This window comes from Miscanthus floridulus, chromosome 10 (genome assembly GCF_019320115.1).
Source record: "Miscanthus floridulus cultivar M001 chromosome 10, ASM1932011v1, whole genome shotgun sequence".
In the NCBI taxonomy this organism is placed as follows: Eukaryota; Viridiplantae; Streptophyta; class Magnoliopsida; order Poales; family Poaceae; genus Miscanthus; species Miscanthus floridulus.
Window position 1 is genome coordinate 137,484,835 of NC_089589.1, and position 144,179 is coordinate 137,629,013.

The 144,179-nt window shown below is 41.8% G+C and overlaps 3 protein-coding genes, 2 long non-coding RNA genes and 2 pseudogenes across 6 annotated transcripts; 4 read left to right on the top strand and 3 right to left on the bottom strand.

The window, feature by feature from the left end:
• The first annotated feature begins 1,833 nt into the window (after window positions 1-1,833).
• Window positions 1,834-15,404, top strand: LOC136489767 (uncharacterized; annotated as a pseudogene).
• Window positions 10,303-13,173, top strand: LOC136485819 (uncharacterized). Its single transcript, XR_010766563.1, has 4 exons — window positions 10,303-10,816; window positions 10,943-11,111; window positions 11,935-12,000; window positions 13,002-13,173. It is a non-coding gene; the product is annotated as an uncharacterized lncRNA (long non-coding RNA).
• An 18,479-nt stretch (window positions 15,405-33,883) lies between the features above and the next one.
• On the top strand, window positions 33,884-44,117 carry LOC136487336 (putative disease resistance protein RGA1). Of its 2 annotated transcripts, XM_066484497.1 has the most exons (5): window positions 33,884-34,531; window positions 36,815-37,721; window positions 37,812-37,942; window positions 40,277-43,271; window positions 43,884-44,117. In XM_066484497.1, exons 1-4 carry the CDS (start codon window positions 34,400-34,402, stop codon window positions 42,113-42,115), a joined length of 3,009 nt encoding a protein of 1,002 aa, XP_066340594.1. In that variant the 5' UTR covers window positions 33,884-34,399; the 3' UTR covers window positions 42,116-43,271; window positions 43,884-44,117. The 2 variants fall into 2 exon arrangements, with proteins under 2 accessions (XP_066340594.1, XP_066340593.1); XM_066484496.1 differs by having other exon boundaries at window positions 36,815-37,942.
• Window positions 44,118-47,135: 3,018 nt separating this feature from the next.
• LOC136489768 (uncharacterized) lies at window positions 47,136-49,915 on the bottom strand (annotated as a pseudogene).
• A 9,071-nt stretch (window positions 49,916-58,986) lies between these two features.
• Window positions 58,987-73,445, bottom strand: LOC136489769 (putative disease resistance RPP13-like protein 2). Its single transcript, XM_066486318.1, has 5 exons — window positions 72,871-73,445; window positions 65,941-67,157; window positions 59,938-60,963; window positions 59,720-59,856; window positions 58,987-59,106 (listed from the first exon to the last, which is right to left on the bottom strand). The coding sequence occupies exons 1-5, from the start codon at window positions 73,443-73,445 to the stop codon at window positions 58,987-58,989; spliced, it is 3,075 nt and encodes a 1,024-aa protein (XP_066342415.1).
• A 4,834-nt stretch (window positions 73,446-78,279) lies between these two features.
• On the bottom strand, window positions 78,280-85,877 carry LOC136489770 (putative disease resistance RPP13-like protein 2). The gene is made up of 2 exons (XM_066486319.1): window positions 85,372-85,877; window positions 78,280-79,609 (listed from the first exon to the last, which is right to left on the bottom strand). Exons 1-2 carry the CDS (start codon window positions 85,875-85,877, stop codon window positions 78,280-78,282), a joined length of 1,836 nt encoding a protein of 611 aa, XP_066342416.1.
• Window positions 85,878-101,292: 15,415 nt separating this feature from the next.
• LOC136487362 (uncharacterized) lies at window positions 101,293-101,896 on the top strand. The gene is made up of 3 exons (XR_010767228.1): window positions 101,293-101,429; window positions 101,519-101,701; window positions 101,790-101,896. It is a non-coding gene; the product is annotated as an uncharacterized lncRNA (long non-coding RNA).
• The last annotated feature ends 42,283 nt before the right edge of the window (window positions 101,897-144,179 follow it).

Genomic DNA, 144,179 nt, shown 5'->3' on the forward strand with positions numbered 1-144,179 from the left:
GTGAATCCATTGATCTCATACCCTTGGTACTTAAGATATGTACTCGAAGGTCCCTTGGCTAAGGTATCCAGTTGATTACCCAACTTTATTCTAAGCAAGCGACGTCGTAACCAGTTGACAAATTCTTCCTTATATTTTTTATCTAGCCAAGACTATGACTTGCTCGGATACAGAGTTTGCAGCGATTGCCTGTGCTCATTAATGTATGGCATCACACCCTCAGCTTGTTGGAGAACAGTGAACTATGCCTGTCTGAAAGAAACAGGGTCATCTACTATAATAGATTTCTCCCCGATTGTTCCTTTGCCACATAGTCTTCCCTCGTGACGAGATTCTAGAACTCTGACCCTTTTGATGTCTAGATAATATGTGCAGAACTCAATGACCTCCTCCGTTGACAATCCTTCAACCATGCCCCCTTCTGGCCTGAATCTGTTCCTAACATACCTCCTAAAAACTTTCATCAATCTTTCAAAAGGGAACATCTGATGCAAGTACATTGGGCCAAGGGCTCTAATTTGGTCAACAAGATGAATGAGTAGCTGCAATGAGATATCAAAGTAAGTCGGCGGGAAATGCATCTCAAGCCTAATGAGAGTTTTGGCTATGTCCCGCTGCAGCTGCTCTAGCGTGGACACATTAATGACCTTTTTCAGATCACGTTGAAGAATGAGCAAAGCTTTATGATTGGGGCGTAGACCTTTGGGCGAAGGATACCACACAGGGCAATAGGGAGAAGCTGAGTCATAATGACATGATAGTCATGGGCCTTCATAGGGCCATAGTTGAACTTGAGTTCTCTCATGTTCACTAGCCTCTTCGGGTTCGCACAGTAGCCCATCGGGACTTTGAGTCCATTGAAGAAAGACATAAGCGCACGCTTTTCTTCCTTCTTCAATGTCCATGACGCACCCGGAAGTTCGAACTTGTTGTAACATGGCCACCGCGAGTGGCGGAGACCTACGCAGTCAGCAGGTTACGAGGGCATCTCCGACCTGTTACCAAAACAGAGGTTGTGCTCCCACACTTCCAAACCCGGGAAAGAGAACGGTTTGTTTGATTGAGCTTGCAGGTTGCGGGCGACGGCCCTGACGCGGTCTTTGCCCAGCCGGCTCGCAGGCGTCTCCGACCGATGGGGCGGAGGCCGCTCCGCCAGGAGACTAATTAAATGCCAACATTGTTTGGGTATGTGCAGGTAACCAGATGAGGGCGCTCATGGACTGCGCGGGTGCTCCAGCATGGTCTCCGCCCGTCGAGGTGAAGACCCAAGCAGGAGATCGACGATCCTAGGATGCCGGAGGCCTACGGCTTTGGCACTCCCAGAGGCGGAGGCCCAAAGGCTCGTCGCCGGATCCTGAGGCCGAACAGAGCGGAGACCCATGGCGGAGGCCCTAAAGCCCATCGCCAAGTCCTGAGGCCCGTTGGTCCGGTTGATCATGCAGGCCCAGTACCAAATGGCGGCATGGCAAGATTACCCCCGAGATGGAAGATGAGTAGAGGAATATCCCAAGAATGTACTGTAGCAGTTGAGGGATACTGCTGTAAACTCTGTGAATATGGTAGTTGAGCCCTATAAATAGGGGACACTTGTAATAGTAAAGGGGTTGGTTGGTGGACGAATTAATGAAACCATAGCTTTCCGTGCCATCTCTTTACTCGCCCATCTATCGTGCCTGTTTCCCGTGCCTCCGCCGGGGGGTGCAGTGTTGTAGGCGGAGGCCTCTACCTCTTCCACATTGTCTGAGAGGCAGAGGCCTCTACCTCCTCCACTCTGTCTGAGATCGCCAGTTTCAACATTGGCGCCCAGCGTGCTTTGGCCAAGGCAAACCAACGATGGCAGGGAAAAGAAAAACCACCACCAGAGCAGCAGCGACCACGGGTCAGCGAGGAAGGCGTAGGCGCAACACTCGTAGCACCTACACAACCTCGCCAGTGGAGGATGAAACCAGAGCAGATGCCCAGGGTCAGCCACCGGAACCCCAAGACCCAGAGATTCAAGATTCGGAGGCCCAACCAAACTCAGGCACAACACCCGAGCAAGAACTGCAATAGCTGCAAGCACAGTTGCAAAGAGTGCAACAAGAGAGGGACAGAATGGCAGTAGCATTCGTAGCAAATCAGCAAGCTATTCAAGCGTCAACACAAGCAGCAGAAATAAGGCAGTAGTTGGCAGTCCTACATGCTGAGATGCTAAGTATGCAGCATGCAGCACCAGCGTTAACCTCCACAATTCTAGCCTCCGCAACAACACCAACTGCAACCATGCCACAAGGACCTACCCCAGTGATCAAGCTAGCCCACAATGCCATCTCAGGTGATGCGGAGGCCTATCAATCCCAAGTCCCCACTCTCTGAAGGCATACAACAGTCGCCATGGCCAACAGCGTACAAGCCAATCACACTACCAAAGTTCAACGGAAAGACAGACCCCCATCAGTTCATTATGAGTTACGAGGCAGCAGTAGCCTCCGCCGGCGGAGACGATGCCATCCTGGCAAAGTCATTTGTTATTGCTGCCGAAGGTGACGCGTTGGCTTGGTATTCCATGTTCAAACCCAGCACAGTCTATTCCTGGGAAAATCTCTGGGACAAGATATTGGCAAACTTCAAGGGGCTAGCAGCACAGTCGCTGACATCCACAGATCTGTTCCAATGCAGACAAATGCAGGGAGAGACACTACATGACTACTTTCGAAAATTCGTGCAACTAAAGGCGAAGGCACCAGACGTCCCAGAAGAGATCGCCATTGAAGCAGCGATCAAAGGGCTCCAAATCGGGCCGTTCGCAGCACACCTAGCAAGAAAGAAACCAACTTCCATACAGCAGTTGTACGATGAGTTCGAGAAGTACTGCAGATCAGACAACGACCTCTGGAAAAGGCTAGAGGAGCAGGGTCAAAACAGACAGCAAAACAATAGCAAAAACTTATAGAAGAGCTATGCGAACCAGAACGCATCAAATCAGAAACCAGGCCAGGGGCAGGTGCTCAGCATCGAGGGTCAACCTCACCCCAAACAAGGGCAACTACCAGGGCCAGCAGGGCCGAAGACCCAGACCAGGAACCAAGGTAGGCAAGGCTACCAAGGCAAAAACTGGAACAGAAACCAAAGCCAGAAACAACGCAGGCCATATTGTGTTTTTCACGGCGAAAACGCAGGGCACGGCACCAAAGATTATCCGGAGACAAAAGAAACACAGGAAAGGATGAAGAACAAACACACTACCCAACCTCCGACATAGCAGAGCGCAAGAGAGGTCAACACCACCTACACAACTAGCCACCAGCAGTACTGCCCAATGTACCCAGCGCTAAACGCAACCCAAATACATCCCTCCACACTGGCCTCTGCCTATTACCCAAACTTCCTACCAGCATGGCGGTCGCCACCTTTGCAGCAGCCACCGGCGGGCAACTACAGGTCGGAGGCAAGCCTGACCTACATAAACCCAAAAACTCCCCATATAACCTACCTCGAAACAAACCCACCGGAACAAAACCAAATAAGGTTCGAGCCTCCGCCGCAACAGCACCACATGTAGCAACTGCCTCTGCCACCACCTCACAACCAACCCCAACACCAAAAAACGAGCCAAACCCAGAAAACCAAGTCAACCCTCATGGAGCACTGCCAACAATAGGCATGATATTGCCAATCGCCGGAGGATCATCAATGGAGTTTCAAACCAAAAAGCAGAAAAAGGATCACCTCCGCCTGGTAAACAATGTAGCAGTCCAAGGCCCGGCGAAGCACACAAATTGGTCCAGAGTCCCAATCACCTTCACAGAAGAAGACCTCCAGCTAGAGAGCTACCCTCACGCAGACGCAATGGTGATCAAGACCAACATAGCAGCATGGGAGATAAGCAGAGTACTGATCGACACTAGCAGTTCAGCAGATATCATCTTCGCAAATACCTTCGACCAAATGAAGCTCAGCAGAAATCAACTACAGCCCTCCGAATCCCCTTTAATAGGATTCGGAGGCAAGCAGATACAAGCATTAGGAAAAATCTCACTCCCAGTGTCGTTTGGAACCCAAGCAAATGCAAGAACCGAGTACATAACCTTCGACGTCGTTGATCTGTATTACCCATACAATGCCATCTTGGGCAGAGGATTCACAACCAAATTCAACGCAGCCCTACATATGGCCTACCTATGCATGAAAATACCAGCACTCCATGGTATTATCACAGTCCGAGGCAGCCAAAAAGAAGCAAGAAACATAGAAAAAGCTATCTACAGAGCCCAAAGAAACATCAATGCAGTCGAGTCGGCAATCAAAGAACTAGAGCCTCCGGATATGCCCAGAGGAAAAACAGATATGGCAGGTCAAGAAGAGACAAAGCTGATCCCTCTAGAAAAGGAGTTACCAGACAGAAAAGTAACAATCAGCTCACAATTGAGCAAGGTAGAGGAGGAAGAGCTCATCGAAACTCTAGTAAAAAACAAGGACATCTTTGCCTGGTTAGCCTCCGACCTCCAGGGAGTCAGCAGGGACATCATACAGCATAAACTGGATATCAATGAAAACATGAGACCAAGAAAGCAGAAACAGAGAAAAATGTCGAAGGACAGAATCCTGGCAGCAAAGGCGGAGGTGCAAAGATTGCTAGATGCAAAAGTGATCAGGGAAGTCAAGTATTCAGAATGGCTTGCAAACATAGTACTAGTACCAAAGAAGAATGGCAAAATGAGAATGTGCATAGATTTCACAGATCTAAATAAAGCTTGCAAAAAAGACCCTTTCCCATTGCCAAGAATAGATGCCTCTGTCGACAAGGCAGCCAGATGCCAGAGGTTCTCTCTCCTTGACTGTTTCTCTAGGTATCACCAAATCTAGATGAAAAAAGAAGACGAAGACAAGACAAGTTTCACCACTCCATTCGGGACATATAGCTACACCAGAATGCCAGAGGGCCTCAAAAATGCCGGAGCAACCTTTGCCAGAATGACAAAGGAAGTTTTGGGCTCACAACTAGATAGAAACATCATAGCCTACATCGATGACATAGTGGTCATGAGCAAGAACAAGAATGATCATGTCTCTGACTTATAGGAGACCTTCGCCAACCTCAAGACAGCTGGCCTCCGCCTCAACCCAGAAAAATGTATATTTGGAGTCACAAAAGGGAAGATGCTCGGTTATATCATAAGCAGCGAAGGCATCAAAGCGAACCCAAACAAAACTAGAGCAATAATGACAATGGCAGAGCCCAAAAACAAGAAAGAAGTGCAAAAGCTGACGGGAAGAATAGCAGTGCTCAACAGATTCATCTCAAAATCAGCAGAACGCAGCCTACCCTTCTTCCAAGCCCTGAGGGGCGGAGGCAACTTCGAATGGGGGTCCAAGCAGTCGGAGGCATTTCATAACTTGAAAGAGTATCTGGCAAACTCACTGATGGTCTCCGTCCCAGAATCAGACATCCACCTATTGTTGTATGTGGCGGCCTCCGACCATGCAGTCAGCGCAGTCTTAGTTCACGAGCTGGAAAAAGAATCAGGCAAAACTCAAAAACCATTTTATTTCATCTCAGAAGCACTGTCCGGAGCCAAGCTAAACTACACAGAGGTAGAGAAAGTTGCCTACGCAGTGCTGATGGCATCAAGAAAACTAAAGCATTATTTCCAAGCCCACGAAATCTCAGTTCCAACATCGCTGCCACTGCAAGACTTGCTTAGAAACAAAGAAGCCTCCGGCAGAATAGGCAAATGGGCTACAGAGCTATCACAGTTTGGTATCTCGTATGTCCCCAGAACAGCAATCAAATCACAAGCATTAGCCGATTTTGTAGCAGATTGGACACCTCCGACAGAGCCCAAAGTACAACCAACAACTCAAGGCTAGATAGCATTCACGGATGGAGCCTGGGGCCAAGCCGGAGCTGGAGCCTTCGCCATCCCACTACAAGAAACTTGTTAATCCGTGACGGATTCTCAGTGACGAATTTACAAACCGTCAGTAACAGACACAATCCGTGACGATATTCTTTTTTCATCATGAATGTGCACCAATGGATATTCCCGGCCCGCTAACTTATGACGATTTTATCCGGATCGTCACAGCATATGATTTTAAATTTATCATACTCTAGTTAGCCCAAAACAATAGGCCCGCTATCAATATGTAGTGTAAAGAAAAAAATAAAAAATGTGATTGCAAAAAGAACAAACATAAAAAAATGATTTGTTAAGTTATTTGAACTACATAATTTTGTTACTTTGTTGCATGTATATGGTGCATATGGCAAAACTAAAAATATTCTGCATATATATGGTGCGGATGGAAAAAAAATTGCTTCACGTTGGAATTGAAGCCTACAACTACAACAAAACTAGCAACATGTATAAATGACCTCAGATCAAAAATCTCTGAATACCAAGTTTGATCATCTTAGCAAGATCTACAATTGTTACATAGCTCATTTTCCCATTTGAAAAAGTTTTATCAAACACTAGTCACAAATTCTTGAATCTCATATAGACTTTCTAAAACTATGTCACACACTTGTGAAATTTGAACTACATTTTGTTTAAACTTTCTCAAATGAAAAAATGTCCTATATAAGGATTGTAGATCTTGATGAGCTGAACAAACTTGGTATTCAAAACTTTTCAATTTGAGACAATCTAGGGTTCCGAAAACTAGTTTATAGGCGTCAAAATTTAAAAATCACAAATTTGAACCGTCCAAACTTTCTCAAATGGAAAGTTGACCAAACCAACAATTATAGATCCTGATGATTTGAACAAACTTGGTATTCAAAACTTTTCAATTTGAAGTCATTTAGAGTTCATAATACTAGAGTCAAAGTGTTATTTTTTCATTTGACCAAATTTGACTTGGTCAAACTTGCTCAAATGAGACACTAAATTACCTCAACTGAAAAATCTCTGAATACCAAGTTTGATCATCTCAGCAAGATCTACAATTGTTACATAGCTCATTTTCCCATTTGAGAAAGTTTTATCAAACACTAGACACAAATTCTTGAATCTCATATAGACTTTCTAAAACTATGTCACACACTTGTGAAATTTGAACTACATTTTGTTTAAACTTTTTCAAATGAAAAAATGTCCTATATAAGGATTGTAGATCTTGATGATCTGAACAAACTTGGTATTCAAAACTTTTCAATTTGAGACAATCTAGGGTTTCGAAAACTAGTTTATAGGTGTCAAAATTTAAAAATCACAAATTTGAACCATCCAAACTTTCTCAAATGGAAAGTTGACCAAACCAACAATTGTAGATCTTGATGAGTTTAACAAACTTGGTATTCAAAACTTTTTAATTTGAAGTCATTTAGAGTTCGTAATACTAGAGTCAAAGTATTGTTTTTTCATTTGACCAAATTTGACTTGGTCAAACTTGCTCAAATGAGACACTAAATTACCTCAGATGAAAAAACTTTGAATACCAAGTTTGATCATCTCAGCAAGATCTACAATTGTTACATAGCCTATTTTCTCATTTGAGAAAGTTTTATCAAACACTAGTCACAAATTCTTGAATCTTATATAGACTTTCTAAAACTATGTCACATACTTATGAAATTTGAACTACATTTTGTTCAAACTTTCTCAAATATAAAAATGTCCTATATAAGGATTGTAGATCTTGATGAGATGAACAAACTTGGTATTCAAAACTTTTCAATTTGAGACAATCTAGGGTTCCGAAAACTAGTTTATAGGCGTCAAAATTTAAAAATCACAAATTTGAACCGTCCAAACTTTCTCAAATGGAAAGTTGACTACACCAACAATTGTACATCCTGATGATTTGAACAAACTTGGTATTCAAAACTTTTCAATTTGAAGTCATTGAGAGTTCATAATACTAGAGTCAAAGTGTTGTTTTTTCATTTGACCAAATTTGACTTGGTCAAACTTGCTCAAATGAGACACTAAATGGCCTCAAATGAAAAATCTCTGAATACCAAGTTTGATCATCTCAGCAAGATCTATAATTGTTACATAGCTCATTTTCCCATTTGAGAAAGTTTTATCAAACACTAGACACAAATTCTTGAATCTCATATAGACTTTCTAAAACTATGTCACACACTTGTGAAATTTGAACTACATTTTGTTCAAACTTTCTCAAATGAAAAAATGTCCTATATAAGGATTGTAGATCTTGATGAGATGAACAAACTTGGTATTCAAAACTTTTCAATTTGAGACAATTTAGGGTTCCGAAAACTAGTTTATAAGCGTCAAAATTTAAAAATCACAAATTTGAACCATCCAAACTTTCTCAAATGGAAAGTTGACCAAACCAACAATTGTAGATCTTAATGAGTTTAACAAACTTGGTATTCAAAACTTTTCAATTTGAAGTCATTTAGAGTTCGTAATACTAGAGTCAAAGTGTTGTTTTTTCATTTGACCAAATTTGACTTGGTCAAACTTACTCAAATGAGACACTAAATGACCTCAGATGAAAAAACTTTGAATACCAAGTTTGATCATCTCAGCAAGATCTACAATTGTTACATAGCTCATTTTCCCATTTGAGAAAGTTTTATCAAACACTAGACACAAATTCTTGAATCTCATATAGACTTTCTAAAACTATGTCACACACTTGTGAAATTTGAACTACATTTTGTTCAAACTTTCTCAAATGAAAAAATGTCCTATATAAGGATTGTAGACCTTGATGAGCTGAACAAACTTGGTATTCAAAACTTTTCAATTTGAGACAATTTAGGGTTCCGAAAACTAGTTTATAAGCGTCAAAATTTAAAAATCACAAATTTGAACCATCCAAACTTTCTCAAATGGAAAGTTGACCAAACCAACAATTGTAGATCTTGATGAGTTTAACAAACTTGGTATTCAAAACTTTTCAATTTGAAGTCATTTAGAGTTCGTAATACTAGAGTCAAAGTGTTGTTTTTTCATTTGACCAAATTTGACTTGGTCAAACTTACTCAAATGAGACACTAAATGACCTCAGATGAAAAAACTTTGAATACCAAGTTTGATCATCTCAGCAAGATCTACAATTGTTACATAGCCCATTTTCCCATTTGAGAAAGTTTTATCAAACACTAGTCACAAATTCTTCAATCTTATATAGACTTTCTAAAACTATGTCACACACTTGTGAAATTTGAACTACATTTTGTTCAAACTTTCTCAAATGAAAAAATGTCCTATATAAGGATTGTAGATCTTGATGAGATGAACAAACTTGGTATTCAAAACTTTTCAATTTGAGACAATCTAGGGTTCCGAAAACTAGTTTATAGGCGTAAAAATTTAAAAATCACAAATTTGAGCTGTCCAAACTTTCTCAAATGGAAAGTTGACCAAAACAACAATTGTAGATCCTGATGATTTTAACAAACTTGGTATTAAAAACTTTTCAATTTGAAGTCATTTAGAGTTCATAATACTAGAGTCAAAGTGTTGTTTTTTCATTTGACCAAATTTGACTTGGTCAAACTTGCTCAAATGAGACACTAAATGTCCTTAGATGAAAAATATCTGAATACCAAGTTTGATCATCTCAGCAAGATCTACAATTGTTACATAGCTCATTTTCCCATTTGAGAAAGTTTTATCAAACACTAGACACAAATTATTGAATCTCATATAGACTTTCTAAAACTATGTCACACACTTGTGAAATTTGAACTACATTTTGTTCAAACTTTCTCAAATGAAAAAATGTCCTATATAAGGATTGTAGATCTTGATGAGCTGAACAAACTTGGTATTCAAAACTTTTCAATTTGAGACAATCTAGGGTTCCGAAAACTAGTTTATAGGCGTCAAAATTTAAAAATCATAAATTTGAACCATCCAAACTTGGTTTGAGTCGGATGTAGAATTGACCAAAACAAAAGTTTTAGATCTCATTAACATCTACTACTTTGGTTTGAGTCATTTCCTCATACGAGTTTGTTTGAACAACTCAAAAATTTGAATTTCAAATTAGGAGAACTTCAAACAAAATTTTTAGGCAGTAAATGATTTCAAATTAAAAAGTAGTCATCTACGAATTTTTAGAACTCATCGAGATCTACAACTTTTTTTTTTCTTCATTTGAGTTTGTTTGAATCATGCATTGCAAAAGTCATAAGTAACGAATATTAGAAAAACATGCACTGAAATTATTATAGTCTAAACTTGATTTTGGGCTAGAATTCTGTTTCGGGCCGTGATGCCCGTTGGCCCAAATAAGTGCCGGACGATCTCAGTCGTCCAAATTCATCCAACAGTTCAGATTATGCCCACCACAGATAAATAAGGGTCGGTCCACGCTCTCAACCCTAACTCCTAAACACCACCCACACCCGCCGCTCTCACTTCTCTCGTCGATTCCTTGCCTCCTCCCACGACTCTCTTCGACTCCTCCCGGCGTGGCACGGCCGTGGCCCCCCGCCTGCTCGCGCGGCAGCCCAGCGCGGCTCCGCTTGCTCGCGCTGCAGCGTCGGCACGTGCAGAGGCACTGCGGGGTAGCAGCCACAAGCCACGACCGAAACCCAAGCCGCCAGCCGAAGGGGTGGCCGCCCTTGTTCTCCCCTGGCCAGATCGACGACGGGGTGGCCACCCTTGTTCTCCCCCAATCAGATCGACTACAGGATGGCCGTCCGTCTTCTCCCCCGACCAGATCGACTACGGGATCGACCGTCGCCGTGTCGTCTTTAGGCGTGGAGAACGCGGAGGCAGAGTTGTTACGGTCGCATCGTCAGTGGCCAAGGACGACTGCACAAGGAGAGCCTCCACAAGAAGCGCCGCACAACAGGTTCACTGCCTCCTGCGCTGGTACCGTTCCGAACACCAACAGAAAGGTGTGGTGTCCCTTTTTTGACGTTCCCTTCCCTAGTCTGATTGGCCAATTTAAGGGCCCGTTTGGATCAGCTATTGTTTCTATCTATTACATCGTAATCAACTAACAATGTCTTCCTGGAGGACAGGGCTGGCCCTTTGGATGGCAGATCCTCCCCTTTGTCATTGCTTCTACTTAGCTTGGTGAGTTAGGTTCTGCTCATAGTTGCATGCCAGTATGCTTCTAAGCCAGCTAAGTGTATTGGATCTTTAACGTTTGACTACCAGTGCAATAGGATACTTCTCAAATAAGCTAAGGTATGACTGCTACATGTACTGACCTGAAAAAAATGAAGTCCCTCAAGTTCTTGTAAACTGTTACATGTATTGCAAGAATTATTTACTGCTGCTGCTTGTGTGAGTGTACTAGCTGGCATCACTAGGCTAGTTGAGTTTTTTGGATGAATCCTGTCAACTCGTGATAAATTTCTAAAACAAAAAAACTCATGATCTGTTCAGGTTCTGTAGCATAACTATATGGTCCAGTTATTAGGGTTCATTTCATTGTCCTTACTGTATTTAAAATACAATAACTATTTGCAGAATGGTATTTCAGTTTAGGTGTCACAATCAATCCCAAGTTTGTCTGAATTTTAGGATGAGCACGAGCAGTTTTCATCATTTGCAGTGGTCAGTAAAAGGTGGCCACACTTTGCAAGAATTTTCAAATTAGTGCCTGTGTGAGTGTAGAGAAGACTAGGATTGTATTATCTGGATGAATCCATGATCTGTTAATTAATCATGTAGCTTAACTATCTGCAATAGCTCAATTGTTTTAGATAATAACAATTCAGCTCAATTGCCTGATTTGCACCTTTACTGGAGTTGCGTGCTTAACGTGGACTACTGAGTTTATGCGTGATGTAAGCTTGCGTGTTTAACTTGGATTGCACTTGAACTACTGGGATTGTATGCGTGATGCAAGCTGATTCAGTTTTGAATTAGCCATACATCCTGACATGGAAAATGTGACCCTGACCTGATTTATATTTTACCTGCACAGTGCTTAATTTGTGATTGCAAACCGACAAACACACTGTGTATCTAAGCTGATTTTAACTTGACCAAGTTCCAATTGTAGTGGAGCAACAAGAGGTAACAGCGAGTGTAGCCGGAGGCTTGAGCTGTGCTGATTCTTCAGGACTGGGTATGCATACTAAACTATAAGGTGCAGGTGTTGTGCTCACGGTTGTCACAAATATGGCTAGAATATATTTTGATAGTTCCCAACGACTGCAGTTCAGAATTATTTCAGTTAGTAATAATTGAATAGATTATTTTTTACCTGTTGTGTGCATTGCAGTGAACATTTCTCAGAAGCCTGAAGTTAGAACCTCTCTACCCATTTCACTGAACCTGTACTTCTTATTACATAGAACCCATGTTTTAAAGGCAGTTAGGCGTCTAGGCGAGTGCTTGGTACGCCTGGACGCCTAGGCGACGCCTAGGCGACAAGGCGCCACTGTTTGCCACTGTTTCCCAAGGCGAGCTGGGCACGCCTGGACGCCTAGGCGTCGCCTAGGCGACGCCTTTAAAACAGAGCATAGAACCTGTAGTTGCTGTCAACTATTGGCCATAAGTTATTGTGGCCTCTATTTAACAATATTACCTACTGTGGCTATCTTATTGCACAGAAATTAGCATGTTAATTTTCACCCATATAGAGTTACAGTTAGTTTTCACCCATATAAATTAGCTTATAAATTTTCATCTCCAATTTCTCCATTGATTTTACCGCAACCTGAACTGAACTTAGCTGGTCTTATTAAACTGTAAGGTCTAGTTTTTAATATGCCAGATTCTTCTGCTCCAAAAAATAATTTGCAGCTTATGGCCTGTTGTTGCAGCATGAACTCCAATTAGTTTTCTTTCCTTGATTGAGTCCTGAGTCGGCACTAGCCACTAGGTTGATGAAACTGCCAGTTGACATTCTCAATTAACAAGTCATCGCCAATATTTTAATTTAGAAGCAACTGATTTAGGAGATACAAAAAGTTCAAAGTTTGGCACCCGAATTCAGAGTTAAGTTCAAAGTGTTGTATTGAATATAGTTGACATTGTTATCTTGACCATCTGGTTTTCAGCTCTCTCTCCTGTGCCTAATTTTTTTTTTGGCTTTGTGATGCTGTATGCCTTGGCTGGTGGCAGATTTCATCTTTTGAAGTGCTGTTGATGATGAACCTCTACAACTTCGTGGTTGCTGCATTTATTTTGATGTATATCTGGTACTGCTGTATGTTGATGGATGTCTAGTACTGCTAAATGTTGTATCTGATGTTGGATGAAAATTCATGTGATATGATGTTGGATGAAAACATAATATTTTTTATTTGATGTGCTGCTGCAGTTATTTGTTGTATAAGCGGTGTACATGGGTTGTGTATATGGGTCGTATGTGCGAAATTGGGCTGTGTATATGGGCTGTATGCGATTTAGTAGTGGGCTGAGAAGTGCATTAAAAATTGGTGACGAATTTGGGCTAAAAAGTAGCTGAAATCGGCTTGCCAAAATAGCTGAAAAAGAGCTGCGAAAATAGCTAAAATTGGGCCAAAAATTGGCCCATCTTAGATTTTGGCCTGTTCATAAATGGGCTGAGGTAGTGTCCACATCATCATCCATGTAAGTATCCATGATGACGTGGCAATTCATCTGTGACGTTTATTTTTCGTCACAGGAAATGGACTTGGGCTGGGCTAACTAGGCCTCGGGCTCTACCGTGACGATTTAAGATTGTCACCGATTCTGTTAATCCATGATGATTTTCGACAAAACGTCACGGAGGTCAATACATGACGCTCAATCCATGACGATATGTGAAACCATCACAGATGTCGTATAGTGACGGTTTTTTGATGATCCATGACGAAAATTTTTCATCATGGATTAACAGGTTTCTTGTAGTGTCCTAACGGCACCCTCCGGCGTCAGACTGAAATACGCAGCAAACCTAGAGTTCAAATCAACAAACAACATAGCAGAATATGAAGGCCTGATCTTAGCGCTGAGCAAAGCAAAGGCCCTAGGGGCAAAAACATTGACAGTCAAAACAGATTCTCAAGTGGTCACCGGCCAAGTAGAGAAAGAATACACAGCAAGAGAGCCAGAACTCATCAAATACCTATCCATTGTCAGAAATTTGGAGCGGAGATTCGAGGGCTTCACCCTGAAGCACATCCCAAGATCAGAAAATGCAGAGGCAGATGAATTGGCAAAGGCTGCGGCAAACAACCTGCCACTGCCACCAAACACTTTTTACCAGATCTTGAAGTCTCCGGCAACTGCGGAGACATCTAAGGCACTAAAGCCCATACTACACCTGCAAAATGAAGATTGGAGAAAGGCGATAACAGAATCCTAGAAGGCAAAACCACTGAAGAAGATGAAGCAAAAGCAGCAAGAATACAGGCCAGGGCAAGAAATTACACAATCATAGATGGTGTACTGTACAAGAAAGGAGTAGTCCAGCCTCTCCTCAAATGCATATCGCAGAGCGAAGGCATAGAGTTGCTTCAAGAAATACACTCAGGAATTTGCGGGTCGCACATTGGCTCTAGAGCTTTATCAGCAAAGGCAATAAGGCAAGGCTTTTATTGGCCAACACACATACAAGACGCAGAGCAGACAGTCAAAACATGCAAAGCATGCCAAACATTCTCTCTAGGGCAGTCAAAACCATCGTCGGAGACCCAGCTCATACCTCCGACATGGCCGCTACAAAGATGGGGTATGGACCTGGTCGGCCCATTACCACCATCCCAAGGAGGAAACAGATTCGCAGTAGTGGCAGTAGAATATTTTACAAGATGGATAGAGGCAAAGCCGCTGGCGAAGATAACCTCAGAAACTGTCTGAAAATTCTTCTAGCAAAACATCATTTGCAGATTTGGTGTACCGAGGATTTTGATAGTAGACAATGGAAAACAATTCGATTCAGACAACTTCAAAGAATTCTGCAAAAGCATTGGGACAAAACTAGCCTTCGCCTTAGTATACCACCCAGAGTCCAATGGTGCTGTGGAAAGAGCAAACAGAATAGTGTTTTCAGCAATATCAAAAACATTGCTGGGCCTACGCAAAGGAAAATGGGTAGATGAATTACCCAGAGTGATTTGGTCACACAATACATCTATCTCAAGAACAACAGGATTCACACCATTCAAACTGCTTTATGGAGAAGAGGCCATGATGCCGGAAGAAATCAAGCACGAAAGCCTCCGCACAACGAGACAGCTAATGTTGCAAGATGAAGAATATGCAAAAGAAACAATAGAAGCCATAAGACTGGAAGCAGTAGAAAGCATTGCAAAATATCAGTCCCAAACCAAGAAGTGGAGAGACTCTCAGGTGGTAAGGAAAGACATAAAACACGGAGACCTCGTGCTCAGAGGAAAACCCAACGCACAACTTGTTGGTAAACTGCAACTGAAATGGGAAGGCCCATACACAGCAACGGCAGCAGGCCGCCCTGGCTCTTTCTACTTGACCGACAGCGAAGGTGTCACGACAACCCACACCTAGAATATCGACAGCCTCCGCAGATATTACATCTAGGCAGTGTACCAAAGGGCAACCTCCGCAAATAATAAGCGGAGGCTCCTCCGTTCATTTACCTTTCAGTTTTTTTTCTTCAACCAAAAAAATGTAAAAGAGCCTGTACTCTTTTCCTCACAGGGGAACTCCAAGCGGAGGTGAGGTTTTTAACGAGGCAGGCTCAATGTAAAAATCCTCTACAAGTATAAAGAGGTAATCCCCCAAAAGAATGCTTCCAAAGTCCAAAACTGAAAGCGGCCAGCTCTGGCGCCACAATATTCGGTGAACAATAATAAGCACAGGTCCTTTCAAAGCGCCGGCCACAGGCATTGGCAATTTGAAACGACCTCTATGGCCAAACAGGCCTCCGCCCTTGACGAAGACCTGACCAAATTCAGGTATCAAGGCAAAAACAACCTTGGCCAAACAGGCCTCCGACCTTGACAAAGACCTATCCAAATTCAGGCATCAAGGCAAAAATCAACGTGGCCAAACAGGCCTCCGACCTTGACAAAGACCTTACCAAATTCAGGCATCAAGGCAAAAACAACCTTGGCCAAACAGGCCTCCGACCATGACAAAGACCTGTCCAAATTCAGGCATCAAGGCAAAAATCAACGTGGCCAAACAGGCCTCCGACCTCGACAAAGACCTGTCCAAATTCAGGCATCAAGACAAAAATCAACGTGGCCAAACAGGCCTCCGACCTTGACAAAGACCTGTCCAAATTCAGGCATCAAGGCAAAAATCAACTTGGCCAAACAGGCCTCCAACCTTGACGAAGACCTGAACAAATTCAGGCAGCAAGGCAAAAACAACCTCGGCCAAAACAGGCCTCTGAAATTAACAAAAAAATCAACCCAAGCATCAGAGGCAACACCATTATAGCGCTAGAACCAGGAAGAAGGTCTCCGCCATCGAAAACATCAAAACAAGGACAAGGCCTGACAAAACCCTGTCACTTAGGCACTAGGCCTATTTACTTCAAAAGATCTCAAAAGACACGAATAATATAACCAAGATATAGACCTTTAAAGCCAAGATACGTTCCAACAAACAACGTACCAAAAATTTAACAACCAAAACCCGCCACCCCACTATAAAACGGGTTCCCCCAACGCCCTTAAAACCTCAGTCAGCATAAGGCGCAAGGGGGGAAGAAGGCAGAGCACAAACACAAGCCACAGCAACGGCCATGGAGGCAGGGGTCTCCTTAGATATCTAAGTCGGCCGTAGATATTGTACGAAAACTCGTAAAGTCGGAGGCACCAGTAGACGGTCGTAGGCAGTGGGAAAAGAGACAGGAACTACGGCACGGTGATGAACAGCGCAGGCTTACAGAAGAAGGGGGATATCGCACGAAATCTTGTAACATCCCCCTGACGCCGGAGACCTAATCTGCCATCTCCACAAATGAAACATGTCCCACGGGTGTGCAGCGTCGGAGGCCCATACCACTAGACAGCTAAAACACCCAGCTAAAGAAATACCAAAAGTCTCCGCCGTCTGCACAAGCTGCGCTAAACCTCCTATTGGGTCAAACACCGATTTAGCAAGCCCCGCCAGGCGGACTTCAAGTACACCTCCGCCGGTCAAAAAACCACCAATAGTTCTACCCTGGCCATCAAGCAAGCACAGAGAAGGAAAGAACATGGGGTGGAGGTCCTGGCCACCACCTCTGTATCGCGCACGTTCGCCCAAGCAAAGGCCCACGGTGTGCAAGCTCGGGACTAGACGAGATATGTAAACTAGCACAACTGACCTAAGCCCCCGCACAAACAATCAAGAAAGTGAACCTGTTTTGTATTCCATATTACATCAAGTAGCATTCTTACAGGACGCAAACTTACAATGAAATCCTAACTATTGTGGCGGAGGTCCGCGCCAAGCAAGCGCGCGAGTAAACCCAGCACGCTCGTCGTCTATGTCTAACTTAACTGACTCAAACATGTCGCGCGCAACGCTATGTGGAAAAGCCGAACGCCAGTACTCCCAAAGCTCTCCGCTCATGTAAATACCGTCATTGTAGAGATTCAAAGGCGCAACATCTTGCGCAGGCTCCAGATTCGGAACCTGCGCAAGTTTAAAATTTTCCACAAAATCATTCAGAACAAAAGAAACTTTATTCACAAGAGTCCAACCGGACTGCGATATACAAGTTAAAAGAACTAAATCCTACAAAGAGCCTAGACCTCCGGAGTCCTAGACACTGTAGAAGTCCCAGGAGTGGAGCCCGCACCAAGCAAGGACGGAGACGGTGCCTACAGCTTCCGGGCGTCACCACCGCCGATCGTTGCGCTCTTCGGGGCATTAGCAGAGGCAGAGGCATCACCCCAGTCGCCGAGCTAGGAATCAGCGGAGGCCTGCTCGCCAGACCCTTCTACGCCTCCTGTTAAAGCACAGACCACAATATCAGCTTCACAGAGCAATAAAAGCCTCCACAGCTTCGCAAGAAACAAGGAAAGGGAAAAACAGCGACAACAAAGACTACAAATACCTTCGCCCTCTTCTCCTCCGCTAGCTTCCAGGCAGCAAGCCTCCCAAATGGAGCCCAAAAGTACCCAATGAAATTCCTCAAGCTTTTTCGCAGACCAGGAGAAGTCTCACCAAGCACCTCCAGACCCCGCAGCACCCCCCCCGGAATACTCTCAGTATGTGTACACCCGCCGCGCACTAGATGCTTGGCGTAGTTCGTCACCCCCGCCAGCGCCCCGTAGTCCGTGCAGCCGTTCACCAGATCAGGGAGCTTCGCAAGGTGACGCTTTAGCCAGGAAGCGAGGGCGTAGACGCTATCTTCCTCTAGAGGAGCGGAGGTTTCGCCACCGAACTCAGTGACGGCGGCCCGGTACTGGCTAACGGTTGCAGCAAGGACCACCTTGACCGAGTCCAAACGCCTCGTCATCAAAGTCAGCTGCCCCTCCATCGCAACTGCGAATTCCTTCTCAGAGGCCAGTTCTCGCCGGAGACCCTCGGCCAGCTCGTTCGCCTTGCGGGCCTGCTCGGCAGCCTTGGCAAGATCAGCCCTCACCACCTCCGTTTCTTTTTCCTTCTCCGCCAGTGAAAGACGAAGAGCTGCAAGGGAGTTGGTCAAACACCCCTTTTCACCCTCCAGGCGCTCGTTCTCCGCTTTGAGCACTTCAATCGCAGAATCTCGGTTGGAGACCTCGCGAGTGCAGCGCTCTTCCATAACAACGCCCGTGTGATACCCCTACGATCAGAAAGAAGACCAAGGCGATCAGTAATAGAAATAAAACAAAACAAATATAAAGGCGAGCATACACCAAAAAACGTAAACTGCCGAAGACGAACCAAGCTCTGGTGTTCTAGATGAACATGGAGAAGTTGAAAGAAATCCATGTCCCTCAGACGCTGTTTGAAGCGATCTGTTCAAAGAAGAACAAACAAATACAAAACCATAAGGTGAGGAAAACAAATCGCACAATGAATACACAAACTGCCGAAGACCACCTCCGATGTCTCCAAGAACCCCAAGATAGCACTCTTCCCAACCTGAGATAGAAGTGCCGGAGGAGCCTGCATAGAAAAAAACAACAACAACCCAGGTCAGAGGACCGATCAGACATAGGCAACAACAGCAGACCAAGAGATGAGTAAGATAAAAACACTTCACACTCACTTGGACCCGGTGCCATCGGCCCCGGCTGCCCCGGACCAAACCTGGCGCTGGCAGCAGCCGCTTGTTCCTCCGAAGTGAGGAGTCCGGCCATGACATCACCTGCAAAAGCAACATAGAATATATACAATAAATAAACCGGGCGAAGACAGTAAAAACAAAAGTGTGCGCCAAACCAACTTACTCATAAAAAGCCCAGGGTGGGCCGCCTGCTGAGCCCCCTGGGCAGAAGTCTCCGCCCTATCATGCGGCGACCGAGCCGCCGGGGCCTGCTCTGCAAGCATGGCCTCCGGCTGCCCATCGACGGCCTCTAGCGCGGGGGGAGGCAAAGCAACGGCGGGAGCAGGAGGAGCATGCCGTAGGTCGACCTCCGCGCCCTCCTTGGAACTTGAGGACATCCCGCCAAAAATGTCGGGCATAGGATTCACGGCGCTGGCCTCCGGCTGTTCGGCGCCACTCATAGCACCGTGCAAGGATCGCGCCGGAGTGGAGCTGGCCTCTGGCCGCCCTGCACCACTCACAGCGCCGCGCAAAGGGCGCACCAAAGCACCAGGAGAACCGCTATCTCCACCGCCCGCGACCCGCACGTCCCTTGACAGGACGGAAGAGCTCTGGTCGTCTTCACTACCGACGGAGGCAACGCCCGCACTACCGGACGAAGACGCGGCCGGCGCAATCACCAGAGTGCCGATCTTCTTCTTCTTTTTTGGAGGCACCCGTGCAACAGCGGCGCCTTCCTCTTCTTGGACTCGGCCTCTACCGTAATGTTCTTCGTGGAGGTCTTCTTCTTCTTCTTGTCAATCGAAGCCAGGACCTCCGCGGGAACCTCGCGCTCCCGGTAGATGATCCCGAGCTCCTCAAAAACTCGATTGAGCCACGGCATGGTGCCTGCCATGGCTCTCCGAGATGTGTACTCATGCTCAGAAATTTTTCCGACCAACCCGATGGTGGCTTCTTCAAACTCGGAGACAAAGCCATCTTCCGTCACCCCCTCCCCCAAAGACTGGCCAAAGCGGGGGAACGGAATCCCGGCCTCCGGCCCAAAAACGGGAACCGGCACCGTTTCCAGCTAAAAGGGTGGATTGTCTTTGCTCAGGGGCCAATAGTTGGAGGCCATTATCTCCTCCACCAGATCGTGGCCCCCGGAGTAACGGCACGCCAGCGCAAAGGCCCGTTCACAGGCTTCCCTCGCCGGAGACACTGCCATCCTTGAGGTCAGTGGATATTCCCGGACCTCTGCACCATCCTCGGTGGTGCCATAGACCCTGTAGGTCTTCACATAGAACCACTGCTCAAGCCAGCCGTGGTCCCATTTGCCTTTCTGGCAGAATGAAATCTCCAGGCGATCTACGCCTTGGTTCCTCTTCGACATGAAGGTGCAACTACCAAACTGGTAGATCACCTCCACCTCTTTGCCTTCCTGCATCTCCTTCTTCTTCTTTGGCTGCTTCTGCAGCTCGTAGTAAGTGCAGAAGGTGTCCACATCTGGCTCGGCGCCATAAGAGACACACGCCCAGTAGAATTTGCTGAGCGTGAGGAAGGCCGTAGGAGTCAGATGATGGAGCTGGATGTTGAAAGTCTCCAACACCCAACGGAGGAAGGGGACGTAAGGAAGGCGGAGGCCGCAGGTGAAGAAGTCCCGGAACACCACCGCATATCCCTCCTCTGGCTCCGGAACGGTCTGGCCGGGCGGAGGGATTTTTACCCTCGTAGAAGGAAAATATGATTCCTTCAACATCTCTGCGACCGCCTCCTCAGTAATGGACGAGGGGCCAAAATCCCATGACTTTATCGCCATGACTCCGGAATCCACAGCGATCAGGTCTTCGACGGACGCGGAGACACTCCCCAAATCCTCCTCTAGCAGCTTCTCAAATTCCAACGCGGAGGCGGAGGCAAGCATGCACTCCTCAAAGCGAGCACCCCAGCCGCCTGCCCTAACACCAAGAAGGTGGCGATAGGGTCCGAAGAAGGCGGGCCGGCGAGTATGGGCAAAGGTGGAAAGGAAAGCCACCACGGCAGCGACCTGGGAGGAAGGCGCAAGCGGAAAGAAGGAACGCGCGAAGGCAGCTCAGGCAAAAGCAAAGAAAGCAGAGACCGATTTCTGGCACTGCAAGAAAAGCGAATGAGTCGTGCGGGGTGGACCCCGCCACCAACTCCGCCCTTATATAGGCCACGGGCGGGCGGTTCGGCTCCCGCCCAACAACGGTCATCTCCGGATAAGTCGCAAGATGCACAACGGCTAGATTTGCAGCCAAACGGCTACTTTGCAAGACCAATGGCCGCGCCAGAGCGGGCCAGGGGGGAACCGGCGAAGATCGGTCGGAGACGTGACTATGCGCAGTCTCTGCCCCCGCGAACGTCCTTGCTTAGGGCGTTTTGAGCTCACGACATGCTCAGGCGGACCACGGTCTCAAAAGGGGGGAATTGTTGTAACATGGCCACCACGAGTGGCGGAGACCTACGCAGTCAGCAGGTTACGAGGGCATCTCTGACCTGTTACCAAAACAGAGGTTGTGCTCCCACGCCTCCAAACCCGGGAAAGAGAATGGTTTGTTTGATTGAGCTTACAGGTTGCGGGCGACGGCCCTGACGCGGTCTTCGCCCAGCCGGCTCGCAGGCGTCTTCGATCGATGGGGCGGAGGCCGCTCCGCCAGGAGACTAATTAAATGCCAACATTGTTTGGGTATGTGCAGGTAACCAGATGAGGGCGCTCATGGACTGCGCGGGTGCTCCAGCATGGTCTCCGCCCGTCGGGGCGAAGACCCAAGCAGGAGATCGGCGATCCTGGGATGCCAGAGGCCTATGGCTTCGGCACTCCCAGAGGCGGAGGCCCGAAGGCTCATCGCCGGATCCTAAGGCCAGACAGATCGGAGACCCACGGCGGAGGCCCTAAAGCCCATCGCCGAGTCCTGAGGCCCGTTGGGCCGGTTGATCATGCAGGCCCAGTACCAGATGGCGGCATGGCAAGATTACCCTCGAGACGAAAGACGAGTAGAGGAATATCCCAAGAATGTACTGTAGCAGTTGAGGGATACTGCTGTAAACTCTGTGAATGTGGTAGTTGAGCCCTATAAATAGGGGACACTTGTAACAGTAAAGGGGTTGGTTGGTGGACGAATTAATGAAACCATAGCTTTCCGTGCCATCTCTTTACTCGCCCATCTATCGCGCCTGTTTCCTGTGCCTCCACCGGGGGGTGTGGCGTAGCAGGCGGAGGCATCTACCTCTTCCACACTGTCTGAGAGGCAGAGGCCTCTACCTCCTCCACTCTGTCTAAGACCGCCAGTTTCAACAAAACTGGCCATTCTCTAGCTCCATGGGATGCAGCTCCTTCATGATTCCCAAGTGTTGCATGTCCAGGCGTGTGGCTAGTGAATCCTTCGATATCCTCCCGGTGTCCATCAAGGTGTTAAGAGTGTTAGCGCACATGTTTTTAGTGATGTGCATGGGATCAAGACAGTGACGTACGCTCAGAAATGGCCAGTAAGGTAGTTTCCAGAAAACTGATTTTTTCTTCCAAACGCTTCCATCAGGCGCTGCTACTGCATTGTCCCCCTTCCCAAGGACAACCTCCAATTTGTTGAGTTCTCAAAGTATCGTAGGCTCGTCTCGATATTTTGGAGCTAAGCGTCTCTCAATAGTACCATTGAAATCTTTTCTGTTCCTACGGTAAGGGTGATCCTTAGATAGGAACCTATGGTGTCCCATATAAACTATCTTTGAGTTATTTGGTAGATTTACCGCATCGGTGTCATCCAAGCATTCGACACATCCAGTATAGCCTTTTGTCTTCTCTCCGGGCAACGAACCTCGACCTAGCAGGTCGATGATTGTAGCGATAAGTACTCCCTTGATCGTGACATGTTCCTTTTTGTACTCGTCCCAAACATCCAGCACACCCTTTTCAAATATCTCCACTAGTTCATCGATCACTGGTTCCAGAAACACATCGATGTTATTCCCAGGTTGTCTTGGCCCCTGGATTAGTAGTGGCATCTAGATGTACGACCGCTTCATATAGACCCAAGGTGGAAGGTTGTATATACAGAGCGTCACTGGCCAGGTGCTATGATTGCTTCTAACCTGGTCGAAAGGATTCATCCCATCTGTGCTCAAAGCAAACCAAAGGTGCCTTACCTCTCCACCGATGTCCTTATAGAACATAGTATTGACAGTCCTCCAGTCATGCCCATTGGTGGGGTGCCTCATCACTGTATCTTTCTTACGCTCTTCGCCATGCCAGCGCAATAGCTTGGCTGACTTTGCACATGCAAACAGCCTATGCACCCGGGGAGCTATAGGGAAATACCAAACGACCTTTATGAGACCTCCTCTGGTCTTGGTACCCTCATCTGACAGCCCTTCCTTGTACCATGGAGCTTCACACTTGGGGCACTTGAACAAGTCTTTGTATTTTTCTCCACGGTACAATATGCAATCATTGGAACACGCATGTATTTTTTCAACCTCAAGGCTGATGGGGCAGATCATTTGTTTGGCCAAATATGTCTTTTCTGGCAACTCATTTTTTCTGGAAGCACTTTCCTTATTATACCTAACAACTGATCGAAGCCTACATCACTCAATCCATTTGTCGATTTGAACTCTAACAACATGATGTCGGCTTCCAGTTTGCTCATTGGACAATTCCTATACAATGGTGTTTTGCCATCTTGTCTCATTTTCTCTAGCTTTCTCAGTTGTCCTTCACTAAGACATCCAGTCTCTACATTACGTAGTAGCTGAGAAATGCCATCGCTATCCTCGGTGTCGTCAGCTAGCGTGTTCCTAAACACATTATTAACTATGGCCATAGGTTCCGTATTGACACCGGGTTCCTCATCAGCATCGTGGATGGCTACGTCAGGCATGCCCACATCATTATCGTTTTCCTGCAGAACATTCACACGAACCTCACCATGCATAGTCCATATCATATAGTTTGGCATGAACCCCCTAGTAATCAAGTGCGATTGTATAGACTCAATTTGACAAAAGTTTCTTTGACTCTTGCAATCTTTGCATGGGCAGAAGACAGGGTTCCCATTCCCAGCATGGGCTTTGGAATCGGTGATAAACTGGCTGACTCCATGCATGTACCGCTTGTCCATTAGGGACAGATGCATCCACTCTCAATCCATCTCTACATAAAAAAATACTAAGACAGTAATTACAAAGAATTAATAAGAAATCGAGCTTCATGAACAACAATTGTAGCTCGAAAGTACCATTTTTGGAAAACATTATTGTACACTAATTATTGGAAAATTGAAATTGGTAGCCCTGGCCCTGTAAATTGAAAGTCGTAGTAAAAAACAATTATTGTACAATAATGAAGAACATCTATTCTACTCTACTTCTAAGAACTAATTATAGCATCACATACTAACAATGATGATCTTGACCACCATGGAATAATTAGCTAGGAATTTAAATATGTTCATAGACACCAACCTTTTGGATGACGGATTCACCACAATTTGAGCCTTGCACAAATGTCCAATTGGAAAAGTGCTCTCTAGAATGGAGAAAGAACTAGAATGAGAATCAAGCATTGTAGCCATCAAAACGAAGCTAATTAAGCAACAAAATCAAAGGAGTAGATGTTTGTTACTAACCTTAAAGCAAAAAGATCAAGCCATTATTCAAAATCCAAGCCCTAGCTTCATGGTGAAGAGCAGACGCAACAATAGAGGGAAGGGCCTAAACGCGCGCCTCTGTTCTCGGATGGAAGAGAGGAGGAAGAAGAGGACGGCTGTAGCCTTTTTGTGTTGTAGGTTTATCACCGTTGGTTGTTAGCTAGAACCGACAGTGATAGATCCAAATCACTGTCGGCTCTTGGCTTAAACCGGTAGTGATGAGTGGCGCCAGAACACTATCGGTTCAAGCCACAAACCGGCAGTGATGTGGTCCTTCACTGTCGGTTTTAGCCTAGCCCTAATCATTTTTTCATTTTCAAGCTCATAACCGGCAGTGAAGGTACATCACTGCCGGTTGTCACAAATCCGGCAGTGACGAGGCCGGCAGTGATGTCCAAATCTGGCGTAGTGATTGGACATCTCCAACATGCTTGAGGACTACAACGACACTAGCGAGCAGTTATCTGCAAAGGTGCGTATGTAGAAGTTACTTGGATCCTCGATTAAAACTTGAGGGAAATGTTATACTATGAACTTTACTTGTAATAACTCACCTAGATTTTGATTTCTTTTTTCCCTACTATATTTAATTGTTTCACAAAGAAATGTACCTGCCATATATTTTGCGACAAGATTTGCCTTTTCCCTTTACTAGGTAGCGTGCCCATGCATTGCTACGAGACAACAAAACTTTTGTACTAAAAATACACGGATCGCACGATAAGATAACAATACTGTGAAATTAAATACCGATGTTAAAGTGACATTTAATCGAAAAAGAAAAGTTTGTGAAATTAACACAGTCATGGAAAGCGCGGCGTCGCAGGCTCACCAACTCGGTAAGGGCCGGGCGACAACCTTGCCCATACCTATAACAATCCAAAACATAATGCATTAATCAAGAATTTACGAGTAATCAAGTATGTTTTAGAGAAAGAAGAATCAATGTGGTAAAGATTGAAAGGGCAAATAGATCAACAGAACTATCAGAATTGTAATGAGCTTTTTACGGTTTTTCCTAAGCAACTATTCTCAGTTTGCTATACAATGTTTAACACCCTAAAATTTGCCTCTTTTAAAAATAGGTTTGAAATGATTTATTTCTAAATTTTGATCTCATGAAATATAGAAAAATAAAATTTTTATTAAATTAAAATTCATCATAAGGTTTAGCAACCTGTTTGTGCATATATGCCCTTGCATTTGATGTATTTGATTGAGTGGTTTTGATTGAAAATTCAAAATGGTTTAAATTGCTTTTGCAAATGAAATTAAAAATGGCTTTGAAGTAAAAGAAAAGAAAGAAAAGAAAATTTGAAAATAAAAGAGTTTAAAAAGTTGTAAAATTTATTTTTGGGAGCATACCAAAATTTCTCATTTTTATTTGTATTAAAAAGTGTATTTTAAACTATATTTGAATTTGATTTGGTTCAAAATTGAATTTGGTTTTGAAAACAAAATAGCAAAGAAATTCTTTCCCTTTCCCCTGCTTTCGGCCCAGACGGCCTGCCTCGCTCGCGGCCCGTTTTCGCCCGCGTGGCCGTTCCCTGCGTGGCCTTGCTTTCCAGCACGGTGGCCCGTCTCCTCCCGCTGGCCCACTCGCGCCTGCTCCTTCCGCCGGCCCAGCTGGCCGTGGCCCGTCTTCTCCTCTCCTCCCCGCTCAGTCCGAAGCCCCAGCCGGCCCATCTCCCGTGCCACGCACTCCGCAGCGGCCCAGCCTGACACCGCGCCACGCGTTTTCTCTTCGTCCCGCTGATGCGCCAGGCCCGCCTGTCGGGTGCGTCTCCCACCTCGCGCCATACCTGAGCCGGAGTCCTCCGCGCCGACGCCGCCCGTATTCGGCCTCGCCACGACTCCTGCGCCGTGCCGCCCAAGTTTCCGTGCCCCATAAATAGCCGCCGAGCTTGTGCCGCCTCTCTATCCCACCTTGCAGCAAGGATTCCGCCCCGCGCCAGCTCACAGCCGCCTAGCCTGAAGCGCCCCCACGAGAGCCGTCGCCCGTCGAGCGCCGCACCGCCCTCCGTTGGTTCCCGCCTGCTTCTCTTGGGTGCGGTGAGTTCCCCACTCTCCCCCCTCTCTCCCAGATTTTTCCATTCGAAAAACCATGCTCCGTAGGTCAAGAACTAAAGTCACCAATGAGCTGTCCTTGCTCCGGCCATGGCGCCGCTGTCACCCACCTCGCTGCTGGCCACCCTCACCCGCCCGATCCAATAACGGTCGTCCATCTCTAATCCAATGGCCCAAGATCAAAGTTACCCCTTCGCTGTTAGATTTACAAAAAACCCCTTATAAATATTTGAGACTTAACCCGTAGTCCAAAATGTCTTTCCCGATTCCATTTTCTTCTTTTGAAAGCGTACTTTGTTTCGGTTAGATTGAAAATATGTTTTCACTTATTTACAGATTTGCCACTGATTTTGTTTTAGCCATAACTTCTCCGTTTTAACTCCGATTTGATCCGTTCAAATTGCGTTAGGTTCGTATTTACGTTGTCTACATGTTTATATCACTGTTAGATGTGTTTTCAACTATTAAAATTCGAGGTTAGATTTAATCTATTATTTTAATAAAGGAAATCTTGTTTATTTTATATCATCTGCGTTTTAGCTCCATTTTGACCCATTCAAGTTGCGTTAGATTCATAGCGATGAGATCTATGCGTTAGTAATAGTGGTTATCATGTCACTATTTCTGGAATTTCATGGCTTAAACTTTAACTTGAATAATAATTATGCAACTGGATTTTATAAATAAAATATGATTTGTTTTACTTTTGTTTTATAATTCAAATCTAAATTTGACTTAATTCAATTTATATTATTTATAAAATATCTTATATATATGATTTATAGTTAAAATAAATGAAGCCTATAGTTTTCTTTTGTATAAAGCAAATTTATCGGTAGATGTATCTTTTGCACCGTAGCTCTGATTAGAGTGCTTTTCACGTCTGTGTGTTCGTAGCGAGATGTAGATTCGCTTTACAAACTTTTCATCTTGATTTTATGTTTGGTGTACTGTTCTAATCTAGATCTATTGCTTGTTTCATGTATGATTGTATGGATGCTTGTGTGGTGCTTTATGATCCTGTACAGTCGGTGAGTTATACGTGGTGAATCAAGAAGCAGATCTTTGAAGTTTTGGACTTGAAGAAGGATCTAATTTTAAGGCAAGTATAGCATGAGATCTTCCTTGTTGTCCTATATACCTTTAATCATTTAATTCATACTACATGTGTCTACCTTGACAACCACTAAGGATTTCCTAGTACTTTGTACTTGTACCTTGATGCCTTTGGGTTATTGCATTGGGTAGCTTTGCTAGTGCTCAACTACAACCATGATCTTGTAACTTGACTAATGGTATATTCAATAAACACTAAAAGATGCTTTTTAGCAACATAGAAATAGGGGGCTGGAGTGTTTCACTACTTTCTAAATGCTCTAGATTCCTCTCCCTAAGGACTTATCTGTAAGTGATTATCCGGGACTTACAGTATAGCTGTGAGGGCTATATGGCTCTGGCTTTAGCTCAATATAAGGACCTTTTCTAGCTTGTTAGAGGTTACCTTTATGGCGCAAGAGGGGCTCCGGTTTGTATGATCTCGGCCTACCAAAAGGGTGCACTTTGGTTTCTTTGTATTTTGTTAGTCACTCCTTGGAGGGGGGTTCATGCTTACTTATGGGAAAACCTTAGCAGCCCTAACTTGTTAGACAAACCTTTGAAAGGATTCATAGTGAACCCTACCGACCTTCCTTGGTAGTGGGTCAAGAGGCTCGCGACCTCGGGCGAAAGGGTAAATCGCGACTCACAGTGAAAGTGTACAACCTCTGCAGAGTGTAAAACTGGTATATCAGCCATGCTCACGGTCACGAGCGGCCTTGGAACCCTTACGGAATAGATGATCACTAATGGTTAATGATGATGAACATGGATGATACTAATGATAAAGATGCTCAATAATGATTATTGTTTATGCTATTTATTATTCATGTTTACTTGATCATGTGTTTATATGGGCTTATGATAAACTTGTTGCTACTCCTATGCTAAAATTGTGACAATTAAAAGCTAATAGCAGTTGAACCAGTGTTAGCCTTTTGAGCCTCATGAACCCCATGTTTTATTTGTTGAGTACGACATGTACTTACGCTTGCTTTACTTTTCAAATATTTGGATGAAAATCCCGGATGGGTACCAGATTGCTAGAGTTTGGAGGAATTAGGCTTGTGATCAACCAGTCAGTTGTCCCTATGGTATTAGAGTCTTCACCCGAAGATCGGAGTTGTCTTTCCGCTGTTTGCTATCTAAGGTTATATTCTTTATACTAAGTATGTTATATATTGAGCATTGTCTTTTGATATTACCCTTATTTATAGCTATATGTGAGATTTGACTTCCTGGGCTCACATATGGTGTGTATCTGGTTTTGTTCTTGACACCGGGTGCTACACAATATCAAAATGATTTGTGCATCCACCGGATAGCAATCTGGACACTAATAGACTTTGATCACATTAGAGAAGTTGCTGATTCATGACCTTAATCTTTGTCCAAGAAAAATACAAAGGATATGCCCTACAACAATAGTCACCTATGTGACCAATGGTACTTCTCCTTATCCTTGGTCGCTCTTGGAGGCTGCAACTTCATGTCACCATTGAAATTGTAATTGGTGGCAAACACATTGCTCTGTTAAGAAATCATCATATTGAAATGGTTCCACGGTATTAACAAATTCCTAAGGACTCATTGATGGATGAACTGCTAGGAATTTGTCTCAATCTATAGTGTATAACACTTTCCACAAGGGATACTAAAATTGGATAAGAAGCAGAATTTTGAACCACCACAAGATGTCTAGTAGAAGAGGGAAATATACCTTTTTTCTCGATCACATTGTCTATCTGAAAACGAATCAGATGTAACCATGCCTTCACATACCTTTCTATTTGGATCTTCAATTGATAGAAAAAACTGTCATTTAGGATTACATTCTCTTGGATCAATCCATCTAACAATGACGCTAGATCCCACAAATACATAATCCTATACCACACAACAGCATCGATGACCAAAGAATCAACATACTACCAATATTAGCTTAAACATGTGTTGTCAAAGAGCTTGGTAAATGGAAGCAATTTATATTCTATACTTCATTTGCCGTGAAGGCATCAACAGAATGAAAAACAAAGCTGTAGGAAAGACTTACTGAAAAAAACAAAATTTTGATTTGACTTTTGGTTCTCGCAGACAACTGGTTACTTAGGGGTTAAATACTAAATAATCTGACAGTATATCAATCCAGTTTTGGTCTTGCTGATATAGGTTAGCAAGCAATCTCATAAATGAGATTATCAAAATTAAATAACCAAGGAGCATACTATCTTTGTACCCTATTAGTCTATGTAATGTAGTCTATAAGGTGATAGAAAAATTACTCGCAAATAGGCTGAAGATTATTTTACCAGACATCGTCAGTGAACAGCAACGTGCCTTTGTGCCGGGACGATTGATCATTGATAACATTCTTTTGGCTTGTGAGTGTGTGCATGCTATTAATAGGAAAAAAGAAAAATCTCTGTGCAGTGAAATTAGATATGCATAAAGCACATGATAGAGTTTAATGGAGATTTTTGGAGGTTACATTTGTTTTTTCTAGTCATGCCTGATTAGCTAACAGAGGTAAATTTTATCATTTTTGTATTTGTATTGAAGAAAATTACCAAGCTTTATCTAGTGAGTCTGATCGCACGAATAATGCAGATATGTATATGTAGAGTTGTAGATCACTAACCAGCTCTTCTAGAGTTCCAAGATTTTGGCACAAAAATTTATATTGCAGTACCTGACATGTAGTAGTGGTTTAGAGGCATGTATTGGCATGAATAATTGAGTTCTTGCAACTAAAAAGCAAACCAAATGCAAGAAACACCTCAGCTTTTTTGAGAATACATCCCCGTGCAACCCAATACATGCATTCTATCGAATAGTTTCAGACTTTCACTGCACTCAACAAGTGATTTAGGATTAGTTTGTCAGAATGAGGGTATTTCCATTTCATTTTGTCCCAAAAAAGCATAAAGTAGGAAATTCAGTATAGCAGTCAGAACGTAATATGTTTTTGTTTTATCATCGAAGCAGCATTGCCTATTAGATTATCTGGTCAAAATAAAATTGAAATGTAATAGTGAACAGAACCAATGAGTATGCTAGGGGAACTGGAAAAATTACTGGCTATGGACAGCTGACGTCCAAACATGAATGGAATAGAACTACACTAATTTAGAAGGTCAGTGCCTAGACAAACATTTTTTTATGCCACCAAAAGCATTCAGACAACACCTCCTGAATACTATAAGATCTGAATTTCGCATGTTTCACAAAACACTGTTTTTGTAGTTCAGAGAACTACTCTCCATGATGAAGGAATAGAAGATTACAAAGAAATAACTACACCTGGAATTTGTGTGACATCATGGTTGAAGCTGGGGTTTCTTTGACTAGAGGAGTGTCAATGGAAGACACTGGATCAACAGCATCATGGATGACTGCCGGATGCCATAGGTGGGGAAGCACCAGGCATTAGGGGCATTGGGCTCATTTTGACTGGATGGCTTGGTGCCGTTCACCATCATTGTCCGGTGCGTGCGTTCATCATCCCGGCAAGGTCTGTACATCGGTGAGGAACGAGTAGAGATGTTAGCCAAGACCAAAGCAAACCGATTTGTTGTCCAACCAGATCGAGAAGAGCGCAACCACCAGATTGACGTTGGACATCGGATCGAGATTGAGAAGAAGGCAGATGGACAAAAAGGAAGATGGAGATCGAGAAGGAGGGGACATAAACTTCTGTGTCACGACAGCGACTATAGCTAGGAGGTACTCGAGGACGGCGGTGAGGTAGACTTGGGGGAGCCCAACGCCTGGCGAGGAAGATGAGGATGAGGGCGCCCTCTACCCGACGCTTCTGCCCCGGGCTTGCTAGCATTCGAAGCGCAGTCACCATCGCTCCATCCTGTATCCGCGCGCGTACCCATTGGCTGGGCCAGCCGTTGCATCCGCGTGCGCAATGGGATTGGGTCAACGAGCTCCTCTCTTAGCCATGGAACGAGGAGGCGGCGGCACAGCCGAGCGCGCGGGCGCGGCGGCGTGGCTGAGCGCGGTGCGGGTGCGATGGGGAGGAAGAGGAGGCGGCATCGGGGCGGCGTGGGCGTACGCGTAGGCGCGGGCGCGGCGGCAAGGGTAAGCGCTGGCGCGACGGCGAGGGCGAGCTCGGTGAGAGGGATCTCGCGATGGGGAGGAAGCCTGATTGGAGGCAGGATCTCGCGTGGGGAGGGGCGCACGCGATGTAAACGAGGCATCGCAGATTGCATGATTGGAGGAGGAGATCGCACGCGCGCGCCGGGGGCAAGCGAGCGGGGAGGAGATCGCACGGGCGGTAGGCCAATGACACGAAATTTTTTCGCACGATGAGGTTGTCCACCTTTTACTCTTTTTAGTTGTGAGAGATACTCAAGGCCAACTCTTTAGGGTTCGTCTTTATAGATCTCGGGCACGTTCTTGGATAATAATACCATAGTCCTAAAAACATGTCATTCTCGATTCTGAGTCTGATCAAGTTTTATAGGCAAAATTGTGAACATTTATGAACCAAAATAAATAGGTATACTATGAATTTTGATTTATAACAAAAGTATAATGTCCAGTTTTTTTGGACAAAAAAGTATGGAGGTTCAACATGAAGTGACATAGAGGCATGTCATCAGCAAGAATAATGGTCAGTACATCTCACACCAATGCCCATGCAGGTATTCAAGGGAACCCACCATCTCGTTCCACCTTTAGAGAGCCACCATTTATTTTGCACTTCGAACTTGATATAGCAACGGAAATACAACAGAGTTAAGATAGTTTAGAAAGCAGAGAGACAGCAAGAAGAAGCCAGTACAGGCCAAAAAGACTAAACTGCCGCCTTTCGAAAACTAACATCAAAGCAAAGGACCAACTTCCGGCCGCTGCAAGCTAAAACCAACAAAAGTTTGATACACAGGGGAAGTTGCAACACAAGATAGCTTCACACTGTAGGATCTTGAACACCATCTCCATCCTTTCAGCATCTTGAATCCTAGTGTCCCTCGCAGTTGCTCGATCATGATGGCTTGGCAAGTAGCTTGACAGCAATTTTGAGCATAGCATTGATGCCATTGATCACATCTCTTTGTCACATGCAGAGTACACGCCGGCCCAAGAAAGCATAAGAGCACAAGCATGTCACAAAAATCTCAATAGGATTGTTCAACAAATTTCCTTCAAAGCACGTCTTATTTCTTGTTTTCCAGATTGCCCAGCAAATAGCAGCAATGCCCACTGCATAACATTTTCCCCATTTGCATCCATTTGAATCCAGCAATTTCTAGGAGAGTTAGGGATGTTGGATGCTCCCAGGCATATACAGCAAGAAAACTGGAGCCCACACCACTCTAGCTATACAAGAAAACTTGAAATATTTTAAGTACTATGTAATTTTGTATGTAACTTAATACACTTGAATTTGTCTGATATGATTTGCATGTGCTAACGTGACATGTATGTGATTCACTACCGGAAACGTCAAATTTGCCGAGTGTTTTTATGTTTGCCGAGTGTATTCTCTCGGGCACTCGGCAAACAAGTTCTTTACCGAGTGCTGCGCTAAAAACACTCGGCAAAAAAAAAACACTCGGTAAAGAGGAGGTTTGCCGAGTGTCAAAAAAAAACACTCGGCAAAGAGGGGGTTTGCCGAGTGTTTTTTTGACACTCGGCAAAGAAATAAAATCTTTTTTCTGGGAAAGAAGGAGAAGAAAAAAATGAATTTTTTTTTGCCGAGTGCCCAAATCTAAAACACTCGGCAAAGAAAAAAATCTTTTTTCTCGGAAAAAAACTTTTCCGAGTGCCCAGATCTAGAACACTTGGCAAAGAAAAAAAGAAGAAGAAAAAAATAAAAAAAAACTTTGCCGAGTTCTCAGATCTAGGACACTCGACAAAGGAAAAAAAGAAGAAGAAAAAAAATTAAAAAAACTTTGCGAGTGTCCAGATCTAGGACACTCGACAAAGAAAAAAAAAGAAAAAGAAAATAAAAAAAAACTTTGACCAGTGCCCCGATGTAGGACATTCGTCAAACAAACAAAATATTCTACTTAACCAGCGCCCAGCGCCCCCTCTCCTCCTGTCCCCACCCCTTCTTCTTCCCCTCTCCTCCCGGGGCCCTCAGCGCCCCCTCTCCTCCCGCCGGCGCCGCCTCCCTCCCCTCCTCTCCCGGCCACCCTCTTCCCCTCCGGCCGCCGCAGAAATCTTCGAATGCTCCTGTCGTCCTCTGGGATTCATCACGTGTGTCCGTATGTGATTTTCGTGCTACTGTGTTCTAGTTTTCCCCCTTTTTCGTTCTTGCTTCGATCTGTTTGATTCGAGGTTTTGGGGGTGTTTCGGTCGGCTAGATTCGCTCAATGATATGTGCTGATGTTGCTCTATAAATGAATTCGATTGAATCAAGACGAGAGCTGATTTTCGGTTTTGGGAAAAGTTTTCGTTCTTTGGCTTCGATCTGAATTTTCCGGAGGCAGAGTTCAAATTGGGCAATGATTTCTTGAGAATAGCTTCCCTCCTCCACTGTGATTGCCTGTGCAAAATTTGGGAGCCATTCGTTTTGATTTGATCTTGTTTTCATTGAATTTTTTGGTCGCGTCCCTTTTCTGCTTATGTCCGTCGGCTCTGTCCGGCGTCCGCAGGAGCGCACCCAGCGCCCGAGTCCATGCTCGCTAGCGCACAGAGCACACCGGCGTGGTACCGTTGTTGGGCCATCGGATTCAAGGTCCAAAGACCCTGCGCTGGTACGCTCCCTCCTCTCTCTGTGTTTCTTCTCTTTCTCTGGTTGATTCGTAAAAAGGAGTCGAACTCCAGGAAGCAGTCCGCCGCTCCCAGGCTGCTCGGTCCGACTCCCTCCGTTCGTTGCTTGTTCCTGCTTCAGGCACATGAGCGTAGGATCCATTAGCAGCAGGTGCATCTCGCTGTTAGCTTTTGAGCGGCAAGTGCAGCAGTCCGTGCTTATTTTTTGATTGGTCAAAAGTTTACACGCATCTATTTCTCTCTGTTCGGTGCCTGATCCTGTGTGGTGCTCAGCTGCAAGAGAAATTAATCCAACAGTTTTTCATGCACTTGCGTGTGATCAGCTGTATAAATTCTATATTTCTTCTCCTGGACTTATATCTGCTAGAGTCAGTGAAGTGGATCTCCTGGCAGACCCTCAGTTTTTTGTTTGGTTGGCTGCTTGCAAATTATTCTCTAATTAGCAAGAAACTGTCTGTGTATTGGAAATTGTCATGTATGATAGCGAATTGGGAAGTGATAGCAGCTTGTTTTGAAGAGCCAATTTCTCACTTGTGTGTGATCTATTTTTTGATTGCTTGGAATTTGGTTGCTAATGAAAGTTTCATGCCTCTTGCGGTTTCCCATTGACTTGGAACAATATGACCAAAGAGAGCCAGTTCTTGCGCTACGGCAAGCAGCACACAGATGGTAGCTGGCGAGTGTAATTCCTAATTATTTTTTTTCTTTGGAAAATAGGTTTGCCGAGTGTAATTTCGAAAAACACTCGGCAAACAACAAAGGTATGCTGAGAAAAAAATTATTTTTTTTCTTTGGAATATAGGTTTGCCGAGCGTAATTCCCAAAAACACTCAGCAAACAATAATCATTTGCCGAGTGTTTTTCCAAAAATACTCGGCAAACCACTTTTTTTTTGCCGAGTGTCAAATTTAACACTCGGCAAACCATTTGCCGAGTGCGCGATAAAAAACACTCGGTAAATAGCTGTTTGCCGACACAGATGTCGTGTGTTGTATGCCGAGTGTTACACTCGGCAAAGCAGTTGCCGAGTGTTTTTGGTACTTTGCCGAGTGCCCCTGACACTCGGCAAAACTACTGTATCCTGCAGTGATTTACTGATTAGCAAGTGCAATGTGAGGTGAGTGATTACTGACTGTATGTGAGTGGATAACGTGCATGTGACTCCACACGTATTGCCACCGTCTGCAACTTTTGGTGGCACATATTATGTCTTTAATAAGTTTATTACGAAACTATTTTATAATTATGGTATCTGAGTTCGTTAAAGTATCCGAGTTCGTTAAAGTAGTTCAAGTTCAACCAAATTTACAGTAAATATATAGTATTCACATTTATGTCTTTAAATCAGTTCATTACGAAATTTTATAATTAATCTAATGATATTTATTTTGTATCATAAATATCAGTATTTTTTCGTATAAATTTAGTCAAACTTACAGCATTTGGTTTCTCCAAAATGCGAAAATTGCATTCTCTTGTGGATGGACAGAGTGGCGTGCGGCCGGCGTCTGGCGCCTGGGGCCTGGGGCACTGGGCTGTGGGCGGGCGTTATCCGGCCACGGCTGAAATTGCATGTTTCTTGTTCTCGGTATCCGGATTCCAATCAGAGTTAATTATTTTCCACTGTAAAAGGAGGGATATATCTCCACAGAAAAGGAAGAGGTCATGTGGATTGGAAAAGGAAGAGGCCACGAGCTGGCTCTGTCACTGTGACTTGGAGATTTTTTTTTTCTTTCCTAGGTTAATTAATTAATTCAAAAAATCAAGGGCTTAGATTTGTTTAAGGTATTACCTTCTACCAAGTAAAGGGAGTACCGTAGCATTGCCTAATATGGGAACCTCACTCTACTAGCATTGCCCAATATCTCAAGGCCTATATATAAACTCTAAATAAAGTGGACTGTGGACTGCTTGTGCAAATAATCACAGGCATTTCTGGAAGTTCTAATGGTTTCTGGGAACAAGATTTAGAAGGGCATGTAGTTTGGGAATGTGATGCATGATAGCAACGAGGATAAGGTGCAAATATGAATAATACAGATTCATAGCATGGATCAGCTGTTTACACTATTAATTATTCCTTCGACCAATTTTTCTCCAGAAATATTCAAGGCCTGTAATCAATGAACCAACATCCTAAGAGATTAGAGAGTATACCATCACAGGCGCCTTAATTAGATTTGGAATATATGGCCAATTTTTATATAGGTTTTGATGATTCTTTGATTAATGTAGATTCCACTAAAAAATAAATGAAAATATTGCAGATCCCAAGAGCGCTCTCATGTCTTCCAGTTGCATGCAAGAAGATTACCTTGGCTAACAAGATGAAGAGTATAAGAGAACAGCTGAAGAAAATAAATAAGCAATTTAGGGATTTTAATTTCACTCTAGGTGGAACTACCACTTGCGTTGAGAAGCATGAGGATGTTCGAGAAACATCATCATGTTTGTCCGACAAACCAATAATAGGGAGAAATATAGAAAAGAAGGAAATCATAAACCTTCTATGTGCAGGTAGCAATAATGAAGAGACATCGATTGTTGCTATCTATGGCCTTGGAGGTATGGGAAAGAGTACTTTGGCACAACAAATTTACAATGATGTCGGTTTCAAGAAATATGATCATCGTATATGGGTTTATGTGTCCCGGGATTTCAGTTTAAGGAAAATAGGAACCTCTATAATTTCTCTGCTACCAATAGAAGGAGGCCAGCAGAACAGGGATACAATGGAAGCAATAAATCAGTGCATTGATAACCAGCTCCATGGCAAGAAGATTTTGATTATTTTGGATGACTTATGGGAGGAAAAGGACACTGAGTTGGGGAAACTGAGAAGTATGCTTCACGTGGGCAAGAAAGGCGGTATGATAGATGTCATTGTAACCACACCCAATGAAGACATTGCAAGGAATGTTTCCACCAGTAAAGCATACAAGCTTCAGCCTTTGAAGGATGATACATGCTGGGAAATAATTAAGAGAACTAGTAAGTTTGAACATAAACATAACCAAGAAAGATTAAAACAGATAGGATTGGATATTGCAAAGAAATGTGGAGGTATGGCATTAGCAGCTCAAGCAGTTGGATACTTGCTACAATCCAAAGATCTGTCTGGATGGACAGAAATAAACAACAGTGACATCTGGAATAAATATTCTGAAGATGATGGTAGTATTCTCCCGTCCTTGAAGTTAACTTATGAAAGGATGCCACCACAACTAAAAATATGCTTTTCATATTGTGCCATATTCGAAAAAGGCCACAACATCGCTGAGGATGATTTGATTCGCCAGTGGACTGCGCTCAATTTTATCAAGCCATCCATGGGGAAGGAATACATCAGGCAACTTTTGGGGATGTCCTTCCTTCAAGTCTCAAAGTTGCCATCGGTATGTATAAGTATATATAACTGCCAATATAGTATTCTCTACTAAATATCTATTCTTGTACTATTCACATTTTGCCTACTCGCGCATTTTAGTTGATTCCACAACTCAATTGTTCACATTTGAAAAATAATTTGTCTTGGGATATCTTTGTGATAAATCCAAACAAGTATATATGATATTATTATTTTCTTAGGATTGTAACACTATTATTATTATGAATTATTTGTCCTAAGCTAATTTAAAATAAATACAAGGTACAGGCAAGCACTGCACGCACATGGTAGTTATCTAGTTTTTTAGTTTTCCTCAAATTGTATATGAACTAGTCCAACAATGGTGCTCTCGCTTGGCTAGTATCTAAGGAGACATAAGCATTAGCTATTTTTAATACCTATAACTAATAAAAAATACATTAAATTGTATGATTTTTTTCTCTTTGTTCATTTCTACAGTAGGCATAACAAATATATTGTGGTCTCCATCTAGCTATGATAAACATATAAATTACTGATATGTATGTTTTCATCATATCCATAAGTTTTCTATTTACGAGGCACCTTTGTATATCTTCAATATGCATTTAGTTCAACTCTTAAACTAGACTAATATACTGCCCGTTCTAACGCTACGGCAACATTCGGGTACATGCATATTAGAACTGAAATACTCCATCCGTCCCCAAATATAAGGCATGCATGTATTTTAAAATTCAAACTTTGTTATCTTTGACTAACAATTGGCCTAATTATATCAAAAGTTTGTATTACAAAAGTAGTTACATTAGATTTGTATTTAGAAATACTTTCTAATGATCAAAGTTTTGTTTCTATAAATTCTATATTATAAGAGAAATTATAGGTCAAAATATGTTTTGTTCCTATAAATTATATATTATAAGAGAAATTATATGCAAACTAAAACAACCAAATTAAATTACAGAGAAAAAGCAATATAATTGTTTTAGGTCAGAAAAAACATTACCCATGCCAATGATAGCAGCAAAACAATCTTGACAATATCAAAAACATGATCTTAGTCAGTTCCGGTGATCCAATAATTAATTGATATCATTATCAAAAAAAATAATTAACTGATATACCATAAAAAATCAATTACCAACAAGTATTGGAAGCTCTATAAACGGCCTCTGGTTAGAGTTTCTATGAAATATCTAAGCTCTCGTTGCATCACTTTCTGTGACATCTTGAATCTATATTTTAGGTTTCAACTTTTAATCTAGTTGTTGCAATTTTTTATCCACATGTTCAGTTGAAAGTCTAGTGCTTATTATATTTTCTATTCACAATTTCATTTTCATTTTATTAAAAAATGAACCATAGGTCCCAAGTTACCCTCATGTTCAATGGCATAAATAGTGATTTTAGCTTGCACCGTTGTACTCAACATGTTGATTTTTCTATACCAATATTGGTGTAACATATGTCTTAGTCAAAAGAAATTTATTTATCGTATGAAATTTATTATTGGTATAACATATGATTTTAGCGTATGAAATTTATTATCATGGGATATTAGTACAACCTAAAGTGAATTATTAGTGTCATTACTATGTGATTTATTAAGGGAACATTTTTCCACGATTGATAGGCTATTAAAATAAACATTTATCCCAATATATGCATGTTTACTTGGTCTACACAGTAGTATATAGCATTATGCTTACTTTTAACTTAACAACTGTAGAAGTGTGTAATTTAAAAAATATATATAGTCTACTTTATGGGTAATAAACTCTTTGCCATGATTTGAGATGTATTTCTGTTTATTATTTATGACGAGGGAGGTGGATAATTTAGATACAAATTAAAATGTGTTGCTTTATATTTTCTCTCAGAATAGAATATACAGTTAATTTGAATGCAAATGTAGACATTAGTTTGTATTATCTTTATAATGCGAGGGGTCGGTAATTTAGATACAAAGTTAGGGGATTATTTTGAAATATCTTAGATAATGACATAGATGGGTGATTTATGTATAAATTTAGAGGGTTATTTGGAATTATTTTTGGTAATGGCAGATGCAGATAATTTCTAGTTATTAAATTCAAGGTGTTTCTAATTATTGTGACAGTTTCTAGGATTTATCTTTTTTTTCTTATGCATCTTGTTAGAATTAACGTGAAGCCTCCATTGGAGCCACAAATTAGTAATAGTATGATAATATATGTTGGCTGTTCTTAACAGACTATTTTTTAGTAACACGTTTCAGTTCTCATTGAAAATATTGATGCATGATGAAAGTACGCCTGTGATCTAATGGTCCTAGGTTGCTTTTCTGTCACTTATGGAGTATGTTGAACTATAATTTCAGACTTTTGAAGAGCATATGGCGCAATACACCATGCACGACCTGGTGCATGACCTAGCAACATTAATCATGGCTGATGAGTTAATTGCTTCAGGTGTTGCATCGAAGAGCAATAATGAACATGGCAAGAGATATTGTCGCTATGCATTGGTTACAAAGTATGACCAGGCACAGGCAACAAAATTATCATGTATTTTGCCCTCCAAGGTTAGAGCACTTCATTTTTCAGATTGCAACAAGCTGGAACTCGCTAGTGGAGCATTTTCATTCGCAAAGTGTTTGCGCATTTTGGATTTCAGTGGATGCTCTAGTATACAGTTGCCAGCCTCTATTGGTAAACTAAAGCAGCTGAAGTACCTCCTTGCTCCAAGAATGCAAAATGAAGTTCTCCCTGAGTATATCACTGAGCTAGATAAACTGCAGTACCTAAACATGGAAGGATCTTCTGGCATTTCTGCACTACCAGAATCAATTGGCAAGCTCGCCGGGTCTCTGGAATTTCTGGGTTTATCTGGTTGCTCTGGCATATCAAAATTGCCAGCATCATTTGGTGATTTCAAATGTCTGGTGCATCTTAACATGTCATATTGTACTGGGATAAAAGAACTCTCAGACTCACTTGGTGATCTCACAAATTTGCAGCATCTTGAGTTATTTGATTGCTCTCGTCTAAAAACGGTACCTGTATCTTTGTGTGGCCTGAAACAACTCAAATATTTGAACTTAGAAAGGTGCCGTTATATTGTACGGCTACCCGAATCTATAGGCTGCCTGGTTGATCTACAGTATTTAAACATGCCATGCTGTGGCGTCAGGGAATTTCCAGAGTCATTTAAGAGGTTCGGTAATTTGTTGCATCTTGATTTGGCATGGTCCTCTATTGACAAAGGGTTACCTGGATCTCTGTGTGGACTGACCGCATTACAGCACCTGGATATGTCAATGATGCCGGGAGTGAATTTCGAGAAGGATGATCTACCTGATGCTATGAGAAACCTCACCAATCTCAAGGTTCTGGATTTGTCAGGTCGCCTTTATCGATGCTTTGATGTAGAAAAGAATGATGGCTATCTTGATTTCATCTGGAGCATCTGGACCTATCGCACAATGAAATACTTGAGTATATACCAGAAAAGTATTGGAGACCTCAAAAGGTTGCATACCTTGAATCTGAAGCACTGCTATATGCTCAAGTACCTCCCGGAGAGTATAGGTGGTGCAACTGGGCTGAAGTCTTTAATCCTGGACCGATGCTCACACGAAGTGATGGACCAGGCCAGTTCTCTGTTGCATTATTCACTAACAATACCACTCTTTAAGGTCCGTGCTGATGACGTTAGTGGTCACAGCAATCTGCACCTGCTCCAGGGCGAAAGCCACATTGATGAGTTAAATATTGTTTCCCTTGAAAATGTCAGATTTCTGGAAGAAGCTCGAAGACTTGAGCTGTCGGCCAAACAGAGTCTTGTGGACTTGACACTGTCTTGGACGTCAAATGCTGATCGACTTATAGAGGACATGGATTTGTTGGGAGAACTAGTGCCACCGATGAGTCTCGAGTCCTTCCGTCTTAATGGTTATAGCAGTCCGAGCTTTCCTAGCTGGCTCATGACCTTTTCTCATCATCATCTCCCTAATCTTACTCGCATTGTACTGTTTAGTCTGCCTAAATGTTGGAACCTACCACCACTTGGACAGTTACCATGCCTACAAAACTGGACCTCCGTCACTACTAGAGAACAGACTTTAGAACGATGTCCCAATTTAGCATTAGCCTCGGTATTTTTTGCCCCCGGGACTGAAGGATCTTTAGTCCCGGTTGGTAATACCAACCGGGACTAAATGTTTCTTTACTCCCGGTTGGAGCCACCAACCGGGACTAAAAAGTCATCCAACCTTTAGTCCCGGTTGGTAATACCAACCCAGACTAAAGGTAGACCATTTAGTCCCGGTTGGTAACACCAACCCCGACTAAAGGACCCTTTAGTCCCGGTTGGTAACACCAACCGGGACTAAAGGTCTCCCGATGGGTTAGTTCAAAAAGAAAGCATCACATCCATTGTCAGATGTGTTGTGTAGGTGGGGTGGTAAGCTTCGTGCGAGGCAGTGCATGAGGTCTTGGGTTCGAATCTCACGGGGCGCAGCGGTGGAAGGCATTATTTTTTTTAAGCTGGGAGGATCTTTAGTCCCGGTTGTGGCAAACCGGGACTAAAAATCCCCACCTTTAATCCCGGAATGCTGGTCCCGGTTGGGAAACCGGGACAAAAGGCCTTTCCCAACCGGGACTAAAGCCACGTTGTGTAGTAGTGCGTTCTTTACCTAGCGTTACAAAAATTGACAGTGGTTTCTATGGTAGCAAAGGAGCATTTCCCCAGTTGAAGGTAGTCACAATACATGATATGGACGGTTTGGAGGAGTGAAATACAACATACACTGGCGAGGATGGTGTGGAGGAGTTCATGTTCCCTGTGCTAGAAGAACTCGACGTAGATGGATGTCCAAAGGTGAGGTTGAAACCATGCCCACCAAAATGTCGTGAGTTCACAATAACACAGAGCCAAGTTAGATCGTCACTGGAGGAGTTAGAAACCAGCAGCCATATTATCTCCGCAACTCTACTCCAACGACCAAGCTGTACATCAATCTAAGCCAGCGCCAGAGTTTCAGGCTGTTTCACCACTTCCCTGACCTCCAGGTGTTGCATTTCTGGAAATGTCCAAATCTGACGAGCTTGCCGGAGGGCATACAGCAACACTCTTCCCTTCAACGTCTGCATTTGGCTTGTTGTGACAGCATATCGGCACTGCCAGAATGGCTGAGCGACATCTCCTCTCTTAAACAACTCACCATCTATGAATGTACGAGCATCGAGTCTTTGCCACAATGTATAGAGCAGCTCACCAACCTCCAGAAGCTAGTTATTGGTTGGAACCAGGAGCTACAGCAGTGGTGTGAATCAAAAGAGAACAAGGCCAAGCTCGCACACATTAAGGACATAGTAAGTTCACGACTAAAATTACGTACTTCCTGATCATATTTGTGTTTCTGCAAGTCAATTATTTTAATTAATTACTTTTATTAGATATATATGTCTGTTTGTTGCTATTCTCTTGGTATTGTAGAGTTTTCTGACTTGCTCGAAAATAGTAAATAGAAAATCATTGGCTGACCTCTATCACACTAGTTAGCTAACAAGTGGGCTTACCAAATACTCCCTACGTTCCAAATTATAAGTCGCTATGACTTTTTTGGTATATAGAATTTGTTATGTCTCTAGACATATATTATATTATATCTAGATGCACAGTAAAATAGACATATATTATATTAGGCAATCTAGCTTTCTTCCTATGGAGACAGAGTGACAACAGGCTAGTCTAGGAACTCTTTTTGGCAGACCACTTGTGTGTTTTCTAAAAGTAAAAATAATATTGATAATATATTATAAAGTATGAAAAGTAAAGGGATACATAATAGATATAGATAGGAACGCGTACTATATTTTGACTATGTAGTACACGTGATGCAAATATTCCATTATATTGTTGTCTTCATTTCAATGAGAGTATAAACTATAGCTAATCAGTACACACCTTTTTCATCTCTGCAGATTTATGAGGACTAATTACTATAAAAAATGGGCACGAGAGTTAAAGGTTATGGTCACAATCCGCTGGAGTTAATTTGGAACCTTCTTCAATGTTATTTTTAGTTTTGTACATACACTACACAGTATTTGTGGTGTAATTATTAAATTATCCAGACACCTCTTAGATGTTTAGGACTGGATCTTGTAAGATTGTTATCCACTGCTACAGAAAATATTTTTAAAACAGCATTTCGTTCTCCAACCGTTCATTAAAAATCATTTGTGATAATATATCACCACTGGTTTGTAATAGAAATAGAACTGGCGGTGAAAATGTCAGTACTATAAAAGGAATGTAAACTCCAAACCCTAACTCCCATTCCGAACCCTCTAGCCACCCCACCTCCTCACACGTCCTCTCTCACCACCCAACCCCCTCTCAATGCACCCCACACTTTCTCATATATGTGGAGGTGGCAGCACACGAGATGCAGAAGTGGGGGCAGTAGCATCACAAAGGCGGAGGCAGCGGCGACACAACGCGGCTTAGGAGCTATAAATTTAGCGGCTGTACACAAGCGTGACCCGTAGAGGCAGCGCAAGATCCACATTGAGATCAGTGTCCCCAAGTGTGTGGCCTAAGCGATGGCGGCGGCGGCGGTGTGGGTTGTGGCCTTAATGGACCCGTCCGGCCGGCATGGCCCCGCACGGACCCGGCCAAAGCACGACCCAATGGACTTTGTGTCTGGCCGATGGCCCAGAAACAGCCTGCTGGGCCACTTTTTGTGCCGGGCCAGCCCGATGAGCACGACCTTTATAGCACGCTGGGACAGCCCGAGGCCCACCAAGAATACGAGCCACGAGGGAAGGGGTAGCCGCCAAGAAGGTCGAGGCCGCCGCTGGCCGCGAGAAAATCGGGATTTTGCCCTTATGGGGAGTGGGCTTCGCCCAAATGCCATTAATTTTGTGGGCTTCGCTGAAATGCCTTTATGAAACGAGGCAAACACGCTATAATGCCATTTCTAGGTTTAAGTCGACTTTAAAAAATTTTGAGCCAAAATTTTAGCCTTTAGTGACCATTTTGCCCCTGAGGTCGCTGACCTATTCCCTGCGCTATCATCTCCCCCCCTCTCGCTGTTCTCTCGCTGGAGTGAAAGGCAGAGCGCCGCCCCCCACCCCCGTGCCGCACCCCCGGGCCGAGCCTCGCCGCCACCATCCTCCCCCAAGACGCTCCCTGCCCCAGGCGAAGGCTAGCCCGCCGGCGCCGCCTAGAGCAGGTCCCCGCTCTCCCCGTCGCTGGATCTGCGGCCGCTGCTCCTGGCCGTCCGGGTGCTCTTCCCCAGGCGAAGGCGGCCCCAGCCAAGCCGCCCGTCCGCGCCAGGCCGCCGTCGCCCGACCGTGCGTCACCAGGCCCGCCGCGCCTCCCTGCGTCTCGCCAGGCTATGGGTGAGGGTTCGTCTAGTTCGTCGTTCATCCCAACAGGTGCCGTTTCTCTGTATCCACTTGGCCCTAGTGGGACCCCCCTGATTCCATGCCCAGAATGTGGTGACAAAGTAGTGGTATGCAAATCCTAGAAGAACAACGGCCGAATTTTCTTCAAATGCGTAAACTACAATGAATTTGTGAGTATATATTGCTCTGTTGTTTATTGTCATATAGAACTGGATGAACTAGGTACTGTGTCAAGGTTTGGATAAATAAACTGTGTTATTTATTGTCATTTACACAGGCAGTGAAGAAATGTCCATTCTTTAGGTGGTTGGAAGAGTACAAGAAAGTAGTCGCAAAGAAGCTTAAAGAAGATTTGCTAGCTGCAGTGCCATTAGAAGGTCATGGTGAAACTAAATGTCAAGAAGAAATGAAGCTTAAATGCAGGATTTTTGATGAAGATAGGATCTGTCTCAAGATGGACAAGCTTATCGATCTGGTCTAGTTGTTGGTGGTGCTCTGTTTAGTCATGACTGTCATAGTTCTTTTAGGTGTGGTAGTGCTTATTAGCAAGTGAAGCAAGATTGTGTTGTAGAACTATGTTGTATCAGTACTGATTAGTTAGCTTTTGCAGTTAGTCATACATGTTGTCAAAACAAGCCCTGGTTGTGGTAATAAAATGTCAGATCGATAATTTTTTCTTTGCAATATGAATTATCATGGATCTTTACCTAAAAAAGCTACAAGTTGCTGGGTAGTTGAATTGCTGCTAAAATTTCCCTCTTCAGCTCCTCTCTTTTGATTTTCCCTGCCGTAGTCACTGGAAATGGCTGCCTCCACTGATAATAAGACCTTGGCACCTTAAATCTGTTACACAAAAAGAAAATTTTGACAACGGTGCTAATATGTTTTCATCAGAAGACCACCTGCTCAGTTTTTTCGTCCTGCAGTGCTCATGAAGGGTCTGAGGAGACACTTCCTTGCCTTTGCCTTGGTGCTTAGTTCTTGCATCAACCCACTTCCAGCCATCCTTGATGCTAACACAAGCAATAACTTTCTCCCCGAGACGACTATCTGGTACACCAACTACCACAACTCCTGCTACTCCTGGGTGCTGAGATAGTACCAGTTCAACCTGAACAGCTCCAGGTGTTATATATTGTGTCAAATCACATGTCATTGTTAAAGGACTAAAGAGTATGTAGAGTTTGGACTGCTTATGGAAAAAGTACCAGCATTCTGTCAACTACTCATACACTCATACAACAGAGACATGCATTCTGTCAACTACTCATACACAGTTACTATACAACTCATACACATTCTGTCAACTAATCATGCATTAACACTTTATCAGAATGCAAGTACAACAGAGACATTACTTGATAGCTCAACTAACCAAAATCAAAGTAGATTTCATAAAGGACCAATAACATTCCACAAAGGTTCATAAAGGTTCACACAATTCCAGCTCATTACATAGGCAGCTCATTACAGTAGAGTTTTTCAAATACCAGCTCATTACAGTAGAGTTTTTCCAAAGACAGCTCATTACATAGGCAGCTCATTACAGTAGGGTTTTTCAAAAGCCAGCTCATTACATGTTCACATCTCAGTTCGTCTTCAACTTCCTTGAAATCAACTTCTTCGCTATCCCCTTCTTTGGTTTTGGTGAAGTTGTAGCCTGCTTGTTTGGCGATAAATGTAGTACCTTCTTTGGTTTTGCTGAAGTTGTAGGCTACTTATTTAGCAATGTACTTGGCCCTTCTCCAAGTAGTACAGCTAGTCGGCTGCAACATGAATGGATTGTTGACAAAAGATGAAATAATTCATGAAAGAGTAAGTTCAGCTTTCTGGAAACATGAAATACCTTCTAGTCAACCTTTCTGGACTTGTTGAGAAAAGATTGGACTTAGCTATGGCAACTTGTTCAGCTTGGACGACAACATCTTGAGAATGTACATCAACATTTTCTGGCAGCACAGCAGCAGTATCAGACTGTACAGCCCAATTCTCAGACTGTACAGCAGCAGTATTAGCCTGTACAGCAGCATTCTCAGCCTGAACATCACCATTATCAGACTGTCTAGGATTTTTTTCAGCAGCTTTTTTACCATTCTTCCCATACTTGGTTGTATTTGTCCTAGGCTTCCTTTTCCTGCAAGTTAGAACAATTTAGGCACTTGTAGCTTGTTTGTCCTATTTAGTAGATGTAAGTTACAAAACTAAAGAAATCAGTACATTTTCTTTGTCCCATTTAGGCGGCACTTGTAGCTTGTTTCTCCATGACCCAATTCTCCACACCCCTTGCACATTCTTTTCCCTTTTACCAATTGCCTTTTAGGTTTAGCAGCTTGCATAGCCTCCTCTTCAGCAGCTTTATCAGCCTCCTTGGCAGCCTCCTTGGCAGCCTTTTTCCCTTTTCCACCACTTCCTCCCCCAAGGCATCCTTTTATCCTCAGCTTCCTATACCTCCCAGCACTCTTTTTGTCCAATGGTGCCCCAACTGTAAATGGAAGTGGCACATGTGGCCACTGAGTTTTATCTGGGAGTGGCTCTATTAATCTCTTATAGGCATTCCTGAATTTTTCCACTGAATAGTATTCATGGACAAATCCCTCAAGATCCACATCCACAGTTTGTTGGGCTGTAATCAAAGCCAAAGCATGCTGACAGGGCTTACCAGTGTGTTGCCACTCAAGGCATGTGCACTCATGGAGATAAGTCTTCACTACATGCCTGTTATGGATGCTATTAATTTCCAATATCTTTGCAGCCACACTATCAGAGGTGATAACTGTCAAGTGACCCAAGCCTCTGGTTCTCATTTTCAGCTGGCGTATGACTATAGGAAAAATGCTCCCATTAAGCTTTTGTCCAATCTGTCTTCTCTTCCTCCACAATACCATTGGCATCTCCCTAATTTTATCAGCAAGCTCAACTACAGGAAGGTCCTTCCAGTCCTTGATTCAATTATTAAAACATTCAGCAAGGTTGTTGGTTATATAATCACACTTGATTTCAGGGTTAAATGCACTTCTCATCCACAACAATTTATGATGATTGTCAAGCCATTCCATCACTTGATCACTAGCCTCTCTAACAAATTTGAAGAAATATTGAAATACTTCAACTCTATATGCTCGAGCTGCAGGATACATCTTCAAAAAATCATCACCCCCAAACTTCTTAATGAAATTCTGCATAAGATGCCTAAAACACTCTCTATGTTCAGCATGAGGAAACACATTTTTAATAGCTTTCTCTAGACCTTTGCATGCATCAATGCAAATAGCAAGGACAGGTAGGTCTCCTATGGCCTTATGCAAGTGAGTCATAAACCATTCCCAATTTTCTGTTGTCTCACCATCTATGAAGCCAAATGCAACAGGATACATCCAATTGTGTCAATCTAGAGCAGTGGCTGCTGCTAAGTGTCCACACCATCTACCATTCAATGCAGTGGAGTCTATACTAAGGTAAGGCCTACATCCCTCTAGAAAACCCTCAATACAAGGACTTAAAGCACAAAAGAACCTGTGAAAGTGTACCTTGCCATCAACCATCTTGATGTCAATCTCAATGACACTGTTTGGTGAGTGCTTCAGAACCTCTGCCCTCCAATTGTACAGCATTTGGAAGCTTTCCTCCCAGCTACCAAACAACTCTTTCATTGCAATCTGCCCCCCCCCCTTCCAAACGGTGTCATAGTGAATCTCACATTTGTGGTCGTCTTGCAGCTGCTTCTTCAATTCTTTTGTGCCCATATTTGGGTCCTTCCTGAGGTGCTTGATACCCCTTGAAGCAACCCAGGCAGCAGTGGGTGTAGTAGTAAGTCTCCTCGCACTGGATGAACAATTATGTTGATCAATCAGAGCTGTAACCTGCATTGTTATAGAAATTAGAACATTGCCATGACTCAAAAAAAGAAGTCATATTCATATAACAAAAAAAATTCTTTATACCATAATAGTTTTTGAATGACGTTGTTTTCGACCATTAATATGCCAAGGGTAATATGGTGCCATGCACTTCCTAATAAACCTCTCTGTGTCTGTTTTCACAGTGTGTTGTGCAAACTCTTTATTAATGGCAAACTGCCTCACCGCCAATCTAAACTCAACCATGTTGGGGTACACAGTGCCAATATCCATGCATGGTTTGTTAGGGTCATACACAATCACCCTCTCCTCCGGTATTGCATCATCAACAAGGATAGCTGCACCACTAGTGTCAACACTAGGGACTGTACTACCATTGTTTGCGGTTGCCTGATCCTCATTTGAAGTACCATCAGCAGCACCGTGGCCATGATCATCATCGGTTCTCAGGCCCAGCAAACGATATAGCTCATCCTCATCGATAATTTCTAACATTCCTTCCCCTTCATCATCTTGCCTTTCCTCAATCCGTAATTCACCCCAATTAATGACATGTCCCCGTGGCTGTTCTAGAATGCCACCATCTACAGGCACTAAACTAAGCTCAGCCTCCGCATCGAGCCTAAAAAACACAGCCATTACAGAGTTAGAACACTGCACGCATACGAGATCCATGCATACCATACAACAAAGAGTAAATAATGATGCATACACGGTAACTACATCACTTCGATTGCAATCCATAGCACAAGCACATAAGAGACTCACTGTTTCCTACTCATGTAAAACCCTAAGTTAACACTATACCCATTGAATCCACAAATCAATCCTGAATAAGGGCGCCTTGAAGCCTCACCTTAGTTCTGCAGGGTTGGCCTGGTGACGCGCGGTCGGGCGACGGCGGCCTGGCATGGACGGGCGGCTTGGCTGGGGCCGTCTTCGCCTAGGAAAGAGCACCCGGATGGCCAGGAGCAGTGGCCGCAGATCCAGCGACGGGGAGAGCGGGGACCTGCTCTAGGCGGCGCCGGCGAGCTAGCCTTCGCCTGGGGCAGGGAGCGTCTTGGGGGCGGATGGCGGCGGCGAGGCTCGGCCCGGGGGCGCGGCATGGGGGTGGGGGGCGGCGTTCTGCCTTTCACTCCAGCGAGAGAACAGCGAGAGGGGGGAGATGACAGCGTAGGGAATAGGTCAGCGACCTCAGGGGCAAAATGGTCACTGAAGGCTATAATTTTGGCTCAAAATTTTTTAAAGTCGACTTAAACCTAGAAATGGCATTATAGCGTGTTGGCCTCGTTTCATAAAGGCATTTCAGTGAAGTCCACAAAATTAATGGCATTTGGGCAAAGCCCACTCCCTGTAAGGGCAAAATCCCGATTTTCTCGCTGGCCGCCCCTGTAGCCAGCGCTCCCGTGGCTGCCGCGCTCGAGGGCAGTGTCCGCGCCGCCGCGCTCGCCCCAGAGCCAGTCGAAGCCGGATCCGCATGGTCAACGTTCACTGTCGGTGCGCTCGAGGCCACCAGTGCCTCGCAGCAGCGTCCCGCGTGCTCGAGGCTGCCGGTGCCCCGCAACCTGCGCATTTGAGGGCGGCGCCCTCACGGCCGTTGGCCTGGCGCCCCGCGCGATCGTCGTGCTAAGGCCGGCAAGCCTATGGCCGTGGACGAGAGGGAGGAATAGAGGAGGAAAGAGCGCGGTCGACCGAGAAGCCGGGAGGAGATCTCGAAGCGTTGCGGAAGTGAATCGGGAGAGAGAGGGGCAAGAGGGGAGGGAAAGCGTCGGGCGCGTCGCTGCCTCTCGCTCGCAGTCGCGGGAGGGGATGGGAGGCGGATAGGGCACGACCCGTCGCACAGACGGGCTAGTGCGCCACCCCAGCCCCTCAGCCCCACGTGCTCTTCTCACTTCCACACGCGCCACCCCAGCCCCTCAGCCCCACTTCCACACGCATGATGTCAGTGCATGCGCTGACCAGCAACTGCTACCCTGACGTCATACTGACGCAAACAAAAAAAAGCAAACATTTTGTTTGAATAACTATAAATTTTGAATATTGTATTTGTTTTCAATTCCGTCTGCACCGGCGTGTTCTACAAGACGAGGCGAACAAAACTAGACCCCACCTATATATGTTTCGAAGAATTTTATTTTAGTAGCAATTTATATGTAAATATGTGCTAGGAGATTTATTAATGGAGTTGCTACCATGTAATACTAAAGTTGCTACTCCAAAAATATACTAAAGTTTTACATAGTTTGCACATCGATTGTTATTATGTGAATATAATAAAATTGTTATACATATTATCCACTTCGCTTGTTTTATGGGAATATAATAAAATTGTTATATAGTATTTACATAAAGGTACTAGTCCTATATTATATTATTTTAAGAGCAAATAACTTGGATCCAGTAGCTGTGAGAGTTTGTTGCAACTTATATATTGCAAAAATGAGTAATAATTCATGTAGAAACAATGCAAACTAGCCGCCAAATGGCGGAATTTATTAAAAAAACAAGACCTTGTGTGTGGCAAGTTTAATTTCAAAGTATGTAGCAAGCACTGGTAGAGAACCGAGCTTTACTTCCGATGGGGAACCCCCTCTAGTCCCGGTTCCCCACCCGGGAGCAAGCATCTGGGACTAAAGGGGGGTCCTTTAGTCCCGGGTCAGGAACCGGGACTAAAGGAGGACCTTTAGTCCCGGTGGGTAACACCAACCGGGACTAAAGGTGCCTCCTGACATGCCACGATGGCCGGCACCTTTAGTCCCGGTTGGTAATACGAACCGGGACTAAAGGTTTTTTTTCTTTTTTCTTTTCTTTTCATTTTTTTGTTTTTTTTTTCAAAACAGGTTTTCGAAGTCGTATTGTACGCTGCTAATTATACATTTATACGGGCGTATAGTATGTTTCGGTTCAAGCACTCGGTACTCCATCACATTCTTCGTCTCATCACGACACTTGCCGCATGGAATGAGAGGGAGGCCTGGCCTAAGTCGCTTTGGAAACCCATGAGAGGCCGAGGACCCGGAAGCAGTTGCCATCTACTCTCTATACTCATTTTTTAATACACTATAAATTTCTCATTTTATAAACAAATAAAATTAAGAAACTATAAAATTATCTATATCTCTATACTCATTTTTTAATACACTATAGCTCAAAAACATGTTTTAATAAATAACCATCCGTACTAGTTGACCTTGCTTACGTGATCATCTCGGCGAGCATTTCTCCACCGGACGGCACCATACTTGGCCACGGAAGAGCTCCGATTCTACGAGGAAGGGAACACGGTCTTCCACGACCGTTGCCGCTCTCCCTCGTAGAATCAAAGCTCCTCCTTGACGTCCGTTACCGCTCGGCAGAGAACTTGCTCGCCGAGCTGAACACGGTCCGCAAGTTCAACTAGTACGTATTTTCTATAATTTTATAACTATTTTCTAAGTTTATATTTATATATATACTACGTTTGGGTACGGTGATTGACAGACTACTGCGACGATATCGGGACATGTGAATAAATAACCATCCGTACTAGTTGAACTTGCTTACGTGATCATCTCGGCGAGCATTTCTCCACCGGACGGCACCGTACTTGGCCACGGAAGAGCTCCGATTCTATGAGGAAGGGAACACGGTCTTCCACGACCGTTGCCGCTCTCTCTCGTAGAATCAAAGCTCCTCCTTGACGTCCGTTACCGCTCGGCAGAGAACATGCTCGCCGAAATGAACACGGTCTGCAAGTTCAACTAGTACGGATTTTCTATAATTTTCTAACTATTTTCTAAGTTTATATTTATATATATACTACATTTGGGTGCAGTGATTGACAGACTACTATGACGATATCGGGACATGTGAATAAATAACCATCCGTACTAGTTGAACTTGCTTACGTGATCATCTCGGCGAGCATTTCTCCACCGGACGGCACCGTACTTGGCCACGGAAGAGCTCCGATTCTACGAGGAAGGGAACACGGTCTTCCACGACCGTTGCCGCTCTCCCTCGTAGAATCAAAGCTCCTCCTTGATGTCCGTTACCGCTCGACAGAGAACATGGTCGCCGAGATGAACACGGTCCGCAAGTTCAACTAGCTACTTTAACCTTCTTTCATGTAAATATGCAAGCTTGAAGTGATTTTGAGCTCAAATTGCTTACAAATGAAAAAAAACCACAATAAAGAACCATATATATATATATATATATATATATAGTGAACAAAATGAGATAAGACAATGGTGAAAAATGAGAGTATGAGATTGGTAACATTTACAACTAAAGTATCGACGGAGGAATCGAAGAAATCGACGGAGGAATCGAAGAATGGATGGAGGAACAATGGATGGAGGGAGGAAGCATGAACACTAGTGCAGTGAGCTTCAAAATGTGCTGAGCTCGGGCTCGGGGAGGAAGAACGAGACGGCCGATATATAAAGGGGGGACCTTTAGTCCCGGTTGGTGGCTCCAACCGGGACTAAAGGTAACTTTCCAACCCCGGGCGTAGCCACGGCCCGGGAGTAGACCTTTACTTCCGGTTGGAGCCACCAACCGGGAGTAAAAGTATACCTTTAGTCCCGGTTGGTGGCTCCAACCGGGACTAAAGGTCCCTGCCACCTCTGTCTGGCGCAGTAGCCGTTGGGCAGGGACCTTTAGTCCCGGTTGGAGCCACCAACCGGGACTAAAGGTATCTCTAGTCCCGGGCGCAAAAAATGCCGGGACTAGAGTCCATTTTGACCGAGGATCAAAGGTCTGTTCTCTACTAGTGAAGTTATATTTTGAGCAAGGGATAAGATATCGTGAAATGACAAATTCTGAGAATTATGACTTCCAAACACATGAAACTCATTACTCATTAAACTGAAAAGGTGACTGAAATAATAAAACTCATAACTCATTAATATGAAGCTAAAAGAAACCTTGAAACAAAAAATAACTGAGGCTAAAAGGAACACAGAAATTGAACAAATGAAACTCTAATTTATGAAGGCATATGAACTTGAAAGTGAAACTAAAACACAAAAACTTAAAAAATAAAACTCATAACTCATTAAACTGGAAGGATGAATGAAAAAATGAAACTCAAAACTCATAAAACTGAAACTAAAAAGAAAAACTAACAATTGAAAATTTTAAAAGCAGGAAATATTGAAGAACAACTAATACAAAGGATTTAGGAAGACATTCGAACCTAAAAGGGAAAAATGAAACTCAAAACTCAAAAAACTGAAAGGGTGACTGAAAAATAAAACTCAAAACTCATTAAAATGAAACTAAAAGAAAACATTGAAACAAAAAATAACTGAGACCAAAAGGAAGACAGAAACTGAAAAAATGAAACTCAAAACTCATTGAACTGAAACTAAAAGAAAACAGTGAAACAAAAAATAACTGAGACCAAAAGGAAGACAAAACTAAAAAAATGAAACTCAAAACTCATTAAACTGAAAGGGTGACTGAAAAATGAAACTCATAACTCATTAAACTAATCAGCATGAGTGAATGACCATGTGTAGTTGAACTGTCAACATAAATTGTTACGAACTTAATACATAAGTAGCTGCTATACAATATAAGTTGCCACTATATAAAAATCGTTACAACGTATATGAATCATGAGTCTACTTTGGTAGATCTCATCATAAGAAACGCAATGGTGCAAATGAAATTAAAAATTTGCATTTGGTAAGAAAGTCATCCTATTTTAAATAGTTGAATGGCTTAGTTCAAAACTCCAATTAGCATCTTACGCCAGCAGGTGCTGGATGCTCTCATATAGGTTGTTGAGTGCGTTCTAGTGCATGTATGTCATCTCGAGTGGCGTGAAATCTATTAAATATTGTTGGGCCAGCCCAGATGTGAGATAGCGCGCTCCCGCACGTGGCTACCGAGCTAGGCCGGGCCTCCAGCTTGCGCGCTGGTCGCGCGTTCTGCGCCGTCCGCGACCAGTAGCGCATTAGAGTTTGCAGAGGGGAAGGTGGTGAGGAAACAAAGTTTGGGGGTTAGGGTCCTTAGGGGTAGGAAGAGGCCGGTGGTCTCTTACCAGGGCACGGTGATCACCGGGCCTGACTTTAAATGTCGGGCCGGGCTGCTCACTGCGCTTGAGTAGCAGCCTAGGCACGGACCTGTACATCAGGCTTTGCTTGGGCTGGGCCAAAAATCCGTGCTACGGGCCGCTACTCTATATAGATATACACTACTGTATGCTCATCTATATAGATATATTGTGAACTGATCATAGATCAGTTTGTTGGATTCCTTCTGGAACCTATCCACCCAGGTTCAAATCTTCAACTTGGCACGAGTGTTCGTATTTTCTTTGATTTATTCCAGGATTTAACGGTGCTATGCTTTCAGTTGTAGGCGACATCCCCGCCGTGTAATTCTCAAAAAAAAATCTATATAGTATACACTATATCTAAATATATGACAAACTCAATGTATCTAGAAAAGTGAAAATATCTTATAATTTAGAACTGAGAAACTAGAATGTATTATCAATGTACGAATTTTGAAATGTAACAGAATTTTTACGAGAAAAAAGTGAAATCCACATTTCAATACTAGCAAATTACTGTGTTTAAAAAATGAATAGCACAAATCATAATCTAATTTCACATCACCAGGCAAATGCAGCACCAAATCGTACTCTGATCAAACCAACACACAAAGAAACACAAGCTCCGTGATATCCGGGCATCATATAGCTCACAAGTCACTGACACAAGATTTATCCTAAAACCACTCACTACGGGAGAACGTATATTCGCCGAGTGCCGTCAGTTTTGCCGAGTGCCAAAAATCGGGCACTCGGCGAAGTCACTCTTTGCCGAGTGCCGGACCGGTGGCACTCGGCAAAGTCTAGCACTCGGCAAAGAGTGGCTTTGCCGAGTGCCACAGAGTGCCCAGCACTCGGCAAAGGGCGCCACTCGGCAAAAGCTCTTTGCCGAGTGGCACTCGGCAAAAAAAAATGGCACTTGACGGCCGAGCCCGCCCACGCCGTTAAATTTTAAAAAAAAAACTCTTTGTCGAGTGCCGTGCCAAGGCCCTGCACTCGGTAAAGATCCCTTCTTTGCCGAGTGCCACTTCCTGGCACTCGACAAAGGACCTCTTTGCCGAGTGCCAGGGTCGGCACTCGGCAAAATATTTTTTTTTTGGTTTTTTTGACCCATTTTTTTGTGAGGCCTTCCCACATTATTTAAAACTCCATGTTCAAATTTGGGACAACTTTGACTTTTTTTGCTATATTTTGTTAGTTTTTTTTTGTTTCGTTGAATTTTATGGAATATTTCAAATTTGAACTACAGGTGCATGGAATAATCGAATTTGGTCGTTCAAAAAATGATATTCATGATACTTGGTGTATGTTGAGGCCGTATCCAGGAACTCACATGAAATTTCGAGCATCATGTTGACGTAACATGACGAGGTACTTACGGGAAAAGTGTATTTAAATTATATAAAATCCGAACGAAGTCCGAAAATGACGAAACTTGTCGGGGCGTCGTGTTATCGCGTGTAGAGTCTGGTAAAAAATTGAGAAGGTTTCGAGCAAGTTGCGACGTCGGATGCCTAAAACCCAGACATCTCCACATGTGATGCCTAAAACCCTGCCCACCCCGGCCTGCCGTGCCCAGCGCCGGCGCCCCCAGCCCGCCCTCGCCCCGCTCCAGCCGCGGGTTCTGGGCCGCCCTGGCTGCTCGGCGCCCCGCCTACCCGGCGCTGGCCCAAGGCAGCGGCCCCGACGAGCCCGCCGCGGCCCTAGAGGAAGGAGGAAGAAGGTAGGAGGAAGAGGAAGGAGGAAGAAAAAGGAAGAAGGAAGAAGAAGAAGGAAGAAAAAGGTGGAGGAAGAAGGAGAAGAAGGAAGAAGAAGAAGGAAGAAAAAGAAGGAGGAAGGAGAAGAAAAAGGAAGAAGAAGGAGGAGGAAGAAGAAGGAGGAGGAGAAGGGGAGAGGGGGAGGAAGCCGAGGTGGAGGGGACGAACGTTCGTCCACGTTCGTCCACGTCGTCCACGCCGTTCGTCCACGTCGTCCACGCCGTCACCCTTCTTCCGTCTCCTCCCCCTTCCTCCTCCTTCTTCTTCCTCCTCCTTCTTCTTCTCCTTTTCTCTTTTTCTTCCGCCTCTGGATGTTTCTACTTCTCCCTTTCTTCCCCTTCTTCCCCCTTTCTTCCACCTTCTTCCCTCCTTCCTCCTCCCCGCCCTCAGCCGGAGGAGAAGGTAAAGCCGCAGGGTTGTTGGCCATCGCGCCGTTTATGTCGTTGACGGCCTTCGTGCCGGGTTTGTGGTTGTGTTGGCCATCGTGCCACAAATGTGGACGTCGGCCATCATGCCGACGGTTTTTCTTGCAGGTTTTGGAAACGTCCCCGTGCAGGGGAGGTGCTGCCGAAATTTTCAACTTTTCTTTAAACTCCTTACATTTTTATCTTGTCACTCACATGCAATATCTTCTTTTTTGTGCAGCGGACATCGGGGGCGGCGTCGAACCAGGTCGGAGGGTCGCCGGCATCGCAAGTCGGGCCATCCGCACCCGGACCGTCGCCGGGATCGCACGCTGGGGCGCAGTCGCCGTGAGCCGCTTGCGGAGTAGTTTCTATGTATCGAACTTGTGAACTTGTGGACTATGAACTTGTGGTTTGTAATAAATTATGGATTTCGGACAAATTTGGTCGTTTGTAATATATAAATGTGGTTTGTAATTTATTGCTGTTGAATTGTGGTTTCTATTATATATATATATATATATATATATATATATATATATATGCATTGTTGTTTAAATGGAAAAGCAAAAAACAAAAAAAAAGAAATTTAGAGGTGGCTTTGCCGAGTGCAATGACCATTGCACTTGGCAAAGAAAATTTAAAAAAAAAACACGCTTTCCGAGTGCAATGGTCATTACACTCGGCAAAGAAAATTAAAAAAATAAATAAAAACACCCTGTGCCGAGTGCCGGTGCTGTGACACTTGGCAAAGAGGTTTAAACAAAAACAGATTTCTTTGCCGAGTGCCGGAGCTGTGGCACTCAGCAAAGAGTTAAAAAAAAATAGACGGTGTCGGCTGTCGGCCGATGGCGTCAAATCTTTACCGAGTGCCCGCACGACACTCGGCAAAGCCTTTGCCGAGTGCCCGAAATTTGGCACTTGGCAAAGCAGCCTTTACCGGAAGGGGATTCGATGGAGGCTCTTTGCCGAGTGTTGCACTCGGCAAAGGCTTTGCCGAGTGCAAAGCTGCCTTTGCCGAGTGCAACAGACACTCGGCAAAGAGCCCGCCTCTGGTAGTGAAGCCACTCTACGGATTGGTACTATATAAGCTCTTTAAATATACTAAATTATGGAATTGACTAATGAGCAATCCATTCTTTAAATAAGCTTCTTTGCAACGGATGAAGGTTCTGCTGCCTGTGCCCATGCTTCTTTGCACACAGCCGCACCACGGCATGATGCAGGCCACCGGGCGCAGTTGCGGGCTTGTAGCGATGCCATTGTTTAAATTTTAGTGACTACTGGGTCGGCATGTAGCGATGCCATTGTATGACTGAATGAAAATTGAAAAACAATGATCCCCGCCGGCCAACGGCCATGCCACACCGAGGTCCGCTTTCAAGTCGAGCTCCGATTTAGATTCAGATTACAGGCCCCCTTTATTACAAACTCTCTCACCTCCCTAAAACAGAACGCCACCAGCCATACTACTGAGGAGACCATTCTTGGCCAAAGTACTTGGGATTGGTCTTCCTAGTTCGACGTTGGCCACTACTGCTTGACTCAGCCCGTTCTTTAATGGAGACATCTTCCTGTTCCTCCGACTGCTTCTGACCAGCAGCATCAGTTGTCAACCGCATATTTTTGTAGTGGCTCACCATTGTACTCTGAGATCATAGTCTTGTTTGACTCGTTTGTCACGTTCATATGGCCCAGCAGCGCGATGGCAGTAGCCACGATCATCTGATAACCACCAAAGAAACAAACATGCATGCAACACCATCAACACGAATCTAATTCCAATGCATCAATCAAAAATGAAATAAAATTATATACATGTTTATTTTTTCAATAGAGCCTATATTTTGTAATATATTATTACCACTATAATAAAATATATGAAATAATTATAACCATATACTCTATGTACACTTGTATACTTAACATACATACTACCCTAGATGGTCTAGTATGATCGTATACTCAGTGTACATACACTTTGTTGGCCATATATACATCCTAAATCTGAAGATATACATTATACACATAAGAGTAACTACAAGGAGTAGAAAAATTGCGCATAATATATATATATATATATATAGAAAGAGAGAGAGAGAGAGAGAGAGAGAGAGAGAGAGAGAGAGAGAGAGAGAGAGAGAGAGAGAGGAAACATGAGATACTAGGGCCCATTTGGGATATTTGTCCTCCTACTGAAATTTATTAAACCAAGAAAAAACAGTATAAACAGAATCAGCAAAACAAGACAAATCATCCCATGCACTAATAACAAGAAGAAAAATCATGGTGAGAGAGCAATATATTTTAGAGGAGCGGCAGGGGCACGGTACCGTACCTTGATATAGTCGTCTTTGCCTCCATCTGCCTTGTCTCCATGAGGCGGATGTTTCCCCATCCCCACATATGCATGCGACGACAACGGCACCGCCGTGGCATCTTCCTCCCTGGCGCCACTATGGAACTGATCATTGCCTGCATTTGCCTAGTTGTCTGCTTGAGAAAGCGGAGGCCGACGGGGATGTTGCCACGCATATGTCTGCCCAGATCTAGTACAGGAACTGCAAGGTGTGTCACTGTCATTAGGTTCAGCTACTCTGTCCATCTTTGTCATGTTCATGTCCACGAATATTGGTTCAATAGCCTTGTTTCTCCTGCTGTCAACGGAGTGTACCATAAGTGTCTTGAGGGTGTCCAAATCGGTAAATCGAAGCACAGTGAGGCTGGTGAATCCATGACTATCGCAGAACGTCAGCTCCTCCTCTTGGTAAGATTCATTTTGCATCTCAAGCTCGGCGAGGACAGGCAGCTTGGCAATGACATGTATGAATTCTTGCTTGATCATAGTCCGCCGGAGCACAAGGCGAGTTAGATTGGCGAGACACCCGGGGAGAGATGAATGAAAGAGGTCTTCATCACGAGGATTGCGAGGTTGGGGCAGCAGCTCCCCATCTAGTTCCAAGGACTCCACATTCCTCAGCCGCACACCAGCAGCAGACAGCATTGCGCCTACAAGCAGGGCCATCGGTATGGGATTCCCGGATAGACTGAGGCTCTCGAGATAACAGAGGTCCATGAGAAGGTTTTGCAGGTCTTCCATCTTGCAGTTTTCCATATGTACAATCCCCAGCCGGTGCAAGAAGCGGAGTCCAGATTGTTTCCTTCTCCTGCCAGTAGGCCGGCACAGCGTGTGCGAGTGCGTGTCATTGATCGTCACGGTCTCGAGCGTCTGCATATGCTTCAGCTCTCCGGTTGTTCTTGGAAAGAAGAGGCCATCTCCGAGGACGTGCCGCAGCGTCTTGGTCATCCACAGGGACTTGGGAAGCTTTCTCACCTGCGTGCCCCGCACATCCAGAGTCTGAAGCTTGCCAAGGTTCCCGATAGATGAAGGCACCTTCTTCAGCAACCACCACCGGACGCCAAGGTACTGCAGGTGTACCATCTCCTCGATTTCATCGGGCAGCTCTGTTTCGTGGCTGGGGCCTTCCAGGTCCACCACGCGAAGGAACGGAGACCCTCTCAGGAAACGCATCATGGTAGTCTCCTTCCTGCTTGATTTCTCCTCGTCTGCTGTCTGCCAACCTGTTGCACTCATGCATGGAGACATCATCACATTATTGATTGGTGATGCATCAATCTAAATTATTAAGATCAAATACATGATCTACGACAGAATTACTTATTAGGCCAACAATTGATTGAGCCGACAAATGACTGGTTGAATTTGAATGCAGATTATGACAACTAGTGAAACAATTACTACTACAAATAAAAACTAGTCCATTAACCGTGCCGTCGCACGGGCTATAATTTAAAAGAAATGTATTACATAATTTAAAAGAAATGTATTACTAATTGTTTGATACATCTTACTAATAAAAAATATTTATATCAAATTGGAGGTTCTATCTTTGCTTATTTTGTAAAATCAATAGACATAATAGATACTCCATAGTCTATATCTATTTGTCACAAATTTATCAATTTTTTTTTTGCAGGGGTAAGATCTATATGTGCTTTATCCATATTCACTTTTTTCATGGCATCTCTGTATATTTTAAATAATATGCAATTAGTTTCAAACCTTACCATTAACCATGGTGGCCCTTGTAACATCACATATCTTATGCAGTCATGAACCTAAATTTTGATTTTTCAAATTTTATTTTTATTGATCGTTACATACTTTTTTTATCCCCAAGTTAAGTTGATTGTGCTTATTGTATCATTTATTAACTTTCTTTTGTGCACTTTTTTCGAAATAGGGATTTTAGGGTGTAGAGTTAATTATTAAATACTACAATAACATAAGCAATCATTTGAAACCTATATCATGTTACTTAAGATAAGTGATAGAGCTTGAATTAAGACCGGATGTGGTAGCAGTGCTAACCTCATGAGAATTTTAATTCATAAGCCTTATAATGATTGATGTTTTACTCTAATGTAATCTTAAAGGGTGGAGAAAAGATAGCTTCAAGGAATTATATGTGCAGTTATCGTAATACTATCAATATAGATGTGTCAATTGTTTTTGTTAAAATATATGAATATATCTAAAGCAGCAACCTATATAAAATATATGTCATGGTTACTAATATGGTTTTAATCAATTTATTAGTATCAATAATAATTGAGCTATTAAGAAAATATTTTTATGTGATAAAACATAATATTTATTTATGACTCAAGCATGCTGGCACGACGCATACGTTTACTTTAATCAAATATTAATAAATATTTCTAGAAGTGGGTAACATAGAAACGTATATATGCTCTATGGTTATTTAAATATTTTGTTGTAATACAACATGTGTGATAATTTAAATGTACTTTTGAGAGGATTTTTTTAATGATCAGATGAAAATTGGGTTACGTAAATTATCTATCATAATAGGAGAACATGGATAATTAAATGCAAATTTAGGTAAACTTTAGAGTCATGGGTTACTATGTGTTGTTTTACACAATAGTTTTGGAGGATAACCATTTAGAAAATAGAATAGATCTAATAGTTACTATTTTCAATGGTGATTATATTGAATGTATGGTCTCATGTTTCTCATTTTTGTGAGAATTTTTAGGATTTATGTTTTGTTTTCCTATTAGGACACGTGAGGATTAACATAGCGGCTCCATTGGAAACCTCTAGTTAGAATTTCTAGTATTTATCTTTATTTCTAGGGTGATATGTATTTAGTTGAAACGCAATCTTAAGATGTGCAATTAAGATATATAAACTCCTGTTGCATCACTTTATGTGACATTATGAATCTATAGTTTAGCTTTGAACTTTTAATCGAGTTGTTACAAGTTTTTCTACATTTTAAGTAGAAACTCAAGTGTTTTTTTAAATTTATTTTTTTTATCAAAAAGAATTTACATCCTTATAGTATTGTTTTCCACATGTTGAAACTAGTTCGCACCTAGGAACTAAACATGTTGAATTTGTTTTTATTGATATGACATAATGCATGTTTGAGTGAAATGTATAAACTTATCTAAAATAACAACTTATGAAATTGATTATTATGAAGTACTAATATAAATGAAAGTAAATCGTCGATGTTATTGCTATTGCCTCCGTCCCAAAAAGATGGTTGTACTATTCTTGAACCCAGTTAAAACAATAGTCTTTTTGGAACGGAGGGAATATGTGGTTTGTTAAGGGAATATATTTTTCCGGCTTCGTAGGCTATTAAAATAAATATTTGTCCTAATGTATACATATTTACTTGGTATACATAGTAAAACATATCATTATGGTTACTTAATTTTATGGTTGTAGAAGTTTGTAATTTAGGAATATATATGTGTTTCATACTTTATGGATTTTGATTTAATTTTTATAATAACATATATTATTATTTACATGTAGATTTGAGAGAGAATTTAGTGTATTTTTTACCATGGCTGAGGCGGATATAAATATAATGGTAATACTTTATATTATCTTTCACAACAACATGTATAGGTAGCCTGAATGCAAACTTACGAGGTTACTTTGCATTATCTTTCATAATGCCAAAGGCATGTAATCTATAATATCATTTTGGGGTATTTTAAATTATCTTTTCATGACGGCAGATATGGGTAATGTAGATATAAAGTTAGAGAGTTATTTTAAATTAAGTTTCGTAATGGCAAAGGTGGGTAATTTAGATGCAATGTTAGGGGCTTATTTTGAATTATTTTCATTATAACATATGTGGGTAATTTATATACAAATTGAGGGGGTTATTTTTAATTACATTTCATAATGGTAGAGTGGGTAATTTGTATATACTACAACTTATGACATATATGAGTAATTTAGATACAAAATTAGGGGTTTATTTTATGTATTTTTCATAGTGGCCCTCGTCGGTAATTTTACTCATATATGTCATAAGTTGCAGTATATAAATTTTTAAATTGCGCACCACTGTTTAATTAAGAGTAAACATAACGTTATATGCAACTATTTAGACCATGTGACATGCATATTTTAGTAAAAAATTTGATTTTAGTAGTTTACTAATCTTGCGAAAATGTCCTTTTTGACAAACCACAAACCAATGTTACTGCCAATTTACTTTAAATTATATTAACAAAAGTTACTTTATACATTTTGTAAGTTGATACTTTAAAAAATAACTTTAAACATTTTGAACCAATACTAGTAATATAACTTTTAAGTGCTCTATGTTTTTACAAAGCAATACTAGTACACATGAAAATCTAATAGCATATTCAAACTCTTAGGTTTCGTGTTACTTCTGAAATAACTGTTTATGCCATTGTAGAAACTAAGAGTGCAGCCTATGATCTAAATATTAATAAGATACATAAGTAACATTTTGAATAAAAGATATAATAAGCATTAGAGTTTCAACGTGGATAAAAAAATTAAACAACAAAAAAGTAGAAAGATGAAAGCCGAAACGTAAATTCATGATGCCAGGAGCTTATGTAACTTAACCTTAGCTTTGAAATAACATGTATCGAAAACCTACAGTGGTGAAATGTAAAGGATAATAACACATGTCTTAATGTTAGTAACTAAAGGTCTCTAACAAAGTCTCTAAGTTTATCGTTTATGTGATGCACTAGAAAAAAGATAAATTCTTGAAATTCTCACAAAAATTACAATGAACTGGCCATAAATTCTGTAGATTCTAACATTATTTATAATAATATACATTGCATCTATTTTGTTTTATATACAATTACTCACCTATGTCAATATGGAAAAGTTATAAAGTAAACCCCTAAGTCCATATCTAAATTATCCACCTATGCCCTTATGAAACATAATCTAAACTAACACATATATTTGCATCTAATTGCTCACCTACCATTATGATAGATAATCTAAACAACCATTTAATTTGCATCTAATCTATAACTTCTGTAATTATAAACAAACAAAATATGCACTCAAAGTTATATACTACTACCAACATATGCTATTATGTAAAATGTTTGAATAACCATAAATTATGCACAGGCACACACAGATGTTTTTAAATGTCCCAAATATATTTATATTAATATAGTTAAAACACACTAAAGGAAACACATATGTTGTGCCACATCTGCAAATACAAATAAATGCCTATGTGACAACTATATATGTTATGTTTGCAATCATCAAAACTTTTCTTTTAAATACTCAAATGCTAATAATATAGACAAGTTATTTAAAATTATATCAATATCCATGACATATGATTTATGTAAATTGTTATCTTAGATAAATTTATACATTTTAAATCAAATTTGAGACATCCATATAGATATAGATAGTATAATTATAAGCATCCTATTTATTATGACAAAAACACTACTACTACAGATATAAATACTTGATAAAAAAATCAACATCTTAAGAAGTAGGGGAGGTTAATTAGTGCAAAACAATTGTGACTTTGATCTTAGAGTTAAGCACTACTACCCATACTAATTTTAAGCGACGTAGTACAGGTTTAAAAGACGGTTTATGTCATCATAAAACATAAAACTGTATTCTAGCACCTAAAATCTTCATTTTGAAAAAAAGGAGTTAACAAATGATACAATAAGCAAGGGTGTTAACTTAACTCACGGATATAAATTTGTAGCAAATAATAATTTCAAAGTTTGAAAATCGAAATTTAGATTCCTGGCATAATGATACACAGGTTGCATCAAAAGACATCATAACTTAAGCTAAGATTTGAACTAAATACATACTGAAGATACACTGAGGTGCCATGCTGAGGGGAAAAGTTATGTATGTGGATGAAAAAACGTATAGACAAATAATTCATAAATTTTTTACAACTAATTAATAGAGATTGTGGTGTATCTATATGCATATTTCTATAGAAAATGAAGAAGAGAAAAACCTGGCGAACTAATGTAAGTAATTTTTACTAGTTGTATGTATATAAATATGAACATCGAATATGCTTATATAAATATCTCATACTATTCTTGCGCTGCTTGATGGACAACAAATAATAAACAGCATGCTAGCTCTTGAAAACAGAACGAACCAGGCATAAATATGAGTGCATATTGGGCAAAAGAGGTCACCTTTGTCGTGATCCGTGGAGTTTTCATCACCAGAAAAAGACAGTGCGGTGCGTAGTTTATCCAAGCAACTGCTGGGTGCCGAGAATTTGTCGCTGTACTTGTAGAGAGCCAGGCGGCGTGTGCTGGCCGGTGGCGGCACATGTCCACCATAGTGGAAATCCATGAAGCTTGTATGCTGTGCTTCTAACCTGAGAAGGGGGTGAATCTGGTCATGAATTACTACCGATTCTACACGACCACCATCGCCACCACTACTTTTGCTGATCAGCTGCAGAAGCCCCCGAAAGATCAACTCCTTGAGGTAGCATTGCCCGAGCTGCTCTGCTTCCATACCCATCTGCCTAGTGAGGAAGCCTTCAGCCATCCAGAGGCGCACCAACTGGTGAGCATCAATAATTCTATTTTCTGGGAACCCCGCGGTGTAGAGCAAGCAGGATTTGAGCTCATCTGGGAGATCATCGATGCTTACCGACAATATTGTCTTGAGTTTGGTGTCTTCCTCGTTGCTCATGAGGTACTCAGATGCTGGTCCCCACTTCCTCAAGTCCATGGTTCTCATGAGTTTTGCAAGAAGAACTACCGCAAGTGGTAGACCATTTGTGATCTCCATAATATTGTTGCGGATCTTATTCATTTCTTTGGTCTGGTAGGTAGTACCTTTCTTCAGCTTGCCACCGCCGCTATACACATAGTCGAAAAAAGTTTCGGTCCGACCTGTAACGAGAAGGCTCAGTGCAATGATGCTCTGATCATTCTCGTTATGCATTTTTCTCCACGGTAGCAGTATCTTGCTACCTTTTCCGAGTTTCAGTTTGAGCAACTCGTTTTCAACTTTACTCCATGTTATGATGCTGATTGGGCAGTGTAGCACTACCAAGCAACGTGAATCCACAGACAATAGGCTCCCAGAGGACTCTTTGCTACCTTTTTTCTTGATTTGTTTAACAATACCATGTTTTTTCTCGATTTCATGAACAATAATCCTCATGTCGCTGATGCCTGCTGGGAAGCTCACGCAGACACGTACATGGAAATGATTCTTGATGGATTCTTCTTCATAGGCATACATCATTAGGGCTCTTCTGCCGCTGCCGCCAACCCCAACAACGCGGATTACTTTCGTTGGGCCATCTGGTCCTTCCTTTAGCTCTTTCAGCAGCTTCTCATCTACCCTTTCTGTGCGGAAATTTATTACTTTAAATGGCACCGAGTTCTCCCTGTCCATTCAGATACACAAATCATAAAGAGAAAACATATAGACTACTCCAATATGGAGCATAGAAACTTCTCTCTCTCGCGCACGTACGCATGCTCAAGAACATGCAGATGCATTGTTGTGCACATGTTGTGGATAGCACACACGAATGCTCATCATGTGTGGCCCTATTATGGTACAGTTGTGTGTAATGATGTATTGATAAGTCATATTAGTTCTCACGATACTTGCGAAGGTCATATTAGTTCTCACGAGACATGCGAAAAGAGGAAAAATCTTAGAACTTTGTCGCGTGATGAGACTCAAATTTCAAAAAATAGAAAACCCTTCAATACGATGTCGGATGAAGATAATTTTTATATGTAAATTGTAGATCTCGATGAGATCTACAACTTTGTAGTTTTGAGTTTTTTCATTTGAGGACGTTAAGATGCTCGAAAAAATAATATAAATTTCAGCACCATATTTTGTCGCGTGCTGAGACTCAAATTTCAAAAAATAAAAAACCCTTCAATACGATGTCGGATAAAGATAATTTTTATATGTAAATTGTAGACATCGATGAGATCTACAACTTTGTAGTTTTGAGTTTTTTCATTTGAGGACGTTAAGATGCTCGAAAAAACAATATAAAATTTCTACGCCTCCTGAAAATATCAAAAGTTGAATGGTTTCAAGAGATGGAGGGCCAAAGTTATCCGGTTTTGAAGTTCGAGGTTGAAATCCGGACTTTGGTGAAAGTTGGAGGGTGTAAATTGGACTTTACCCTTTCTTCTATTTTCAGAGGCTGGTGTTGTAACCCAACTATCATTTCTAAAACCATTTTCAGAGGCGGTCGTTGTAACCCACCCGCCTCTCGGAATGTCATTTTTAGCGGCAGTCATTTCGACGGTCTCCATTGAAAATGATTAACAGTGACGTGTGTCATTGGCCAACTCCGAGAATTCTTTATGTGCTAGTGTATTGTTATGGTGGGGGAAGGGTGTCATCTTGTGCTTATATATTGCTGATATAAGTAGATAATTTGTTCGCTTATATATGTATTTGATTATTGTGATGATGCATGACATCTCGTTTTCTGAGTAAACTATGCTGGTTTATTTCTAATCTAGGTGATGCTCATTATGTTACTCTTGAGAGAATGCACTATTTGAAAGTCACTTTGAGTAATAGTACCCATTGTATTAGGTAGCCAAACGTATAAGAGGGATATAGTGATTCAAATTAGATATTTGATCCTCTTAAGATAAAAGCCACGAGGGACATGTGTTCACACTAGGAAGTTGTGTTGTTTCATGGAAATATTGCAAGTAAGCCATCTTAAACAGGTCAACAATAGAAGAAATCATAGCAATAGACACTGTCACTATTGAGGCTGAGTGGCTTCATGAAATCCTAATAGATTTGTTGGTTGTTGAAAAACATATACCTCATTAAGACAACATAACAAAAACAAGGCATGTAAGGAGGTGGCTAAAGTCTACCAAGAAACTTTAAAAAACTCTAGGTTGATAGCGTCCGACCATGTCTAAATGACTACGAACTTAGTAGAACAATTCACAATACTTTTATCATGTTTTAATAGATGATGCATCAACTGAGATCCACATGAGAGTCAATGAGTCATACCATAGTGATAAAATATCCTTTGTGACTAGAGATCACATGAAGTAGGATGGTGAAATAAGCCATCAGTGACTACGAGTGATACCCTTTATAAGTTCCATGCCTTAGCTTCTTAGATGCATGGTATGTCCTATATCCTAAGGCATGTTGGTTTATACCTTAATGTGATACAAGTTGTTCGATTGAGTAGAATTGTTGGGCTAGAAAATATCTTATAAGGAAACACACTTATATGAGTTTGATTGCTACTCAGAGACTGAGACTTGTGTGGTGTCTAGAGGCTTATGAAAGGCAGGGAGTTTGAATTACATGCTCCGACGAGAGGGGTTCTTTGAGCAACCTACTGAATTTAGGCCTTGCTCGTCCTAGGTCATATAGACACATGTGTTTGTGAGAGAACCCCTCCAAAACCATGTCCAGCCAAGACACTTTCACGAATAGATGGAAGATCAGGTCTTTAATTTGCTGACCGCACGCGCGTTAGCATGACTGCTCACTTCTGTTCCTATTCCTGCAGCTTATGAGAAAACAACTATATCGTGGCTGCTCACTTGGGTTCAAGTCCTCGACTCATGGGTGCTCACATTTTCACGAATTTATTTCATGATTTAACTGCATTGTTCTTGCAGTGGTAGGCAACATACCCGTTGACAACGAGACGCCAACGGTGACTTCCTCAATATCGAGACCTGCTGGCTCATTCTTAGTCTATCGAAGGTGCTCAGGCTGTGTGGGTAGGTTCATTGGGGTTAGTGTAAGCGTATGTACGAGTGTCTGCATTTATACTGTGATTAAAAAAAAGTACAAAATTACAGCCGCTTTCTAGTACATGACGATATAATTACTCTCTGGTTTGTGAGAACATCTAAACAGCCTCACTATCTACAACTCTTTTGTTGAATATTTTATTTTATATCATGAATATGTTAACGCGTGTATTAGTATGTACGTGATCCATGACACTAGTCACTACTGTATAAAGATTTGTAGAGGAGGCTGGCCCACTGCTATATAAATTTCTAGAGGCAACTAGAAATACGAGCTGTCTCTACAAATCGTGTTTGTAGAGGCAGCTTACTATCCAACTACCTCAAGAAATTAAATTCCGGAAATCACAAACCAGACAAATGAAAAAGCAAAAAAGAAAAAACAAATCCGGGGAAAACCCACCGGCCAGCCTCACAAAGTCATGCAAAACACCAGTGCGTGTGGCTTCCCTAGCCACTCCGCTCCAAAGTCACTTTTGACTAAAGGGAAAAACAATCAACTTTATTCACTTTAACGGATTTTGAAATGAGTGTTTGGGACCCTAAATGTATTCAAATTAAAAAGATTTCAACTGCGAAGTTCTAGATACCGCCGAGTACTACAACTTTGGTTTTGGCCATTTTTCTCCATCCAAGGAAGTCTGAAAATTTTGGATTTCAAATGTTACAAATTCAAACATAATTTTTTTTGGATAAATTAAAATAAAAAAATTGTCGACTACAAGTTGTATAGCTCTATGAGATCCAAACTTTGCTTGTATGTCGTTTCTACATCTGAGGTCATTTGAAAATTTTGAATATCCATATTTGAGGACTTCAAACTAAATTTTGAGATTATAGATTACTTCAAATAAAAAGGTTCTCAACTGCAATATTTTATATCTTTTTGAGATCTATAACTTTAGGCTTTTGTCTCCATCCTAGGTCGGATGGAAAACATAAAACAATTGAATAGTAAATTGTGAGAACTTCAAACAAAAATTGAGGATTTAAAGGATTGCAAATGAAAAGGTTGTCAACTATAGAGTTGTAGATCACTTCGAGTTATAAAACTTTGATATAAAGCTTGTATTCATCCGACTTCGTTTCAAAATTTTATAAATTTCACTATGTTGCATCTATTTTTTAGAGACCTGTTCTATATCCATCCGCATCTACAAATTGATTTGTAGAGAGGGCTCTACAACCCTAGTTGCCTCAAGAAATACATTTTTAGAGGCGGCTAGATCTAGAGTCGCATCTAGAGATAGCGGTATTTTTATAGACGGCTAAAAATACCAGCCGCCTCTAATTATAGATTTTTAGAGGGAAAACCCCATTTTTAGATGCAGATTTTGATTGAGACACCTCGAAATGAAAAGGTCCCTTTGCTAAAAAATAATTTTTGTAGTAGTTAATGAATCACTCTTGCACCACTATCTCAGAACAGACTATCATGCCGGTTCAAAAACTGGCACAACCAAAGCGACAGTGATGAGGGGGCTCATCACTGCCAGTTTAGAACCGACATTGATAAAGTTTTCTGAAAACCCAAAAATGAGATGAAAAAAGAGCTAAAAAGATAGCAATTTTTTTAAATATGAGAGACCCCACCAGCTATCCACATAGTCACTTCATTTTTGGAATACAAATCACGAGATTTTTTGCGTACTTTGCGGCCTGCAGTGCTCGAATCCATGACTTCGAGATTCGCGTACGTGTTCGTCCTCTCACCACTCGACCTGTAAGACACTTGTGTCCATTTAGGATATCCGTCCTCCTCGTTTTATTTCATCTGGTTCTAAAATGAGTATTTGGGACCATAAACGAATTCAAATAAAAAAGTTATCAACTACAAAGTTTTATAGCTTTTCGAGATCTACAACTTTGGTTTTGGTAATTTCTTCATCCGAGGTCGTTTGAAAATTTTGAATTTCAAATGTGAGGAAAATCGGCTATAATTTTCCTTGGATAAATGATTTCAAATGAAAAAGTTGTCAACTACAAAGTTGCATAACTTTTCGAGATCTACCACTTTTGTTTTGGTCGTTTCTCCATTCAAGGTCATTTGAAAAATTCAAATTTCAAATATGAGAATTCAAATGTAATTTTCGTTGGATAGACGATTTTAAATGAAAAACTTGTCAACTGTAATGTTACATAACTTTTCGAGATCTACATCTTTTGTTTTGGTCGCTTCTACACTCGAGATCCTTAACTACAACTACACACTCACTTATGACTATAAAGCATATGAATTACTTTGGTATTAACTTCTATAAAATCTTGTGAAATAAATAACTCAGCATCAAAACAGCTTTAAATAAAAAAGTTGTGAACTACAAAGTTGCATAACTTTTCGAGATCTACAACTTTTGTTTTGGTTGTTTCTCCATCCTATATCCTTTTCTACCACTATACACTCACTTGTGATTTTAGAGCATATGGACTCCTTTGGTATTAACTCTATAAATCCTTATGATACATATTTTGACATCCAAACAACCTCAAATCAAAAAAGTTTAAACGACAAAGTTGTATATCTCGAAAAGTACTACTACTTTGGTATAAAGTTCGTAATATGAGAAAGTTATAAAGTTTTTCGTGCAGCCTATTACTGCCGGTTCAAACCACGAACTGGCAGGTTTTAGCAAAAAACAAGCAGAGTTCATCCAATATCACTACCGGTTCACAGCTAAAACCAGCAGTGATGACCCGAATATCACTGCTGGTTTTAGCCAAAAACCGACAGTGATGGACCGGCAGTGAAAGTCAATTATGTAGTAGTGCATAATGGTTGAGATGTTTATCTTTAAAACTTTGAATTAAAATATATATACCAATAATTTATAAAAATGTAACAGATAAACTCTCTTTCATAATGAAAAATATGAGTAATTTAGTTACAAATTTAGAGGTTACTTTTGATATCTTTCATTATGGCAGATTTGGTAATTTAGATTTAAATTTAGAGTGACTAATTTGTATTATTCACCATGAAGGCATGTTTGTTGCAATCGACTGTAGCTGCCAATGATGGACTCAATTGAGCGAGACGGCTTAACCTTTTCAATTAAATCTCAAGGCCTATATATATTATTTTGGAGTCATGGACTTATTTTTTATGCAGATTGATGTGGACGTTCTATATTGATACTCCTTCGTCCATTAAAAAAATACAATTCTCGTTTTTTGAAAAGTCAAACAGTTTAAACTTCGACTAAATTTATATAAAAAATTACTAATATTCATGATATAAAATAAGTATCACTAGATTATTATTGAATAACTTTTATAGTAAATTTATTTGAAGATATAAATGTTAATTTTTTTACTACGAACTTGGTGAAACTTGAACTAGTAAATTTATTTGAAGACATAATTATATTCTTTTTGTAAAGGGAGGGAGGCCAGTCGTCCCGCATGTGTGGGATGGCGCGTGACGCCCTCCAGGTGATGCCGTTAGGAGTGCTTCTGTCACCCATGCCGTACTTGGTGTTGTTGTTGATGATCTCCTCAAGCCGCGCGTTCATGGCCTGGATCCTGCCGGAGAGGGCGAAGCGGACGCAGAGGTGAGTGCGGAAGTTGACGAACAACTCCGCGGAAGCTCGCGCCCAGTTGCGCCCAAAGCGTTGGGATAGAGCGAAGCGGCGGGACAGGTCGCCCTTGAGGTAGAACTCGTCAACTGCGTCCTCAGCCTGGAAGGCCACCTCGCGGATCTGGCATGCGAGCACCCGGACGAGACGGCTGCCGTCGTGGCGGCTGAGCAAGTCGGCCTCATGGACCAAGGCCTGCAGCCACATGAGCTTGTCGTTCAGGCTCTCTATCTCTCCGCCCACCCTGGCAAACGCCTGCGCCTCCGTTAGCGCAACGTCCTTCAGCTTGGTGAGCAGGGGCCCAACGATCGCGTCGGCCATCTCTCCCCCTCTCCGATCACAGAAGATCTCAACAAGCACGGTGCGGCAGCAGGGGGTGGTGAACTGACACCGGTGCTGTACTGAGCAGAGGCAGCCTAACTATTATTTATAGGCCTTCTTCAGTGAGCGTATGACAGTGGTGTGTGCAGAGGAGTTTGAGAGCACTACTGCGTTGACGGTTATCTGAGACGGTCAAAATTGAATTTCGGAGACGGACGGACTGTCCACCTCTGATTTAATGTGACTATAAATTAGAATTTGCAGAGGTGGCCTCAAAGGATAAGAGCGTTAGTTTGAGAGTGATGTTTGCGGAGGACGTTTGAGATTGGTGTCCGCGGAGGCAAGAACACATTTAAAAAAAAACGTATGCAGCTAGTTTTAGTTAGTTGACTTGCCTTTATAATTTTAGTCATCCTTCCAGCTATAAACAGATGCTGTAGCGTGAGTATACTTATCTATATAATATAAATTAATGAGTGCTTATCTATATAATATAAATTAATGACTGGAAGATATAGCATAAATACATTGAACATTTCTGATCATAGAAAGATGCGAGAACTGTGAACACACCAAAACGGCATATATTTGGAGAAAACCTCTGGTTTGTTGGACCTTTATGTGAAAAAATGGGTAGCTGTATATCTGATGTGACCTTTATGCGTTTATATACTGAATTACTGATAGCCTATCAAACAATGAACAATTTTGTTTAGATCATTAATATTGATAATATGTGATTGTTTTTTTTTCATTTCAAACAATCCTTTCCAACAAGAGTACTCTAATTTGCACTTGAATTTAACATCAATAATATGTGGTTAGCTAGGAATTTTTTAATAGCCTTGATCTAGTTTAGGATATCTCTCCATTCAAGGTCATTTAAAAAATTCAAAAACATGAATTTCTAGATTTGAGACTTTTGAGGCCATAAGTTATTTATGTGAAAAAAAATTAACTGCAATGTTGTAGATATCTTCGAGCTTTAAAACCTTGATATACAGTTTTTCTAGATTCAAATTGATATGGAAAAGTTATGATTTTTTTCTGCCTCACCTATTTTTATAAGCAGACTATGTTTCCAACCGGCTCTGGAAATTGATTGTTAGAGCGTCTCCAAGAGACTTTTTAAATCTCACTCTCTAAATCATTGTTTGGAGAGTCATTTATTTAAAAACCACTTTCTTTAAATTTCCACTCTCCAAAAGTTCTTCTATATCTCGTTCGTACTCTAGAGAGGCATTCTAGTCTTCTGTTTTTTTGCTAGCGAAAAATCTAGAATAGAAGATGACTATATTTGGATAAGCATTTAGAGAAGCTGTTGGATGGTAGTTTTTCAGCAAAATCTCTATTCCTAGCATTTAGTAAGCATATAGAGAGTCTCCTACATAGAAATCACAATTCTAGAAGTGGTTGTTGTTCCCAACTATGTCTAAAAATAGAGGATATTTTTTTGTGCAACTAGAAATAACGATAGTCTCTGAAAACCGATTTTGAAGCCGTCCCTCTCTAGAACCATTTTTAGAAATGGTTATTCGATGCCTCAACTGATCTCTCTTGTAGATCTACCTCCAGCCCAACTAGCTCTTCGTGTCTTGGAGCATCGAGGTGTCCATCGTGTACGGATTGGAAATGGAGGCGGTAGCATAAGCATCTATGAACGTAGGTCAGAGAAGAGGTGTGGGTACTTTATATGTTAGGTTTTGGCTCATGTGCTAGGTCTCTTTTTATGTGTAGATGCATTTTAAGTAGGGATGGAAAATGGAAATGGATATCCAAATTATCCGATATACGTATCTGCTAAAACTTGTAATATGGATATCCATATTTGTATCCGTTTCTAATATGGATACTAATGGATATATCCAAATCCATTTTTCAGTGTTTTTCTCTATCCGATTCCAGATCCGTATTCGACAATATGCGACAGTATCCGTATAAGCAAAGAAAATAAGGTATCATGAACCTACTTAAAAGTTTTCTCTCCACAACGAGTGACCAATTGTTTAATTTTAATATTACTAATAATGCATTGAACCCATTTAATAGTATCTCTATAAATAACTTTTAGTATTAATTTAAAATTATTAATGATACATAAAGATTAAATTAATTTTAGTAATTTTAGTTCACTTTGGTTAACGATGTAATTAGTAGTAAAATTTTATTTATGTATGTTAAATTTAACAATATGCATTAGTGTTGACTAAAGTAAATATCCGAATAGAAATCTGAATCCGAGACATCCGTTTTGTATTCATATTCGAAAATATCCGAATCCATATTCATATTCAAATTAAAATGTGGTAAAAGATGATATCCGGATCCGATTCCATGCGAATCCGATCCGTTTCCATCCCTAATTGTAGGAGGGTCATCACTTTAAATATGTTCTTTTATACATGTACATCCATCTTTCTTAAGAGGCATGCCTATGTAAATTTGATCTTTATGGAAAGCCATATGCTATCAAAGCCTTAAATGTCTATAGAGACTGTAGTTGAAGGTATCACCCTGTGTAAATAAAGGTGAAAGTTTCCCTAAATCTCTTTTATAGTCCTGCCTGGCTCCCTCAAATTTCTCAAACCACTGAGCTTCGTTCAATTTTGAAAGCACGTGATCGCAACATCATGCAAGGCTGCCCCCACATCAGCACCTAGCTTGGACACGAGTGGCAGTACGTTGGAAGTATGGAACAACTTGCATCCATATAATAAAGCGACCTCGACTCCTACAGTCATACTAACTAAGAAACTAAAAACTGATGAAGGTTCCAGTTACGCACATACATGATTAGTGTATTCGTGCAAGAGCTAGCTTCGTCGTCAGCATGAAGTTAGAAACTGATGAAGGTTCCAGTAATGATTAATTTAATCACTAGTGTGTGTTGCTGCAGTGCGTGGTGCAGTAACCAATGACGTCAAAGGCTGGAGCGTCATTGCTCGTCTATAAATCTGGACATGATAAATTGATAATTGATAAACAAACTCATGTTGCCCCTAAAATATGTAGTGCCTCTGTCTCCAAAACCTTGACTTTCTAGATCGAATTATTCTTTCCGCTGCGTGTGCCTTGAGTTGTGGATGCATATTTCCATGTGAGTGTCTGCTCTTGACTGACGCCCTGATCGAGTTGAGTCTTGCATCGGTTACCTCTTTGTCAACTCTTCGATCCATGCAAAAGCGTTAGCTAATTAATCTCAATGATCGAGTAGTTGCGAGCTTTTCTTGGTCTCAATTTTGTCAAGAAAGATGGCATATTCAATGCATGCGGCCGAGTTATGAGCCAGACTGAGATGATTTCTTACATATGAAAGATACTCACGCTGAAAATATTTGCGAGCTGTTCATTTCTACAGAGAGTGAGACTAGCTAGATCAACTTTGATGGAAGGTACGGTCGCCTGTGCCAACCACCTTGACTGAGGTGTATATTTTGTCTTCATAAAAATTCGCCCAGTTCTTCCTCGGTTGGGTCCCACTACTAGAGAACAGACTTTAGAACGATGTCCCAATTTAGCATTAGCCTCGGCATTTTTTGCCCCCGGGACTAAAGGTCCCTGCCCAACGGTCGTCCGCGGGGCAGGGATCTTTAGTCCCGGCTGGTATTACCAACCGGGACTAAAGGTTTACCTTAGTCCCGGTTGGTAATACCAGCCGGGACTAAAGCTTTTAGTCCCGGTTTGGGTTATGCCCCGGGAATAAAGATTAATCTTTAGTCCCGGTTTGGACCCCTAACCGGGACTAATAACCATTTAATTTGCATCTAATCTATAACTTCTGTAATTATAAACAAACAAAATATGCACTCAAAGTTATATACTACTACCAACATATGCTATTATGTAAAATGTTTGAATAACCATAAATTATGCACAGGCACACACAGATGTTTTTAAATGTCCCAAATATATTTATATTAATATAGTTAAAACACACTAAAGGAAACACATATGTTGTGCCACATCTGCAAATACAAATAAATGCCTATGTGACAACTATATATGTTATGTTTGCAATCATCAAAACTTTTCTTTTAAATACTCAAATGCTAATAATATAGACAAGTTATTTAAAATTATATCAATATCCATGACATATGATTTATGTAAATTGTTATCTTAGATAAATTTATACATTTTAAATCAAATTTGAGACATCCATATAGATATAGATAGTATAATTATAAGCATCCTATTTATTATGACAAAAACACTACTACTACAGATATAAATACTTGATAAAAAAATCAACATCTTAAGAAGTAGGGGAGGTTAATTAGTGCAAAACAATTGTGACTTTGATCTTAGAGTTAAGCACTACTACCCATACTAATTTTAAGCGACGTAGTACAGGTTTAAAAGACGGTTTATGTCATCATAAAACATAAAACTGTATTCTAGCACCTAAAATCTTCATTTTGAAAAAAAGGAGTTAACAAATGATACAATAAGCAAGGGTGTTAACTTAACTCACGGATATAAATTTGTAGCAAATAATAATTTCAAAGTTTGAAAATCGAAATTTAGATTCCTGGCATAATGATACACAGGTTGCATCAAAAGACATCATAACTTAAGCTAAGATTTGAACTAAATACATACTGAAGATACACTGAGGTGCCATGCTGAGGGGAAAAGTTATGTATGTGGATGAAAAAACGTATAGACAAATAATTCATAAATTTTTTACAACTAATTAATAGAGATTGTGGTGTATCTATATGCATATTTCTATAGAAAATGAAGAAGAGAAAAACCTGGCGAACTAATGTAAGTAATTTTTACTAGTTGTATGTATATAAATATGAACATCGAATATGCTTATATAAATATCTCATACTATTCTTGCGCTGCTTGATGGACAACAAATAATAAACAGCATGCTAGCTCTTGAAAACAGAACGAACCAGGCATAAATATGAGTGCATATTGGGCAAAAGAGGTCACCTTTGTCGTGATCCGTGGAGTTTTCATCACCAGAAAAAGACAGTGCGGTGCGTAGTTTATCCAAGCAACTGCTGGGTGCCGAGAATTTGTCGCTGTACTTGTAGAGAGCCAGGCGGCGTGTGCTGGCCGGTGGCGGCACATGTCCACCATAGTGGAAATCCATGAAGCTTGTATGCTGTGCTTCTAACCTGAGAAGGGGGTGAATCTGGTCATGAATTACTACCGATTCTACACGACCACCATCGCCACCACTACTTTTGCTGATCAGCTGCAGAAGCCCCCGAAAGATCAACTCCTTGAGGTAGCATTGCCCGAGCTGCTCTGCTTCCATACCCATCTGCCTAGTGAGGAAGCCTTCAGCCATCCAGAGGCGCACCAACTGGTGAGCATCAATAATTCTATTTTCTGGGAACCCCGCGGTGTAGAGCAAGCAGGATTTGAGCTCATCTGGGAGATCATCGATGCTTACCGACAATATTGTCTTGAGTTTGGTGTCTTCCTCGTTGCTCATGAGGTACTCAGATGCTGGTCCCCACTTCCTCAAGTCCATGGTTCTCATGAGTTTTGCAAGAAGAACTACCGCAAGTGGTAGACCATTTGTGATCTCCATAATATTGTTGCGGATCTTATTCATTTCTTTGGTCTGGTAGGTAGTACCTTTCTTCAGCTTGCCACCGCCGCTATACACATAGTCGAAAAAAGTTTCGGTCCGACCTGTAACGAGAAGGCTCAGTGCAATGATGCTCTGATCATTCTCGTTATGCATTTTTCTCCACGGTAGCAGTATCTTGCTACCTTTTCCGAGTTTCAGTTTGAGCAACTCGTTTTCAACTTTACTCCATGTTATGATGCTGATTGGGCAGTGTAGCACTACCAAGCAACGTGAATCCACAGACAATAGGCTCCCAGAGGACTCTTTGCTACCTTTTTTCTTGATTTGTTTAACAATACCATGTTTTTTCTCGATTTCATGAACAATAATCCTCATGTCGCTGATGCCTGCTGGGAAGCTCACGCAGACACGTACATGGAAATGATTCTTGATGGATTCTTCTTCATAGGCATACATCATTAGGGCTCTTCTGCCGCTGCCGCCAACCCCAACAACGCGGATTACTTTCGTTGGGCCATCTGGTCCTTCCTTTAGCTCTTTCAGCAGCTTCTCATCTACCCTTTCTGTGCGGAAATTTATTACTTTAAATGGCACCGAGTTCTCCCTGTCCATTCAGATACACAAATCATAAAGAGAAAACATATAGACTACTCCAATATGGAGCATAGAAACTTCTCTCTCTCGCGCACGTACGCATGCTCAAGAACATGCAGATGCATTGTTGTGCACATGTTGTGGATAGCACACACGAATGCTCATCATGTGTGGCCCTATTATGGTACAGTTGTGTGTAATGATGTATTGATAAGTCATATTAGTTCTCACGATACTTGCGAAGGTCATATTAGTTCTCACGAGACATGCGAAAAGAGGAAAAATCTTAGAACTTTGTCGCGTGATGAGACTCAAATTTCAAAAAATAGAAAACCCTTCAATACGATGTCGGATGAAGATAATTTTTATATGTAAATTGTAGATCTCGATGAGATCTACAACTTTGTAGTTTTGAGTTTTTTCATTTGAGGACGTTAAGATGCTCGAAAAAATAATATAAATTTCAGCACCATATTTTGTCGCGTGCTGAGACTCAAATTTCAAAAAATAAAAAACCCTTCAATACGATGTCGGATAAAGATAATTTTTATATGTAAATTGTAGACATCGATGAGATCTACAACTTTGTAGTTTTGAGTTTTTTCATTTGAGGACGTTAAGATGCTCGAAAAAACAATATAAAATTTCTACGCCTCCTGAAAATATCAAAAGTTGAATGGTTTCAAGAGATGGAGGGCCAAAGTTATCCGGTTTTGAAGTTCGAGGTTGAAATCCGGACTTTGGTGAAAGTTGGAGGGTGTAAATTGGACTTTACCCTTTCTTCTATTTTCAGAGGCTGGTGTTGTAACCCAACTATCATTTCTAAAACCATTTTCAGAGGCGGTCGTTGTAACCCACCCGCCTCTCGGAATGTCATTTTTAGCGGCAGTCATTTCGACGGTCTCCATTGAAAATGATTAACAGTGACGTGTGTCATTGGCCAACTCCGAGAATTCTTTATGTGCTAGTGTATTGTTATGGTGGGGGAAGGGTGTCATCTTGTGCTTATATATTGCTGATATAAGTAGATAATTTGTTCGCTTATATATGTATTTGATTATTGTGATGATGCATGACATCTCGTTTTCTGAGTAAACTATGCTGGTTTATTTCTAATCTAGGTGATGCTCATTATGTTACTCTTGAGAGAATGCACTATTTGAAAGTCACTTTGAGTAATAGTACCCATTGTATTAGGTAGCCAAACGTATAAGAGGGATATAGTGATTCAAATTAGATATTTGATCCTCTTAAGATAAAAGCCACGAGGGACATGTGTTCACACTAGGAAGTTGTGTTGTTTCATGGAAATATTGCAAGTAAGCCATCTTAAACAGGTCAACAATAGAAGAAATCATAGCAATAGACACTGTCACTATTGAGGCTGAGTGGCTTCATGAAATCCTAATAGATTTGTTGGTTGTTGAAAAACATATACCTCATTAAGACAACATAACAAAAACAAGGCATGTAAGGAGGTGGCTAAAGTCTACCAAGAAACTTTAAAAAACTCTAGGTTGATAGCGTCCGACCATGTCTAAATGACTACGAACTTAGTAGAACAATTCACAATACTTTTATCATGTTTTAATAGATGATGCATCAACTGAGATCCACATGAGAGTCAATGAGTCATACCATAGTGATAAAATATCCTTTGTGACTAGAGATCACATGAAGTAGGATGGTGAAATAAGCCATCAGTGACTACGAGTGATACCCTTTATAAGTTCCATGCCTTAGCTTCTTAGATGCATGGTTGTCCTATATCCTAAGGCATGTTGGTTTATACCTTAATGTGATACAAGTTGTTCGATTGAGTAGAATTGTTGGGCTAGAAAATATCTTATAAGAAACACACTTATATGAGTTTGATTGCTACTCAGAGACTGAGACTTGTGTGGTGTCTAGAGGCTTATGAAAGGCAGGGAGTTTGAATTACATGCTCCGACGAGAGGGGTTCTTTGAGCAACCTACTGAATTTAGGCCTTGCTCGTCCTAGGTCATATAGACACATGTGTTTGTGAGAGAACCCCTCCAAAACCATGTCCAGCCAAGACACTTTCACGAATAGATGGAAGATCAGGTCTTTAATTTGCTGACCGCACGCGCGTTAGCATGACTGCTCACTTCTGTTCCTATTCCTGCAGCTTATGAGAAAACAACTATATCGTGGCTGCTCACTTGGGTTCAAGTCCTCGACTCATGGGTGCTCACATTTTCACGAATTTATTTCATGATTTAACTGCATTGTTCTTGCAGTGGTAGGCAACATACCCGTTGACAACGAGACGCCAACGGTGACTTCCTCAATATCGAGACCTGCTGGCTCATTCTTAGTCTATCGAAGGTGCTCAGGCTGTGTGGGTAGGTTCATTGGGGTTAGTGTAAGCGTATGTACGAGTGTCTGCATTTATACTGTGATTAAAAAAAAGTACAAAATTACAGCCGCTTTCTAGTACATGACGATATAATTACTCTCTGGTTTGTGAGAACATCTAAACAGCCTCACTATCTACAACTCTTTTGTTGAATATTTTATTTTATATCATGAATATGTTAACGCGTGTATTAGTATGTACGTGATCCATGACACTAGTCACTACTGTATAAAGATTTGTAGAGGAGGCTGGCCCACTGCTATATAAATTTCTAGAGGCAACTAGAAATACGAGCTGTCTCTACAAATCGTGTTTGTAGAGGCAGCTTACTATCCAACTACCTCAAGAAATTAAATTCCGGAAATCACAAACCAGACAAATGAAAAAGCAAAAAAGAAAAAACAAATCCGGGGAAAACCCACCGGCCAGCCTCACAAAGTCATGCAAAACACCAGTGCGTGTGGCTTCCCTAGCCACTCCGCTCCAAAGTCACTTTTGACTAAAGGGAAAAACAATCAACTTTATTCACTTTAACGGATTTTGAAATGAGTGTTTGGGACCCTAAATGTATTCAAATTAAAAAGATTTCAACTGCGAAGTTCTAGATACCGCCGAGTACTACAACTTTGGTTTTGGCCATTTTTCTCCATCCAAGGAAGTCTGAAAATTTTGGATTTCAAATGTTACAAATTCAAACATAATTTTTTTTTGGATAAATTAAAATAAAAAAATTGTCGACTACAAGTTGTATAGCTCTATGAGATCCAAACTTTGCTTTATGTCGTTTCTACATCTGAGGTCATTTGAAAATTTTGAATTTCCATATTTGAGGACTTCAAACTAAATTTTGAGATTATAGATTACTTCAAATAAAAAGGTTCTCAACTGCAATATTTTATATCTTTTTGAGATCTATAACTTTGGCTTTTGTCTCCATCCTAGGTCGGATGGAAAACATAAAACAACTGAATAGTAAACTGTGAGAACTTCAAACAAAAATTGAGGATTTCAAGGATTGCAAATGAAAATGTTGTCAACTATAGAGTTGTAGATCACTTCGAGTTATAAAACTTTGATACAAAGCTTTTATTCATCCGACTTCGTTTCAAAATTTTATAAATTTCACTATGTTGCATCTATTTTTTAGAGACTGTTCTATATCCATCCGCATCTACAAATTGATTTGTAGAGAGGGCTCTACAACCCTAGTTGCCTCAAGAAATACATTTCTAGAGGCGGCTAGATCTAGAGTCACATCTAGAGATAGGGGTATTTTTATAGACGGCTAAAAATACCAGCCGCCTCTAATTATAGATTTTTAGAGGGAAAACCCCATTTTTAGATGCAGATTTTGATTGAGCCACCTCGAAAAGAAAAGGTCCCTTTGCTGAAAAATAATTTTTGTAGTAGTTAATGAATCACTCTTGCACCACTATCTCAGAACAGAGTATCAAGCGACAGTGATGAGGGGGCTCATCACTGCTAGTTTAGAACCGACACTGATAAAGTTTTCATAAAACCCAAAAATGAGATGAAAAAAGAGCTGAAAAAATAGCAATTTTTTACTGGGAGAGACCCCACCAGCTAGCCACATAGTCACTTCATTTTTTGAATACAAATCACGAGATTTTTTGCGTACTTTGCGGCCTGCAGTGCTCGAACCCACAACCTCGAGATTCTCGTGTTCGTCCTCTCATCACTCGACCTGTAAGACACTTGTGTCCATTTGGGATATCCGTCCTCCTCGTTTTATCTTCATCTGGTTTTGAAATAAGTATTTGGGACTGTAAACGAATTCAAATGAAAAAAGTTATCAACTACAAAGTTTTATAGCTTTTCGAGATCTACAACTTTGGTTTTGATAATTTCTTCATCCGAGGTCGTTTGAAAATTTTGAATTTCAAATGTGAGGAAAATCGGCTATAATTTTCCTTGGATAAATGATTTCAAATGAAAAAGTTGTCAACTACAAAGTTGCATAACTTTTTGAGATCTACGACTTTTGTTTTGGTTGTTTCTCCATTCGAGGTCATTTGAAAAATTCAAATTTCAAATATGTGAATTCAAATGTCATTTTCGTTGGATAGACGATTTTAAATGAAAAAGTGGTCAACTGTAATGTTACATAACTTTTCGAGATCTACATCTTTTGTTTTGGTTGCTTCTCCACTCGAGATCCTTAACTACAACTACACACTCACTTGTGACTATAAAGCATATGAATTACTTTGGTATTAACTTCTATAAAATCTTGTGAAACAAATAACTCAGCATCAAAACAACTTTAAATAAAAAAGTTGTGAACTACAAAGTTTCATAACTTTTCCAGATCTATAACTTTTATTTTGGTTGTTTCTCCATCCTATATCCTTTTCTACCACTATACACTCACTTGTGATTTAAGAGCATATGGACTCCTTTGGTATTAACTCTATAAATCCTTATGATACATATTTAGACATCCAAACAACCTCGAATCAAAAAAGTTTAAACGACAAAGTTGTATATCTCGAAAAGTACTACAACTTTGGTATAAAGTTCGTCGTATGAGAAAGTTATGAAGTTTTTCGTGCAGCCTATTACTGCCGGTTCAAACCACGAACTGGCAGGTTTTAGCCAAAAACAAGCAGAGTTCATCCAGTATCACTACCGGTTCACGGCTAAAACCTGCAGTGATGACCCGAATATCACTGCTGGTTTTAGCCAAAAACCGACAGTGATGAGCCGACAGTGAAACACAATTACGTAGTAGTGCATAATGGTTGAGATGTTTATCTTTAAAACTTTGAATTAAAATATATATACCAATAATTTTTAAAAATGTAATAGATAAACTCTCTTTCATAATGGAAAATATGTGTAATTTAGTTACAAATTTAGAGGTTACTTTTGAATATCTTTCATTATGGCAGATTTGGTAATTTAGATTTAAAATTTAGAGTGACTTTGTATTATTCACCATGGAGGCATGTTTGTTGCAATCGACTGTAGCTACCAATGATGGACTCAATTGAGCGAGACGGCATAACCTTTTCAATTAAATCTCAAGGCCTATATATATTATTTTGGAGTCATGGACTTATTTTTGATGCAGATTGATGTGGACGTTCTATATTGATACTCCCTTCGTCCATTAAAAAAAATATAATTCTCGTTTTTTGAAAAGTCAAACAGTTTAAACTTTGACTATATTTATATAAAAAAGTACTAGTATTCGTGATATAAAATAAGTATCACTAGATTAGTTATTGAATAACTTTTATAGTAAATTTATTTGAAGACATAAATGTTAATTTTTTTTACTATGAACTTGGTGAAACTTGAACTAGTAAATTTATTTGAAGACATAATTGTATTCTTTTTTTTGTAAACGGAGGGAGTATATACTTACCAGTCGTCCCGCATGTGTGGGATGGCGCGTGACGCCCTCCAGGTGATGCCGTTAGGAGTGCTTCTGTCACCCATGCCGTACTTGGCGTTGTTGTTGATGATCTCCTCAAGCCGCGCGTTCATGGCCTGGATCCTGCCGGAGAGGGCGAAGCGGACGCAGAGGTGAGTGCGGAAGTTGACGAACAACTCCGCGGAAGCTCGCGCCCAGTTGCGCCCAAAGCGTTGGGCTAGAGCGAAGCGGCGGGACAGGTCGCCCTTGAGGTAGAACTCGTCAACTGCGTCCTCAGCCTGGAAGGCCACCTCGCGGATCTGGCATGCGAGCACCCGGACGAGACGGCTGCCGTCGTGGCGGCTGAGCAAGTCGGCCTCATGGACCAAGGCCTGCAGCCACATGAGCTTGTCGTTCAGGCTCTCTATCTCTCCGCCCACCCTGGCAAGCGCCTGCGCCTCCGTTAGCGCAACGTCCTTCAGCTTGGTGAGCAGGGGCCCAACGATCGCGTCGGCCATCTCTCCCCCTCTCCGATCACAGAAGATCTCAACAAGCACGGTGCGGCAGCAGGGGGTGGTGAACTGACACCGGTGCTGTACTGAGCAGAGGCAGCCTAACTATTATTTATAGGCCTTTTTCAGTGAGCGGATGACAGTGGTGTGTGCAGAGGAGTTTGAGAGCACTACTGCGTTGACGGTTATCTGAGACGTCGGAGACGGACGGACTGTCGACCTCTGATTTAATGTCACTACAAATTAGAATTTGCAGAGGTGGCCTCAAAGGATAAGAGCGTTTGAGAGTGATGTTTGCGGAGGACGTTTGAGATTGGTGTCCGCGGAGGCAAGAACACATTTCAAAAAAAACGTATGCAGCTAGTTTAAGTTAGTTGACTTGCCTTTATAATTTTAGTCATCCTTCCAGCTATAAACAGATGCTGTAGCTCGAGTATACTTATCTATATAATATAAATAAATGAGTGCTTATCTATATAATATAAATTAATGAGTGGAAGATATAGTATAAATACATTGAACATTTCTGATCATAGAAAGATGCGAGAACTGTGAACGCACCAAAACGGCATATATTTGGAGAAAACCTCTGGTTTGTTGGACCTTTATGTGAAAAAATGGGTAGCTGTATATCTGATGTGACCTTTATGCGTTTATATACTGAATTACTGATAGCCTATCAAACAATGAACAATTTTGTTTAGATCATTAATATTGATAATATGTGATTGTTTTTTTTTCATTTCAAACAATTCTTTCCAACAGGAATACTCTAATTTGCACTTAAATTTAACATCAATAACATGTGGTTAGCTAGGAATTTTTTAATAGCCTTGATCTAGTTTAGGATATCTCTCCATTCAAGGTCATTTAAAAAATTCAAAAACCTGAATTTCTAGATTTGAGACTTTTGAGACCATAAGTTATTTATGTGAAAACAATTTAACTGCAATGTTGTAGATATCTTCGAGCTTTCAAACCTTGATATACAGTTTTTCTAGATTCAAATTGATATGGAAAATTTATGATTTTTTTCTGCCTCACCTATTTTTATAAGCAGACTATGTTTCCAACAGGCTCTGGAAATTGATTGTTAGAGCATCTCTAAGAGACTTTTTAAATCTCACTCTCTAAATCATTATTTGGAGTCATTTATGTAAAAACCGTTTTCTTTAACTTTCCACTCTCCAAAAGTTCTTCTATATCTCATTCGTACTCTAGAGAGCCATTCTAGTCTTCTGTTTTTTGCTAGCGAAAAATCTAGAATAAAAGATAGCTATATTTGGATAAGCATTTAGATAAGCTGTTGGAGGGTAGTTTTTCAGCAAAATCTCTATTCCTAGCATTTAGTAAGCATATAGAGAGTCTCCTACATAGAAATCACAATTCTAGAAGTGGTTGTTGTTCCCAACTATGTCTAAAAATAGAGGATATTTTTTTGTGCAACTAGAAATAACGATAGTCTCTGAAAACCGATTTTGAAGCCGTCCCTCTCTAGAACCATTTTTAGAAATGGTTATTCGATGCCTCAACTGATCTCTCTTGTAGATCTACCTCCAGCCCAACTAGCTCTTCGTGTCTTGGAGCATCGAGGTGTCCATCGTGTACGGATTGGAAATGGAGGCGGTAGCATAAGCATCTATGAACGTAGGTCAGAGAAGAGGTGTGGGTACTTTATATGTTAGGTTTTGGCTCATGTGCTAGGTCTCTTTTTATGTGTAGATGCATTTTAAGTAGGGATGGAAAATGGAAATGGATATCCAAATTATCCGATATACGTATCTGCTAAAACTTGTAATATGGATATCCATATTTGTATCCGTTTCTAATATGGATACTAAATGGATATATCCAAATCCATTTTTCAGTGTTTTTCTCTATCCGATTCCAGATCCGTATTCGACAATATGCGACAGTATCCGTATAAGCAAAGAAAATAAGGTATCATGAACCTACTTAAAAGTTTTCTCTCCACAACGAGTGACCAATTGTTTAATTTTAATATTACTAATAATGCATTGAACCCATTTAATAGTATCTCTATAAATAACTTTTAGTATTAATTTAAAATTATTAATGATACATAAAGATTAAATTAATTTTAGTAATTTTAGTTCACTTTGGTTAACGATGTAATTAGTAGTAAAATTTTATTTATGTATGTTAAATTTAACAATATGCATTAGTGTTGACTAAAGTAAATATCCGAATAGAAATCTGAATCCGAGACATCCGTTTTGTATTCATATTCGAAAATATCCGAATCCATATTCATATTCAAATTAAAATGTGGTAAAAGATGATATCCGGATCCGATTCCATGCGAATCCGATCCGTTTCCATCCCTAATTGTAGGAGGGTCATCACTTTAAATATGTTCTTTTATACATGTACATCCATCTTTCTTAAGAGGCATGCCTATGTAAATTTGATCTTTATGGAAAGCCATATGCTATCAAAGCCTTAAATGTCTATAGAGACTGTAGTTGAAGGTATCACCCTGTGTAAATAAAGGTGAAAGTTTCCCTAAATCTCTTTTATAGTCCTGCCTGGCTCCCTCAAATTTCTCAAACCACTGAGCTTCGTTCAATTTTGAAAGCACGTGATCGCAACATCATGCAAGGCTGCCCCCACATCAGCACCTAGCTTGGACACGAGTGGCAGTACGTTGGAAGTATGGAACAACTTGCATCCATATAATAAAGCGACCTCGACTCCTACAGTCATACTAACTAAGAAACTAAAAACTGATGAAGGTTCCAGTTACGCACATACATGATTAGTGTATTCGTGCAAGAGCTAGCTTCGTCGTCAGCATGAAGTTAGAAACTGATGAAGGTTCCAGTAATGATTAATTTAATCACTAGTGTGTGTTGCTGCAGTGCGTGGTGCAGTAACCAATGACGTCAAAGGCTGGAGCGTCATTGCTCGTCTATAAATCTGGACATGATAAATTGATAATTGATAAACAAACTCATGTTGCCCCTAAAATATGTAGTGCCTCTGTCTCCAAAACCTTGACTTTCTAGATCGAATTATTCTTTCCGCTGCGTGTGCCTTGAGTTGTGGATGCATATTTCCATGTGAGTGTCTGCTCTTGACTGACGCCCTGATCGAGTTGAGTCTTGCATCGGTTACCTCTTTGTCAACTCTTCGATCCATGCAAAAGCGTTAGCTAATTAATCTCAATGATCGAGTAGTTGCGAGCTTTTCTTGGTCTCAATTTTGTCAAGAAAGATGGCATATTCAATGCATGCGGCCGAGTTATGAGCCAGACTGAGATGATTTCTTACATATGAAAGATACTCACGCTGAAAATATTTGCGAGCTGTTCATTTCTACAGAGAGTGAGACTAGCTAGATCAACTTTGATGGAAGGTACGGTCGCCTGTGCCAACCACCTTGACTGAGGTGTATATTTTGTCTTCATAAAAATTCGCCCAGTTCTTCCTCGGTTGGGTCCCACTACTAGAGAACAGACTTTAGAACGATGTCCCAATTTAGCATTAGCCTCGGCATTTTTTGCCCCCGGGACTAAAGGTCCCTGCCCAACGGTCGTCCGCGGGGCAGGGATCTTTAGTCCCGGCTGGTATTACCAACCGGGACTAAAGGTTTACCTTTAGTCCCGGTTGGTAATACCAGCCGGGACTAAAGCTTTTAGTCCCGGTTTGGGTTATGCCCCGGGAATAAAGATTAATCTTTAGTCCCGGTTTGGACCCCTAACCGGGACTAATTATCCCGGCCTATAATTCTGCTCAATTCTTCCTCCCCGAGCCCGAGCCATTCCATTATTCAAACTCACTGCCTCTGTTCTTCAGCTTGCTGTTGTTCTTGCACTCTCCCCCTCCATTGGTGTTGCTCTTCGATTTAGGAGGTAACAAACTTAATCCTCTTATGTTTTATCAGTAGCTTATCTCATTTTGCGATGTAGATGCATGTGTAACTTTATATGTTGGACTTTATTATGATTTTATATGTCATTTTTAGCTCAAAATCACATGATGATTTGCATATATGTTTGGATAAACAAAAGTTAAATTAGTTCATCAAAATCACGCCTCGCTCGTCCTCGCTGGAGCACGCGCCATTCTCGTCCCCGGTGGCTTACGTGGTCTTAGAATTAATTTTTCCATGAAATGAAAAACTTAGAAAATTGTTAGAAAATTGTAGAAAATCCGTACTAGTTGAACTTGCGGACCGTGTTCATCTCGGCGAGCATGTTCTCTGCCGAGCGGTAACGGACGTCAAGGAGGAGCTTTGATTCTACGAGGGAGAGCGGCAACGGTCGTGGAAGACCGTGTTCCCTTTCTCGTAGAATCGGAGCTCTTCCTTGGCCAAGTACGGTGCCGTCCGGTGGAGAAATGCTCGCCGAGATGATCACGTAAGCAAGGTCAACTAGTACGGATGGTTATTTATTGAAACATGTTTTTGAGCTATAATTTGATGGATATTTGAAAATATGAAATTTACACTAGTTTGCAAAAATAAGTATAGAAAGTAGATGACAACTGTTACTGGATCCTCGGCCTCTCGTTCGGTTGCGAAACGACTGAGGCCAGAACTCCCTCTCATTATCTGCGGCAAGTGTAAGCAGAAGATTGTGATGGAGTACCGAGTCAAGAGACAGGGACCCAACAAGGGTCGTGTTTTCTACAAGTGCCCGGATCGCGATGTGAGTTTCTTACGTATTTTATAATTATGGCTAATTGACCTGCTTTTCTTGAATATTTTTGACTAAATATTTTTTGGCTTTAATTTCAGTGGGAGGGCAATGGATGCGATGGTTGGTACTGGGAGGAAGATTATGCTACATACGTGCAGAATTTGGGTGCGCTTGAGGTAGCGGCTGCTGCTGATGAGGCAGTGAGCCAGCAGGAGAAGCTTATTGATATTCAACAGAAGAATGATTTGTCTGTTTTAGTTGCGTACGATCACAAAATAATTATGTTACTGAAGTGCATTGTAGTTTTAGTTTGTTTAGTGATAGTTGGGATTGCTTACGTTGTAGCCAGGCTTAGTTAATTAATCAACCGTGTGTGTGTCATTTATGTTGTGTAATAAAATACTTAATTATGTTCAAGGTTTTCATAATTTGTCGTGTAATACAGATTATGTCACGCCATTGGATGTACAATGCCGATCGCCGCTCCCAAGACTTTATAGAGGGCTTGCACTATTTCTTAGGTGTGGCCGAGGCAAATAAGCGGGATGGTTTCATATGCTGTCCATGTGCCCTATGTAAGAATTTAAAGGAATATTCAAGCTCAATGAGTCTTCATTCACATTTGCTTAAGTCAGGTTTCATGTCAAACTATATATGTTGGACTAAGCATGGAGAAAGCGGGGTCATGATGGAAGAAGGTGAAGGAGAAGATTTAGACATTGATGACATTATTGCTCAGTATGGTGCCTTTGATGATACTACAATAGGGAGAAGATGAAGAAGAGGTAGCGGTAGAAGATGATCTCGGTGATGCTCTTGGCGATGCCATTCGTGATGCACAACAAGAATGGGAAAGTGAAAAAGAGAAAGTTAAGTTGGAGCGCATGCTTGAGGATCATAGGAAGTTGCTATACCCGACGGCCGAAGAGGGGCAAAAAAAGCTGGGTACAACACTGGAATTGCTACAGTGGAAGGCAAAGAATGGTGTATCCGATAAGGCATTTGGGAATTTATTAAACCTTATAAAGAAGATGCTTCCGAAGCCAAATGAATTGCCCACCACTACGTACGAAGCAAAAAAGGTTGTCTGCCCTTTGGGATTAAAAATCCAGAAGATACATGCATGTCCTAATGACTGTATCCTCTACCATGGCAATGAATACGAGAATTTGGATGAATGCCCGGTATGTAAAGCATCGCGGTATAAGATCAGGCGCGATGATCTCGGTGACGTCGAGGGTGAACAATGTCCTAGAAAGAAAATCCCTGCCAAGGTTATGTGGTATGCTCCTATAATACCACGCTTAAAACGTTTGTTCAGAAATAAAGACCACGCAAAGTTGTTGCGGTGGTATAAAGAAGACCGTAAGGTAGACAATATGCTGAGACACCCAGCTGATGGGTCCCAGTGGAGAGCGATAGACAGAGAATTTTCAGAGTTTGCAAATGAGGCTAGAAACTTAAGGTTCGCCTTAAGTACAGATGGTATGAATCCTTTTGGACAGCAGAGCACTAGTCATAGCACTTGGCCAGTTACTCTATGTATCTACAACCTTCCTCCATGGTTATGCATGAAGCGGAAGTTCATTATGATGCCGATCCTCATCCAAGGTCCGAGGCAACCTGGCAACGATATTGATGTATATCTGAAGCCATTAGTTGAAGAACTTCTAGTTTTATGGAACAAACCAGGTGTACGTGTCTGGGATGAGTACAAACAAGAACACTTTGACCTACGAGCAATGTTGTTCGTAACCATCAATGATTGGCCTGCTTTAAGTAATCTTTCAGGTCAGACAAACAAAGGATATAATGCATGCACACATTGTTTTGATGACCTTGACAGTATATATTTGAAAAGATGTTGAAAGGTCGTGTACCTTGGCCATCGTCGATTCCTTCCTTTGAATCACCAAGTAAGAAAAAAGGGAAGCATTTTAAAGGTAAGCCAGACCACCGGAAGAAGCCTCATAACCGAACCGGGGAAGATGTACTCGCAATGGTCAAGGATGTGAAAGTAGTATTTGGAAAGGGACAAGGCAGTGAATCTATTCCCAAAGATGCTAATGGACATGCACCCATGTGGAAGAAGAAGTCCATCTTTTGGGAGCTACCCTATTGGCAAGTCCTAGAGGTCCGCCACGCAATCGATGTGATGCACCTGACAAAGAATCTTTGTGTGAACCTGTTAGGATTCATGGGTGTGTACGGGAAGCCAAAGGATTCACTTGAAGCACGCCAGGACTTGCAGTGCATGAAAGAACGAGACAACCTTTATCCAGAGAAGACAGGTGATGGACGTCATTACTTAAGTCCTGCTAGCTACACGCTTAGCAAAGAAGAGAGGGACAGCATGTTCGAATGTCTAAGCAGCATCAAGGTCCCATCGGGATTCTCCTCCAATATAAAGGGTATAATAAATGTGCCAGATAAAAAATTCCTAAACTTAAAGTCCCACGACTGCCACGTGCTTATGACGCAATTGCTTCCAGTTGCTTTAAGAGGAATTCTACCTCCACATGTACGTCTAGCCACCGTGAAGCTATGTGCATTTCTCAATGCAATTTCTCAGAAGGCAATCAATCCAGTGGAACTAGCTACTCTACAGAATGATGTGGTTCAATGTCTTGTCAGCTTTGAGTTGGTGTTCCCTCCATCCTTCTTTAATATCATGACACACATCCTAGTTCATTTGGTGAAGGAGATTAGTATTCTTGGACCTGTGTTCTTACATAACATGTTCCCCTTCGAGAGGTTTATGGGAGTCTTGAAGAAATATGTGAAAGTCCGTTCTAAGCCTGAAGGAAGCATCGCCCAGGGCTATGGAACAGAGGAGGTCATTGAGTTCTGTGTTGACTTTATTCCTGACATTGCCCCGATTGGCGTTCCCGAATCACGACATGAGGGGAGACTCAGTGGTAAAGGAACTTTAGGGAAGAAAACATATATCGGCATGGAAGACGATTATTTCAATAAAGCACACTACACAGTTCTTCAGAACTCGTCATTGGTGCATCCGTACATCGAGATACATAAGGAGTTCTTACGATCCAAGTTTCCAGGGAAGACTGAAGCTTGGATTAGGCGTCAGCACATGGAAAGTTTCAGTGGTTGGTTGCGAAAAGAATGTCAAGGCGATGACAATATTGATGAGCAACTGTATTTGTTGGCTAGGCAGCCATCGTGGCATATCCTCACGTACCAAGGGTACGAGATAAATGGGAATACATTTTACACAGTTGCCCAAGATAAAAGGAGCACCAATCAAAATAGTGGTGTTCGCATAGATGGCACAGATCCAAATGGGAATATACAAACATATTATGGCCGCATAGAAGAGATATGGGAACTAGACTACGCACCTAATTTTAAAGTCCCTTTGTTCCGGTGCCAATGGGTGAAGCTGACCGGAGGAGGGGTAATAGTCGACAAAGAGTATGGAATGACAACAGTGGACCTCAACAATATTGGATACAAAGAGGAACCATTCGTCCTTGCTGCCGATGTGAGTCAGGTGTTCTATGTGAAAGACATGTCTACAAAATCAAAGAGAGGAAAAAACGAAGACATCAACTCAATGATCAATGAGCCAAAGCGCCACATAATTCTTTCTGGGAAAATAAATATAGTAGAAATTGAAGACAAGTCAGACATGTCAGAAGATTACGAAAGAAATGTCCGAATTCCACCCTTCATAGTGAAGAAAGATCCAAGCATCATGTTAAATGATGAAGACACTCCATGGTTACGACAAGATCATAACCAAGGGTCATACGTCAAGAAGAAATTCACTGTTGTGCCTGCATGATACAACGATGCATGTTTAATATATTATGTTTTAGAGACGGATATTATGTAATATGTTATGACTTCACAATCCTTATATAGGCCATTTTTTCATTTGAGATCTACAATTGTTGTTTTGGTCAACTTTCCATTTGAGAAAGTTTGGACGGTTCAAATTTGTGATTTTTAAATTTCGACGCCTACAAACTAGTTTTCGGAACCCTAGATTGTCTAAAATTGAAAAGTTTTGAATACCAAGTTTGTTCATATCATCAATATATACAATCCTTATATAGGCCATTTTTTCATTTGAGAAAGCTTGAACAAAATGTAGTTCAATTTTCACAAGTGTGTGACAGTTTTAGAAAGTCTATATGAGATTCAAGAAGTTGTGACTAGTGTTTGATAAAAATTTCTCAAATGGGAAAATGAGCTATGTAACAATTGTAGATCTTGCTGAGATGATCAAACTTGGTATTCAGGGTTTTTTCATCTGAGGTCATTTAGTGTCTCATTTGAGCAAGTTTGACCAAGTCAAATTTGGTCAAATGAAAAAACAACACTTTGACTCTAGTATTATGGACTCTAAATGACTTCGAATTGAAAAGTTTTGAATACCAAGTTTGTTAAACTCAAAAAGATCTACAATTGTTGTTTTGGTCAACTTTCCATTTGAGAAAGTTTGGATGGTTCAAATTTGTGATTTTTAAATTTCGACGCCTACAAACTAGTTTTCGGAACCCTAGATTGTCTAAAATTGAAAAGTTTTGAATACCAAGTCTGTTCATATCATCAATATCTACAATCCTTATATAGGCCATTTTTTCATTTGAGAAAGCTTGAACAAAATGTAGTTCAATTTTCACAAGTGTGTGACATAGTTTTAGATAGTCTATATGAGATTCAAGAAGTTGTGACTAGTGTTTGATAAAAATTTCACAAATGGGAAAATGAGCTATGTAACAATTGTAGATATTGCTGAGATGATCAAACTTGGTATTCAGAGTTTTTTCATCTGAGGTCATTTAGTGTCTCATTTGAGCAAGTTTGACCAAGTCAAATTTGGTCAAATGAAAAAACAACACTTTGACTCTAGTATTATGGACTCTAAATGACTTCGAATTGAAAAGTTTTGAATACCAAGTTTGTTAAACTCAAAAAGATCTACAATTGTTGTTTTGGTCAACTTTCCATTTGAGAAAGTTTGGACGGTTCAAATTTGTGATTTTTAAATTTCGACGCCTACAAACTAGTTTTCGGAACCCTAGATTGTCTAAAATTTAAAAGTTTTGAATACCAAGTTTGTTCATATCATCAATATCTACAATCCTTACATAGGCCATTTTTTCATTTGAGAAAGCTTGAACAAAATGTAGTTCAATTTTCACAAGTGTGTGACATAGTTTTAGATAGTCTATATGAGATTCAAGAAGTTGTGACTAGTGTTTGATAAAAATTTCTCAAATGGGAAAATGAGCTATGTAACAATTGTAGATCTTGCTGAGATGATCAAACTTGGTATTCAGAGTTTTTTCATCTGAGGTCATTTAGTGTCTCATTTGAGCAAGTTTGACCAAGTCAAATTTGGTCAAATGAAAAAACAACACTTTGACTCTAGTATTATGAACTCTAAATGACTTCGAATTGAAAAGTTTTAAATACCAAGTTTGTTAAACTCAAAAAGATCTACAATTGTTGTTTTGGTCAACTTTCCATTTGAGAAAGTTTGGATGGTTCAAATTTGTGATTTTTAAATTTCGACGCCTACAAACTAGTTTTCGGAACCCTAGATTGTCTAAAATTTAAAAGTTTTGAATACCAAGTTTGTTCATATCATCAATATCTACAATCCTTATATATGCCATTTTTTCATTTGAGAAAGCTTGAACAAAATGTAGTTCAATTTTCACAAGTGTGTGACATAGTTTTAGATAGTCTATATGAGATTCAAGAAGTTGTGACTAGTGTTTGATAAAAATTTCTCAAATGGGAAAATGAGCTATGTAACAATTGTAGATCTTGCTGAGATGATCAAACTTGGTATTCAGAGTTTTTTCATCTGAGGTCATTTAGTGTCTCATTTGAGCAAGTTTGACCAAGTCAAATTTGGTCAAATGAAAAAACAACACTTTGACTCTAGTATTATGGACTCTAAATGACTTCGAATTGAAAAGTTTTGAATACCAAGTTTGTTAAACTCAAAAATATCTACAATTGTTGTTTTGGTCAACTTTCCATTTGAGAAAGTTTGGACGGTTCAAATTTATGATTTTTAAATTTCGACGCCTACAAACTAGTTTTCGGAACCCTAGATTATCTAAAATTTAAAAGTTTTGAATACCAAGTTTGTTCATATCATCAATATCTACAATCCTTATATAGACCATTTTTTCATTTGAAAAAGTTGTAGAACCAAAAATACTACATTTTCTTTATTTTTATAGGTTCAACAAAAATTTCCTGTCAATTTTGGTCAAAAACCGAGAAAAAATTGAAACATTGACGTTACAATAATGTGATAATAAATTTCCTATCGAATAATATTAGTTTTATTAATTTTAAGTTACAAATATATTTTTGCATTAACAAAATACTTAGTATTAGTCACATTTATATTCTATATTCATAAAAGAAATTAAAAACTTTAGGTTACAAAATTTTCCTATTTACAATAAATAATTAGTTAATCAATAGAATTTTTTAAAATAAATATTGCAAAGTATTGAAGTTGCTATGGAATTAATTGATTAACCTAGTATTAAACAAAATCAAAATCCTAGGTCTTTCCAAGTACGCTGGCGGGTTGGCAAAATTTTCAGGCCTTCAGTCCCGGCCCAGACCAAGAACCGGGACTAAAGGGTGGGCGGCAATTTCGGTGCCCGCCCAAAATACTTTTAGTCCCGGCTAGTAATACCAACCGGGACTAAAAACCCTTTAGTCCCGGCTTGTAAGGCGAGCCGGGACTAAAGGGTTGTGCCTTTAGTCCCGGTTGAGATTACCAGCCGGTACTAAATGACCTTTAGTCCCGGCTGGTGTTACCAGCCGGGACTAAAGGGTACCGGCCTATATATATCGACTTGTTCTGTTCATCTTCGATCTCGCGCGTCGTCTCTCCGATCCCGTCTCCGCCGCCGCACCCGAGCTCGTCCTCGTCGTCGCCGAGCCCCGCCTCGTCGTCGATCCCGGCCTCGTCTGCCGTCGTCGAGCCCCGCCCGGCGGCCGTCGAGCTCGCCCGCACGCCCGGCCTCGTCTGCCGTGTCGTCGAGCCCCGCCCACCCCGCCTCCGTCGAGCTCTCGCCCGCCCGCCCGGCCTCATGATCTCAGCTGCCGTCGTCGAGCCCCGCCCGCCCAGCCTCGTCTGCCGTCGTCGAGCCCCGCCCGCCCGGCCTCGTCGTCGAACTCGCCCGCCCGCCCAGCCTAGCTCGCTGCCGTCGTCGATTATAATGTTGGATTTTTAATTGTTTTTTAGATAATACTAATAAATAATATTTAGTAGTTTAGTTAGTTTTTAGATAGTTTTTGATATATGTTAGTTAGATTTTTTAGTTAGTTAGATTTATTAGATAATTGATATATGTTACTTAGATTTTTTAGTTAGTTAGATTTATTAGATAATTGATATATGTTAGTTAGATTGTTAGTTGATATATGTTAGTTTTTTAGATAATTTTTTAGTTAGTTAGAATTTTTAAAATGTATTATCTATTACTAGTTTATCTAATTTCATGTTAGATTTATTTAATTGGATTTAGTAATTATATATTCTATCTCTCTCTCTCTCTATATATATATATCTAGAGAGAGATTCTATATGTGTATACATATGTACTTAATTATTTCTATATGTATATATACATGTACTTATTTTCATAAGTTGAGAGAGAGAGAGAAAATTGCATCTAGAGAGACATTCTATGTGTTATCACATGCATATCTAGAGATATAGACATATGGACTTATTTCTATGTGTTGAGAGAGAGAGAGAAAATATATTGTATCATTCTATGTGTATATATATACATGTACTTATTTCCATGTTTTTGGATCGAAAGTGTTTTTGATTCGATTCCAAAGCCTATACCTTATGTAATTCTTATGTTTATCCTTATGAAATATTATGTGTTATTATATTTAATTGGATTTAGTAATTCTATATGTGTTATCACATGTACTTATGTTATGTACCATAATAATTCTATCTATGTGTTATCTTGAAGATACAAATGGCTGCTCCGGATGATAACTTGAGTGATGACATAATGGCGGATATTATCAACGCCGGCACCAATGTGGATGTAGATGACACGAGTCAGTACTTTGCTGATTATGAGGATATCCTGAATATGCCGGTGGTTGAAGATCAACAAATTGTCGCGCAAGAAAATACTGGCGAGGTATATTCGATTATCTATCATCTCTTATAGATGCATGCGTACGTATATTTGTTGTTAATCATTGTGTTTCTACTCATGTAGCCGGTCTCTGGATCTACATCAACCACCGACAAAAGTAGGAAAGTCCGAGGGCCAAAAAAGCCATTAGAGGGCCGTTTCATAATATCAGAATTCGACACCGACACCGGCAAACCATTGGGACCACATGCTCAGACATATGTCAATCAATGTGGGTTCATTGTAAGGGATAGGATCCCAGTTAGTGCTCGTGAATGGAAGCAGAAGATATCCGCTCCTAATGTTAGTTTTGTATCTGATCGTGATAAGAACCTAGCTTGGAGAGATATCACTCAGCATTTCACATTACAAGCAGATGATGCTTTGAAGGAGCTAGTGAGGGATTGGACAATGAAGAAGATGGCAACATTGTTCCAGAGTTGGAAGAAGACATTGTATAAAAAGTTTATCTTGAAGAATGCTACGCCGAATTTCAATGCTAAGGCGTTTGTCAAGTTGGAGTCCCATTGGGATGCCTTCGTAGAATACAAGACATCTCAAGACAGTGAGGAACGTGTGATGAGGAATCGGCAGAATGCCCGACAGAAGCAATACCATCATCGCATGGGATCAGGTGGTTATAGGAGTGCTATTCCCAAGTGGCAGAACCTAGAAGCAGAGATTACTGCCAAGGGAATCATACCTGAAACAATAGAAAAGAACTGGCCTCAACGCGCGAAGAATTGGTTCTACGCTCATGGGGGAAGCCTAGACCCAGACACTGGCAAGCTAATTTTCGGCCAAAAAATTGAGAGAGCAACACAGAGACTAGCTCGTGCTAGGGAAGAAGCTGATAGTGGTGTTTTCAAGCCCAACAGAGAGAAGGATGAATTAACATATGCCCTAGAGAATCCCGAACACGGTGGTCGAACAAGAGGCTATGGGGCGGTTCCGTGGCTACACGCATTCCCAGCAGACAAGGATACCTACAGAAGCCGCCAGAGAAAGAAGGATGAGGAGGCAGAACGAATTCGTGCATTGGAGCAATTTGTTGATGAGTCACGACAAGCATTGCTTGAATCACGTGAACGAGAAAAATCTCTTGAGGCAAGAATGCAGGAGGAGATCAAGAAGCAAGTGCAGCTAGCAATGAGTCAAATGCAATCGCAATCAACACTGGGAGTCACCATTAGCCCCGTTGGTCAGATGAAAAGCAGTTGTGCTTCTACGGAGCTGCCAGTTATTCAAGACGATGCTGGGTTGCGCTTCCCTGTTGATGACATTACCGAGCCTCTAACAAAATGTGAGCTGCACATTCCAGATGGTAATGCATCAATCATGGTTGCTGTCGGGGTTGTATCTCCAATAGACCGAACGAAGACACCAAGAATCCATGGGTCAGTTATTCAACCTGGATATGCTAGCGTCTCGGTCGATAGAGTGCTCAAAGGTTACAGCAATGTTCCTCTTGACATTGAAGGCGGTGATGGGGAGAAGACACTAGGAGAAATAGAGAAGACATTTATTCAATGGCGCAAACGCTTCATCATCATTCCTGGGGCGCCACCGCTTCCCCTACCTCACCCTAGGTACGAATGAAAGTGAATGAAATATTATTTTCTATTAATTTTCTATTGGCTTCAAAAATAATTGACACACAAATTGTTTTTATAGCAGGGTCTCTCCCCAGCCTAGCCTAATCATTCATTCCCCATCTCATCACAGCGTCGCGGGGGGCGAGACGACTTCATCCCCACGGCGATCGCCAACTCCTACACCGGCCCTATCACCTCCACAACGATCTCCAACTCCTACACCGGCCCCACCGCCTCCACAACGATCTCCAACATCTCCACGCCGGTCTCCACCAACACCGGCCTCATCGCCTCCACGCCGATCTCCAACACCGCCCCCACCCCCTCCACAGCGACGCACTACAAAGACGTCTAAGGTCCCGGCGGCAAAGAAGACCCCGAGAAAAAGAGTTATTTCTCAAGAAATACTTCCTGAAAAGACTGATGAGCAAATAGCAGCTGAAGAAGACAAAAAAGTAAAAGATTTTTTTATAGATATAAAAAACAAGAGTCAAGCAAAGCTTAAGGAGAAGCCGTACTTTTACATACCACGAGATGTGCTGAGGCAGAAGGTCGATGCTCACAAGAAAAAGATGATTGAACTTCGTAAGCCTTCGCCACTATCAGACTATGATTGCTCCCTCGTAAAGTCACATGATGCAGATAAGAAAAGGAAAAGAGCATCAGGGAAGGATGTCCCACAGCTCGGACAACAGAAGCAACCAATGCAAAATCTTGTTGTTGCTAATGAATATGGTTCCAACATAGAAGTCTATCGACCAGACAACTCTGGAGAAGTGTCGGTTCAAGCCCTTAATGCTTTTTTTAAAGATACTGGTTTAACCTTGGATCAATTGACGGGCAAAGCTCCAATCCAGAACCTAGAAGTTGATACCTGGAAGACTTATAAATATGGCAAAAGTCTGTACAACCCTGCGGCTCTGAATGAATTGGGTACGCAAATGTACTTGCTCAACAAGTGGTACATGCAGGCGTGTGGCAGGGGTGAGCAGTGGATCTTTGTCAGATTTAGAGACCATCATTACTTCCGTGGCGATGACATCTTACATATTAGTTTCGAAGAATTGCATCAACTATTCCACTTGGACGCTCTGGACAAATCAATCATTAGCTCCTTTTGTTTGTAAGTGATTCTTACTTTTATTTAATAAACTCACTTCCATGCGTACGTGTATATAATTATCCTCACATGTAACTTATATTTATATACAGATTCCAGATGTCAGAGCTCCAAAGAATACAAGACACCAGTGTTGGCTTCATTGATCCTTATATCGTATTCAAAACCGGTATTATTATCAAGGAGCGATGGGTATCTGGAGCACAGGAGAATATCATGATGTTCTTCATGAAGCAGCACGACAAGACAACAATACTTTTCCCGTACAACTTTGAGTAAGTGTTAATAATAATGTAGTCTACACATTTTATGTAATATCAATACAACTTATATGCATGTACGTGTGTGTATAAACCAATGCAGTTTTCACTGGATACTCATTGTCATTGAGTTAAACTCAAGTCGGTTACTAATCTTTGACTCGTTGAGAAAAGAACGGGCACTATACCAAGATATGATAGACATTATCCAGGGGTAATTTCGATCTCTCGCGCATAACTATTATTGAATAGACTTTACCATAATTTATTAACGATCGTACATTATTGGTCGCACAGGGTTTGGAAAGAGTTTATTCGGCAACATCGCAAGGATTGCAAGGCACCACTTAATGTAGTTGAAATACCAGTAAGTTGTACTATATACACTTCCCCACGTGTTTAATTACTATATCGTACTTCAATTTACGTGTGAGATGATGAGAATAATCTTCTTCTCGTACAGTGGTGTTTGCGGCAGGAACCAGGTAATAACTTGTGTGGATACTACGTTTGTGAATTTATCACTGCGCACATAAGAAGAACTCCTGAAGATGTCCTCAGAGTACGTATATATCAATTTTTATTTATTTTTAAATGAATATATATACATATATGTGTATTAATACTTTTTCTTTTATTTCAAATGCAAGACTGAATGGTTGAAACGAAGGGTCATGCAAAAAGACCATCTGAAAGCAGTTCAAGAGTCAATAGCAGGATATCTTCTAGAAAAAGTGCTAAATCCCAACGGCGAGTTCTACTTTGATCTTAAGGAATAAATGATGTAAATTAAATGTTTATTGATATCGTTATTTTCGAGAACAAGATTATGAAAGTGTTGTATATATACATATATATATATATATATCTATAATATATATAGTTTCATACTTTATTCGAATATAATAATGCTCAAGATGAGAATTAGATGTAATTATATGCATGCGTGTATTTATATTAGCAACGTAGAATACGTACATAAAAACATATTATATATTAAACAAATACGTGTAACTGAACTAAAAACAAATTAAACAAAAAAAAAGAAAAAGAAAAGGAACCTTTAGTCCCGGTTGGGGTTACCAACCGGGACTAAAGGGTGAACCATTAGTCCCGGTTGGTAACCCCAACCGGGACTAAAGGGTGCGCCAGGTTCGCTCGGCTGGAGGGCCTTTAGTCCCGGTTGGTGTTACCAACCGGGACTAAAGGTCCCTCTTTAATCCCGGCTCGATGACCCGGGACTGAAGGTTCCACCTTTAGTCCCGGGATCGTTGTCCCGGCGCGGTAACCGGGACTAAAGGCTGTTACCGCCCGGGACAACATGTCCATTCTGTAGTAGTGTCCAACTTTTGCATAACCTTCTAAGTTGCAAAATGATGGAGGTTGAACTTTCGCATCCGAGTTCAAGTCGAATATCTCCCAGCAACTCACAATTTTTAGGTTATTTCTATTACTTAATGGTGTTATTCTTTGAATGGCTGGAGAAGACCCAGTAGTAATAGTCTCCAGATTTTGCCTCACACTGCTTTAATATTGCAATTTGTATCTAAACATCAAAACTGGGGAGCAAATGAATTAGAACAACAAGCATTTGCCTATGATACACTACTGTGCAGAATACACATGCCTTGTCAGCCCATCATGTATCCTAGAGCCGGCAGTGATCCGGATTCACTGCCGGGTCACATAAGCCTAGGATCTCAATAATGATTAAGATATTGAAGACCTCTGTGTGTCTGGTTGCGTACAATATCGTACAAATTTAATCCTTTGTTGCTTGTTGAAATAAAATATATACAGTTTTACTCCACTAGGGTTCACCGGAACTAAACTAACGGTTCTGGCTTAGTCAACAGCTGCCAGCATTACTTTGGGTTTTAATATTGGCAATAACCAACATTACTATCGCAGGCTCTAAACTGAGTAAATCTAACTTTCTATGTTTGCATCGAGTGCTTTCCAGAAAAATATTACTGTTTCACATGAATCGCTAGAATAAATTTCAAGCAAACGCTCAGTTTACTACTGCAGGAGTCCACCGGAATAAAATGTTGGGTCTGTTTTCCGTTTCTGGTGTGGTTTGCTTTCTGCTGCTTGTGTGGCCATGGCTCAGCAGCTCGCGCGTGAACTGACACTACACGGCGACGTCGACCCCTGTGTTAACGCGCTATTACTGTACAGCCTCCTCTAGGAGCACGGCGAGCCGCTCCAGCATGGCGTGGGCTGAAGGTCAGGTGTCTAAAGGATGTCCAGTTTTTAGGCAACTGAGCAATAGGAGATGTGTTTGATTAAACAAATCACTTGGAATTTCAACCTTGAAACGTTGAAATTTAAACTCTTAAACTCAAAATATTTTCAAAGTTGTACTTTACCTTGAACATTTTTAGATTGGACTGGTTATATTAGCTGAAATATTTATAGAATTTGAATCCTTTGACTGCATAAGCGATTTAAGGTCAGCTTATCTTTCGGTCTGACATGAAATTGGATGGCACATGGTTTTGTATGGTGTATGGCAGTCTCTATCATCGTTGATCCAAAGCAAAAGTGTATAGGCTCTAATTGACATACTTTTTTATATAGACAATACAATTTTCTTTTAATAATAGTGAATAATATTAGTGGCGTGCACTAAACAATATCTTTGACTCGATACATTTATTACCTCTGACTCGATACATTTATTACCATTGCTATTATTTTTTTTTGTAGCACCCGGTTTTAAGAATAAAACCAGATACACACCATATATGAGGTCAGAAAGTCAAATCTCACATATAGCTACAAATAATGGTAATATCAAAAGACAATGCCTAAATACATAGCGTATTAGTATAAAGATTATAACCTCAGAGTATAGACAGCGGAAAGACAACTCCGATCTTCAGGCGAAGACTCCAAATCCACAGGGACAACTGACTGGTTGATCACAAGCCTAATTCCTCCAAACTCTAGCAATCGGGTACCCATCTGGGATTTTTATCCAAATATTTGAAAAATATATAACAAGCGTAAGTACATGTCGTACTCAACAAATATAACATGGGGTTCATGAGGCTCAAAAGGCTGATACTGGTTTTACTGCGATTAGCTTTTAATTGTCATAATTTTAGCATATGAGTAGCAACAAGTTTATCACAAGTCCATATAAACACATGATCAGGTAAACATGAATAATGAATACCATAAACAATTAACCATTAGTGAGCATCTTCATCATCCATTTCATTAGTGTTCATCATCTATTCCGTAAATGTTTCAAGGCCGCTCGTGACCGTGAGCACGGCTGATATACCAGTTTTACACTCTGCAGAGATTGTACACTTTAACTGTGAGTCATGATTTAGCCTTTCGCCCGAGGCGGCCAACCTCTTGACCCACTACCGAGGAAGGTCTACAGGGTTCACTATGAAGCCTTTCAAAGGTTCGTCTAACAAGTTAGGGCCATTAGATTCACTCGGCAAAACAGATATAGAGCCCCCCCCTTCCCGATGGCACAATGATGCGCAGCCTATACTCAAGGGGACAGAGGCCGCACTATACCCGATTCGTCAAGCCATTCTTACGCCAATAAAGGTAACCACTAACCAAAACTCACTTTCTAACTTGGTAAATCATTGAGATGTTCCGAGTCTCCATTGAATCAACTATAAATGTTCAATATCTCCTTCCTATGTCATCCATACCAACCCATCCTAGGTATGTTGAAGATTATACCCCCAATTGATAATAGCTCAAAGAGAAGGTCAATTCTTGATGAATACATCAGTTACTTGTAGATGACCCAACAAATTTATCCATCTGCGTTGGATGATGATCTCTCATCCAGAGGCATAACCTATACTTCCAAGTGAAACTCCAGAGCATATGAAACCTTCGTCTTGCAACTTCTTTAGCTTGGCTACCCCCCTTAAGAAAAGATAAACTAAGGGACACCAAGCATAGCTTGCACATTCTTTTAGATGAGCTAACTAGTATCAAGATGTTCTGACATCCCAACGATACTCTTGTGTATGGGCAAGAACAAGAAACCTAAAATTCCTCGTGAGATGAAAAACAACAGCACAATAAAACAGATGTAACTCTTATTCTGTTAATCCAATGATATTGTAGCTTATACCGTTGGAAATCTTATCAAATTCTCCACAACTTCCTTATAGAACACTTTTCCAAATTCTATAGTTTACTTGGTCAAAAATAGTGCACAAGAGAAACTGCTCCAAGTTCCAAACAGCACAAATGCATCACCTTGTGATTTTCGTATCTCCATAACCAAAATAGCTATCAAGCTGATTCTTGCGCTCAGAGAAAGATATTGAAGTCTACTATTGTCCAAAATTTTCTCATGATTTTTTCTCATCCAAGATTAGAGATATAAGACGAAGGGTGCAGGCTGCTCCGAAAAGACAGGATAGATGAAACAGAAGAATACCATATCCCAACTATTTATTTCACTAATCCTTATACCTTAGGCCTATAAGCTAAATGAAATTGTGGGAACACCTAACAAGGTCATTGCAATCATTACAAAGATGCAAAACAATCATAAGGATTATGACAATTCAACAAGCAATAAAGATGCACAATTCAATCATGGACTCAACTTGCGATACTATCATCCTTATTGTACTAGGGGTAACAACCCTAAGACTCATCTTCAGATTACGCAAGAAGGTGATGAGGAATAGTTCTAAAAGCATATCAAATCAAGGAGTAAAGATGAGAACAAAGACTTTAAAATAAGCACCAAGGTAGAGATGAATAGCAAGGGTAGAGATATAGTAGAGAAAAAATATCAAGGTTCATAGAGCAAGGGTTTTATAGCAATTTCAAAACCTTAAGACGGGCAATTTCTAGCTAGGCTTGCGTCCTACAGTCAGCATTGCTCTGATACCACATTGTAGCACCCGATTTTAAGAACAAAACCAGATACACACCGCATGTGAGTCCCAGATGATTACTTACAGATAAGTCCTTAGGGAGAGGAATCTAGAGCACCATAAAAACAACCCAATGCTCTAGCCCCCTTATTCCATGTTGCCAAAAAGCATCTTTTAGTGTTTATTGCATATACCATTAGTCAAGTTACAAGATCATGGTTGTAGTTGAGCACTAGCATCATACTACCCAATGCAATACCCCATAGGTAACAAGGTACAAGTACAAAAGACTAGGATATCCTTAGTGGTAGTCAAGGTAGACACATGCAGTATGAATTAAATGATTAAAGGTGTATAGGACAACAAGGAAGATCCCATGCTATACTTGCCTTAAACACCGATCCTTTGGCAAGCTTTAATCTTCAACGTTCTTCTTCTTCTTCTTCTTCTTGATCACCACGTATATCTCACCGATTGGACTTAATCATAAAGCACCACACAAGCATCCATACAATCACACACAAAGCAAACAATAGAACTAAATTAGAATAGTACACCAATCATAGAAAAATAAGCGAAAGAGTTTGAAATACGATTCTACGCATCGCTACGAACACACAGACGCGAGAGGCACGCTAATCGGAGCTATGGTTAAAAAGATACAACTACCGGGAGATCTACTCATAAAAGAAAATATAAAACTATTAGCTTCATGTGTTTTAAACATATATAAGATATTTTATATATAATATAAATTAAGTCAAATTTAAGTTTGAGTTATCATACTAAAGTAAAACAAATCATATTTTATTTATAAGACCCAGTTGCGTAATTATTATTCAAATTAGAGTTAAAACAATGAAATTCTAGAAATAATGATATGATAAACATCGTTACTAATGCGTAGTTTATGTTGTTATGAATCCAACGCAACTTGAATGGGCTAAAACAGAGTTAAAACGTAGAAGATATGATTTAAACAAGATTTTCTTTAATAAAATAATAGATTAAATTTAATCATGAATTTTAAAAGCTGATAACACATCTAATAGTAGTATAAACATGTAGGAAACGTAAATACAAACCTAACGCAACTTGAACGGGTCAAATCTGAGTTAAAACGGAAAAGTTATGGCTAAAACAAAATCAATGGCAAATTTGTAAATAAGTGAAAACGTATTTTTGAAGTCAACCGAGAAAAATACTCTTTTTAAAAGAACAAGGCGTAATCTACGGATTACGCAATGGACCATGGGTTTAAAAACGGAAAACCATTAGGACTCTTTTGCAATACAGCCACGCGAAGGGGTATCTTTGCTTTTGGGCCGTCGGATTTGATTTGGACGGCTGAGATGGAATCAGGCGGTGGAAAAAAACGTGGTTGGCCGGAACAGTAGCCGGCGCGGTGGCGCGCCATGGCCGGCGATAGAGCTCGGCGACGAAGCAAAGAAACGGCCTTAGAGGCCACGGTTTTTGACGGGGAAGCCACGGGAGAGTAGAGGAGCTCGAGGCGAGCTCACCTAGCTGCTTCCCGCGGAGGATTGCGGGTCCGTGGTTGCGTGGAGAGGAGAACAGCGTGCGGCTTGGCTGGCGGCGGCTATGGCGGCACTAGGGTAGCACGGGCATTGCGGTGGGATTCAATTAGGTGAGGCGAGGGCGGCACGACGGGGTGCGGCTCGGCTTATATGGGACCGGGCTGCTTGGCGTGCACGGCAATGACGCGCGGCGGGGCATGCGCGGACTCCCAAGCGATGGCGGCGGTGGAGTCCGTCTCAGGTATGAGCGGAAGGAGAGGGGCAAAGCTGACAGGCTAGGCCGCAACGTCAGCAACACAGGGCACGGGTCGGGCTGTCAGTGAGCCTTCACGAGGGAGAGGGGAGGCGGCGCGGGCGTGTGCTTGCTGGGCTGCGGGGTTGGGCTGCAAAAGCGGCCAAGCAGGAGGGGAGGAGGCTGAACCGGCCAGCTACGGTGTTGGCTGCGAATCTGGGCTGCTAAGGGACTGAGCCGACGCGGGCCACGCGAGAAAAAGCAGAGGAGGAGAAGCTATGGGCCTGCGCGCCAACTCGGCCCACGTGGGGGTGAAAAAGAAAAGGATGGCCTTCGGGCCAGAGAGAGGGAGGAGAGTTTTCTTCATTTTTTTTCAAAACCCTTTTCTTTTCCTTTTCTATTTGTTTTCTTTTCTTATTTCAAATCCAATTCAAATACAAATCAGATTTGAATATGGTTTTCAGATACACTCTTCAATTCAAATAAAATGAACAATTTTAGTAAATTTTCAAACATAAATTTCCACAATTCTTTTATTTTCAAATTTTCTTTTTCCCTCTTTTCTTTTCCTTCAAAGCCATTTTCAATCTCATTTCCAAAATGCAATTCAAATCATTTTGAATTTTGATTCAAACCACTCAATCAATAAATCAAATGCTCCGGCATGTATGCACAACCATGTTGCTACCTTATGATGAGTTTTAATTTAATGAAATTTTTTTTCCTATATTTCATGAGCACAAAATTCAGAAATAAATCATTTTAAACCAATTTTCAAAAGAGGCAAATTTTAGTGTGTTACAATTCTACCCCCTTATGATGAAGCTCGTCACCGAGATTCGGAAGACGTCGACTAAGAGATAGAAACACTCCGTCTTTGGATTCTTCTTTACTTCCTCGTGCAGTTCCATCTTCTTCATAAGGATCCCACTTTATTTTGCATACCTGTTATCCTTACTCCAAGTAACTTATCAAACTGATTCTGAGATTCTGACAGGTACCTTGAACAATTCTTAGGTAACTCTAATCACTAGGCCACCTTTCCTTTTTAGTCTATAGTATCAATTCTCTTTCTTAGAATATTCACCTTCCAACGAAGCCTGATGAATCTCTTGGTCAGGAGAAAATTCTACTACCAACCTTCAAAACATTAATGATTCCGACCAAGTTGCTCAAACTTGGAATAGAATTCTTAGTCCTTGGTGTCATCCGAACCTTCTTAGCACAACTCTCCATTGCTAAGGGCATCGGCCATGACTTTTGCTTCTCCAAGTGATAGCACTTTTCCAAGTCATAATCAATCTCATTCCAACGAAGATACCACAAGCTCAAGACCAACTTGGTGAAGATGTCCTATAGATTCTTGTGATCCTCCTAAATGTCACTTTTACTTCCAAGAAGATATTACTTCCATGCTTCATAATGGATAACCCTAGATAACATGTTAGGTAGTTTAACTCACGCTTACTTAGCTGACTTAATGAACAAGCCACTACATTTCTTCTCGTATAAGGACACATCCCACACCTTGACAAGGTGCATCATTGTAGCTATAAAACTCTTGTCCTGATCGGACAAAGTTAATACATAGGTTTTACTTCAACCTCTTCTTGGACTCCTTCAAACACTTAGCTGATGTCTTTTGATCCAACTAACTTAAAACTTCTTCAGCAGCTCTACCAATATCTTGAGGATCTCGGATAATTTCCCTTGAACCAAAACTCACTTTCTAACTTGGTAAATCATTGAGATGTTCCGAGTCTCCATTGAATCAACTATAAATGTCCAATATCTCCTTCCTACGTCATCCATACCAACCCATCCTAGGTATGTTGAAGATTATACCCCCAATTGATAATAGCTCGAAGAGAAGGTCAATTCTTGATGAATACATCAGTTACTTGTAGATGACCCAACAAATTTATCCATCTGCGCTGGATGATGATCTCTTATCTAGAGGCATAACCTATACTTCCAAGTGAAACTCTAGAGCATATGAAACCTTCGTCTTGCAACTTCTTTAGCTTGGCTACCCCCCTTAAGAAAAGCTAAACTAAGGGACACCAAGCATAGCTTGCACATTCTTTTAGATGAGCTAACTAGTATCAAGATGTTCTGACATCCCAACGATACTCTTGTGTATGGGCAAGAACAAGAAACCTAAAATTCCTCGTGACATGAAAAACAACAGCACAATAAAACAGATGTAACTCTTATTCTGTTAATCCAATGATATTGTAGCTTATACCGTTGGAAATCTTATCAAATTCTCCACAACTTCCTTATAGAACACTTTTCCAAATTCTATAGTTTACTTGGTCAAAAATAGTGCACAAGAGAAACTGCTCCAAGTTCCAAACAGCACAAATGCATCACCTTGTGATTTTTGTATCTCCATAACCAAAATAGCTATCAAGCTGATTCTTGCGCTCAGAGAAAGATATTGAAGTCTACTATTGTCCAAAATTTTCTCATGATTTTTTCTCATCCAAGATTAGAGATATAAGACGAAGGGTGCAGGCTGCTCCGAAAAGACAGGATAGATGAAACAGAAGAATACCATATCCCAACTATTTATTTCACTAATCCTTATACCTTAGGCCTATAAGCTAAATGAAATTGTGGGAACACCTAACAAGGTCATTGCAATCATTACAAAGATGCAAAACAATCATAAGGATTATGACAATTCAACAAGCAATAAAGATGCACAATTCAATCATGGACTCAACTTGCGATACTATCATCCTTATTGTACTAGGGGTAACAACCCTAAGACTCATCTTCAGATTACGCAAGAAGGTGATGAGGAATAGTTCTAAAAGCATATCAAATCAAGGAGTAAAGATGAGAACAAAGACTTTAAAATAAGCACCAAGGTAGAGATGAATAGCAAGGGTAGAGATATAGTAGAGAAAAAATATCAAGGTTCATAGAGCAAGGGTTTTATAGCAATTTCAAAACCTTAAGACGGGCAATTTCTAGCTAGGCTTGCGTCCTACAGTCAGCATTGCTCTGATACCACATTGTAGCACCCGATTTTAAGAACAAAACCAGATACACACCGCATGTGAGTCCCAGATGATTACTTACAGATAAGTCCTTAGGGAGAGGAATCTAGAGCACCATAAAAACAACCCAATGCTCTAGCCCCCTTATTCCATGTTGCCAAAAAGCATCTTTTAGTGTTTATTGCATATACCATTAGTCAAGTTACAAGATCATGGTTGTAGTTGAGCACTAGCATCATACTACCCAATGCAATACCCCATAGGTAACAAGGTACAAGTACAAAAGACTGGGATATCCTTAGTGGTAGTCAAGGTAGACACATGCAGTATGAATTAAATGATTAAAGGTGTATAGGACAACAAGGAAGATCCCATGCTATACTTGCCTTAAACACCGATCCTTCGGCAAGCTTTAATCTTCAACGTTCTTCTTCTTCTTCTTGATCACCACGTATATCTCACCGATTGGACTTAATCATAAAGCACCACACAAGCATCCATACAATCACACACAAAGCAAACAATAGAACTAAATTAGAATAGTACACCAATCATAGAAAAATAAGCGAAAGAGTTTGAAATACGATTCTACGCATCGCTACGAACACACAGACGCGAGAGGCACGCTAATCGGAGCTATGGTTAAAAAGATACAACTACCGGGAGATCTACTCATAAAAGAAAATATAAAACTATTAGCTTCATGTGTTTTAAACATATATAAGATATTTTATATATAATATAAATTAAGTCAAATTTAAGTTTGAGTTATCATACTAAAGTAAAACAAATCATATTTTATTTATAAGACCCAGTTGCGTAATTATTATTCAAATTAGAGTTAAAACAATGAAATTCTAGAAATAATGATATGATAAACATCGTTACTAATGCGTAGTTTATGTTGTTATGAATCCAACGCAACTTGAATGGGCTAAAACGGAGTTAAAACGTAGAAGATATGATTTAAACAAGATTTTCTTTAATAAAATAATAGATTAAATTTAATCATGAATTTTAAAAGCTGATAACACATCTAATAGTAGTATAAACATGTAGACAACGTAAATACAAACCTAACGCAACTTGAATGGGTCAAATCTGAGTTAAAACGGAAAAGTTATGGCTAAAACAAAATCAATGGCAAATCTGTAAATAAGTGAAAACGTATTTTTGAAGTCAACCGAGAAAAATACTCTTTTTAAAAGAACAAGGCATAATCTACGGATTACGCAATGGACCATGGGTTTAAAAACGGAAAACCATTAGGACTCTTTTGCAATACAGCCACGTGAAGGGGTATCTTTGCTTTTGGGCCGTCGGATTTGATTTGGACGGCCGAGATGGAATCAGGCGGTGGAAAAAAACGTGGTTGGCCGGAACAGTAGCCGGCACGGTGGCGCGCCATGGCCGGCGATAGAGCTCGGCGACGAAGCAAAGAAACGGCCTTAGAGGCCACGGTTTTTGACGGGGAAGCCACGGGAGAGTAGAGGAGCTCGAGGCGAGCTCACCTAGCTGCTTCCCGCAGAGGATTGCGGGTCCGTGGTTGCGTGGAGAGGACAACAGCGTGCGGCTTGGCTAGCGGCGGCTATGGCGGCGGTAGGGTAGCACGGGCATTGCGGTGGGATTCAATCAGGTGAGGCGAGGGCGGCACGACGGGGTGCGGCTCGGCTTATATGGGACCGGGCTGCCTGGCGTGCACGGCAACGATGCGCGGCGGGGCATGCGCGGACTCCCAAGCGATGGCGGCGGCGGAGTCCATCTCAGGTACGAGCGGAAGGAGAGGGGCAAAGCTGACAGGCTAGGCCACAACGTCAGCAACACAGGGCACGGGTCGGGTTGTCAGTGAGCCTTCACGAGGGAGAGGGGAGGCGGCGCGGGCGTGTGCTTGCTGGGCTGCGGGGTTGGGCTGCAAAAGCGGCCAAGCAGGAGGGGAGGAGGCTGAACCGGCCAGCTACGGTGTTGGCTGCGAATCTGGGCTGCTAAGGGACTGAGCCAACGCGGGCCACGCGAGAAAAAGCAGAGGAGGAGAAGCTATGGGCATGCGCGCCAACTCGGCCCACGTGGGGGTGAAAAAGAAAAGGATGGCCTTCGGGCCAGAGAGAGGGAGGAGAGTTTTCTTCATTTTTTTTTCAAAACCCTTTTCTTTTCCTTTTCTATTTGTTTTCTTTTCTTATTTCAAATCCAATTCAAATACAAATCAGATTTGAATATGGTTTTCAGATACACTCTCAATTCAAATAAAATGAACAATTTTAGTAAATTTTCAAACATAAATTTCCACAATTCTTTTATTTTCAAATTTTCTTTTTCCCTCTTTTCTTTTACTTCAAAGCCATTTTCAATCTCATTTCCAAAATGCAATTCAAATCATTTTGAATTTTGATTCAAACCACTCAATCAATAAATCAAATGCTCCGGCATGTATGCACAACCATGTTGCTACCTTATGATGAGTTTTAATTTAATGAAAAATTTTTTCCTATATTTCATGAGCACAAAATTCAGAAATAAATCATTTTAAACCAATTTTCAAAAGAGGCAAATTTTAGTGTGTTACAATTCTACCCCTTATGATGAAGCTCGTCACCGAGATTCGGAAGACGTCGACTAAGAGATAGAAACACTCCGTCTTTGGATTCCTCTTTACTTCCTCGTGCAGTTCCATCTTCTTCATAAGGATCCCACTTTATTTTGCATACCTGTTATCCTTACTCCAAGTAACTTATCAAACTGATTCTGAGATTCTGACAGGTACCTTGAACAATTCTTAGGTAACTCTAATCACTAGGCCACCTTTCCTTTTTAGTCTATAGTATCAATTCTCTTTCTTAGAATATTCACCTTCCAACAAAGCCTGATGAATCTCTTGGTCAGGAGAAAATTCTACTACCAACCTTCAAAACATTAATGATTCCGACCAAGTTGCTCAAACTTGGAATAGAATTCTTAGTCCTTGGTGTCATCCGAACCTTCTTAGCACAACTCTCCATTGCTAAGGGCATCGGCCATGACTTTTGCTTCTCCAAGTGATAGCACTTTTCCAAGTCATAATCAATCTCATTCCAACGAAGATACCACAAGCTCAAGACCAACTTGGTGAAGATGTCCTATAGATTCTTGTGATCCTCCTAAATGTCACTTTTACTTCCAAGAAGATATTACTTCCATGCTTCATAATGGATAACCCTAGATAACATGTTAGGTAGTTTAACTCACGCTTACTTAGCTGACTTAATGAACAAGCCACTACATTTCTTCTCGTATAAGGACACATCCCACACCTTGACAAGGTGCATCATTGTAGCTATAAAACTCTTGTCCTGATCGGACAAAGTTAATACATAGGTTTTACTTCAACCTCTTCTTGGACTCCTTCAAACACTTAGCTGATGTCTTTTGATTATTCAAATTAGAGTTAAAACAATGAAGTTCTAGAAATAGTGATATGATAAACATCGTTACTAATGCGTAGTTTATGTTGTTATGAATCCAACGCAATTTGAATGGGCTAAAACGGAGTTAAAACGTAGAAGAATTGATTTAAACAAGATTTTCTTTAATAAAATTATAGATTAAATCTAATCATGAATTTTAAAAGTTGATAACACATCTAACAGTAGTATAAACATGTAGACAACGTAAATTCGAACCTAACGTAATTTGAATGGGTCAAATCGAAGTTAAAACGGAAAAGTTATGGCTAAAACAAAATTAGTGGCAAATCTGTAAATAAGTGAAAACATATTTTTGAAGTCAACCGAGAAAAATACGCTTTTTAAAAGTACAAGGCGTAATCTATGGATTACGCAATGGACCGCGGGTTTAAAAATGGAAAACCAGAAGGACTCTTTTGCAACACAGCCACGCGACGGGGTATCTTTGCTTTTGGGCCGTCGGATTTGATTTGGATGGCCGAGATGGAATCGGGCGGTGGAAAAAAAACGTGGCCGGCTGGAACAGTAGCCGGCGCGGTGGCGCGCCATGGCCTGTGACAGAGCTTGGCGGCGAAGCAAAGAAACGGCCTTAGAGGCCATAGTTTTCGACGGGGAAGCCACGGGAGAGTAGAGGAGGTCGAGGCGAGCTCACCTAGCTGCTTCCCACCGAGGATTGCGGGTCCGTGGTGGCGTGGAGAGGACGGCAGCGTGCGGCTTGGCGGGCGGCGGCTATGGTGGCTTTAGGGTAGCTCAGGCGTTGCGGTGGGCTTCAATCGGGTGAGGCGAGGGCGGCACGACGGGGTGCGGCTCGGCTTATATGGGACCGGGCTGCTTGGCGTGCATGGCAATGACGCGGGGCGGGTTGTGCGCGGACTCCCAGGCGATGGCAGCGGCGGAGTCCGTCTCAGGTACGGGCGGAAGGAGAGGGGCGGAGCTGACAGGCGGGGCCGCAACGTCAGCAACACAGGGCGCGGGTCGGGTTGTCAGTGAGCCTTCACGAGGGAGAGGGGAGGCGGCGCGGGCGTGTGCTTGCTGGGCTGCGGGGTTGGGCTGCAAAAGCAGCCGAGTAGGAGGGGAGGAGACTGGGTCGGCCAGCTATGGTGTTGGCTGCGAATCTGGGCCGCTGCGGGACTGAGCCGACGCGGGCCACGTGAGAAAAAGCGGAGGAGAAGGTGTGGGCCTGCGCGCCAACTCGGCCCACGCGGGGGTGAAAAAGAAAAGGATGGCCTTCGGACCAGAGAGAGGGAGGAGAGTTTTCTTCATTTTTTTCAAAAACTTTTCTTTTCCTTTTCTATTTGTTTTCTTTTCTTATTTCAAATCCAATTCAAATACAAATCATATTTGAATATGGTTTTCAGATACACTCTTCAATTCAAATAAAATGAACAATTTTAGTAAATTTTCAAACATAAATTTCCACAATTCTTTTATTTTCAAATTTTCTTTTTCCCTATTTTCTTTTACTTCAAAGCCATTTTCAATCTCATTTCCAAAAGCAATTCAAACCAGTTTGAATTTTGATTCAAACCACTCAATCAATAAATCAAATGCTCCGGCATGTATGTACAACCATGTTGCTACCTTATGATGAGTTTTAATTTAATGAAATTTTTTGTTTTTCTATATTTCATGAGCACAAAATTCAGAAATAAATCATTTGAAACCTATTTTCAAAAGAGGCAAATTTTATGGTGTTATATTTTTTCTAGAAAATAATCCACCTCCACAATTATGAAAGTATTCCCAGCTAACACTAAAATTTCATCGATATTACCCACTTATGCCATCAGGATAATAGTATGAAAATGTCCACTCATATTATTCATCAAAGCTACCTACCACCGTATATTTTTAAAACATGAGAAGTAGCCCTTTATAATCTGTATCTAACTTATCCTTCTCTGTTTTTTAAAAGTCCCCAGTTACTCCTGTATCTACTTCTAAATGGTCCACTTCAACCACCACTAATAGTATAGAAAAAAAAACTACCTCAAATCAAAGTTATACATGTTTTACATATATCAATGCACCATTGATGCAGTAAGTATATTTCATTCCAAATTCAACTATGCACTTATCAAACACACAATAAAGGCTACACAATGAGGAAGCAATTAGTAGGGATAGAAAAGCATACGTATACAACAATTTCTAATAAAATTATCTCTTACCCCGATAAAGATTGTGGAGTATAATGTAAATAAGTAATAGTGCTTCTACACGACCATAAAACTACTTCCATTCATTATTACACCAGGATTGATGTCATGATGTCTTACTAACATGGACTCTCGGTTGCTAGCCTTTGACTTGTGGGTGCCTGGGCCGGCCAAGAGTATGATAATGGGGTGCTTTTTTAAAATCAACAGTTAATAAGGAAGATATTCCTAAATATCATTGTTTCAGTAATTAACAACTAGTTTATCATTTTTAATACAGTCTACCATATTTTTTTCTATGGTTTCGCTAAGATCTTTGTAAGGTAGTAACTATACTGTAACACACTTTCCAACTATTTTCCTTAATACTGAAATCAAGGAATTCTTCATTGTTTTTAAAGTATTCTTTTTATCAATTTTATTTAATATTTCCGATGGAAATCCGACTACTAATTTCATATATAATTCAGAATTTAGAAACTTATGGACTGTATATTTTGTTTAATCTTGACATATTGATATCATAACATGATATATCATTGAGCAAAGTTCTTACATCTTGCCTATTAGCATTGGAATTACTTGCCCATCAGGATGAATGTGATGGATCTTTGAAATCCCCTTTTTTAAGATGTTTCATGACATTGACACGTGTGTACAATCACTAGCACAAAAATGATTTTAGGAGACAACCAGTTTTACAGAGGCGACACTTTTTACGCCCGTCTCCATAAATGATTTTAGGAGACCTGAGATTATAGGAGGCACCAGCAAAATTAGCCTGTCTCTGAAAAATGATTTTCAGAGGCAGCCCACTTAAGAAACCCACCTGTAAAAATCAATTTTCAAAGATGGCCTTCTTACATCGGCCGACTATCAAAACAGAAGGCCCAATAAAAAACCTTAAACACCATGTTGTTCGCCTCAACCCTAAGTCCCTAACCCGACACAGCCTCTATGAGACTATAAAGTTGAAAATTTTTCTTGGATAAATGATTTCAAATGAAAAAAATTGTCAACTACAAAGTTGTATAGCTCTATGAGATCTAAAACTTTGCTGTATGCCGTTTCTAGATTTGAGGTCATTTGAAAATTATGAATTTCCATATGTGAGGACTTCAAACTAAACTTTGAGGTCATAGATCATTTCAAATAAAAAGGTTCTCAACTGCAATATTTTATATCTTTTTTAGATTTATAACTTTGGTTTTTGTCTCTCCAATCCAGGTCGGTTGGAAAAACACAAAAAAATTGAATTTTAAAATGTGAGAACTTCAAACAAAATTTGTGGATTTAAATGATTGCAAATGAAAAAGTTGTCAACTACAGAGCTGTAGATCACTTCGAGTTATAAAACTTTGATATAAAGTTTGTCTTCATCTAACTTTGTTTTAAAATTTTATAAATTTCACTGTGTTGAATCTATTTTTAGAGACCGCTCTAGATCCATTCACCTCTACAAATTGATTTCTAGAGACAGCTCTGGATCCAGTTTCCTCACGAAATACATTTTTAGAGACGGCTAGATCTAGAGTCGCCACTAGAGATAGGGGCATTTTTAGAGGCGGCTGAAAATACCAGCCGCCTCTAATTATGGTTTTTTAGAGGGAAAACCCATTTTTTGAGGCAGATTTTGATTGAGCCACCTCTAATAGAAAAGGCTCCTTTGCTAAAAAATAATTTTTGTAGTAGTTAATGAATCACTCTTGCACAATGGCTGAGACGTTTATCTTTAAAAGCTTTTGAATTAATATTTATATATACCAATATTTTTTAAAAATGTGATGGATAAACTCTCTTTCATAATGGCAAATATGTGTAATTTATTTACAAATTTAGAGCTTACTTTTGATTATCCTTAATTATGGCAGATTTGGTAATTTAGATTCACATTTTAGAGTGACTTTGTATTATTCACCATAAAGGCAATTCACCATAAAGGCAAGTAGCAAACATGCCTGTTTGTTGCAATCGATTGTAGCTACCAATAATGGGCTTAATTGGGCGAGACATAACCTTTTTCAATTAAATCTCAAGGCCTATATATATTATTTTGGAGTCATGGACTTATTTTTGATGCAGATTGATGTGAAAGTTCTATATTCATACTCCCTTCGTCCAGTAAAGAATACAATTTTCGTTTTTCGATAAGTCAAACAGTTTAAGCTTCAACTAAATTTATATAAAAAGCACTAATATTAATGATACAAGATAAGTATCATTAGATTAGTTATAAAATATTTTTTATAATAAATTTATTTGGAGACATAAACGTTAATACTATTTACTATAAACTTGGTCAAATTTAAACTATTTTGAGCAGCACGGATCTCATAATTGCATTGTTTTGTGAACGGATCTCATAGGGGTGAATGTGCATGTGTTGTTGTACAGTGTAATTTGCAAAAAAAAAGGTTAAGAGAACTGCCAGTTTAAATACATGATTTCTACTACCGCCAGTAAAGATGTATTTTCACTGGCGGTTCATAGTCATGGGTCCACAATTTTATTTCTTTTGGTGCCTATTCATTATGAGCCGCTAGTAAAAAAATTATAACCGTTATATATGGATGCCGAATAATATGGAGGCCTCGTTGATATATATATACTCCCGGCCATCCCAAAGTGAATAAAATTCTCACTTCATGGCCAATCAAATTATTCTGAGTTTAACAAAATCTATATAAAAATACTAATATTTATGATACAAAATATAAAGATTATTAGATTAGCTATGAAATATATTTTTATAGTAAATTTACTTAGAGATGGAAATGTTGTTACTATTTTCCAAAGTAGGTCAAGTCTATGGAAGTTTGAATCATCCCAAACGTACAATGACATTATTTTGGGGACTGAGGGAGCACTTACCAATCATCCCGCATGTGTGGGATGGTGCGCGACGCCCTCCAGGTGATGCCGTCAGTTGTGCTTCTCTCACCGATGCTGTACTTGGTGTTGTTGTTGATGATCGCCTCGAGCCGCGCATTCATGGCCTGGATCCTCCTGGAGAGGGCGAAGCGGACGCAGAGGTGAGTGCGGAAGTTGACCAGTATAGCCCATTAGGAGAACCTGTTAAGAAAGCCGGAGCGGAAATCCAAGCTTCTGGTAATTTATTCAATTACTTGTACTTGAACTGTTTTTTCTTTCTTTGTTGAGTTATTTATTTCTCTTTTGGTATGTTGGTTATCACCAACTCCGCCGAAGCTCGAGCCCAGTTCCGCCCAAAGCGCTGCGCCACGGCGAAGCGGCCGGACAGATCGCCCTTGAGGTAGAAGTCGTCGACGGGGTCCTCGGCCTCGAAAGCCACCTCGCGGATCTGGGACGCCAGCACCCGGACGAGGCGGCTGCCATCGTGCCGGCTGCGCAGGTCGGCCTCGTGGACCAAGGCCTGCAGCCACATGAGGTTGTCGCTCAAGCTCTCGATCTTTCCGCCCACCGCGGCAAGCGTCTGCGCCTCCGTTAACGCAACGTCCTTCAGCTTGGTGAGCAGCGGCCCCACGATCGCGTCGGCCATCTCTCCCCCTCTCCGATCACAACAAGCACGGTGCGGCAGCAGGGGGTGCTGAACTGACACCAGTGCTGTATTGAGCAGAGGCAGCCTAACTATTATTTATAGGCCTTTTCAGTGAGCGTATGTGTTGAGACTTGCGGTCTCAGACAGTGTGGAGGAGGTAGAGGCCTCCGCCCGCCAAGCGTTGCCCTCAGGCGGAGGCTCGGGAGACAGGCACGACAAGTGGGCGTGCAGGGAAATGGCACGTAAAACTAGGGTTTCATTAACTCACCTTCCAACCCCTGTACTGTTACAAGTGTTTCCTATTTATAGGGCTCAACTACCACTTTACATTGTTTACAATAGTACACTTCAACTGCTACAGTATATTCTCGGAATATTCCACTACTCGCCTTTCCTCTCGAGGGTAATCTTGTCATGCCGCCCTTAGGTACTAGGCCTGCGCGATCAGCCGGCCCATCAAGCCTCAGGATTCGGCGACGGGCCTTTGGACCTCCGCCGTCGGTCTCCGCCTCTGGGACGCCGAGGCCGCAGACCCCCGATGCCCAGCATTGCCATCCTCCTGCTTGGGTCTCTGCCCCTACGAGCGGAGGCCGAACCGGTGCGCCCGCGCCGTCCACGAGCGCCTTCCTCTGCTTACCTGCACACACACGTAAGTAACGTTGGCACTTGATTAGCCTTGCAGCGGGGCGGCCTCCGCCCCCTCCGCCCGGAGACGCCTACGAGCTAACCGAGCGGAGGCTGCGCTAGGGTCACCTGCAGCGTCCTGCAAGCAATCTGAGAAACCGTCGTCTTTCTGGGTCTGGAGGCGTGGTAGCTGGGCCTTTGCTTAGGTAGTTGGTCGGAGACGTCTTTGCGAACTGCTGGCCACGTAGGTCTCCGCCACCCTTGGAGGCCGTGTTACAACAGTATGACAGTGGTGTGTGCAAAGGAGTTTGAGAGCACTACTGCGTTGACGGTTATCTGAGACGGTCAAAATTGATTTTCGGAGACGGATGGACTGTCGACCTCTGATTTAATGTCACTATAAATTAGAATTTGCAGAGGTGGCCTCAAAGCATAAGAGCGTTTGAGAGTGATGTTTGAGGAGGACGTTTGAGATTGGTGTCCGCGGAGGCAAGAACACATTTCAAAAAAAACGTATGCAGCTAGTTTAAGATTTCAAAAAAAACGTATGCAGCTAGTTTAAGTTAGTTGACTTGCCTTTTATAATTTTAGTCATCCTTCCAGCTATAAACAGATGCGGTAGCGTGAGTATACTTATCTATATAATATAAATAAATGAGTGCTTATCTATATAATATAAATTAATGAGTGGAAGATATAGTATAAATACATTGAACATTTCTGATCATAGAAAGATGCGAGAACTGTGAACGCACCAAAACGGCATATATTTGGAGAAAACCTCTGGTTTGTTGGACCTTTATGTGAAAAAATGGGTAGCTGTATATCTGATGTGACCTTTATGCGTTTATATACTGAATTACTGATAGCCTATCAAACAATGAACAATTTTGTTTAGATCACTAATATTGATAATATGTGATTGTTTTATTTTTCATTTCAAACAATTCTTTCCAACAAGAATACTCTAATTTGCACTTGAATTTAACATCAATAACATGTGGTTAGCTAGGAATTTTTTAATAGCCTTGATCTAGTTTACGATATCTCTCCATTCGAGGTCATTTAAAAAATTCAAAAACCTGAATTTCTAGATTTCAGACTTATGAGACCATAAGTTATTTAAGTGAAAAAAATTTAACCGCAATGTTCACCGGTGCAGCAAGGCTTTTTGCTCCCGGTTGGGAAACCCCTTTAGTCCCGGTTCCCAACCGGGAGCACCAATCCGGGACTAAAGGTACCCTCCTTTAGTCCCGGTTGAAAACACCAATCGGGAGTAAAGGGGCCTCCAGGCCTGGCCAGGGACCGCCATGGGGCAGGACATTGAGTCCCGGTTGGTGTTACCAACTGGGACTAAATGTCCCTCTTTTTTATTTCTTTTTTCTGGTTTCTATTTTTGGTTTCTTTTTTCATTTAATGATTAGTTTTGATATTAAAATACATTTTCGAATACGCTGCTAATAGTAATATATATGTGTACTTCGCACGCGTAAGTTTTCGTTCGAACTTTGTACATAAATAACAAACGAATATACGCGTACATGCATATATATATGATGATCATATATATACACACGTTATTTTATGTACATATAATATGTGCATACATATATATATATATATATATATATATATATATATATATATATATTACAAAGGTTTGACATATAAATTGTTTATGTCCTTAGCAATTCACTCCTCCAGATTTGGCATCCACGTTTCATTCGGGTCGTCATTGTAGAACTCGCCGTTGGGGTTGATGATGTGGTCATTTAGAAATCCTACTATAGTCTCTCGAATTGCTTTAAGTTGGTCAAGTCGTATGACTCTTTCCCTCAACCATTCAGTCTTCAATAAAAGTTAAAGGAAAAAGTATTAATATATATATATATATATATGTATGTGTATTGCTCATGTAATTACTTATACAAATGAGAGCAATAAAGAAATTGTAAATATACGATCGAAATAATATAAAGGAAAAAGTATTTATATACATACTTTGAGTTGCTCTTCAGGAGTTCTCTTTGAGTACGCCATGATGAACTCGCAAACATAGTATCCGCAGTAGTTGTTACCCTGCTCCTGCCTTAGAACCCACTTTTACGACAAAAAAATCAATTAGGGTGAATTGAAATCATCATATGGTGTTAATTGAATATAAATGTGTAGTTATAGTACTGACTTTGTGTGCGATTACACCCAGTGGCGTTTTGCAATGTTTCATTTTTTGTTCATCAATGAACCTTTTCCAAACCCTACTCCCAATAAAATAAAAAAATAATTTAACCTTTAATAATTGTTGAGAGATCGGCGCCATTATATATATATGTTGTTATAGAGAAACTAAATTAATTACCCTTGTATAATATCTATCATGTCTTGATACTCCGTTTGCGGTTTTCTCAACGAGTCTAAGATTTTCAATCTACTATTGGCCATATCGATGACCATCAATATCCAGTGATTGCTGCATAAATATATATATATATATATATATATATATATATATATATATATATATATGTGTGTGTGTGTGTGTGTGTGTGTGTGTGTGTGTGAGAGAGAGAGAGAGAGAGAGAGAGAGAGAGGTAACTAGCTAGTAAGGAAATATTGATGTCCCATATATATGATCGACATTAATTACTTATAGTAACACTCACTTGAAGTTGTAGGGGAAGAGTATCTCCTTCTTGTCGCGTTGGTTCACTAAGAAATTCATGAGATTTCTCTCAGGTTGAGGCTTATAATCCTTCGGGGGGTTAGGGTGTTTGTATACGACATACGGATCAACGAACCCAACATCATTATCCTTTCTCTTTCTAAGTTTTGTCATCTCATATCTGCATACATGAAAATTGTGAATATATATATTGTGAATATATAAAAAAGAAATTATGAATATAGTAGAAAATAATCACACTTACAGACAATAGCAGCTAATGAGACTTTTGTCGAGAGAGTCCAGGTGGCATAGTTGGTGTAATTCTAGAAGCTCGACATAGATAATGTCATTGCCATGGAAGTAATGGTGGTTTCTAATTCTGACAGAAAGATAGATTTGTCCCGCATCAGATGCCAACATGTACCACCCGTTTAGCAGGTACATTTGCGTACCCAGTTCACCTAATTTCTCTGGGTTGTATAGACTCTGGCCTGGTACAAATTTCTTGTAAGGATCTACTTCCGGAGCAGATGGTCCTTCAGCGAGCACTTCGGCAAGGTTCAAACCAGTGTCCTCATAAAACCGAAGAAACGACTCATAGCCGTCTACCTTCTCTACTAAGTTTAAGTTTGAACCATATTCGTTAGGAACGACAAGGGGGGATTGATTGTTGCGATTGTTGTCCGAGTTGTGCAACACCTTTCCCTACTCTCTTCTTTTTTTGCGCCGCCTCATATGACTTGGTGAGAGAGCGGTCATAGTCCGATATCGGTTGTTTCGCGGCGCTCTTAAGAGAATCCCGTTTTTTTGTTCCAACTTCTTTCTTAGCTGATCTGGAGGTAGGAAGAAGTATGATGGCTCCAGGTTCTCCCTCGCTCGTCGTGCCTGTTTTGCACCTTCAAAGAAATCTGTCACTTCTTTTTGTACTGCATCCTTTAATTCCTGTTCACTTTTCTCATAAGATAGTTTTTGGGGAATAACTGGATGAGTATTTGCTTTCTGCTTCTTTGCCAGTGGGCAGGGCAATGGCTTCATTTGCGGGGCGGACCTCTTAGGGGCTGGCTTCCTTGGAGGCGGGGGAGGCGTTGGAGACCGCCTTGGAGGCAATGTAGACTTTGGAGGCGGCGGAGGCGTTAGAGACCTCGACGGAGGAGTTGTGGACTTCCTTGGAGGCGGCGGAGGAGTTGGAGATGGTGGGGATGCAGCAGTGCCTTCGAAGGCATCATCATTGCCCTGAGCACTATGATGGTCGGGAGAAGCAACAACTGGACTTTGGTTGGCGGAGGCCCTGCTTTGTGAGTACAAAAAATAATGAGATATAAGTAAATGCTTATTATTAGTCATGCCCATAGAAAATTATCATAAAATTGTTTTGTTAACTTTTGTCCGCACCTAATGTCTGCTGGCGGTGGAGCAGACGCCTCAAGGATAATGATGTAGCGCTTGCGCCACAGTATATATGCCTTCTCTGCTTCTCCTAGAGTCTTCTCTCCATCACCTCCAGGAATGTCAAGAGCTAGATCCTCATAACCTTTGCTCACTTTATCCACTGCGACCCTAGCATATCTAGGTTGTATTGGTGCCCCATGGATTCTTGGTGTCTTGGTAGGGTCTGGAGGAGTAAAAACACCGACAACGACCTTGATTGTGTCATTCCCCCTTGGAACATGTAGCTCAATTGATGTCATTGGAGTAGTGACATCATCCACGGGGAAGTGCAGCGCTGCATCATCTTGCTTTGGCAGCTCAGTGGAAGCGCAGCTGCTTTTCAACTAACTAGGGGGGCTAATATTAACATTCATTTCTGGCTCTGATGCCTGCCTCTGGGCACTCATTGCTATCTGCACTTGCTTTCTGATTTCTTCCTGCATTCTTGCTTCCATTGCTTTTTCTCACTCCTTTGCTTCAAGCACCATTTCCTCCAACATTGTCACCCGCGCTGCTTGCTCCTCCTTGCTTCTCTAGCGACTTCAGTAGGTTTCCCTGTCATTAGGGAAACCATGAACCCATGGAGTGTTGCGTCCTAAGCCTCTGGTTCGGCCAGTGTGTTCAGCAGTCCCGATGGCATACGTCAGCTCATCCTTCTCTCTATTGGGCTTGAACACACCAATCTCTTTAGCTTCTATAGCAAAAGCCAATCGGTATGTTGCTGTTTCGAGTTTTTGCCCATACACTGTCAGACCGGTCTGTGGGTCGATTCTTCCCCCATGATCGAAAAACCAATTCTTCGAGCGTGGGGGCCACTTGGCTGATTCTGGTTTGATCCCCTTGGCAATAATGTCCGCTTCCATTTTTTGCCACTTTGGAATGGCAGTATCGTAGCCACCTGATCCCATGTCATGGTGGTATACCTTTTTTCGGGCATTCTCTTGGTTCCTTCTCACCCGTGCCTCACCCTCTGCTGATGTCTTGTACTCTACGAAATCATTCCAATAGGGCCTCTGTTTCGAGATCGGGCCCGTAGCAGTATTGAAATTCGGTGTTTCGTTCTTCTTGATGTATGTGTTGTATAGGTGTTTCTTCCAAGTCTAGAATTGTGTGGCCATCTTCTTCATAGCCCACGATCGAACTAGCTCCTTCAATTCATCATCGTTGATATCATCATAATCATCCGCTTGCAACGTGAAATGGGCAAGGATATCATTCCAGAGCAAATTCTTGTCAACATCAGAGACAAAACTAACATCAGGCTCGTTGATCTTTTTCTTCCATTCACGGATACTGATTGGAATTATGTCCCTTACAAGGTACCCACAGTGTTCCACGAATTTCCTTTTATGTGGACCAAGTGGTTCGCCTGTCTCGATGTTGAATTCCGATATTATGTACCGGCCCTCCAGTGGTTTCTTCGGTCCTCGAACATTTTTGCTCTTCGCCGTTGTGGTCGCCGATCCAGAGGGCTACATATAAAAAAAATAAATAAATATCTTTTGTACACAGAAATATATACAATATTCACATATAATATATATTTAGTATATATACATCGCCTGTATTTTCTTGCAAAACATTTTCTTGCTCATTTTCAAGAGCTAGGTATTGACTTCCGTCATCAACATCCTGCTCACCAGCATTGGCAATAATATTCATCATTTCTTCCTCCATGTTGTCTCCCGGGGCAGCCATATCTAACAAATTTAACAAAATTTAAGTCACATATATAAACAAGTCATATATATACAATAAGTCATATACAAATTTATCTAAGTCACATATATATAAACAAGTCATATATGTAAACAAGTCATATATGTACAATAAGTCATAAACAAAATAAATCTAAGTCACATATATAAACAAGTCATATAAACAAGTCATATATATAAACAATTCATATATGTAAACAAGTCATATATGTACAATAAGTCATATACAAAATAAATCTAAGTCACATATATAAACAAGTCATATAAACAAGTCATATAAGCAAGTCATATATATAAACAATTCATATATGTAAACAATCATATATGTCAACAAGTCATATATGTAAACAAGTCATATATGTAAACAAGTCATATAAACAAGTCATATATATAAACAATTCATATATGTAAACAATCATATATGTCAACAAGTCATATATGTAAACAAGTCATATATGTAAACAAGTCATATAAACAAGTCATATATATAAACAAGTCATATATGTAAACAAGTCATATAAACGACGAATTCGCCCTAGCGAGAACGACAATTCGCTCTAGCGAGAACGACAGGACGAATTCGTCGTTCTCGCTAGGGCGAATTCGTCGTTCTCGCTAGGGCGAATTCGTCATTCTCGCTAGGGCGAATCATCGTTCTCGCTAGGGCGAATCGTCGTCCTCGCTAGGGCAAATCGTCGTTCGCGCTAGGGTATACAACAACGGGGCGGCATTGCTCCGCATATACAACAACGGGGCGGCGTTCGCATATACAACAACAGGGCGACGTTGCTCCGCATACAACACAACGAGGCGGTGTTGCTCCGCATACAACACAACAAGGCGGCGTTGCTCTGCATACAACACAATGAGGCGGCGTTGCTCCGCATACAACACAACGAAGCGGCGTTGCTCCGCATACAACACAACGACGGCGTTGCTCCGCATACAACACAACGAGGCATTCCTCTGCATATATCACATACAAACACATATCGACGTACGTAGGGGTCGGCGGTGACGATCGACGTACGTAGGGGTCGGCGGTGATGGGCGTCCGGAGGCGGTGATGACGAGGGCGGTGTCGATGGCTGGGCCAGGTGGCGTCGGTGGCGGCGCGAGCGTCGTGGCCGGCCGGGCCGGGGTGGAGTCGTCAGGGCCGCACGCGCGGCGTCAGTGGCGGCGTGGCGTCAGGCGCCAGGGGCGGCGTGGCATCAGGGGTGGCGTGGCATTGGGCGTCAGGGGCGGCTGTCGGTGCGGGACCCCTAGGGTACCGCGCAAGGAAGGGAGAAGAACTAGCCTGACTAGGGTCCTTCCCCTGTAATCTTAGTAGTAGTATTATCCTGTAATCCTACTAGGACTCTACATTGTAAACTGACTAGGACTCTGGCCTTCTGACTATATAAAGGAGGGCAGGGCTCCTTAGATCAGGGGTTCAAGACAACAATTGTACAACACAACACTTCACAATCAATTCAATGCAAAAGCTAACGCCGACTGGACATAGGGCTATTACTCGATCAACGATCGAGGGTCTGAACCAGGATAAATCGACTGTCTCTTGCGTTAACCGTCGAGTTCCGCATACGCTGAAGCCCGAACATACTGCCCCAGGGACCCCCGTGGCAGGCTATCGGTGGTCAAACATCGACAGCTGGCGCGCCAGGTAGGGGCTTTCGGTGACTTTGCATCTAAGAGCTCGATGGACCTGGACAGCATGATCTTCTCGATGAGATCAACTTTCATCTTCGGCTCATGGATCTGCGAGGTGGACGACAACGGCAAGCTCCAATGCCGTCTCCTCGAAGATTCGAATCACCATGAAGACTACCCTATTTCGGCGACTACGACATATCAAATCACCAGAAGATTCGCGCAGCTCGTGATGTCTGATTCAACTCAGGTTTCGTGGCTTTGCGCATCCGATTCAAACTCAAGTTCCGCTTCCGAAACGAAGTCTTATCCGAGTTCTTTCGGAAAACCGAGTTCTTTTTTGACAAAGCTCTAGAACATGATGTCAACCTGTCAAGAATACTGCTCAGAGTATACCCAGAGTACTTCAAAGAAGTCGGGTCCTCTTCCCTTTGGATTCCACAACATGGCAACATCTTACCGTACATGGCCCGAAGGATCCACTTATCCCATGCTTAGAATGCCGCTGAAGGGAGCCTAGGAAGGTCTCGTTTTAACCATAACATCTCAAGACTGCATCATTCACTGGCCAGGTACCATTCCCAAGAATGACGGCACCCAACTAGTCGACGATGCGACAACAGCAATTCTACCCTACCAAGAAGGAGACTCGATCTATGACATTAAAACCTCCATTGAAGTTATCAACAGCTCGGGCAGTATGGAAATCAACGACGATGACAGAACAACTCACGCTAGAGAAGTATTCATGATTCACCGTCCTTGATCACCATTGATTCCCCCAGAAGCACCCGACGTAAGGTCTTCAGATGAATCCGAGTCCAACATATCACCATTTATCCAGCGGCACGATGGTGAGACTGAGAGTCAGAGGCAAGCGAGAGAAAGAAAGAACAAATTGAAACAAGGATGTCAACGCCGTGCTAAGCAGCGAAAAGACACTTGGATCAAATATGAATCAGATCTAGCCAACTACAATAGAAGAAAATCAGAACGAGAGGTTGAAGAAAGGCAAGCAGCAAATACACCCTACGATAAGATCTGAGAAGCACTAGAGGAACTCAGAGCAACCTCATATCCTAATGAAAAACAAGAATAGCTTCGAGATCTTCTCCGATCAACAGTCCCTAAAACGCACGACGGGAGAGCGACATCTCATGAACAGGAAGATCAAAATCAAAGGAAGTCCGCTTTCGAAAGACTTGGACCAAGTGGAAGTCACAATGGAGAGAGCCAGAGAAATCACAGTCAAAACAACCGAGTCGAGCAACCAAGAAAGACCAGAAGCAAAGCACCTACTCAGACAGTCACGCAGAGCTACTCTCACCAAGACGACAGTTGGCAAGAAGGGGGCATAGAATCAGAATATATGGAAGCCAGAACACACGATAGATTCCCCTGTTTTGCGAACAGACTTGTTTCAATATGACTACCTCACAAGTTCAAGCCATCCAATCACTCCAAGTACGATGGCAAGACCGAACCAAAGCAATGGCTCAGGATTTACTCACAATCAATTGAATTGGCCTGAGGAGACAATGACATCAAGACCTTGTTCTTTCCCATGGCCCTAGAAACCATGCCACTCCAATGGTTTGACAAATTGAATCCAGGATCAATCAGAAATTGGGAAGACTTGCAAAGAGCTTTCTATGAAAATTTCGCGGGAATTATTACACATCCAATCACCCACGTAGAGTTAAAAGGACTCAAGCAGAAAGGAGGTGAAAGTCTCAGAAATTACTATCGACGATTTGGTGAACTACGAGCTCAAGTACATGACATCACACAACGAGAAGTAATCGAAGCCTTCTCTCATGGAATCATGGCTAGGTGGCAATTTCAAGACTTTTGCAAAGAAAACCCAAGAAACAATGAAGAATTCAGAAGAACAGTGGAAAAGATGATTACTGCAGAGGAGAAGACATGAGAAAGATTCCCGGATAGAAACAATAGAGACAACTCGGACAGGCAAATACCTCGAAATGGCAGACATCAGGAGAGAAAGCGTGGTCCAGACAACACAGTGGCAATGGCTGACAAATCAAGGAAATTTACCAAGCCCAGAAGATATGACGACATTGAGAATATACGTTGCCCTTTGCACCCCAACGGAAAGCACACCATCGGAAATTGCTACACCTTCAACGAAAGGTACACTAGAAAAGATAGCAAGGGAAACAATAAAGAAGAAAATCAGAAAAAAGAAGGAGACAACCTTGAGGACAAGGGATTCCAAAAATCTAGGGGAACAGTGGCAGTAATTTTTGCTGGGGTTCCAGATTCCAGAAGCAAACATCAAGAAAAACTAGCGTTACGAACCATCATGGCGGCAGAACCTGCTACACCAAGATATCTCAATTGGTCAGAATATCCAATCCAATTTTCAAGAGAAGACCAATGGACCAGCGTAGGAAACGCAGGCCATTACCCACTGGTTCTAGATCCAACTGTTGCCGGTATGACTGTCACCAAAGTACTAATCGACGGGGGAGCCGGACTCAACATCATCTTTTCAGAAACGCTAAGGAAGATGGGACTGCAACTCACCGGGATGATTACACCCACAAGCACACCTTTTTATGGCATAGTACCCGGCAAAGCAGCCATGCCACTTGGACAAATTACTCTACCCGTCACTTTTGGAACTCCCTCGAACTACCGTACAGAGTTCATCAAGTTTGAGGTTGCGGACTTCGATTCATCATACCATGCAATCCTCGGGCGCCCAGCGCTTGCAAAATTCATGGCAATACCACATTATCCGTACCTACTGCTTAAGATGCCAGGACCTAATGGTGTACTTTCTCTTCAAAGTGATTTAAAGCACGCATTTGACTGTGACGTACAGGCAATCCAAATTGCAGCAAAGGCACAGGCAAACGATGGAAGAAAAGAAATAGCCACTATCGCCGCAGAAATAAGCCAAGAAGAACTAGAGATACTGGCTAAAAGGCCAAGCATCCTGGCACCACCAAAAGAAGCCGACGTCAAGAAAATCGACCTAGGCACCGGTGATCCCTCAAAAACGGCAACCATCAGTGCCCACCTGACGGCAAAATAGGAACTCGCGCTCACCAACTTTCTTCGGGACAACAAGGATATCTTCGCTTGGAAGCCGGCCGACATGCCAGGGGTCCCAAGAGAGTTGGCTGAGCATGGAATTGATGTCAATGAAGGCTCCAAGCCTGTGAAGCAACGACTACGACGATTTTTGCCTGACAAGAAGGCAGCGATTAAAAAAGAAATCACAAAGCTAATGGCGGCTGGATTCATCAGAGAAATCCTTCATCCGGATTGGCTAGCAAACCCAGTTCTAGTACAGAAAAAGAACATGGACGAATGGCGCATGTGTGTCGACTACATAGACCTCAACAAGCACTGCCCGAAAGATCCGTTCGGGCTACCACGCATTGATCAGATAGTTAATTCAACAGCAGGATCCGCCCTATTATCCTTTCTTGACTGCTATTCAGGGTATCACCAGATCGCATTAAAAGAGCAAGACCAGAGCAAGACATCTTTCATCACTCCGTTTGGTGCCTACTGCTACAAGACCATGTCGTTTGGACTCAAGAACGCTGGAGCCACTTACCAAAGAGCTATACAGACATGCCTTGGTGATCAAATCGGCAAAAATGTAGAAGCATACGTGGACGACGTGGTTGTAAAAACAAAGAACCCAGATACACTGATTGAAGACTTAAAGCAAACCTTCGAGAACCTAAAAAGGTGGAGGTGGAAATTAAACCCAAACAAGTGTGTATTCGGAGTTCCTTCAGGACAACTACTTGGTTTCTTGGTCAGTCATCATGGAATCGAAGCAAGCGCCAAGCAAATTCGAGCTATAACAGAGATGGGCCCACCTCGAAACGTCAAAGATGTGCAAAAATTATTAAGGTGCATGGCGGCACTCAATCGTTTCATTTCAAGGCTCGGTGAAAAAGGGTTACCTTTCTTTAAACTACTAAAGAAGACAGACAAGTTCGAGTGGATGGAAGAAGCAAATGAAGCTTTCAAGAAACTTAAGGCATACCTCACATCCTCACCTGTTCTCACACCTCCAAAGAAAGACAAAGACATGATGATATACATTTCAGCAACTTCTACTGTGGTCAGCACGGCGATAGTCGTAGAAAGAGAAGAAGAAGGGCGCGTGTATAAAGTACAATGACCCGTATACTACATCAGCGAAGTACTGTCAGAATCAAAAATTCGGTACCCGCATGTGCAAAAACTACTCTACGCCCTGCTGATCACTTTACGCAAGCTTCATCACTATTTCGAAAGCCACAAGATTACCGTGGTAACAGATTTCCCACTGGGAGACATCTTACACAACAAAGACGCAACAGGACGCATATCCAAGTGGGCGGTTGAACTCAGTGCTCTCAACATCGAATTCACCCCACGGAAAGCAATTAAATCTCAAACCCTTGCTGATTTTGTTGCCGAATGGACAGAAATTCAACAACCCATATCAAACGCCATCCTTGATCATTGGAAAATGTACTTTGATGGATCACTCAAGCTAGGCGAAGTCGGTGCAGGCGTCCTTCTAATTTCTCCAGACCGAAAACAACTAAAGTATGTCCTTCAGATATTATGGCAAGCTACCAACAATGAAGCAGAATACGAAGCTCTCATACACGGGCTAAGAGTGGCCATTACCCTCGGAATCAAGCGATTACTCGTATACGGCGACTCGGCAGTAGTCATCAACCAAGTCAACAAAGATTGGGATTGCACCAAAGAGAACATGGGGGCTTACTGTGCAGAAATCCAAAAACTAGAAAAACATTTCCAAGGATTAGAAATTCTACATGTCCTGCGGGATTCCAACATTGCAGCGGATGTTCTTGCCAAGCTTGGATCCGACAGGGCAAAGGTCCCACCCGGCGTATTCATAGAGGAGTTATCAGCTCCCTCTATCAAACAACCCGATGAGACAACCACAGAACTCACAGCCAAAGACAACCAGATTATGGTGATCAGCACTTCATGGACATAGGTTTTTATTGATTACATCAAAGAAAATAAGTTGCCAGCGGAAAAATAGGAAGCCACACGAGTCGTTCACAGAAGCAAGAATTATGTCCTAGTAGGGGACAAGCTATATAGAAGAGCCGCATCATCAGGAGTACTCCTAAAATGCGTCTCATTTGAAGAAGGCAAACAAATCCTAGACGAAATACACTCAGGTTGCTGTGGAAATCACGCCGCTTCAAGAACACTAGTCGGCAAAGCATTTCGCACTGGTTTCTACTGGCCAACCGCTTTGAAAGACGCAGAAGAACTCGTCAGAAGATGCAAAAGTTGTTAGATGTTCGCAAGACAGACTCATGTGCCAGCCCACAACCTCATCTGCATCCCACCCGCTTGGCCTTTCTCCTGCTGGGGGCTGGACCAAGTAGGACCTCTCAAGAAAGCAAAAGGCGGTTTTGAGTACATCTTTGTAGCAATTGACAAGTTCACCAAGTGGATCGAATACAAACCATTAGCAAAATACAGCGTAGCCAAAGCAGTCGAGTTCATCCAAGACATCATGCACCGCTTCGGCATGCCCAATCGAATAATCACATATTTGGGTTCTCCCTTCATAGCTACAGAATTCAAAAGTTGGGCACAGGATTGTGGCTTCAGCATAGATTACACGTCAGTCGCACATCCAGAAGCCAACGGACAGGTAGAAAGGGCTAATGGACTCATACTAGCCGGATTGAAACCAAGACTGTACGAAGAACTAGTAGACTATGGATCAAAATGGATTGAAGAATTACCCAAGGTTGTATGGGGGCTACGGACTCAAATAAGCAGAGCCACCGGTTACTCACCCTTCTTCCTGGTGTACGGATCAGAAGTCGTACTACCCGCAGACTTGATCTGGACGTCACCAAGGATAGAGCAATACGACGAAGGAGAAGCAGAACACACCCGAAGATTAGAACTCGATAGTACAGAAGAAGTCGGAGTAAACGCTACCCTGCAATCAGCAAGATACCTACAAGGACTAAGACGCCACTACAACAAGAACACCCAGTCTCGAACATTACAAGTCGGAGACCTAGTACTAAGAAGAATACAAAAAACCGACGAACGCCACAAACTACTCAGTCCATGGGAAGGTCCTTTTATCGTCACAAAAGTCATCGGACCAGGCACATACAAGCTCATGGCTGAGGACGGGAAAGAAGTCAACAATACATGGCACACCAGTCAGCTACAAAGATTCTACGCATAAAAACAACTCAAGGTAAAATATGTATACAAGACACAGGAGATCAACGTTCATGATCAACAAAAATAGCGCTATGTATCACTGTAACACATCAATATTCATGATCAATAAAGATGATTATCTCTCGACAAGCATGTGTCTCATGGCTCTCTCCGAGTTGTTTCTAAAATGCAAAATGGCTAAAAAGACGCCTGAGCATCCCGGCCGAGAGCAAAATAGCTGAAAAGACGCTTGAGCCCGCCGATGAGGGTAGCTGACAAGCTAACACCCGAAATAAAAAGCAAAATGGCTGAAAAGACACCTGAGCATCCCGGTCGAGAGCAAAATAGCTTAAAAGACGCTTGAGCCCGCCGATGAGGGTAGCTGACAAGCTAACACCCAAAATAAAAAGCAAAATGGCTAAAAAGACGCCTGAGCATCCCGGCCGAGAGCAAAATAGCTGAAAAGACGCTTGAGCCCACCGATGAGGGTAGCTGACAAGCTAACACCCAAAACAAAAAGCAAAATGGCTGAAAAGACGCCTGAGCATCCCGGCCGAGAGCAAAATAGCTGAAAAGACGCTTGAGCCCACCGATGAGGATAGCTGACAAGCTAACACCCGAAGTAAAAAGCAAAATGGCTGAAAAGACGCCTGAGCATCCCGGCCGAGAGCAAAATAGCTGAAAAGATGCTTGAGCCCGCCGATGAGGGTAGCTGACAAGCTAACACCCGAAATAAAAAGCAAAATGGCTAAAAATACGCCTGAGCATCCCGGCCAAAGCAAAATAGCTGAAAAGATGCTTGAGCTTGCCGATGAGGGTAGCTGACAAGCTAACACCCGAAGTAAAAAGCAAAATGGCTGAAAAGACGCCTGAGCATCCCGGCCGAGAGCAAAATAGCTGAAAAGACGCTTGAGCCCGCCGATGAGGGTAGCTGACAAGCTAACACCCGAAATAAAAAGCAAAATGGCTGAAAATACGCCTGAGCATCCCGGCCAAAAGCAAAATAGCTGAAAAGATGCTTGAGCTTGCCGATGAGGGTAGCTAACAAGCTAACACCCGAATCAAAAAAGCAAAACGACAGAAACTAAGCCTGAGCATAGACCACAGCAATTTCAAGACAAGACCCTCCAGCTACTTGTTCCAAATAGCAAGAGGCTCGGGGGCTACACTGGAGATACCCAAGAACGCGAAGATCTACATATAACGAGTTGTTTACATGGCACAAAAGAAGGCCAGACAAGCACTCGACAGATCAGGAAAGGTTGTCAACAAAAAGACCTACATATAACGAGTCATTTACATGGCACGGAAGAGGGCCAAAAAAGTACTCGGCAAATCAAGAAAGTTTGTAAAAATAACGCGCAGAGTTGTTTACAAGGCTAAGACGAAAATAAGACGAAGTACTTGGCAAGTCAATTGGACAAATCATCCAAGGAATAAGCAAAGCATCCAGGCAGAAAAGACCCTCAACAAAAGTCTTCATTCAAAAGAAGCATGATGTCATATTACAAGGCACGAGCCTAAAGGTCAAATACATCAAGCCTCATCATCAGGAGAAGAGAGAACAATGTTGAGATTATCTACTATTCTGCTAGCTAAGTCTTCAACATCAGGCTCCATCCTCTCAACGGCATCAATGTACTCTTGACTATTAGCTTCCTCTGCTATCTTGGACAAAGGAGCCGCAGGAGAAAGAACCCGGACCAGGGCCAGAACATTCTTGGTACACAGTTGAGCGCACCTCTTCACAAACTCTTGGAAACAAGTCGGAATTCGAGGAATCAACTGAGCCCAAGATTGCCCGTCATCCGCTGGAGTTCGAAGAACGTCGGCTACTGAACGAAAGGATTTCCACAAAGCCTTCTAGTTTTCAGTAGCCATCGCCAACTTGCCAGACAAATCTTCAATAGTTTTTTGGGCCTGCACAAGATCTCTATCAGCTCCACGCCTAATCAACTTAGCAAGCGCGAATTCCTCCTCAGCATGAGTAATTACCTCCTCGGCCTTATTGTGACTTGTGCGAACAAGAGTCTTCATTTCTTCAACACCCTCCGAGAGCTTCTGCTTTTCAACCCAGAGAGCTGGACGAGACAGCAAACAACAAGTCAGCAGAAAGGAGAGTTTGAATGCGGAAAGAAACAAAAAGAACCCTCAATACCGTTGCACTCCTTCTTCATGGCCTCCAAGTTCTTCACGGCCTCTGAATTCTTTTGAGCCTCCAGGAAAGCAGCATCCCTCTGCTTTTCGATCTCAACAACCCGAGCTCAAAGAGATTTCTCCTCCTCCTGATGCGTTTGACGCTCAATCTCCATCTCGGCCCGGAGGAGGTCAAGATCAGCTCTCAGGGTGCTCACTTCAGAAGACAACTTTTTCTCATTTTCAGACGAGAAAAAGAAGCCGGTATGATCGTGAGAGAAGGACTGAGCAAGAAGAGACAAAGAAAAATAAGGAATGAGGACAGAAGAAAAGCGAACATCCAAAGAAGGAACAGCGAAAAAACTTACCTGGAGCTTTTCTCCAAAAGAAGTCGCAAAGCTTCCCCAGGCAGCAGTTAACTCTGATAGACGATGTGTAGCATCAAACTGCTGCACCACATCATCTGCAAAAGGCGGACCAGCAGAGGCAAGAGAAGGAGAAGGAGAAGCCGGCCGAGGCAAAGAAGGAACGACCAGAGCAATCTCCCGGGAAGAAGAGGCTAATCCTTCAGAAGGACCCACCGCAATGGCCACGGTCACCTCTGGGGCAACCAAGCCAGCAGCAGCATCACCACCAGAAAGACCTGTCACCCCCGCAACCACTTCACCAGCGATGTGCTGCAAGTCCTGAGGCTCAATACTCGATGGCACAACGGAGGGCTGAGAAGAAGCCGACGGAGGGACGGGAGATAACGAAGGCCTGAAAGATAATAAAAGAACTCGCCGATAAGAACAAGAGAAAAGGAGAACAGAAGCAAAAAGGTGAAGCCAGAACCCACTCACCCAGCCACCTTCTTCTTCGCAAAACAAAAAGAGGACCTCACAGGAGGAACCACGGCGGCAAAGACGTCCCCGCCACTTGGTGGCAGGGGCGGTATAGCCGATACTGGAGCCCCGGAAGAAGCCAGTACCGGAGCCCCGGAAGAAGACGGTACTGGAGCCTCGGAAGAACTCGGCGCCGGAGCTACGGAAGAACTCGGAACTAGAGCTACCAAAGGACTCAACACCGGAGCTTCAGAAGAACCCGGCGCAGGAGCCTTAGAAGAGCCCATACCCAAAGTCCGGTTACTACAACAAGATCAAGACTAAAAGTCAAGACAAAGAGGAGAAATTCAACTGCAGGGGAATATGAAAACAACTCACCGCCGCATGACGAGGGGTACTTCATCATCCTCTTCCCCCTCGGTCTCAACCAAGGTCACTAGGGCACCCGCTAAAACATAACAAAAGTACTCGGTTCAAGATGAAAAACAAGAAAACAAAGGAACAGAGAGTATTAAATATGCTCACCTAAGAGCATGCTAGCTACAACTGGAGTACCTGGATGAGCACTTGGCTTGCGAGACTTCTTGGAAGCAGGCAGACCAGATGAAGATCCATCCGTCCGCCCCCTCTTCGAAACACTACGAGGACCTCGAGGGACTAAACAAGGAACATATTCTTCATATACATCAACAAATCCGAAAGAAACCCCAAAAAACACTATGGAGATTGGGAACTTACTGGTCGCAGAACCCCCGGCAAGTTTCTCCCCAGTATTCGCCACGGCAGGGAGAACATCAAGAGGGATCGGGTCAACAAAGTTGCGCCCAAATTCCTACGAAAAAGAATGAAACAACAAGACAAGGAAAAGTTAAGCAAAAAATGGATACAGTACAAATAACAGAAAGTACCCAGACGAAGAGAAAATGACTTACAGCTGGAGGTGGGTTGTTGGCAGAGAACTCAAAGATGGTAAGAGGGACGACATTTGCTCCTTTCAGCATCTTCTAGAGACGCTCGAGTACCTCTTCGTCGGTCAACTCAAGGGCTGGGACCATACGTGAAGGATCTTCAGCCCCAGAGTACTCAAAGCCAAGGTGTTCTCGCTCCTTCAAAGGCTGAACTCGACGACGAAGGAAGCTCGAGACAATGCCAAAACTGGTCAAGCCCTGCTGTTTTAGCATACTAATCCTATCAAGGAATGGCTGGATTGCCTGAACCTCAGCAGACGTCATAGGGTTCTTATCCCATCGATCATTGGCTAAGGGACCAGATCCAGAGTGGACAGCAAGAGAAGGGATAAGATTGGAGGCATAAAACCAGTCGGCACGCCAATCCCTTACAGAATCAACCAGGTCATAGTCAAAGAACTTGCTCTTAAGACCCTGGCGAAATTGAATCCCACAACCACCAAGAACACTGGTGTCTTCACGGCAGGGTTGGGGTTTCAGGCGAAAGAAGTAAAGAAACAGAGAAAGAGAAGGGGGAATTCCAAGAAAAGCTTCACAAAGATGAACAAAGACAGAAAGGTGAAGGACTGCATTAGGAGTAAGATGATTCAGGCAAATCCCAAAATAGTTGAGAAATTGATGAAGAAAGGCAGAGGCAGGAAGACAAAGTCCAGCGCGAATGAAAGAGACAAAAAGAACGATCTCACTAGGACCTGGGGCAGGGACCCGATGCTCGCCTGGAACTCTCCATTCAGCAAAGGCCTTGCTCTGAATCAAGCCATCGCTGACAAGCTCGCGAAGCTGCTCTTCGGTTGTTGTTGGAGCCGGCCAAGACTTCTGGGCAGCCCTCATGGCCACGAACTCCTGATTCTCAATTACGGGGAGTGAAGACTCCTCGTCCACGAAGGTTGACTGGGACTTGCTTGCGGCTTTTTTCTTACCCATGTACTAACGGAGGCAAAAAAGGAACTAGAGGAAGAGAAAGTTTGGACGGCGGCACTAAGGCGGCGGCGGCAATGGCGACGGCGGATTTCTGAGAGCTAGGGTTTTTTAAGGCAAGAGAAGGACAGTAAAGAAAAAGAAGATGAAGGGTCGTTAAATAGATTTTACAGCGATAAAAACGGCCCACCAGGCCCGTTAAAGCAACGTGTGAGAATGAAACGGTCCATTTACTGACGCAGCTAAAATGATGGAGGGCACAAATCCACACAACGGTACAATTCAACGGGCAGATTTCAGACTTATCCATCCAGCACTACGGCAGAGTTACCAGATTGCTGCAAAAAACAACCCGTCAGCCATAAAGAAGAGAAGGGCTACCTCACAAGGAACATAAGAACTCGGTTCTTACATAAACAACTCAGGAATCTGATGAACAACCAGGACCACAGCAGAAAAATAAATGACAAGATTTTCTCCATTACAAGCAACTTCAAAAATAGAAGATTACAAATCCTACAAGACCCAACGAACTCGGTACCATGAAAGGCAAAGTAGCAAAGAGGAACCCGGACACGGCTAGGCTCTGGAACGACTACGTGTCCCAAATTGCTACTCGGTAGGACAAACCACCATCGGCTACACTGTTTTCTTCAAAGGACAGACGCAGCGCATCCAAGGCGGAAATCAGCAGCACGGCAGGACAACACGGAGCAGAGAAGGCCGGCAGACATCTGTCTACCCAAGACCGATGTGATGCTGGATATGGTGTTGATCTGCACTGGACAGTCTCAAGACAGGCGACGACGATCAACCCAGAACTGCCAGATGAAGGAACGAAGCCCACATCACAAGACTTCCTCCAACTACCGCCACGTACATCCTGGTACAATGCTGCTGCGGGATTAGCCTACCTCTAATCCCTATCACAAGATTTCCTCCAACTACGACAAGACACACAGGAACTACAAAACATGCCCGGGGGCTGCTCTACTTCACAAACTACCATGTTCATGACCACAAAGTTTTCAATAGAATGTTCAATGGACGAAAACAAGCACTCCGGGAGGGTATTTATAGATCAAAGGAGCGGTGCACATGGACTAGGAGTACCAACGAAATAAGCCTAACAAAGGACACAGTGAAAAGACAGGTCTCAATAATAGAAGACTCAGGCGAGAGGGAACAGTACTCGAACACGAGCATATTTGGAAGAATATACCAACACAGTACAACCCGTGAAGAAAAGGCATTTACACTCAACCACCACCATACAACTACATCTGACAACAGCAGACTACCAAAGAATACGCCAAGACTCTGCATCCGAGTTCTTCCCGAACAAAACAACCCGGATATATGCTCGGGGGCTGCAAAAGGAGAGGTATACAGTTCTATCGAACAACTTAGATTCAAGACCCTCCAACTTTTTGTTCCAAATAGCAAGAGGCTCAGGGGCTACACTCAGTGAGTGCACTTTTTTCTTCAAAAAAGCGCACGTCACTCGAAAAACTTCTTCAAGACAAACAACTTCATGACCCTATGACAGAAGAACCTGGACCAAACCATAACCAAGTTCATTCATGATAAAGAACCCGGGTACATGCTCGGGATCCCTTCAACGAAGAATCAGAGCAATTTCAAAACAAAATCCTCCAGCTCCTTATTCCAAACAGCAAGAGGCTCGGGGGCTACACCCAGATAGATGTACTTTTTTCTCAAAAAGCACACACCACTCGAAGGTCTCACAAAGCGCTACACGGTTTCGCTCAAAAAGCACTCGGACGACGCTCGTTCCTATCTAGCAAGACTTGAAGGAGCAAGACGAGGCTTCCAGAACTCAACCATGAAGTGCTCGGGGGCTTGTCGGTGCGGGACCCCCGGGGTACCGCGCAAGGAAGGGAGAAGAACTAGCCTGACTAGGATTCTTCCCCTGTAATCTTAGTAGTAGTATTATCCTGTAATCCTACTAGGACTCTACATTGTAAACCGACTAGGACTCTGGCCTCTTGACTATATAAAGGAGGGCAGGGCTCCTTAGATCAGGGGTTCAAGACAACAATTGTACAACACAACACTTCACAATCAATTCAACGCAAAGGCTAACACCGACTGGACGTAGGGCTATTACTCGATCAACGATCGAGGGTCTGAACCAGGATAAATCGACTGTCTCTTGCGTTAACCGTCGAGTTCCGCATACGCTGAAGCCCGAACATACTACCCCGGGGACCCCCGTGGTAGGCTATCGGTGGTCAAACATCAACAGCGCGCGTGCGTCAGGGGCGGTGTCAGGGGCGTGGCGCGGCGTCAGGGGCGGTGTAGCATCGGGCCGGGCCATAGTGTGGCATCAGGGCCAAGCGTTGGGGCGGTGGGGCGTTGGGGCGCCGGGCCGGGGTGGTCGGGGGGCGGCGCGTCGGCGAGCGCGCTTAGTCGAGGCGTGCGACGTCGGGGCGGTGGGGCGCCGGTGTGTGTGCGGGCGCTCGCGAGGTGCGGCGTCGGCGGTGGATCGGACGTGCGGCGGCGGGTCTGTTAGGGCTTGGCTCGGCAGTGGGGAGGGAGAAGAAGAGGGGCCGGGGCGGGCGCAGAGGCTATATAAGGGAGAGGACCTTTAGTCCCGGGCGCCACCACCAGCCCGGGACTAAAGGTCACACCTTTAGTCCCGGCTGGTGGTGGCACCCGGGACTAAAGGTAACCTTTAGTCCTGGCTGGTGGTGGCGCCCGGGACTAAAGGTAACCTTTAGTCCCGGCTGGTGGTGGCGCCCGGGACTAAAGGTTTTTGGCGGGCGGCCAAACTGCAGTTTCGCTGCCCGCCAATTCATTAGGATTTTAATATATTTCTTTTTACACAAATGATAAAAGGATATTTAATTGCACAGAAAATTAAATAAAAGACATAAAAATATTTTAAAAAAATATAGATTCTATTTTGCTTTATTGCACACAGGAAAATTATGCGACCTAAAGTTTTAATTTTTTAACACGTTTTAAAACACAATATAGTGTTTAAATTACTATTTCGATAATGCAAAAATATAGTGTTTAATTAAATTCAGAAAAACTCTTGTGTTTCGACTGGAAATTTGTTTTCACATCATTTGAACGTGACATAATCCCACCATCAAACATAAATTTGTTTTCACATCATTTCAACGTGACATAATCCCAACATCAAACATAAATTTGTTTTCACATCATTTCAACATGACATAATTCAACATCAAACATAAATTCACAATTATTACATAATATCTCTAATACACACTATTGAACATCAATATATATATCAAGTGGGCATAGTAATGAACTTCTTCTTGACGTATGTCCCTTGGTTATGATCGCGCCGTAACCATGGAGTGTCCTCATCGTTTAGCTAGATGCTAGGGTCTTTGTTCATTGTGAAGGGTGAAATTCGGTCATCCTTTTCATAATCTTCTGACATATCTGACTTGTCTTCGATTCCGACGATGTTTCTTTTTCCTAAAAGAACTATGTGGCGCTTTGGCTCATCATTGATTGGGTGGTTGTCGTTTTTCCCTCTCTTTAGTTTTGTAGACATGTCCTTGACATAGAACACCTGAGTCACATCCTTCGCAAGGACAAACGGTTCGCCTTTGTACCCAATATTGTTGAGGTCCACTGTTGTCATTCCATACTGGATGTCGACTGCTACGCCGCCTCCAGTCGTCTTTACCCACTGGCACTTGAACAAAGGTACCTTAAAATGAGATGCATAGTCTAGTTCCCATATCTCCTCTATGCGGCCATAGTATGTTTGCTTGTTCCCACTAGGGTCGGTGGCATCTATGCGGACACCACTGTTCTGGTTGGTGCTCCTTTTATCTTGTGCTACTGTGTAAAATGTATTCCCATTTATCTCGTACCCTTTGTATGTGAGGATATGCCACGATGGCTGCCTAGCCAACAAATACAGCTCCTCATCAATACTCTCATCACCCTGACATTCTTTTCGCAACCAGTCGCTGAAAGTTTCCATGTGCTGACGCATAATACATGCTTCAGACTTCCCTGAGAACTCAGATCGGAGGAGGTTCTTGTGTGTCTCGATATACGGATCTACCAAGGAGGAGTTCTGTAGAACTGTGTAGTGTGCTTTATTGAAATAATCATCACCCTTACCAATATATGTTTTCTTCCCTAGTGTCCCCTTTCCACTTAGTCTCCCCTCGTGTCGCGATTCAGGAACACCAATCGAGTTAATATCGGGAATGAAGTCAACACAGAACTCAATGACCTCCTCTATTCCGTAGCCCTTGGCGATGCTTCCTTCTGGCCGAGCACGGTTGTGAACATATTTCTTCAGGATTCCCATTAACCTCTCAAAGGGGAACATGTTGTGTAGGAACACAGGACTGAGAATAGTAATCTCCTTGACCAGATGAACTAGGAGGTGTGTCATGATATCAAAGAAGGAAGGAGGGAACACCAACTCAAAGCTGACAAGACATTGAACCACATCATTCTATAGTTTCGCTAGATCCGTTGGATCGATTGCCTTCTAAGAAATTGCATTGAGGAATGCACATAGCTTCACGGTGGCTAGACGTACAT

Bases quoted from the DNA above. Each gene is read 5' to 3' on its own strand.
- LOC136489769 (XM_066486318.1), bottom strand. From the start codon at position 73,445: ATGGCCGACGCGATCGTTGGGCCCCTGCTCACCAAGCTGAAGGACGTT. The intron at 67,158-72,870 runs GTTCGTAGTAAA...CTGAATGGACAG, and splicing joins ACTAGTTCAAGTTTCACCAA to GGAGAACTCGGTGCCATTTA. The intron at 60,964-65,940 runs GTGACCTCTTTT...TGAGTGCAACAG, and splicing joins CTCCACGGATCACGACAAAG to GTTGGCAGACAGCAGACGAG.
- LOC136489770 (XM_066486319.1), bottom strand. From the start codon at position 85,877: ATGGCCGACGCGATCGTTGGGCCCCTGCTCACCAAGCTGAAGGACGTT. The intron at 79,610-85,371 runs GTAAGTATATAC...CTGAATGGACAG, and splicing joins CCACACATGCGGGACGACTG to GGAGAACTCGGTGCCATTTA.
- LOC136487336 (XM_066484496.1), top strand. From the start codon at position 34,400: ATGTCCGTCGGCTCTGTCCGGCGTCCGCAGGAGCGCACCCAGCGCCCG. The intron at 34,532-36,814 runs GTACGCTCCCTC...AAAATATTGCAG, and splicing joins GGTCCAAAGACCCTGCGCTG to ATCCCAAGAGCGCTCTCATG. The intron at 37,943-40,276 runs GTATGTATAAGT...CTATAATTTCAG, and splicing joins AAGTCTCAAAGTTGCCATCG to ACTTTTGAAGAGCATATGGC.